Source organism: Nerophis lumbriciformis, linkage group LG13 (genome assembly GCF_033978685.3).
Source record: "Nerophis lumbriciformis linkage group LG13, RoL_Nlum_v2.1, whole genome shotgun sequence".
In the NCBI taxonomy this organism is placed as follows: domain Eukaryota; kingdom Metazoa; phylum Chordata; class Actinopteri; order Syngnathiformes; family Syngnathidae; genus Nerophis; species Nerophis lumbriciformis.
Genome location: NC_084560.2, coordinates 31,510,421 through 31,617,920, shown reverse-complemented (window position 1 = coordinate 31,617,920; position 107,500 = coordinate 31,510,421). Strand labels below are relative to the sequence as shown.

General features: G+C 39.5%; 1 protein-coding gene and 1 long non-coding RNA gene across 3 annotated transcripts in view; both read right to left on the bottom strand.

The window, feature by feature from the left end:
* LOC133613168 (uncharacterized) overlaps nucleotides 1–36,568 on the bottom strand; it is a 156,641-nt gene extending 120,073 nt beyond the window's left edge. The window contains exons 1-2 of the long non-coding RNA XR_009816415.2: nucleotides 36,485–36,568; nucleotides 35,642–35,695 (exon numbers count right to left, since the gene is read on the bottom strand). This is a non-coding gene — a long non-coding RNA (uncharacterized lncRNA). The remainder of the gene's footprint in view (nucleotides 1–35,641; nucleotides 35,696–36,484) is intronic.
* A 1,972-nt stretch (nucleotides 36,569–38,540) lies between these two features.
* On the bottom strand, nucleotides 38,541–98,848 carry arhgef7a (Rho guanine nucleotide exchange factor (GEF) 7a). 2 transcript variants are annotated; one of them, XM_061971255.2, is made up of 22 exons: nucleotides 98,466–98,848; nucleotides 81,044–81,127; nucleotides 67,870–67,954; nucleotides 67,608–67,741; nucleotides 64,751–64,952; nucleotides 64,579–64,667; nucleotides 64,408–64,502; nucleotides 64,228–64,323; nucleotides 63,950–64,072; nucleotides 63,705–63,843; nucleotides 63,575–63,634; nucleotides 63,345–63,491; nucleotides 62,966–63,052; nucleotides 62,047–62,125; nucleotides 61,846–61,985; nucleotides 61,552–61,773; nucleotides 57,307–57,400; nucleotides 57,004–57,093; nucleotides 53,998–54,177; nucleotides 49,009–49,108; nucleotides 47,134–47,188; nucleotides 38,541–39,116 (listed from the first exon to the last, which is right to left on the bottom strand). In XM_061971255.2, exons 1-22 carry the CDS (start codon nucleotides 98,628–98,630, stop codon nucleotides 38,994–38,996), a joined length of 2,589 nt encoding a protein of 862 aa, XP_061827239.1. In that variant the 5' UTR covers nucleotides 98,631–98,848; the 3' UTR covers nucleotides 38,541–38,993. The 2 variants fall into 2 exon arrangements, with proteins under 2 accessions (XP_061827239.1, XP_061827238.1); XM_061971254.2 differs by lacking the exon at nucleotides 53,998–54,177 and having other exon boundaries at nucleotides 98,466–98,842.
* Nucleotides 98,849–107,500: the final 8,652 nt, after the last annotated feature.

The window sequence follows — 107,500 nt, the reverse complement described above, 5'->3', positions numbered from 1 at the left end:
TCTGTTTATATTTACATCTAACACAATTTCCCAACTCATATGGAAACAGGGTTTGTAAATATATATACGCCCACCCGCCCGCCCGCCCGCACGCACGCACGCACGCACGCACGCACGCACGCACACACACACACACACACACACACACACACACACACACATATATATAACACATTGAAGCAGGGGTAGATCCTGCTTTAATTTTGGGCTGAGACAAGGGATCTTGGGCTCAAAAATGTTGGTGACCACGGCTGTAGTGTCACTTTAGTTGTCATAAAAGCACTGTTCTTAGTGGCTGAGAATGGACAGCCTACCAAGGCCTGGTGAGCTGAAGCTTTCTCTTCGAGTGGAGTCTAGACTACTACATCGGACTCATCAAACCATCTTTGATTGATTGATTGATTGAAACTTTTATTAGTAGATTGCACAGTATAGTACATATTACGTACAATTGACCACTAAATGGTAACACCCGAATAAGTTTTTCAACTTGTTAAAGTAAATCAATTCATGGTGCTTCACTTTGCCAAGTGTGGTAAGAGCAGAGTTGGACACAATTTCTTTCAGGCTGTTCCAGTGTTTGGTGATGTTGCCAGGTATGTAGCTCATCAGCCAGAGTCTGAAAAGCTAAATTCAGAACCAGCTTGAGGGCATTTGCCGATTCTGGCTGTTTTAGGCAAGCAATGTACAACTTCCTAAATGTTTTCACACCAGTTTGTCTATGTGGGGGATTTACAAAGAGGAACAAACTTGACCAGAGCATCCTGTAATTAGTTGAACACCCAGCACCAAGATTGACCCTAGTTACTAGGACATCAGAGATGTTTCTTTGGTAAGTTATAATTTAGTCTCTCAGATGCCAGCGCTCAACCTCGGGTGCATCCACGAACACTTTAACTTGTGTGGTCGATAAAACAAGGTGTTAGAAGTGTTGGACCTTCACTTCCATTTGGTATTTATCGTTAATAATTTTGTAGCTGTTAACGATAATACCATATGTTGTCAAGCGTAACCTTGCTTATGAGACACTAATCACCCATTTGGCTATTGCCTAGTTTCAGGGTTGTGTGCCCTGACAGGCTTTATAACAGAGCAAACATTTGTATTTGTACATGACTGCTAGTTATTTTTAAATAATGATTAATCACTGGCATATTTGATAGCTTAATTTAAACCGATTCACCCTCTAAAATGCCAAACAGTAGGTGACGTTGCTGCACAACAGCATGAAGATTAAAACTGCTAGTTTTAACAAATGATAACAGTAGGCCTTTTGCACACAACTCCTTACAGCCACAATTAACAAACATGTGAGAAGTGTGCACACACACCACCCAGTGTTGTGCACATGCTTGTAACACAAACACACATATACGCACGCACAGCTGCCATTGACAAGGGCAGGCCAGTGCAGCCCCAACGATCTCCTGGCCTTCAGCAACAGATGGTAGTTCCCACTGGATTCACACACACACACAGACACACACAGGCACTATGTGAGATTATAAACACAGAAGAATTAAGAGATGTAACCTCACGGTACACCTTTCAGCCAATAAGAGTGGCTTATAGCGTGTCACATGTGCAGGCTTGACATTAGCAACATGACACTGATGAAGGTTGAAGTTGGTATTCATCCTTGGAAAACAGCAGCACACTTTATATAGAATATAGACTGAACAATGTCAATGGCCGATGGTCAGTTAGCAGCTTTTGTAAACCTTTAAAACTTTTCTCGTGATTTTCTAAAAGCTTTTTTTCTTGAGTCTTGTCAGAGTTTGTTGTGAGAATAATAGGATTTTGGGAGTGGAAAACAGATATCTTTTTGTTGAACCCTTTTGAGTTATGTGCTTGTGTTATTTTGTAATAGTTTAATAGGGGTCCTATTATGCAAAACTAACATTTCTTACCTGTTGGTATCTGTTTCTAAGTGTTTGGGATTTGCATAAGTCCCAAAAATGTGAAATCAAATCATCGAGGTATGGCAAAGATATTTATAAAACAATCTTGACAAAACAAAGATATTTATAAAACAATCTTGCCTTCTTCCAAACGTGCTCGAAAGGAGCCGTTTGGAATTACAAATATACGCTAGGGACATATATTGACTTTGTTACGTCAGCGGATATATGATATCTGGTAAAGGTTTATCCTAAGAGCTTTGCACGAGTCTGCCATTTTTTAAAGTTTGAGTTTAAAGTTGTAGTCAATAAGTTCCTTATTTTTCTCTATCCTCTTGTTGTTGGAAAGACTGGTTCGTACATGCACATGCATGCTAGAATCATTTTCTAATTCTGAGTAGCGTAGTTCTAATTTATATCTGTCAGTAGACTCCATGTGCAAGCACTAAAAACTACAACATGGCTTACAAGGTGGAGACCAGTTAAAGGGGCTTTGGCCTGGAGGACGACTTCGGTGCTTAAATAAAAGCGCCCACAAAACGGCGCATATTGAAGAGATAGTAAGAAAGTGGCTTGAAGATGGTTTGTAAAACAAAATTCATGCACAATTTTGACTAAAGCGCCAACATTACATGTTATGTAGACCCACAAGGAAGTGTTTTAAATGTGGAAAAAAAATATAATAAGACTTTGTCTTACTGTATGTTTAATACAATATACTCTTTATTTCTATGTATGTGTTTACATACACTATGCTTCTGTTGTAATTCATTCTTGACGGACACTTACGTGACCTGTGAAACAGGCTTGCTACTGATTTGAAAATAAAAGCTGTCAAAAAAATAAAACAGGGTGTGATCCTTCCCAAAGTGTCCAACCGAGTGAACAAAAAAACCAATAAGCACACTTGGAATATGCGTTTCCCTTATTTTCACATGCAAATGTTGACATGTATGGTGGAAAATGCAGATTGACATTTTTTTTTTGAACAATAGTTGTATATTTTTATTCCTGAAGACCAAATGCAAATTGATATCTATTGATATATTTATATTTATATTTTCCAGCGTCAGATATGGTTTCCTTTCATTGCTAAAACAGAAGTCAAATGAATGACACCCACTGTAGCGGCTTTCAATGATCCTTGTATACAACTGCCCTACAGTACTTGTTGAAAAACACTGTCTCTCTTCTGTGATGTTTAATGTTTTGCACAGACATACTAGTATGCCAGTGTCCTTCACCAGGTGCATCGCATTGTTACAAGTGACGGTAAAGCAGGAGAAACTGTATTTAATTGATTTTTATTATATATCACCCACACTAAGCACAAGGCCACACGGGAGTATCCAACAAGAAGCAGCAAGGTGAGACGTGTCCCTAATGGCAGGAGCTGGGAAATAGACTGTACAACACATACAGTTCATAAAAGAGTAATAACGGAAAGAAGAAGAAGAGAGGACACAATGAATATGGAAGTGTGGTAAGGGTGCAGGAGCAAAGTCACCCACTGCATAACCCCCTCCAAAGAGTCCATTAAGGGTCAACTGGGTGTCCAGTACATTGACCATTGTGACAAGTGAAGAAAAGATGGACACAACCCAATGCATTATACATACATTACACTCCATTAGCCTCTCAGGTTAACCCCACTCCCCCACCCCCTCCATCTTATTTTGCTGACCTGTACGTGGGCAGGCTGACAGAGGTGAGCACATCATTTCCCAACACCCGAACACGCAGAATTGGATCACCCTAGGACTGACCTCAGCAGGAGCAACGTCAGGGGGTGATGGTGTTGGTAGGGCAACTATTCAGGGCAGATGTTGGCGACCCCCTCCCGGTCCCCTGTTTAGCCCTAGGGGTCGGCGCATCCGCCCCTGTGGCTGCCGAGCAACATGACAAGCAATCCGGAATCCTGTCAAAGCCGTGATTGACATGTCCCCGCCCACGCGGACCAACGTTTGAAACAAATTAACTCGAAAGCCAGAGAGATCGCCATCTCGTCATTTGCCATATGGTTCACAGTGGGGGTGGGAATGGCAGATCGTTTTGCTAAATTTTGCCAACAATTGCAATATCACAAAACAACGCAATATTGATAAATCCAAAAAAATATCTATGTTAAATTAAAGATTTTTTTCCAATAAATTTAAATATCATTATCTACTTAATGTATTTTTTTAAATCAAATTCTGGATCTGTGTGCCTACTTATTTCGCATAATTAAATCTAAAATTATACAATTTATCAGTGAGTTTATCGTACATTTAACCCGCATTCCATTTAAACTACACATTTAATTTTTTAAATATTTTGAAGTCTTGGATTTTTTTTTTTACTAACATTTCAGCAAAATGTTATTAATCTTATTACTTTAATATTAATTAATTAATTTCATACATTAATTTTTCCAACCCCCCAAAAATAAGAACATCATCGGTTATCTTATGTTACCATTTGTGAAGTGAAGTGAATTATTTTTATATAGCGCATTTCTCTAGTGACTCAAAGCGCTTTACATAGTGAAACCCAATATCTAAGTTACATTTAAACCAGTGTGGGTGGCACTGGGAGCAGGTGGGTAAAGTGTCTTGCCCAAGGACACAACGGCAGTGACTAGGATGGCAGAAGCGGGGATCGAACCTGCAACCCTCAAGTTGCTGGCACGGCCGCTCTACCAACCGAGCTATACCGCCCCATTTGTGGTTTAACATAGCATATATATTTTTAAAGTGTCAATATTGTTCACAATTATTAATTATATTGAGTAAAAATTGCTTGTCGGCTCGAGGAAAAAGTCTGGCATTCAGGCTGTCACTCACCACTGTCTCATACACACACGCCTGGAGCGTGTGCTTACACAGAAAAGCAGTCCAAGAGAAGCGACTCACAATTTGCAGTCATGTTGTTTTTATGATAGAATATACATTCACAATAGCCAACGTTGGTAGCTAAAAATTGGCAAATCACTATCATTAGCTGCCAAAAAACATAACTAATGTGTGTGTGTTGTTATGTGGGCCATAGTTTATTTGCTCGAAACTGAAAGAGCGCAGAATATAATGCTTACAACACTTTTAAAGTGGCTGTTTGCAACCTTTACAGCGCTAACTTTCCGGAGTGTTGTAAGCATTATATCTTGCCCTTTTCCGGCTTTTAAAGGGGAACATTATCATCAGACCTATGTAAGCGTCACTATATACCTTGATGTTGCAGAAAAAAGACCATATATTTTTTTAACCAATTTCCGAACTCTAAATGGGTGAATTTTGGCGAATTAAACGCCTTTCTATTATTCGCTCTCGGAGCGATGACGTCACAACGTGACGTCACATCGGGAAGCAATCCGCCATTTTCTCAAACACATTACAAACACTGAGTCAAATCAGCTCTGTTATTTTCCGTTTTTTCGACTGTTTTCCATACCTTGTAGACATCATGCCTCGTCGGTGTGTTGTCGGAGGGTGTAACAACACGAACAGGGACGGATTCAAGTTGCACCAGTGGCCCAAAGATGCGAAAGTGGCAAGAAATTGGACGTTTGTTCCGCACACTTTACCGACGAAAGCTATGCTACGACAGAGATGGCAAGAATGTGTGGATATCCTGCGACACTCAAAGCAGATGCATTTCCAACGATAATGTCAAAGAAATCTGCCGACAGACCCCCATTGAATCTGCCGGAGTGTGTGAGCAATTCAGGGACAAAGGGCTTCGGTAGCACGGCAAGCAATGGCGGCAGTTTGTTCCCGCAGACGAGCGAGCTAAACCCCCTGGATGTCTTGGCTCACACCGTCCCTTATGCCACCGAAGATGATCAAGAGAAGAATATCGACCCTAGCTTCCCTGGCCTGCTGACATCAACTCCAAAACTGGACAGATCAGCTTTCAGGAAAAGAGAGCGGATGAGGGTATGTCTACAGAATATATTAATTGATGAAAATTGGGCTGTCTGCACTCTCAAAGTGCATGTTGTTGCCAAATGTATTTCATATGCTGTAAACCTAGTTCATAGTTGTTAGTTTCCTTTAATGCCAAACAAACACATACCAATCGTTGGTTAGAAGGCGATCGCCGAATTTGTCCTCGCTTTCTCCCGTATCGCTGGCTGTCGTGTCGTTTTTGTCGGTTTCGCTTGCATACGGTTCAAACCGATATGGCTCAATAGCTTCAGTTTCTTCTTCAATTTCGTTTTCGCTACCTGCCTCCACACTACAACCATCCGTTTCAATACATGCGTAATCTGTTGTATCGCTTAAGCCGCTGAAATCCGAGTCTGAATCCAAGCTAATGTCGCTATAGCTTGCTGTTCTATGCGCCATGTTTGTTTGTGTTGGCATCACTATGTGACGTCACAGGAAAATGGACGGGTGTATATAACGATGGTTAAAATCAGGCACTTTGAAGCTTTTTTTAGGGATATTGCGTGATGGGTAAAAAAAATTTTAAAACTTCGAAAAATAAAATAAGCCACTGGGAACTGATTTTTAATGGTTTTAACCCTTCTGAAATTGTGATCATGTTCCCCTTTAACACGTCATGACATACTGTAAACTACACCTATACATAGCACACATGCATGGTTATTAGCTTTGTGTGGGGTCAGCTAATGATTTAGCAAAGCTTAGCTACGAACTTTAGCTATCATTGAATGTATAGTCTATCTAAGACTGCAAATTGTAAGTTGCTTCTCTTACACTACTTTTATGTATATGCACGCGATCTGGGCGTGTACCTGTGTGCTAGACAGCCGTTAGTGACAAGCCTGAACGCCAGACTAATTTCTCTGACCTAAAAGCAATTTTTATTAAATATAAATAGCAATTGTAAAAAATACAGGCAATACACATACTATGTTCTAATATACTAATGGCAACGGAAGCTGGCCAGTGGTGTTTTTGTTATATTTTTGGGTTTAAAAAAATCCCCTTAAGGCAACAATTTTGTAAAAAGTATCATAAATTCCGGATTTTAAGCCGCAACTTTTTTTCTACATTTTGAACCCTGCGGCTAATAAAACGGTGCGGCTAATTTGTGGATTTTTCTTGACCAGCCATGATGCAATTAAAAAAAAAAAAACAAGCAAACACATTGGTAAGGTGGGTTATTGTTTGTGCTATTGTGCCACCTTTTGGACGACAAAACCGTCCCATGTGTGATGGTGTGTTTTCATGCATATTTGTGTGAATGCCAATAGGCATGTTTTTTCGCACCATTTTTCATCTATTTCTTCTTCTTCTTCGGTCTTCTGTAACTCCCACATCATTCATTGGATTAATCCCGTTCGAACGTCAAAACGTTCAGCGCATTCAAGATATGTGTGCTCTTTCAACAAACCTTTCCAAAAATTACCGGTTTTACTGTAATTCAAAATTTTTCAGTATTTCCCCCTTTTTTTCTATCTGCTTCTGCTCCCGCGTCTTTCAACCAATTTTAATCGTTCCATCGTTAAAATGTTTAATTACTCATGAAAAAAAGCTATCTTTTAAAGCCGAAAAATTCCCAGCTTTTACGGTATTCATGACTTTCCAAAATAATGGACAATACAATTGGTACTCAGCCCACCATTCTCACTTACGTTTGCCTTTTTTTTCGTTCCTGAAAATAACCTTGAATGCAACTAAATGTTCAACACTATCGGAAAATATATTTGTTGTGGTAAAAAGAAACATTTATTTAGTTTGAAATTAGCAAAAAAGCAATATTTTGGCAAAAATGCATTCTGGGGAATAATGCCATTTTGACCTGTTGCAGTATGAGTACACAGTGGCAGCATTCTTTTTTAATTTCAATGAATAATCATGGTTATTGCTCTCATGTATTAATTATGTAGTTATTAATTACTAGTCTCTCAAAATGTGTTATTGTGTGTACTGTGTTTGTGTGACATACTTAATGAGGAGCTTAACATTGCCAAACAAATCCATTGAACTTGACTTGTATTGGCGAACAGTAAGAATTCTCTACCAACATATACAACATGTCGTATTAAAGGGCTTACTTATTCAAGCTTAAAGTGTCAACATTTAGCCGGGTATGTCTAATATAAGTTATGGTTTCAACTTTTCCCCCCTGAATGTTAGCTTGTTTGCAAGTATATGTTTCATAGAATTCCATCCATCCATCCATTTTCTACCGCTTATTCCCTTCGGGGTCGCGGGGGGTGCTGGAGCCTATCTCAGCTACAATCGGGCGGAAGGCGGGATACACCCTGGACAAGTCGCCACCTCATCGCAGGGCCAACACAGATAGACAGACAACATTCACACTCACATTCACACACTAGGGCCAATTTATTGTTGCCAATCAACCTATCCCCAGGTGCATGTCTTTGGAGGTGGGAGGAAGCCGGAGTACCCGGAGGGAACCCACGCAGTCATGGAGAGAACATGCAAACTCCACACAGAAAGATCCCGAGCCCGGGATAAAACCCCAGACTACTCAGCACCTTCGTATTGTGAGGCAGACGCACTAACGGGCATATTTAATTGCAAAAAAAAAAAATCTTTATCCCCAAAATTAGCTGAAAAGGCAGTACTGTTGCAGCATTGAATTCTGGGTAAACACAAGTCATCTTCAATGGTCGAATCGTTCCCACTTACAACCAAATTTGGACATCATTTTGGCCAAGAGGATAACATCCATGCCTTTCATACGAATAATAAGTATTTTTTACATCTTTGAGTCAAATAGTCTAATTCAAACTATTACGACATACATTTGTCATTTATATATTCATAGTATGTTTCAGTACAGTTTCCAATTTTTAAGATTTAAACCATTTCACAGTTAAACCGTTTCTACCATTCATTCTACATTCCACTAGCATTTCAGTTGAGTTTCAGCTCTCCAATTTTCAAACCATTTCTACGGTTTATTCAAACTTTTTTCTATATTAATTCTGCAGTCCTTCAGCTTATATCACACTACTCAACCTCCCTGGGAAAGTTTACGCCAAGGTACTGGAAAGGATGGTCCGGCCGATAGTCGAACCTCAGATTCAAGAGGAGCAATGTGGATTCCTTCCTGGTCGTGGAACAACTGACCAGCTCTTTACTCTTGCGGGAATCCTGGAGAAGGCCTGGGAGTATGCCTATCCAGTCTACATGTGCTTTGTGGATTTGGAGAAGGCGTATGACTGGGTCCCCCGGGAGATCTTGTGGGAGGTGCTGAGGGAGTACGGGGTGAGGGGAACCCTGCTGAGGGCCATCCAATCTCTGTACAACCAAAGCGAGAGTTGTGTCCGGGTGCTTGGATGTAAGTCGGATCCGTTTCCAGTGGGGGTTGGTCTCCGCCAGGGCTGCGCTCTGTCACCTATCCTGTTTGTGATTTTCATGGACAGGATTTCTAGGCAGAGTCGTGACCATGGCGGAGAGGGTGTACGTCTCGGGGGGCTAAAGGTTGCGTCACTGCTGTTTGCAGATGATATGGTCCTGATGGCACCTTCGGTTCGTGTCCTTCAGCTCTCACTGGATCGGTTCGCAGCCGAGTGTTCAGTGGCTGGAATGAGGATCAGCATCTCCAAATCTGAGGCCATGGTTCTCAGCAGGAAACCGATGGTTTGTACAGTCCAGGTAGAGAACGAGACTCTGTCCCAGGTGGAGGAGTTTAGATATCTTGGGGTCTTGTTCACGAGTGAGGGAAAGATGGAGAAGGAAATCAGCCGGAAAATCGGAGCAGCTGGGGCAGTATTGCAGTGTCTCTGCTGCACTGTTGTGACGAAACGAGAGCTGAGCCAGAAGGCAAAGTTCTCGGTCTACCGAGCTATCTACATTCCTACTCTCACCTATGGTCATGAAGTGTGGGTCATGACCAAAAGAATAAGATCGCGGATACAAGCGGCCGTAATGAGTTTCCTCAGAAGGGTGGCTGGCATCTCCCTTACAGATAGGGTGAGAAGTTCAGTCACCCTAGAGAGACTCGGAGTAGAGCCGCTGCTCCTTCGCTTGGAAATGAGCCAGCTTAGGTGGTTCGGGCATCTCGTGCAGATGCCTCGCGAGCGTCTCCATAGGGAGGTCCTCGTTGCACGTCCCACTGGGAGGAGACCCCGCGGCAGGCCAAGGACCAGATGGGGGGATTACATCTCCTCTCTGGCCTGGAAACACTTCGGGATTCCCCAGGAGGAAGTTGCTAATGTTGCTCTGGAGAGGGAAGTCTGGGGGTCTCTGCTGGAGCTGTTGTCCCCGCGATCCGATTCCGGATAAACGGTTAAAGATGGATGGATGGATGGAGTCCTTTAGCTTTTAAATTCAGCTTCAGCAATATACAACTCTATGTGCAATTGTAATGTAATGAAACTAACGTCTTTAGCATTTGCTAACATGCTAACATGTTTACTAGTGTCTGTGTTAGTTTTATTACCTTACAACGGCATTTTTTGTACTGTTTTAGTTTTACAAATTCCTCAGTAAATACACTACGATGTCACCGTGGAGTTTCTAAGTCTGTTTAGCTGATTGGAGCGTGAGCTACCGCAGCTAGTGGGTCTATGACAATGACTTTTGTTTTATGTGATCAGCCGTTTTATTGCCATGTCACAGTCACCGTTTGGAAACAATTAGGGTATGTATTTAAAAATTTACAAAATTTGTCTGTGTAAATAACTTATTTTGCAACATATATATCTGCGGCTTATAATCGTGTGCGGCAAATCCACCCAGATCTGAGTCATAGGTCAGCATCTTGGTTAGTGAACCATCAATATGTGGACGTGACTTTAAGGCAAGGTGGGTTAAGTGTCCAGCCCAAGGACACAACAGGGGATGGGAGGAAGCTGGGTTCAATCCGCCAAACACCATTGCCGCCCCTATAGCATTTCAATCCATACAACCAGTTTAAACTAATATTACTTCAAAATACAGCAGATATAAATGTTGAATCAATTGGAATTCACCCCTTAATATTCTTAAAAATCATGCCCATCTAGTTCACAAACCGCTATCCCCTTGTGAAATAACTGCTGCATTATAACAAGCTATTTGAATAAAAACCTGATGTTGACTAAATTGCTGAGTGTCACTTGTCCATTGCTTTTTTTTTGGTTTACTGCTGTTGTCTGCGCCGCCTAGATGTGCCTAGGCGGCGCATGTGTCACCAACATGTCTACCATGCCGTCGTTCTTACCTGTGACGGGAGACTGGGATGCGAACACTACTAAATTGCAGGCGTGCATGCACTGGAGCCTTGCACGCACAGACACAAAAAGAGAGACCCCCGCTGAGAGAAAAAGAGCTACAGTACTGGCGACATCAACATTGGCCTAGATAAACACAATACACACAAAAGAGTCGCCGCATGAAAACAACCCTCCATCTCAGCATCACTGCACTTATCTACTCATAAACATGAGAACAAATCAATTCACTGAGAAACACTTTCTCTCTCTCTCTCTCTCGCTCGCTTTTATTTGAAATTACAGCTGTGGGACCAAAGCTAGCACGATAGCATAGGTCAAATTTAGTAACCTCTCCTCCCAGTGACAACACCTACTGCTTAGATGTGTGTGTGTGTGTGTGTGTGTGTGTGTGTGTGTGTGTGTGTGTGTGTGTGTGTGTGTGTGTGTGTGTGTGTGAGGCGCCGCTGAACGAGAGATTGCTCTTCTCTTCTGCTGTGAAATAAGACTGTTTTTCCATATTTTTCCACAAAAGTCTGGTCACATCAAAAATAAAACTTTCTGTGGTACGAAGCCTGCTTTATCGATTTTTCCAACCTTCTGAGCGCCATTAAAGTACTCCTCTCAAATAGTCTTATTTTTATTTTATTTTTTTTAACTCCACAGCGATGCCCTCCTTCTTCCAAGCTAGTCTGTTGTCTTTTTGGGGCTCATATTGAGGCGGGACACAAAATGACTGAATGAAATGTTCGTACACAAAGACATGTTTCACACATGAAGGCATATTTGGCACGATCTAAAACTTTGTAAATCGAAAAGTTTGCAAATAGAGGGGTTTGTGTATCGAGGTTACACTATATTTTTGTTTAGCCAAGCTATCAACATTTTTTCTTTCTATTTTTACCACAGCTCAATAAGGCAACACGTTTACATTTTTCTTTTTTTAAACATAACTACTGCGCTAGCTCTCAATAAGTTTGTTTTACAGTTCTTCTGCATCCTATTTAGGCAACTTTTGACTTTAATTAATGTTGTTAGCACTATTATGTTTAAAAAATAAAAAATACTAAAAAAAATTTTTTAAAGAATTGTGCCTTGCTTTTTCCTTTTTTTTATTGTATTTCTTAGACAGCCCTTTAAGGCAGCCTTTTAAAATGTGTGTTTTGCACAAACTTTGTCCAGCTCTTTACTTTTACATTATTTTCTTTCTCAACCCGTCTAGGCAGCAACAATTTGTATCTAAAATGTTCAACATAAAAATATGTTTTGATTAAATGTTGTCAAAACATTGTTATTTGCACTTTCCTTTCAGCACCTTAAGATGTGTGTTTCTGCCCAAATTTTGTACAGAACTGTACTTTTAGATAGTTTATATCACAGCCCATTTAGGCAGAAACCTTTTTAATTTACTTTTTTAACTAAAGATCTGTTTTTACAGAACTTTGCCTGGCTCTTATCTTGTTTATTTATACTGCAACCGGAATGAGCAGCAACAATATTTCAACTAATGTGTGTTTGCAAAAACTTTGCCAAACTTTGATTTTCCTTTTTTCCTTATTAACAAAGGATGTATGATTTTGCTAAACGTCTCTTTTTATTTGTATGTTTTTGCAGAGGAATGCTTGCACATACACAGTGACATATGCTTTGATCATGTGTGCATGCGCTATTACAGCAACAGTGCGAGCGTCTCACAGCTTTGCTTTCAGCATGACCTGTATAATCAGTGTCACATTAGCAACACAACAAATCAAACGCCGCCAGTCTCGCTTGCTCAACACGCACACACACACACACATGCTTGCTTAACGTGTGCGCCGCATGTCCTCCATCACACTCCCAGCTGGCCGCCACACACGGTGTCAAACAGATGCTAATTAATATGATAACTAATACCCATTACACAACACACAGGGCTCCAAAAGTGCTAATTTAATTTCCTCTTATTCAAAAAGAGAGGTGAGATGAATTTATATTACCAAAAAAAAGCACACAACAGACAAGCAAGATGCATCTGTTTGTTTCACAGCAAATATACATCATATTTATATTTTTGATATTTATAAATAAGATATCCATAAATTACCAGATCAAGTGGGAAAAAAAATCTGAATAATAAAACAAAAATAGCAATATTTTGACAATATTTCAATGAAAGTAGAAAAGGTGATGCAAAGGAACATAAACTTACTGGACAAAATATTAAGTGCACCTGCAGGACCTGTCTTATAAGGTGTAAAACTAACAGAAAGCTGTGGTTGGCTAAAAACTTCATTGCATAAATAATAAAATAGATAAGGTCTGAATAAGAGTCAGCTGATACATGCCAAAATCTGCACACATTCCTATTTGTGTTTATGAGGTTAATCTACTTTTCAGCAATTATTCTATTGGAAGTGTTTTGCCAAAATGTTATCAACAGCTCTTAGTATGTCGCATAGCACATCAAGCCACAATAAAAAACATATCACTAGTTCTGATACCGCCAGGCCCAAAATTAGATTAGATTGTAGGCTATAAGTGTACTTAATGGTGTGGTCGAGGAATCCAGAAATGCACTTTTTCCACAAACACATTTTTTAAGAATTGTCCAAATTAGCCGTGCATAATAGAAAAATTGCTAGCAGTATGCTAAAATAATCTAAGTCTAACTCAAAGTCTCCTGAGAGAAAATAAAAAAGATACAATGCGAAAAAGTGGTTAATATTATTATATTATGAATATTCATGTATTCATTGTTTGGGGTTTTTAACTAGTTTCTTCTTTATTTTTATTTTTTTAATTGCATGGAAGGCTGTACATACTGTCTACCAAACCACAAGTTCCCCACCATTTGACAAAGAGAACATGTTAACAATGTGAGCATTAGTGACATAACAAGTAGCGATGTAACCGTATGCCATAATCACTGTATGGTACGAACTTCTGGTGTGGGCGATTGGTATCCGCTGCCACAGAGCACCATTGGAGCACTAGAGCACTTGATGCATCTTTAATTGATTTATATTGATGCAGTTTTACATTAATTTTCATTTCACTAAATTAAGTGTTTATCACTTGCAACTTTTGAAAACAGAACATTCGATACAGAAAAAGTTGACTTACATTTATTAAATTCAAGGATATGTGTGCAAAACTGGAACATAAGTGCCCTATAATAAAGGAACTCGTCGGATCTCTCGGTGAGGTGGCTCAAAGAAAAGGGGTGGGATTAAATAAGTGTAAACTTCTTCTCACTCCTTTTCAAATATGTAAAAAAAATAAATAAATAAAAAGAAAGTCTAATGCTCATTTGTTTTAGTTTTTTATTCTCCATTGTTTTCATTTTGTTATAATGGCTGTTAAGGCTATAGCACTGTATTGAATCAGGCTTGCTCTTGTTTTTATGCATATTTGAAATAAAAATATATCAATCAATATATCAATCAATCAATACAGTCAGCAAATTTTCGAACTTTCTGCATTACTTTATTTAGAATAAATAAATCGATTAGCGATTATTGACGCTTACTAATCGATTTTATGTCCATGTCCTTGTCCGAATTGCGATGCATCTAAAAATCGAATATTTCCCCCACCTCTACGGCGCACCATTATTATTACCATCCATCCATCCATTTTCTACTGCTTGTCCCTTTCGGGGTCGTGGGGGATGATAGGGCCTATCCCAGCTACATTCGGGCAGAAGGCGGTGTACACCCTGGACAAGTCGCCACCTCATCGCAGGACCAACACTTACCATTAGCTTTTTTTTTTAATGAAAGTTCTTAAATTTCACCGCACCTAGTGTGTGTGTGACAATCATTGGCACTTAAACTTTAACTTTATTGGTTGATGTGCAGCATTAACAGTACCAGCTCGTAGCTCTGTTCCCTATCTCTACTGCAGCACACTGCTTTCGTCTCATCCATTGTCTTTGTCAGTTCACGTAGTTCAGGGGGCAGGCCCAGTGTTCCCAAACAAGAGACTTTAACCACAGAAGAGGGTTTTCAAGCTGTGGCTTCTCCTTGGCACTGTCGCTGTAGTCATGATTCCCTCTAGCCAAAGAAGCACTGTATTTGTTTAAGGGGTAGGTGTGTGAATATTTTGCGAGGAAGTTACACTTCCTGTCCCTCAATTAACATGTACCATGTGTAAACCAATGTTTCATACCAAAGTATTTGATTACAAATGCATGTTCACTGTAAAGAAACTGTGAGCTTAGTTGCCAGAGTTGTACAGTAAAAATAGAAGAAGTAGTGTTTTTTCTATTTACAATAATGTAACTTTAAAAACAACAATGGTAGATTTTACGGTAAAAAAAAAAAAAAAAGAAAGCAGCTCAGAATTTTACTGTAAAAATTAATGTGGTACTATTTTTTTAATAAACAATAATTTTTAAAAAGTTGACAATTTGCATTAAAATTAAGACAGATTTTGTTTTACCGTGTAGCAAGCTATCATAAACAACTAATGATGCTCGCCTTACATATTAATACCAAAGTCCTAATCCAACACTTGTTTCATGGAGTGGGGATAACATCGGCACCAGCTTGGCTCCTGCTACTGTAAACCTCCACGGGGGGGAATAATACAAGAGCGTCGACGAGAGGAAGGAAGAAAAGAAATGGGAAGGAAGGAAGGGATAGAATTGGCGAAACGACAAGTGTGGAAGAAGCGAGAGAAAGATGGAAGTCGATTGGGGCAAGGAACCGGTAGCGGGGTGGGGTGTGGGGGGGTGTTCGAGGGCGTGTGGCGGGCTCCAGCTGACATCGGCGGCCCCCAGTTTATGAGATGTGGTGATTAGTCAAAATGCTGCTAATCAATGACACATTCACGCCGGTTCCTGCTCTGTTGCTCCACACTAATTGGTCTATTCTGCCAGCAAATGGGGAGATGCTGTTAACCCCCATGCCACCCCACCCCACCACACCGGAGGGTTAGAAAAGGGGGCGGCAGCAAGGGGAAGGGGGGTCAAACATGCACATACTGTACATCTGTTCGGCTCTCAAGCATGTATCAGATTCTGCTACACAGAAAAAGGTCAAATTGAGACCGATTGAATTTGAGCAGCAGAGGATCTGAATCAACAATAAGGAGAGAATAGGGTCCTGTATTTGGGCGGGAGGTGGGGGCCCTCAGAGAAGAGGTCTTAAATTCAATTTAAGTTTGTTGAGTATTTAGATAATGTCTCCTAATGTAATGGTGAAATGTATTAGAGGCCAGGGTGGATCGTCACAATGCAACGGCAGCGCCACCAATGGCTGAGCACAGGCACTGCAGCACCACCACCAACATTCCCCCAACAGTTGTACCCATTAGCTTTACCCAGAGATGACATAAGATGGCCGGGGCACCATGGTGAAGCTAAAACACCTTTATGGTCAAGAAACATGCTTATTTGTAAAATAAGACAAATGTATGTACTTATGTATTTCATTAATTGAGGTAATATTTACATCCATCCATCTATTTTCATCAAACATATTTGCTGGACTGACACCAGTTTATTTATACCTTTTTGAGGGTATGACTGGAGATATCAATGATAGAATGACAACTGGCATTTCAATAATTATGTTTTTGTTTATTTTGTTATTTCTTTTCATACATTTCTTGATTAATATATTTGTTTTAATTACATTTATTTTTGTACTTTTTAAACACATTCACAATAATCTATGATCAATTTCAGTAGCACTGAGATTTTCAAATTATAAATGCATTGCAAATAAAAATAATTCAATATTTTCTTATTATTATTTCTCATTATATCCTAATCAGATTTTAAATACTGGTATGTCTATGTTACAGCTGGAATAACTAGTAAATTATGTTTATTGTTTTTAAAAAGCATAAATTAATTTAACACTTTTGTATTTTTAACAATTACAATTAATTAATTAATTAATTAAACCATTAACAATTAATTTAAGGCTGGTTCCTGCTACTGCTCCATGAGTTGACATTAAACCTATCTTTTTAATAACGTATTTAACAGAACCATAACTCTCAGTAGAAAAAAACAACCATGCAGTCAAGTAAACTGTATGATATAGTCATCAGAATTGTAAACATTACAAAAAATTATAATTTCTCAAGCACTGATAGATTTAAAAAAAATATATATATATATATATATATATATATATATATATATATATATATATATTGCATATGAAAGGGGTTCTATATTTATCTTTTCCATCCATCCATTTTCTACCTTGTCTCTTTTGGGGTTGCGGGTGTGCCGGAGCCTATCCCAGCTGCATTCAGGCGGTAGGCGGGGTACACCCTGGACAAGTCGCCACCTCATCGCATTGCCAACACAGATAGACAGACAACATTTTGGATTTTTAATCTTTTAATATAGTGGGAATAGGTTTATATTATAAAAAATAATATTTATTTTTTAACACTTTTACATTTTTAACAATTAAATGTAACTTTAGCCTGTATTCAACCTTTTTTAATAGAACCATACCTATCTTAGTTTAAAAACAACAAAAAAGTACTCCAATATACTATATTATCTTGAAATAAAAATGTAATACAATAAAAAAAATATATACTATAATAGGTTTGTTCCAGCACCTGCGCTAATTTGCCTTATATATACAAATGTATTGTGCATGTATGAAAATCAACCCCAAACTATTTCTTTAGTGGATTAAACACAAAACATAATATTATTCTTACATGTACTGTAATTGCAAATGACATTAAGGAGGATCAAATGTGAAGTAAACACTTGAAGCCAACGGATGCTGTTAAATACATGTTTATGTTTCAATATGGTCATTACAGCATTGCTAAAACAATAAATCCAAAGGACTTTTACACAGAACTGTATATTGTCCTCTTCCTACACTGCCTTTGCCACACACATACTCACGCACGCACACACAAGCACAAAGAGTCGGGTCATTGTGGGCTGTGTTGCTCTCACAGTGAGTGGCGCTGGTTAACAGTGATTTGCGTTGAAGAGCGCCACAAGAGGAGGGTTCACTCAAACACATGCCTGCTACTACCTAAATATTAGTCTCTCTCAATGTTTTCAGATTGGGTGATGGGGGTGAGGGGATGCAACGCCGCTGCAGTCATGTCCCCATGTGTGCGCGTGGGGGTAATTACATGCACGGGAAGAGGCTGTTTGGCGGGGTAAATAGAGTTGCAATTATTCTTTTAACCTAGCAGATTGTGACAAGCATCAACACTGGGGCGACTGGACACACGTTGGAGTGGTAAACAGTGGCAGACATTTTATTGGACATTCACTCACCACTGATGATGTAATGATAAAAACTCACAATATTAGCAACAATCTAATGAGGCCCTATACAAACAATATGACTTTACAGTCAAATCCACTAACTGTTGCAGATATCTATCTTTAATAATAAAGGTTGCGACAATCAATCAGTTGAAACCAAAAGTGTGGGCAATATTGGTAGGTGTTTCTCCTCGCCCTGAGTTTTTTATGATGTTCCTCCATGGTGATGACTTTCTTTTTCTTTGGAACACTGCCACCATAAGCTTGAGAGACCAGCAAAATGTTAACAATAATAAGGAATGTTATTATTTCTCATTGTAGCTGCGTGTGAGGCACACAGTGTATTCTGTAACTAGTTAACCACAAAATGTCGTAAAACAAGGACCACCTCTACATTTTTTTCCCAGAAATAATTTTCTTTTCTTTTTTCTAAACATCAAACATGCAAAAAAAAAAAAAAAACATGCTGTGCTTCTTTTGATAGTGAAGTAATTGAGACTGACTCAGCAGCCTGCTGGATGCAGCCATATTATAGTAATCCACTCCATTTTACCTCATTTGCTTCAAAATGTGATTAACAACTAAATAACAATAATAATCATGATGGTATAATTAGTGTTTCCAATATTTTTCTTTTCTTTTCTTTTTTTTTTTACTAAATCTAATTGCAGATTGGCCCTGCGATGAGGTGGCGACTTGTCCAGGGTGTACCCCGCCTTCCGCCTGATTGTAGCTGAGATAGGCTCCAGCGCCCCCCGCGACCCCGAAGGGAATAAGCGGTAGAAAATGGATGGATGGATAATTGCAGATTGTCCACTGCACTCCACTTTGACTTAGTCGCTTTGGGACGGAATTGATCAAGATCAATTGCACACAATCGTCAAAATTACCCAATATATCATTGAATTGACAAAATTACTAAATTGTAAATGATATGAACTGTATAGTTGGATTATATGTGTATTTAACTAATTCAATTCCTAAATTAAATTCATCCACGCTTATACAAAAGGATAAATACTGAGCAAACGTTTTTAAAAGTAAAATAATAGAGAGCACTGTATTTGTCCAGAATATGTCCTTGTCAATTTCTACCTTCTATACAAAACATTGACGCGACTGTGTGACACAAAATCAATTCATTCATTTTTATTATATGCACTCGCTGCAGTGTGAAGGTAAAATGCTCATTCAACAGCACGCAGAGGCGGGAAAGCACTTTTTTTTTTTATTTACCCTTCAAGACTTTACTTCAAATAGCTCTAGCCGCAGCTGCCTTTTGAATCAACACTTTTTTTCCCCCTATAACTACACTCACACATACACAATGCACATATACAAAGTGTTATTTCATGGATGCTCCTGAGTGATTGCTGCCTTTAGCGTCAATTATATCACCGAGCATTAAATAAATTAATAGCGGACATAAATCTTATAGACGACACGCTCTAAAAAGGATGGCCGCTTTTGAATCCAAATAAAAAGCGCATCATTTTCATATTAACACACAAGTTAGAGAATAAATATGACAGCGCACAGGCTCTTCTGCAACCACACACATACCAAGGCTAATAATGTTATCAGCTTAGATCACCAGCTCAGCAGATCTCAAACTGCATGTCACCTACGATAACTCATCGCACACACGCACGCACACACGCACGCACGCACGCACACACACACACACACACACACACACACACACGCACGCACGCACACACACACAAACACAAACACACACACACACACAAACACACACACACACACAGAGGAGTTGTGTGGCCCTTGTCAATAGGACGTTGAGGGTTTTGCCACTAATGACCAGTGTAGCGATAAGAGAGGAGAGGTTAATGTGTTGCTGTGGGTGATCAAGATAAAAACGATCCCTTCAAGCTTGCAGACAATGACACAGCCAGGGACGAGCAAGCGAGAGAGAGAAAAAAAAGAGAGAGAGCGTGGAAGAGCACAGGTGAGTATGAAAAAAGAAAAATACACAAAAAAAGAAGCCTTGCAAAAACATAATGCACTTTGCATACAAATGTATATCTATGGTGGGAATAATTACATTCATGCACATCATATAACAGGAAAAAAAGTAAAAAGTACTAAATTGTTGAAAATTATGATGACCTCTGCCTGCTAAACAAAAGCATTTGGAAGCCGCTGTGAATAGACCGGCCACAACATTAGGTACGCCTGCACTCTCTAGTCTCATAGAAAAATTCTGTCCTGCAGCACACCGAGTCGTTGGTTACTTCTAGGGATCAGCATAATTAAATAGGCAGTTAATAGTCAAGAATACGCTGTGTTGATTAATCGTGTCACAGCAAAGTTCACTTTTTTGGGAGAAAGATGCAGAAGGAAGTTTCAGAGGAGGAGACAGACGGGCATACAAGCGATGTCGAGGTACCATATTTTTGGGATCACAAGGCGCACCAGATAATAAGGCGCACTGTCGATACATAGGGCACACCATGTAATTGTATGGATGCATGTTTCATTATTTTGTAATATAAATGCGCCAAATGTGTAGTTAAATTTTTAAGTTTAAAAATGCTTTTATTTTGAAGTGACATTTACTGGAAGTGTTGTTGTGCTGCTATCATACTTTGTTGCATTTGACACCAGAAGAATAGACTAGCTTTCCAGTAATGTTTGCAACTCTCTAATTCTTAGAAATGCACCCAACAAGGCAAATTAATTTTTGTTACATTTATGTTCATTTTAGGACATTGTGTTATGCTTACATGCTGTGCATGTCAATTGTATATATTTGTTAAGCTAATATTGTCATATTTGTATTGCTTAAGTTTTCAAGGTGGATTTGAAGAGAAGGCTTCGGATAAACCCACTTGTGTCTGTACGTGCTTGGAGGGAGTTACACTCCGGATTATAAGACGCATTAAAGGGGTCATATTATGATTTTTTTTCTACATTTAAAACACTTCCTTGAGGTCATCATAAATACTGTATGTAATGGTGGTTCTTTGGTCAAAATGTTGCATAGGATGCAGAGTTTTACGTGGCTCCACTTCGACAGCGTCTTCACTCTGTCATCTACTGTTGCAGTTTTTAGCATTTCCATAGCTAGGTTACTGACAGATTAAGTTCGAACTATACGCTACTTTGTATTAGAAATGGCAACAGCGTAGGAAATGTGCATGTACAAGCCAGTCTGCCTCACAACAAGAGGATAGTGAAATAGAAGGAGCTTATTGACTACGGCGCTTACTACAATGACGGACCAGCACAAATTTTCGGGACTTATGCAAATGCCAAATACACAACAGCGGGTACCAATAAGTAAAAAAAAAAAAAAGGTTGGTTTCGCATAATAGGGCGATTTGCAAGGGGCGTTTTGCGTAAAGAAGCCTAGCACATGTCAAATGTGAATTATTGAATGACAAGGCCCTTCATATAAAATTTTACCCCAAACGTACTCCTAGCCACATCATGCTCTGTCACTCATAATAATATGAAATCACATTTATCTCTGGAACTACTGGTAGCTTTCTTGGCGAATGTCATTAATGTCAATTGCTAAACAGAACGTTGTGGGTCGATCCCCGGTTATAGCTGAAACTATGGAAAGGTTTTAAAGTTATGTTTTAATGACTGAATGAATGAATTGTAAAATTGTTTAATACGCAAAACTTCAAAAATCATGCTGATTGCCAAAGATGTTAGATAATAGAACACGCGATAGTTATACCTCAACTGAAAGCTTTTGTTATTCTGGATGTTCATTGTGTTGCTCAAGGTAATATTAATATGGTGCTGAGATACACATGATTTCAGCCTTTCAAAGCTCCTCTTGAACAACCAATTTTTGACCTTGGTATTTGTCAAATCCTAGTTACGGCCCTGTGTGCTATCATTAGCAGTGGAAACAGAAATATAACTGCAGTAGTCTACTGACCAGCAGTATCTTTTATCTTTTTCTTCAGTGGCATTTTTGTGTTCTCTTTCCCTGCTTTCTATTTCATCAGAAGCAGCGTGTAAGTGCAGATGTCATCTGGGCGTAACAAAACCAAACAGCAACCACCAAAGTATTTTTCATCACCACCAACAGACTATGTGCACTTATTTTATCATAGCACGTCCCCTTAATGTTAAAACACCATCAACATGAATGAGCACAACATCGATCAGTGGAAATGTGGGTTATTTAATATCAAGTTTGAGTCTTTAGTTGTTGAAATGAAATCCGCAGTGACTGGCTAATTGTTTTGGTAGCAGTTAAACTAGCATGTCGCTTGAGCGGTAATACTGTGGACAGGTGATCACGCCTGCCCTGAGCAGATGCGCAGAGGGTTGTGAAGTGAAGTGAAGTGAATTACATTTATATAGCGCTTTTTCTCAAGTGACTCAAAACGCTTTATATAGTGAAACCCAATATCTAAGTTACATTTAAACCAGTGTGGGTGGCACTGGGGGTAAAGTGTCTTGCCCAAGGAAACAACGGCAGTGACTCGGATGGCGGAAGCGGGGATCGAACCTGCAACCCTCAAGTTGCTGGCACGGTCGCTCTACCAACCGAGCTATACCGCCCCAAATTGGGTTGATATAGCGCTCGCATTGCTGGCTAACAACAATGTTTCTTTTCCACCAATCTTACTCTATTTGATCTACTATTTGTTATTTATTTTAAATAGCAAAATGAGAATCAATCGGTTGAAATCCGTATTCGCACGTGTGCCACCCTTTTATTTTTTCCTAGACGCACAATTCATTTTCAGACACATACGCGAGTAAATTTGGCACCCTACACAACTAGTTTGCGTTCTGTAAAAAAACATGACGCTGCATAGCATTTACTATTCCATTGTTGAAACAACTGCAAAAAAACCATGTAGGGGCCAAAACACATGGAAAATTTGACATACTTTACATAAATGTTTTTCTAAAACAATGCCACCAATAATCAACAAAGGACATTTGGTACATATACATACACTACAGTGGCATAACAATCAAATAATCGTTTCTTGATTCATTGTGAAATAAAGCAATGATGGCTAAATGGAGTGCAGTACTTGCAGCAGAGGTGCTGTTGATTCCATCCCGACTAGTTTGCTATATAAATAAGGACATATCATTATGCACAGTAACATTTCATATTTGATTTTAATTATTTGGTTGTCCAGGGTGTACACCGTCTTTCGCCCGATTGTAGCTGGGATAGGCTCCAGCGCCCCCCGCGACCCCGAAGGGAATAAGCGGTAGAAAATGGATGGATGGATGGGTAATCGCCACTCAGGGAGAGGTAAAACATACAGTAAATACTCAAATAATTGGCATAGGAATCAATTATTTGGTTGATTATTAATTAATAATTCAACTCATTGAAGCTAAACAGAGTGGATTACTGGTCTGCAACCAGCAGAGGTGCCATTGATTTACTCTGAATTCACTAGTTTGCTGTCTTAAAAAGTAATGAAGTCATATTTTATTGTTAAACTAACCGTTATGTGCGAAATGACACTTGTGTCGTGTACGTTTCCAAAAACAACAGTTACTTGTTTGACCATTTGTCATGCGAGTGTCGATGTATATATAAAGATCAACATAGGAATCAATTATTAAAATAATTGGTTGCTGAATAACAGAGTTTTAAAGTAAATAAAGTGAGCTACTCAGCTGCTGTTTAAAGAAGACAATTATTGAATTTGATTGCAAAAGTAACAGTCGTAAATAAATTATCTATGTATGTGTCAAGGCACATTTTCTGAAATATTGTTTAGTATTTTTATTTTTGCTTTCTTTGGAACAAAAGCAAACAATGGCTAATTAACAACCAATATTTGATTGTTAACTTTCTGTTTTTGGTCATGTCACTATTTGGCTGCAACAAGCAAAGGTACTGTATTTTGTCTGGGCTAGAACTGGTTTCCCGTCTAAAAAAGTAAAACCATTTTCTATTGTTACACAAATACTTTTTGTAAAAAAAAAACATGAATCAAGATATACACATGGAAAAACCCAGAAGTATTTTCCAACACCTAAAATATAAACAAAAATGTTTAAATGTGGCCCTGCGATGAGGTGGTGACTTGTTCAGGGTGTACCTCACTTTCCGCCTGAATCCTTAATAAATTACAAAACATAACGGCCATGCAGCATTACATGTTTATTGTAAAGAAAAAAAGATTACTCTGAATAAGTACATTGTTCTTACTATTTTTTTTTTTTAATAATACTATCGAACACGAACATGTATTTACACTGTAGGCAACTACAACCATAAACATGTTGTTAAATGCATGCTAAAAAAAATGGCATTAAATGGTGAACCCAAACTCCCCACTCCGCCTCCCAAACGTCCCCCTCCCTTCTCATCCTCCATCTGTGTGGCCGGCCTGGGTCGTCTGACATTTGGACACTTGTCAATCATCTCTTTCAATAGCCCAAACGGCAGGAAAAATGGAGTCGGGGGGTCAGAAACTCGGCATATCGCCATGGCAACAGCTGCATTGAAGTTCATAGCCTGCTGGGACTGTAGCGCTAAGTGTGTGTGTGTGTGTGTGTGTGTGTGTGTGTGTGTGTGTGTGTGTGTGTGTGTGTGTGTGAGAAAGTCCATTTTAGTTTGTGGTTCAAGTGTGTGTGCGTGTGTGTGTGTGCGTGTATGTGCCTCCTTGTGTGTCCAATTGTTCACCATCATCAGCCGGAAGCAAATACTCACCCCCACACCTGTTTTTTTTCCACTTTGCAACCTCCCATTTTGCCTTTTTTCCCCAAAATATTCCTTTTTTCAGTTGGGTTTTTTTTTCATTTCTACCTCGCGCCTCTAAGCGGCAGGTCAAAGATCAAGGCCCCACAGGAAATGCAGCAGCACCTCTCAGCACAAAATATGGCCACTTAATCTTTCACCTTTGCAAGTGTGCTTCACCTTGATCGTCCTACTCGCCCTCGCAGCGGCAAGACGCACTTTTCACGGCACCGCATTTTTACCTGCGACGACAACCCGAATCGGATTTTCAGGATCATTTTAAACAATTGTGAGACAATATCCATAAAGAAATATATATTTTGTAGGTATATGCTTTCAATAACCTTGCATCAAATACTAATATGCTTTGTACACAGAATTTGTAATTAGGTAAATATGTATTAAATGGATTAACAGTCTAATACACCAAATAATAAATATTGTAGGAGCCTAAATGCTGTTTAAGTTCATTTACATTTTATGGAAGGTGCTTTTTGTTTATTCAGCCAAAATGGGACTATTTACTTTATTTGCATGCTTAGAATAATCACAAGGTACACTTTATTTGAAATTATTACATTTGTCTAAATAATTTGATGACGTAACTGTTTGATTGCATATATGACGGAAGGATCTGTGTGGTAGGTTGGTTTTTGGACACAAGGTATTATGGGTAATGGCAGTCAGGTGCGGGGGAATTGAGCCACACAGTTTTTTTTTTTCACTCTTACTTTTTCTTACTCTTGCTTTTTCTAACTCTTACTGTAACAAACTCTCTTTATTTTGCCATTCATTTGTTCCCACATCGTTATTGTTTTACGTTTTTGAATAATTAAGTGACAAGTAAACGATACAAAACGAAGGGGAGCGTCTGGAGTTTGTTTGTTGTTGCCGCAGCAAGCGGAGCCAGGAGAAAGTAGAGGAGCGTCAAGCTAAAGGCCTCATTAGGAATCTACAAATATATTACCAATTACATTAAAGTACTACATATTTTAATAAACCAATACTTATAATACATTAAAAAAATATAATCACAATGAATTGCATTGAACTTTATGTAGCTGTTTATTTTCATTAATTTGATTTATTAATATTATGCATACATTATTTCATACCGGATTTATTTCAAGGCAAACTTATTTATTTGATCACCCATGTATTTATCATGTGACCTAAATAAATGATAAATGGGTTGTACTTGTATAGCGCTTTTCTACCTTCAAGGTACTCAAAGCGCTTTGACACTACTTCCACATTTACCCATTCACTCACACATTCACACACTGATGGAGGGAGCTGCCATGCAAGGCGCTAACCAGCACCCATCAGGAGCAAGGGTGAAGTGTCTTGCTCAGGACACAACGGACATGACGAGGTTGGTACTAGGTGGGGATTGAACCAGGGACCCTCGGGTCGCGCACGGCCACTCTTCCACTGCGCCTTGCCGTCCCCTAATGTATTAAATTAATTAACAATTTATTCAGTTCATGACCAGTCTATTTATCTCATGACCCCTTCATTATTGATATATTATTGATATTTACTGATATTTCTTATTCCCTGTATGTAATAAATGGCCCTTAATTTATGATACTGCAGCGCTTAGAAAGGCACTATGAAAAGTAGCAACTAAACCAAATGTATAAATCTGTCATGAAATAGGTAAATTGGTCATGAGACAAATGATTAGTACATTTACGGTATAAACCAATGCACAGATTCAATACAATTATTTCTGATTATATTGCAGTTAATTTAATTTCTGCACATTCAATAAAATTACCATAATAATTACTTGTTAATTTGCCATTTTATTCCAATTTATTTTGGCACAATAACACCTCGATTCCTAAACAGTGTTTTTTTTTAAATTATTATTATCATTATTCTGCGATGAGGTGGCGACTTGTCCAGGGTGTACCCCGCCTTCCGCCCGATTGTAGCTGAGATAGGCTCCAGCGCCCCCCGCGACCCCAAAGGGAATAAGCGGTAGAAAATGGATGGATGGATTATTATTATTATTATTTGGAATGTGTCAAAACTTCACAAGTACACTTTTCACTCTAGAGATCAACCATAGCAATAGCTTGTCTGGTCCCACCCCTGTGCCATAAGCAGCAAAAATAAAATAAAAAACGAAAGAAATAACCAACTAAAAGGTGGCGCTAGCTAAGTGTTGTACAGTTTATCCAGATTTGGGGTGTTTTTTGTGGTCCGTTAATGTTTAACAGCTTTCGTATAAAAAGTCGTACATGGGCAAAATTAACGGGAAAGGAAGTAAATTGTTTTGAGTATGGCTACAACTTAAACTGGGCACTAATGCTAACAATAAGCCAGATAACTTTACTGGAATGCTTTGAAGTTGTATTTCTTTAGCAACAGGTGGGATATTTCCTCCTAGCCTGCAGTCTAGAAAGGGGGCATATGTGAGGTAGCGCCACCTAGGACAGCAGAGGTGAACATACGGTGTCCAACATTGGGATTTTGAACACAAATAAGATATCTATAACATTTTGACCTTGTGTGTTTCTTAAAGTTAAAAGTTAAAGTTTGGCTAACAAACACACACGCACAAGTATTTGTGAACGTTGGGCCCAGAAAAGAGCTACAACCGAAACAGCAAATACTGTACAGCCGCTTGTGGTCTGCGATAAATATGAGGGATAATTTATGTTTCCAGTCGGGAAAATGGCTCCGATTGAGTCTGGAGGGACAATCTGGTGACCTGTTTAGTGAACACTTATCGCAGAGAGGCTCACCAAAGCTATTCACACGGCCCGTGCAGGTCGGCTGCTGCACAAACAGGCCCAAACGTTGACAGCATGGGAGAAATCACTTTAATGACGAGCTTGAAAATTGCTCAAAAATGGCATCTAGGAGGAAAATAATGGCACAATGTTTACAGTTTATTCTAGACTGGACGATTGGATTCTTTAAAGCAAATATGGGGGGGAAATGCGCAACCTTTATGGGCTAAACCAGCCACTAATAGCTGTTTGATGTGGATTAACATGCTCCATTACCCACAATGCACCAAGGGTGCCAGAATTATTTCACACACACGCTTTCCTTGCACCCACAGATGGACAAGGCCTGACTGGAATGGTGTAATTCTATGGGATAATTCATGGGATAATCTCCAGCCAGCAAAGCATTCGGCGCGCTGCCACCCAAGTTTGCCCACAGCCTGATTAGCGGGCGCTGCAGTGCCAGCCACTTGTAGTGACCAGCACAGCCAGCAGCCACTTTGCAACCTTGCAAAATAAACAAACAAGCAGAAGGAGAAGGGTGGGCAGAACACAAGCCCCCCCAGCACCACCTCTCGCTGATGCTTCACTAAAGGTTAAACACACATCAATTCCCAAACACACTAAAAAAAAAAGCCAACATGAGGTTTTTCATGATGTGGGATTGCCATCTTTTGGTGAGAATCAGTATCATCCCAAACCCAGAGCAAACTTTTACAGCAATGTGACAATAAATATTTAAATTTTTACAGCAACAATTACATTAACATAACTGCAGTATTATTAGAACATTCTAGTCTGATAGCAGTTTTAACCTTTTAAATATTGACATTCTGCATGCATGCAAATTGGAATTGAGAGCATTTCTTGTTTCATGTGTTGATAAATGCTGACATCTAGCGGCACAGACTAAACATAGCATCTATGTCAACATTTCTGTACCAGAAAACACCCCCCTCTAGTAATAGACAAGCTATTTAGCAAAATAAAAATGTAAATACTACCTATATTCTAGGTGGCGTTAGAAATTGGGTGAAAATCTTATTGAATTGGCTTTTCTAGTCAACTGCAGATGAAAGACATGAAATAACAAAAATATTCCATGACTATCTGTTGAAATAAATACTTAAAAAAAACAACTAAGAATATTGTCACGTCTATAATTTTGTTGATAGGTCAATACATAACAAAATAAATATACCATAATAAAAACATGTCAGTAATTTACTGTCATTAGAATAAATAATTAACAAAAATGTAATACCTGCGATGAGATGGCGACTTGTCCAGGGTGTACCCCGCCTTCCGCCCGATTGTAGCTGAGATAGGCTCCAGTGCCCCCCGCGACCCCAAAGGGAATAAGCGGTAGAAAATGGATGGATGGATGGTAAATACATCTACTAATGCATCAAAATATTCTGACTATGTCTTGCAAATATATCATTTTGGTTAAATTCACCTGTATATGGTTATTAATACAATTTAAATGTGTGAAGTAATATTAAATTCAGGTGAAATTGTAATAAAAAAAATATTAAAACAAAAACAATGATGAAATGTTCAATGTTTAAGTTGAAAACTTAGTGTACACCTGCATTTGGTCAAAGACACATTATAAATAAAATATAAATACATTAAATAATATTCAAAAGATAGTATTGGTGATGGGTAAAGTTAAAAAAATAAATATAAATGTACTTTGATCATCAAAGTAGTATGAAATTAATAAGGAACTCGGCAGATTTGAAGAAAAAAACTGTTAAAGTAGCTACTTAATAAAAAATAAAAAACATATATTATGTATTATAATTGTATAATTATGGGTCATTTTGTTAGACTGATTGATAATCTGTGTGATTTTTGTAAATAAAATAGAAAAAAAAACTTTATAGAGTGCTGTGACATTTATTAAAATGTATTTCCCACAAGTTTACTTTTACATCCAACATACACACACACACCAGGTATCATTCCTAGATTACTCACCATGAGTTTAGCTTTAATTGAGTTAAGAGTTAGAAGGAGCTCTTCAACATGTGTCCTGTAAGTCAAACAGGAAAAAAAATAAAAAATAAACCTTCCGGAAGCATCCCAGGATGTACCTTCTGCACACTTGGTAAGAATTCCAAAGAGTTAATGGAAAAAATAAGATGTGTGAAGCAGAGCGAGCGAACAGCGAGGAATGATGCGGATGGAGCCACGCATCACCTGTCGTCCACCCCACCCTCCCCCTGTGCCTTCATCTCTCACCTCCTCCTCTCGCTACATTTCCTTCCTCACTTGACCTGTTCGCTCCAGATCGGCGCCCGTGTGACACTTTTCTCTGAAAATAAAAAAATAAAGCAAAAAAAATCCCTCCGCCTGCTGTTTTTATCTCCCATCACGCCATTCGCCTCAGCACTTTCCCTCTAATGAGTTGTCCGCCCCGGCCCGACCATTACCAATTTTCTCCGATTTTGTGTACTAAGCCCCCCCCCCGCCCCTCCTGTGCTCCTCCATCCTGCTACTCTCCATCCCTCTCGCCTCCTTATATATCCTCAGCCTCTCCTTTGCCTTCTCTCCATCTCCGACAGCATGAATATATTATTATCTACACAATAGGGCCCTGCGTATTGTTTATGAATTACCAGCCTCGCGGCCAAACAAAGCCTATTTTCATAAGAAACCTCCATTTCATTTCAGCTCCAATTAGATTGGGGGGGCTGAAGAATAGGAGTCCTCAGGCCTCAGCCCCTAAGGATGGCAGGTCCATTCAGCTGCATTCAATGGGGCCTTATTGCTTCGCCGTACAAAAGAGCACGTGGACGAGCTTTCAGACTGAAACAGCCACCCAAAAAATGACTGGGAGACAGTACTGTACAATAACAAATCTTTAAAGAAAAGGACACTGAGTGCTTATCCTCCCGTCCCATCAATTCATCCCTCGCTCCTGGCTTTATTCTTCTCCGCCGCCGCTAGACTGTGGACATTAATGACAGACAGTTGAAAGAGCGAAAGGCAGAGGGGAAGAAAGAGGAGAAGAAAAGCGGCGGAGCGGCCCCGTTTTTCCCCCCCACAATGCACGTCAAGTCTAAATGATCACTGGCTTTCTGAATAGTCTCCTGTATGTACAAGTGTGTGTGTCGTTGATTGATTCCATGCTTTCAAAAGAGAAAGAGAGAGCGGACACACCGCCACAAGAAGAAGAAGAAGACCTTGGTGCTTCCCCTGAGCACCAACAATGGTGGCAGCTTCTCACTGTGACAAGCTGTCACTCTTTCCAACTATGTGTGGACTTTAAAAGGGGAGGGGTCAGGAGGGTGATAACACACCAGTTTGCTTCTTCACTTCACAGGTTCCTTCAAGCAGAAACTTGACACAATGGTAAAGTGAGCTTATGATGCAGCCAGCGTGGAGGAAAAAGGTACACTTTGGTACTTTAAGGGGTATACTGTAGTTGCTTGGCACTTGAGGAGCATTGATGACAAAAATACATTTTGAAGGATATGGGTACTCCGGTTTCCTCCCACCTACAAAGACATGCACCTGGGGATAGTTTGATTAGCAACACTAAAAAATTGGCCCTAGTGTGTGAACGTGAGTGTGAATGTTGTCTGTCTATCTGTGTTGGCCCTGCGATGAGGTGGCGACTTGTCCAGGGTGTACCCCGCCTACCGCCGGAATGCAGCTGAGATAGGCTCCAGCACCCCCCTCGACACCGAAAGGGACAAGCGGTAGAAAATGGATGGATGGATGCACAAAGCAAAGTATGACAGCATTTAAGAATGATCTGAGAGATCAAAGTTGGGACAATGTATACATTAAAAGTGGTGTAGCTGATGCATATAGTAATTTATTTAACACTTTCATGATGCTTTATGACAAAAATGTGTTCATTGAAACAACTCAACCATGGATGACAAAAGGACTAAAAATGCTTGCAACAAGAATAATGAATTATATAGAACATTTATAACACACAGATCTACAGAGGCAGAAAACAAGTACAAAATGTATAGAACAAGCTAACTAGCATACTACGAACATGTCGGAAAGACTATTACAGTCAATTATTAGACAAGAACAAAAACATCATGAGAGGAACAAGGGGCATCCTAAATAGCATCATTAAAAAAATGATGTTCAGGGATACTACCAACATTTCTCAAACTGAAACCTAAAAAATTACACTATGAACAAAGTAGTTAGAAGGTTGTAATAACCATTTTGTAAATATTGGGCCAAATCTGGAGGAAAAGATTCCAGATCAGTTGAGGACTTGAATGACGCTATAGACAGAATGCCCAACTCAATGTTCCGCAAGTGTGTGACAAATAAGTCAATTAATTAATATAGTGAAACATTTTAAATCAAGAGCTCAACTGATTATAACAAAATTGACATGGAAACTATGAAAAAGGTTATTGAACAGATTTCAAAACCTTTAACATACAGTATATTGGTAACCTATCATATCAAACTTGATGCATGCTCAAAATAAACTGACACCAACCAACCAACCAGGCTTAACCCCTTAAAGGGGAATTGTACTTTTTTTTTAGAAGTTTGGCTATCATTTACAATCATTATGTAAGACAAGAACACAGATGGTTTCTTTAATGCATTCTAAATAACAAATAAATGCGATCAAAAGACAGCTCACAATGGAGCCTATGGGAGTCGCTCTATTCTGCCTATAAAAAAGTATTATTTATGTATATGCTGTAATGTAATGTAGTAACAGGCACATTTATAATAACATTTAATATTTACGTATTTTGCTCATTTTAAGTATACTCGGCGCATTAATTTCAAAAACGCATCACGTTTGCTTTTTTTTTTCGAATATCACTGATGACAACTCACTGCAGACTTCTTGAGAGCCAAAAAACATATCTGTGTGTTATAAATGTTCTATATAATGTCTACTAGGGCTGGGCGATATATATGAAATATACTCGATATATCGTGGGTTTGTCTCTGCGCGATGTAGAAAATCACTATTTCGTGAGTACCGTATTTTTCGGACTATAAGGCGCAGTTTTTTTCATAGTTTGGCCGGGCTCCAGTGCAACTTATATATGTTTTTTTCCTTTTTTACTATGCATTTTCGGCAGGTGCGACTTATACTCCGGTGCGACTTATACTCCGAAAAATACGGTATTCGAGTATACGTTCTCACGCAGTTGTTTTTAGTTGCAGGCACTACACTACAGGCTTTTCTCACTCTTTCTTATCTCTCCTTCGCACAGAGATATAAAACAAGCGCACCTTCTTACATACGTCACATACTGTCGCGCGTGCAACGTCATACGCCCTCGCGGAGCAAAGAGGTAGCGGCATGAGTAAAGTTAGCAGTGGCAGGTGGTGCAAGCGGAGCGGTGCGGGTGGTAATACGAGAGAGAGAAGGTGTGAATCTGGTAACAAATGGAGGAAGAATATAATTCCCAAGAAAAATAGCACAGGGTCCATCGTCTGGCGGTGGTTTGGCTTCAAGCGGGAAGATGTTGAACAGACCACCGTAATATGTCAAGTATGCGGCAAAAGCGTTGCTACAAAAAGTAGCAGCACTACTAATTTGTAGCATCATTTGAAAAGTCACCTGCTAGAGAATGAAGAGTGCTTGAAACACTGCATGTCAACACCTCCGGCAGGTGCCACACCAACAAAATGCCAAAACAACCAGCACTGACCCAATTGAGCCTGGCGTCTTCCATTTCTAGATCAACAAAAAATAGTCAAAAACAGAAGGAGATAACGTCCGCAGTAACTTACCACATAGCGAAGGACATACACAACTTGATTTCCTATAATGCAGTTAATTTTTATTTTACACTTTTTTAAATATCTTGTGTGACATCATGCACAAAAGTGCACTTTATTTGTTTAAAATATTGTAGAGGCGTTCTTTACAAAAAGTGTACTTTAATATAGTGTTGTTTTGATATGTCATCTTAGTGACATCATGCACAAAAGTGCACTCATAGCTTGTTTTAAAATGTCTCTGACAATCTTGCACTTTCTGTTTTGAAATGACATGAATGTTTGCGCCAGCTTAATAACTGTTTAATAAATACAGTTTTGGTAAATTGACTTAGTTGTGATTTCCCTTAGCATGAAAGTTTAAAATGAGCATACCGGTATATTAATGCAGTATGAACAAGAATGTTTTAATGTAGACACATAGAATCATCATACTGGTGTGATTAAATGCATCAAGTGTTCATTCAAGGCTAAGACAAAATATCGAGATATATATCGTGTATCGTGACATGGCCTAAAAATATCGAGATATTAATAAAAGGCCATATCACCCAGCCCTAATGTCTACTGTCATTAGGATGCCGACTGCTAGGATGGTCATATATTTCCATTTAGATGAAGAATGACTCATAATCTTCACGAAGAAAAGGGGGATGGAACCATGCATCTTTTTGTGTATTTCTTGGCATTTCTGGGTCTAAATTTGATGCCAAAGTTGACCAACTCGTCGGAATACGTCCTCATTCTTCTGTGATCCAGGTGAGAGGCATGATTTATAATCTAAGATAAACTTCCACAAGAAAGGAAGCAGTTCACTAGTCAATCATGTCAACATTGCCACATAAGCTTGTGATCATGGCGCTGCTATAAATAGTTAATCTGCGTTAGCACTTATAATGACAATACCACTAATACTTGGTTAATATTCAAGTCACGAAATGTAAATGGAGTATTGTTGGTGCTTTTTGGATGTTTTAATTGGGCTTTATGGTCGGAATAGAGGACCTCCCATTAGCTCCGTTGGAAGCGGACTTTTATTTACGAGTTAGAATGCATTTTTTTTAAATACATCCATCGTCATATATTTCATAATGATTGTGAGAGACCAAAAAAATTCCCAAAAAAGTAGGGTTCCCCTTTAAAGGTGCTGCTCTAAGACCACCTTCTCCAAGGCATGGCTGTCACCTCATCGCAGGGCCAACACAGATAGACAACATTCACACTCACATTCACACACTAGGGCCAATTTAGTGTTGCCAATCAACCTATCCCCAGGTGCATGTCTTTGGAGGTGGGCGGAAGCCGGAGTACCCGAAGGGAACCCACGCAGTCAGGGGGAGAACATACAAACTCCACACAGAAAGATCCCGAGCCCGGGATTGAACTCAGGACTACTCAGGACCTTCGTATTGTGAGGCACATGCACTAACCCCTGTTCCGGCGTGCTGCCCATGTCAGTGTCATTTAAGGTAAAAATGGCTAGTAGTAAAAAAAAAAATGCAAATGCTGCTTAAGTAAAACAAACATACAGAGGTCACATGACAGGACCCACTTTTATCTGGCAAGATCTGCTGCACAGGTCGAATGAGAACTAGGCTTTTGTTGCCCGTGAGGCAAGTATTCAATGGAAAACAAAAGGCAGCAGTTTTCATTACTAACTAGTGGACAAGGTGAGAGTCACGGTTAAAAAGGTTGACATCTGCGTTTATGCTTTTAGTAGATGAACAATAGATTTCAATAGAGTGGCACTTTAAAAACAAAAGTTTGCAAACACAAAGCACCATCAATACATGCATGTCTAGGTTGCCATAAATTCAATAATTATCATGCAAACAAATTTAAACTTACCTGACTGAACTAGGTTGACAAGCTAAAAAGATACACAATTGAACGGTGTTTTACTATAATACTATGCTGATATGTGGGCTAACATAAAATATAATCTAACAATTTGACTCTCCTGTGCAGCTAAATTCCAGAACTTGTACTGGACGTGGGATCTGAGCCGAGGATGTTGTTGTGGCTTATGCAGCCCTTTGAGACACTCGTGATTGTGCTATATAAATAAACTTTGATTGATTGATTTTATTAGACTCTATAAGTGTATTCATTCAAGTATTTAAATGATTATTTTACAAAATGTATTAGTATTATGGCTTGGTAGTGTGGAAGTACCTGTAACCTTGGACGTGTTCAGGTCCCACGAGGCTTTCTGAGGAGGACGTCTACCTAAAGTAGAGGACCAATGAGTTTTGTTGTTGTTGCAAACGCAACATATCAAAAATTCCTTTCATATTTTCAACAGAGGAATAAAAAAGTGGTTAAATTGACCCAGAAGGACAAATGTGGCCTAATGGGGCCTGGTATTCCTTCCTAGAGCACATTATTGATTGAAACGTTTAGTAGATTGCACAGTACAGTACATTTTCCGTACAATTGACCACTAAATGGTAACACCCGAATAAGTTTTTCAACTTGTTTAAGTCGGGGTCCACGTTAATCAATTCATGGTACAAATATATACAATCAGCAAAACACATTCATCACACAAAGTTAATCATCAGAGTATATACATCGAATTATTTACATTATTTACAATCCGGGGGGTGGGATGTGGAGGGGGTTGGGGCGGGGGGGTTAGGTTTGGTTGATATCAGCACTTCAGTCATCAACAATTATATCATCTGAGAAATGGACATTGTAACAGTGTAGGTCTGAGTGAACAAATGAATGTTTTGGTATGAAGGGAATATATCCAGAAAAGCACACAATTAAAATAATGAAAAGGCATTTCAACAATAAAAGAAGCAAATATGCAAAGTTTAGCTTATCAAACACAAAAGACAGAATCCACCATTCTGACTTCATGGCAAGTCGCACACTACTTCCTCGTCGTTATATAAATGCCATTTTAATGAACTTTGTTGGCTACTTTAAGTGGTGAAACATTACAATACATGTTTTATTTTCATACAATCACTGAAGACATGTTATTCTTAGTTTAAAACATGTGTTTACCTTGGAGGTTTGAGCGGATCTGTTTACGCAGTTGAAAATGCCGCCATTTCTTTCGAATCCAAAAATGGCGGCCGGAAGTCAGGCCCATAGATGGCATGAAAGGCAAACCTGTGCAGGAGTTGTGTAATTATGTAGTAGTTCCAGAAGGTGCACAAAAGTCCCCAGCAGCATTAATATAATCATGTACCTTAAGGATTACTACTCAGAATTTTTTTTTCATCTTTGTTGATTCTACATTGTTTATGCTGACGATAAAAAGTTAAATGGATGGGAGCTGAAGCTGTATTTTCTTTCAAGGTCACCAGGTGGCGACCCTTTTCAAAAGGGGAGTTAACAGAGGGTTACAAGATGGAAACTTTACATCAATATGAGCTTATCAGGAACTAGTTTTCAGCCGTGTTAGGGCTGCGTTACGGTTGTTGGCACGAATTGATGTTGTTACAGAGCTATTTATTTAACAATGTTTATTATTGTGGTTTGCAGTGTTGCAGAACTGCAGCATGTCATACTGAATGCTTTATCTAAAAATACCTTTCATTGTCACCTACAATATTGAGAATGTAATGTGAAAGAAAAGAAAATACATGCTTATTATTACAGTACTTGTTGAGTGTGTCCCAGCAAGAAATCTGTGTTCAGTGTTTAGTGATTCCCACAGCCCAAAAAAAGTCTGCGAGCTATAGAGCGTTTTTTATTCGGGCTCCAGTACTATGGAATGCCCTCCCAGTAACAGTTAGAGATGCTACCTCAGTAGAAGCATTTAAGTCCCATCTTAAAACTCATTTGTAGCCTTTAAATAGACCCCCCTTTTAGACCAGTTGATCTGCCGTTTCTTTTCTGCTCTGCCCCCCTCTCCTTCGTGGAGGGGAGGGGGGGGGCACAGATTTGGTGACCACAGATGAGGCGCTAGCTGTCCAAAGTCGGGACCCAGGGTGGACCACTCATCTGTGCATCAGTTGGGGACGTCTCTGCGCTGCTGACCTGTCTCCACTCAAGATGATCTCCTGCTGGCCCCACTATGGACTGGACTCTCACTATTATGTTAGATCAGTGGTGTCAAACTCAAATACAGAGTGGGCCAAAATTTCAAACTGAACAAAGCCGCGGGCCAAGGTTGAACAAATTAACCTTTAACGTACTCTACGAGCGATCGTCACGTCCGCTTTGCATCCATTCTAACATCGTTCAGACCCAGTCACAAGATATATGCAGCTTCTGTACCACACACGAGCGAATGCAACACATACTTCATCAACAGCGATACAGGTTACACTGAGGGTGCCAGTACAAAACACTTTAACAATGTTAGAAATATATGCCACACTGTGAATCCACACCAAACAAGAATGACAAACACATTTCGGGAGAACATCCGCACCGTAACACAACAGAACAAATACCCAGAATCCTTTGCAGCACTAACTCTTCCGGGACGCTACAAAATACACCCCCGTTACCACGAAACCTCCCTCCCCACACACACACACACCTTGTAGCGTCCCGGAAGAGTTAGTGCTGCAAAGGGTTCTGGTTTGGTGTGGATTCACAGTGTGGCATATATTTCTAACAGTGTTAAAGTGTTTTTTTTCAGCTACCCTCAGTGTAACCTGTATCGCTGTTGATGAAGTATGCGTTGCATTCTAATGTGTGTGCGTGCAGAAGCCACACGTTATGTGACTGGGCCAGCACTCGTTTGGCTGGCTGGTGTTTGGAAGACTCCCGGGAGGATCAACGGGCCAGCTTTAGTGTTAATTTGATATCGCCTCAAGGGCCAAGTGAAATTACACTGCGGGCTAAATTTGGCCTGCGGGCCAGAGTTTGACACCCATGTGTTGGATCCACTATGGACTGAACTCTCACAATATTATGCTAAATCCAACCGACGCCCATTGCACCGGTCGCCCAGGGGGGGAAGGTGGGGGCGGTCCAAGGTTTCTCATCGTTATCCCATTGGGTTGAGTTTTTTCTTGCTCTGATGTGGGATCTGAGCCGAGGATGTCGTTGTGGCTTGTGCATTAAGGGCTATATAAGTAAACATTGATTGATTGATTGAGTGTATGTGGGACAAAAATACAATAGTTTATTCATGTGTGGAACTGAAACAAAGCAACTCAAATCCTTGTTTATTTCTCCCAAAATGACTTTTTTGTTCTTGTTGCAATATTTACACTGTACAAGTTTAATAATAGAGCATTTCCCCCAGGAAGCCCACACACAGCGAATCAAATTGCAAAAACAAACATGAACAAAGCTTATGACAGTCAAATAGACCTAATTAAATAACATAAAGGTTATGAAAGAGCATGGTAAAGGCTTAAACTTGTACCAATAACACCACAAATTGCTCAGCACCGTTCATGGAGCATACTGGAGAGCACCCAGTGGAATGATTGTAAACAGGAGGAGAGGGTACGTCTCCATAGTCTTGACTGGAGATGACAACGTCCTTTGTGGCCTTCATGTTTGACTCAGGAATGTTTTCATCATCTCCCGATTGTCAAAGGGAGACTCACAGGTTGGTTTCGTCCCACGTGGGGTCGTTCATGCTTTTCAAGACCCTCCTCACCGCCTTCTCCAGGTCCTTGCGAGCTCTCTGCTCCTCCTCCAGCGACCTTTTCATCTTCTTGTTGTCCTGTAGACAATAAAACACATGCTACCAATGATGGCAAATAGAAAAAAAAGTTACATTGAATATCGTGAAGTGTTAAGCTTTTTGCCAAGCGTTTTGTGGGGTTGACGACACAGTAGAGCTGCATGACTAATCGACATCGAATCAACACTGAGGTTTTAATGAGTGCGATTACCTAACAGCAAGAGACGGTTGTTTCGTTTTTGTTTTTTGACTGACACGTTTCATTGTCAAGGAAATGATTCCACTAAACCAGGGGTCGGCAACCTTTACCAGTCAAAGAGCCATTTTGACCAGTTTCACAAATTATAGAAAACAATGGGATCCGCACATTTTTTTTGAAATTTTAAATGAAATAACACTGCATACAACGTTTTTTTTTTGCTTTGTGCTATGCATAACCAGGGGTCTCAGACACGCTGCCCACACCTTTATGTGGAATTTGAAAGCTGGTGCGGCACGCGGGTTTTAAATGAATGGCGCTTGTCAACGTCATGCGTGCCGTGATGGTACTGCATATAGCACCCACTACAGTCAGCGTGCCTGATCAGTTACACGTTGTATGGGGCTTCCGCTTGCTCACGTAGGGAAAAGCAAGCCATACTTAGGCAACAACCACACAGGTCACACTGACGGTGGCGGTATAAAAAAAAATAAAACTTTAACACTCTTACTAATAATGCGTCACACTGTGAACCCACACCAAACAAGAATGACAAACACATTTTGGGAGAACATCTGCACCGTAACACAACATAAACACAACAGGACAAATACCCAGAATCCCATGCAGCCCTAACTCTTCCGGGATACATTATACACCCCCCGCTACCAAACCCCGCCCACCTCAACCGACGCACAGAGAGGGGGGGGGGGGGTGGTTTGATGTGTGAGGGAGCACGGTTGGGGTGGAGGCGGGGTTTGGTGGTAGCAGGGGTGTATAATGTAGCCCGGAAGAGTCAGGGCTGCACGGGATTCTGGGTGTTTGTTCTGTTGTGTTTATGTTGTGTTAAGGTGCAGATGTTCTCCCGAAATGTGTTTGTCATTCTTGTTTAGTTTTGGTTCAAAGTGTGGCGCATTATTAGCAAGAGTGTTAAAGTTGTTTTATATGACCACCGTCAGTGTAACCTGTGTGGCTGTTGACCAAGTATGCCTTGCTGTCACGTACGTGTGCAAGCAGAAAATGTATATTGTATAACAAGTATTGGGCTGGCACGCTGGTAATACATAAAGTAGAGGGTGCCAAATGTTGTACCATCATGGCACGCCCTTATTATAGCCGTAAGGGTGAAAATCGGTGAATATTAATCCCGGGAGATTTCTGCGAGGCACTGAAATCCATAAGTCTCACAGGAAAATTGGGGGGTTCAGCAAGTAAGCTGCTGAGCCGCATCAGAGTGATCAAAGAGCCGCATGCGGCTCCGGAGCCACGGGTTGCCGACCCCTGCACTAAACAGTGTTTCAGGAGAGGGCTTCCAAAGCTTCTTTCACACTTTAGACCAGTACTTCTCAATGATGTTCTGTTATACCCCTGCCTAGAAAGATGGAAAAAAATGGTATCAAGTCAAGTCAACTTTATTGTCAATCGGACCATGCAACAGTACATTACACAGCAGACTGAAATTGCGTTTCTCCCATAATCCAATGTGCAATATCAAAACAAGATTTGACACACACAAAGGATAAACTAGATATTAGACTAAACATAGGACATATATATTTAACAGATAAACAAATGACAGACAGTGAGCTTACAGTTAACAAACTATCATACTGTTGGAAGAATATAGTCAGGATGAGGTATTTTACTGTAGTGCAATATAATGTGTAATATGGCAAAAGTGCCAAGTGCAGAGTAGCAGCATGAATATGAATAGTTTTGTAAACTTGTTACATTCTTGTGCAAGGGGATATTTGCCTATGTGCATAAGAGTATCTGGCAGACATTGAGTTCGTCTTTTTTCAGTTCCACAGGTGTGTGTGGAGGTTGTGGAGGGATTTGTAATCCAGTTTTCATGAATGAGTTGAGCATTCTGATGGCTTGTGGGAAAAAGCTATTGGTGAGTCTGGTAGTCTTGCAACACATACTGCTGTAGCGCTTGCCAGATGGTAGGAGAGTAAACAGCTTGTGTGTGGGGTCTTTGATGATGTTGGTGGCTCTTCTGTGGCAGCCGAATGGGTATATGGTTAGTTGGGCTGATCTGGTGATCTTCTCAGCTGACCTCACCACCCTCTGTAGAGCTTTCCGGTAAGCAACAGAACAGCTACCATACAAGAATGAGAGACTGCTGGTGAGGATGCTCTCAATGGCACCCCTGTAGAAGGCGGTGAGTCCCAGTGGGGGGAGGTTGGCGCTTCTTATCCTGCGTAGGAAGTGGAGGTGTTGCTGAGCTTTCTTGACAAGGGAGGTGGTGTTGGTAGACCGTGACATGTCAACAGTGATGTGCACGTCCAGGAACTTGGTGCTCTTCACTGATTCCACAGCACTGCCATTGATAGTGAGGGGTGTGTGTGGCTTGTGATTTCTCCTGAAGTCCACAGTTATTTCCTCAGTTTTATTGACATTGAGATGTAAATTGTTGGTGTCACGCCAGTTGATGAGTTGGTGTACCTCATCTCTGCAGGCTGAGTCGTCGTCGTTGCTGATGAGGCCCACCACTGTTGTGTCATCTGCAAACTTGATGATGTGGTTTGAGTTGTATCTGGCACATCAGTTTAAACAGCAGAGGACTCAACACATCCTTGAGGGACCCCAGTGTTCATGATGATGGTCTGTGAAAAGTTTTTGCCAACTCTTACTGTCTGTGGTCTGTTGGTGAGAAAGTCGTTCATGATGATGGTCTGTGAAAAGTTTTTGCCAACTCTTACTGTCTGTCGTCTGTTGGTGAGAAAGTCTAGTAACCAGTTGCAAAGTGGGGTGCTGATGCCTACAGCACAGAGTTTTTTCACCAGGTATTGTGGGATGACTCTATTGAAGGCAGAGCTGACGTCGATGAACAGCATCCGCACACAGCTGTTTTTGTTCTCCAGATGAGCCAGACTGAGGTGAAGTGCTGTTGCTATGGCATCATCAGTGGAACGCTTGGGACGGTATGCAAACTGGAAAGTGTCAAATGTGGCAGGTAGGCTGGATGTTATGTGGGCCTTGACCAGCCTTTCAAAGCACTTAATCAAGATAGGCGTGAGTGTTATAGGCTGGTAGTCGTTCAGTGTTGTAGCTGGTGATTTCTTTGGTAGCGGTATGATAGTAATGGCTTTGTAGCATTCTGTTATGATGGCTTTGCTCAGAGAGGTATTGAATATATCTGTGAGAGCATCTGTAAGTGAGTTAGCACAGACTTTAAGCACACACTCAGGTTTATTGTCAGGACAAGCAGGCTTCCTGGGGTCTACCTTTTGAAGAGTCCTCCGCACGTCAGCAGGGTCAAGATGAAGTGTTGCATTGTCCAAACAGTGTAGAGCTTTTGTTGGAGTGGTGTTGTTGTTTTCCTCAAACCGGCTGAAGAATGAATTGATTGAGTTTAGGAAGTCTGTGATGTCCTCGCACGGTGGGGGTGTATGCCTGTAGTCTGTTATTGACTGGATGCCTTGCCATAGGCGCCTGGGGTCTTTTGTGTTAGAGAAGTGTGACTGGATTTGTCCATAAGCACGCTTTACTGCTCTCAGGCCCCGGTTCAAGTTGGCCCTGGCAGTTCTGAGGACCTCTTTGTTCCCTGATTTAAAAGCTGTATCATTTGATATCATCATTTGTCTATACATTTGTTATAAGTACACCTCTGCATAACATTTCAACCTTATTAACATAAAAAAGGAATGAAATATAGATCAACTTACAACTACTCAGTGGCCTAGTGGTTAGAGTGTCCGTCCTGAGATCGGTAGGTTGGGAGTTCAAATCCCGGCCGAGTCATACCAAAGACTATAAAAATGGGACCCATTACCTCCCTGCTTGGCACTCAGCATCAAGGGTTGGAATTGGGGGTTAAATCACCAAAATGATTCCCGGGCACAGCCACCGCTGCTGCCCACTGCTCCCTTCACCTCCCAGGGGGTGATCAAGGGTGATGGGTCAAATGCAGAGAATAATTTCGCCACACCTAGTGTGTGTGTGACAATCATTGGTACTTTAACTTTAACTTTACTTTAACAAAGAAAGAAAGATTTAAAGTGCATTAATTTGCCTGAAATTGAAAAAATAAATAAATCCTTATTTAAACTACAACATTTTTTGACCGACTTGAATCATTTGATAATGAAAACTAAAATTAAATAAACTCAATATATAGTCAATTCAAATTGATCAACAACATTAACTCAAAAGCACAATATATAAAACACTTTAACCTACAAAACAAAAATGAATAAAACAATTTGTGCTGATTTTTTTTTTTAATAAAAATGAGAAAGTCAGGATTAATGGCTACCAAGAGCACGTTTTGTAGTGCACATTTTTTGAAGCAGGGTTTGTAGCATGCTACTGAATGATACTGATAAAGCATGTTCCCTGGGTCCCATAGCCAGGTACTGCTTTAGACAGAGACTATGCCATTCCATCCCGTACATATTTCAGTTACGTTGCTGTACCTCAAACGCACGCTAAATGTAGACGAAAGTGGAAGTCAAACTTCTAAACAGACTATTTCACCATACCATCTGATTTGTGGTGAAACAGGACCACTGAGCCATATATCCGCCTCACTATGCATTTTATTAGCCAGAATTTTAACCTCAGTTTATGGTTATACCTCAAGTCTTAAGACATGGCAGCTTTAGCTTCAAAATGTGTGCAATGTTTTCCATTTTTACTTGTAAAAACATAATTATAGGAGATTTTATTGTATTTCATTTATATTACGTTTAAGTCTGGTGATGATTGTTCAATTTACCTTGGGTGATGTTCTGTGAGGCTGTGAAAACAAATAATTGGATATCTGTCAAGTTATTTATGGTTATGTCTTATTCTGGATATGCAAAGACTACCAAGGTATACAATATTTATTGCACCATAACCTCACTGTTTAGTTTCTATCCGTTTTTTTGTTCAGTTTAAGCGCCTGATGTAGACAAAAGCTTTGAGTCTGTCAGCATAAAGCCAAATATTTTTGAAAGTAGATAATTGTATATTGTCCTAATGCAGGAATCTGCATTCCGCGGATCTTCTGCCTCATTGTTGTGTTTGCGATCTCCTTTCCCTGCTATCGCTACTCAGAGTATTGTAACATTCCAAGGAATGAAGCCACGGACAGATTCCTAGTATATATTTATTTTTTCTTTCACAAAAATAGAGCGTTCCACTTCAACAAGTTCAGACTCTGTGTCTCTTATTTTCCCAGCAACTCTCAAAAAAACCTTTAACCCTCACAACACACATTACTTCCCATCCATGTCTCGGAAGTCCCACCAACCGCTACACCGCCAACTGAGTATGTTTACTTATTTCATTACAGCACGTCCCTTAAACGTTAAACACTAACAACATGAATGAGCCCAAAATTTAGCAGTGGAAACGTCAAGTCCGTATTTTTAGTTGTAGAAATGAAATCCGTGGTGACTGGCTGGTTGTTTAACTTGCTTTGCAAGCAGCTTAACTCGCGATGTCGCGAGCGCAGCTATGCTGTGTACGCGTGATCACTCCTGCGCTGAGTAGATGCGCGAGTTCACATAGCTTATTAGCACTAAAATGGTCTGTTAACAATGTTTCTTTTCCAAATCTGACTCTATTTGATCCACTTTTTATGGATTTATTTTAGGAGCAAAATAGGAATGAAAGGGTTGAAATACAGACTTTTTTATTTTTCCTAGTCACACGATTTATAATGAGTTGCAAATGGGAGTCAATTGGTCGCACTGTACAGGCTTGCTGTCTGTAAAGCTGTGAATGCCCCCAGGCTGAGTCCTGAGGTGCAAAGAAGGCAAGCAAAAAAGACTGGAAGCCTATGTGTTTAGTTCAGCTTCTCGAGTGTGCAAGCCTCTTGGGTAAGCTAACCATGAATACTTTGCAAAAAAGAAAAGAAAAAACAATTTGATTTCACACGGACGGATTGCTTTTTCTGTAAAATAAAAATAAAAAAGATGAAAACTTTTAAAAGTTTACAAGCTGTGTTACGGTTTGCAGCTCTATACTATTTTTCTTAAGGTGGCAAAATATCTCTTGATACTAAGGGTTGCAGACCCCTGTTCTAACGTGTGGCACCCTAAGACAAGAATATGTGGATGAACAGTCTAAAAGTACTTTCCTCGTTATTTTCACAATTTTATGCATTTATATTTGTAAAATCTAAAAATGAGAGAAAAATCGCATTTAGGTTTTTTCTCAACACCGTGCAGCCTTACAACACAGAACTGAACTAATGTTGGCTAAAATTATGGCAAAAAAAATGTTTGGCTTTTTGTGTGTGTTTTTGGGAGGCTGGAAGGTACCAGAATAATGAGCCAACAACAGCCCAGAGGGGGGAATGTGATGGTCATCACCCTTACAATATTGTAACAAGTTAAAACAAATCAACTTCACAAGTGTTTTCTTTATCTTTGGCTTTTTGTGGGATTTTAGGGGATACTGGCGAAACCACCAAAGAAGCAAACTAATGGTAGCTAAAGCAGAAAAATAAGTCCATTAAAATGGTTTGCTTTTGCTTGTGGAGTCTTTTGGAAGGTTGAGAAGAGCACCATAGCACCAGTGTACCAATGGTAGTTAAGAGGAAAAAGTGCTGATAACCATTGCCCCAATTGTATTTCCTTTCTCTTTTGACTGTATGTGGGGTTTCTAGGGGAGATACCACCATGTCGATGAACCAATGGTGGCAAAGAGGGGGGAAATGTGACGATAACCCTAGAATATTGTAAGCATCTAAAACAGGGCTGTCAAACTCATTGTTGAGGGCCACATCATGGCTTCCCTCAGAGGGGTCGCGTGTAACTGCGAAACATATACTGTATAATTACCAAATAAATGTAGAGTATAGTCGCCTCATGATATTAAGCAATTGTCCATTTGATTATTGTTTTATTGTTTATCAACAAACTGATGGAAAGCCTGCTTTGGCATTACAAGTCAAGGTGAAAGGCAGGTATTAAAATTCAGCTTTTGGAGAATTTATTTTAAAAAAAGGGTTACAAAGACCAAAAAAATTAATAGCTTTTTCCATCAAATAATAAAACAATATTCAGTTCAGGAGAACTGCAGCAGAAAATGTTTCCTGTCAAAATTAAAATACATTTAGCAAGAACGATCCATCCATCCCTCTATTTTCTACCGCTTGTCCCTCTTAGGGTCGCAGGGGTGCTGGAGCCTATCCCAGGTGCATTCGGGCGGAAGGCAGGGTACACCCTAGACAAGTCGCCACCTCATGGCAGGGCCAACACAGATAGACAGACAACATTCACACTCACATTCACACACTAGGGCCAATTTAGTGTTGCCAATCAACCTATCCCCAGGTGCATGTCTTTGGAGGTGGGAGGAAGCCGGAGTACCCAGAGGGAACCCACACAGTCACGGGGAGAACATGCAAACTATACACAGAAAGACCCCGAGCCCGGGGATCGAACCAAGGACCTTCGTATTGTGAGGCACAGCACTAACCCCTGTCGCACCGTGCTGCCCTTAGCAAGAACAATGAAGTGTGGTATTATTTCCAAGCTTTCGCGGGTCACATAAAAGGTTGTGGTAGTCCAGATGTGGCCCCCGGGCCTTGAGTTATTACATTTTATGATAATTAGAGAGCAAATGTACTTTTCAAAATGTACATTATATTTTTTACCACTTCATTTTGCACCTCAGTTTTAAGGGCTAAGACGAAGGTGAAGGGTAAGGTGGACAATTGGGATTCAGCCTATCTCGACAAGAGTGCTTTGGTGTTTTTTTGGCTTTTTGTGAAAAAAGAAAAACAGTGCTAATAAACATAGACTACCATGAGCATTTACATAATTAACTCCACAAAAGTGTTCTGCTTTTTGTTTGGCTTTTTCTACAAAGGATTAGACTATATGAATGACGAAACATTGAAATGAAAATGTTCACCTGTTTTAGCTCTTGAACCTCGTCCCTCAGAGCGTACACCACATCCACAAGGCTCCTTCAAAATAAAATAAACATCATTAAACTCTATCACATAGCCCCTCCAAAATAAATGTTAGCACTATACTTTTGAATGATTAAAAAATATATACACAGCCTATTTATTATATCAAATCTATATATCGATATAGTTACATTTGTATGTGTGTGCTACAAAAATGTTTATACATGAGATAAAGAAAAAAATAATTTCAAGTTTATGGTACTTCCACTATGCAACTGTGTAAACGCAACATTCTTGTTGCTTTTGCTGAATATGGAAATGTATGTAAAGTACTGCTTTTTAATTGAACTCAAATAAATAATTTGAACTGAACTGAAAGGTTATTAATAATATATCAAAATAAGACCAGTAAATGAAAAACCGTTTAGATGATGATGAAAAGAGAGATAGGTAGTTGATTTAAGAAAGGGAGTAAGTAAGTTTCACTTTGTCCCACTCCTTTTTGGATAAGAAAAACCTAATCATTTTGTATTGTTTTCATATTTGTTATGTGTTTCTATAGCTGTACTTTACTGTATTGTTATGAATATTTTTATCTATTTTTTCAACATCCATCCATTCATTTTCTACCGCTTGTCCCTTTTTGGGGTTGCGGGGGGTGCTGGAGCCTATGTTTAAAAAAAAATACTATTAATAATTATATTTTCATAGAAAAAATACATTCTCAAGTACGGTATACATGTCCTAGGTGTTTAAGTCTATTTTGGGTAACAAGATTATTTATAACGAGATGAGAAAATTCCTGAAGGAATTGCGTGTGAATGCTCCAATGCTGAAATTGAACTGAAATGCTGATAGAATGTAGTATGAATGTAAGAATAGTTTGAATGTTGGAATGTTGAAGAGATTGAATTTCCAGGAAAACCGAAATTTGGTTTGGAACTGGGGAAAGTGTTGTGCAACCTAGAAAAATGTCCCATTCATTTCAACAGGAACTTCCTGATAGTTTGGGAATTTCGGGAAAAGCGGGAATTTTTTTGAAAATGGTCAAAAACTTGAATGTTTGAATGAGTTAAAATGGTTGGTGTTGAAATGTTTAAAATCGGTCGAGAAATGCTGAAGTATTAACATTTTGAATTGAGAAATGGTATAAGGGAATCCCTGGAATTTCGGGAAAACCGGGAATTTTTCCAGTTCAAAAAACAACTTTGTTTTTGGTCCTAATTAAGAGGAATGTTTTAACATTGGAACGGTTGAAATGCGTTGAAAAATGTGTAAGGCGTAGTCGCCAGAAAAAAGAGTGGAAATAGGGGTTTGGAAAACCATGAATTCTGGAAAATCCTGGAATTCTTTTGAACTTGGAAAAAGGGTACGGTAGTTTGGATTTCCAGGATGGTGGAGTGTGTTGAAGGTGGAATGGTATGAATAGGTTGAAAATTGTGAAAATGGTGAAAGTTTGAAAAATGGCCAATTCATTTTAAATGGGAAAAATGTCCCAGAAAAAAAACTTGAATTCTGGGAAATCTGGGAATTTTTGGAATTTGTCAAGAAAAAGCCAGTGATTCCCGAACAGGCTGAACAGTTTAAAGTTGGAACGGTTTGAATCGGAGGAAAAATGTGGAAGGTAGAGCACGCCAAAATCTGGAAAAGAAGAAGTAGAGGAACAATGAATTTTGGTGTAGAAAACCATATGTGTGAATGCTTTGGAGCATTCACACAATTAAAAGTCATAATTATGTAATATTTTGAAATGAACTAGAGAGAGAATGTGAATGTATACCTAATGTTGTGGCCTCTACATTCTGTGCATATTACGTAATATCCTGCCGTTGTCTAAAGACAGGAAAATGAACGTGAAAAGTAAAAACAAATACTTCTCTTCCACTGCACTTTGTCCATTGCGACTGGAATCTTCCAGTAGGACTTTGTCCGAGCCGGGAATGATCACATGCAGCTCTGTGTCACTTCGTTGTCCTGTTTCGAGACAAAGAGAGCCCTCAGAGACGTAAAAAGTGAACCCAAAACAGTACATATTTTGATAGTGTCGTGTGTTGGTGCAGAAGATGAAAAAAAGGAGGAAGAACACGACAGGAAAGGCTCCTTCCAAAATAAGAGCCGGGACATGTAGCAAAGGACATATTTATTCCAAACTGAAAATACAGACATTTTTGGGACTGAGAACAACTCCCGCAGTGGGCCCTTGGAAGGCGTGATTAGTTCTGTTAGTGAGTTCAAGAGAGAGAGACACAAGTACAATGACGGTTCACGACAGATGCCAACCCTGCATGTCGCCAAATGTTGACTCCACGGAACGATACAACTGTCACAAAGTACGGCACGATACAGGACAGTCATCGTCTTTACGACAGGAGGAACCTACAAAGTCCAACGGCTTGGGGTTCAACCCGAATTTAGCTGGGAAAATGTGCCTCGAATGTTGCTATGCTTTTTGGCCCCACCTGGAAGCTACCATTGCTACCAAAGTAAAAAGGTGCAATGATAACCATGGAACAGAAAACGGAACTGTTCTGCGACGTACAAACAGAAATATGAGCAACACAATGAATATATATCAGTTACATGCACAAATTAAAACATTAATTCCAGCAGTACTTGTTTGAACACTGTCCTGTTGTGTATACTACTTTCCAAAGTACTTTTGCTTTATTTGGGTTCTATTCATTTTCATTCTAACTTCTATTTTTACTAATGTTACAAGTTAAATGTTTTATTTATAAAGTATTTATTTTTAGTTTTTAATTTTTTTAAATATATATATATATTCCAAGGGTTTAGCACAGTTTAACATTAGCTTTCACTCTCCATTATGTGTCATTACCATCAGCCTCGAGTTGCTTTCCTTAATTTTAGTTTAATTTAGTCTCATTATACGACCTTTATTTACACTTTTTTTTACCCGTATGACAGTTAATAAAGTCAAATTGTTACATAAAAATCATCACCATCATCAATGTATCTTTATCGAAGCCTTGGATATTTTCACTTTATTTTGGATTTAATTGGTTTCAATACACACTGGTTTGTCTTTCTTATATACTTTTTGAATTTGATCAAACAAATCACTTGGAAACATTGCTAGTTTTTGACGGTTTAAGCCTGCAATGTTTTGTAAAATCATTTTAGTTAATTAAAACAGCCTGGAATTTAATAAGTATGCTTATTAAAATAAATGTTATACTTGCAAAAAAAAACAGTGTATAGTTTCATTTTGGCTTAGCTGTATGTTTAAAACAGATAAATATTCAAAGAAAAACCAAAAAAGTAGATTTTTCGAGGTTTTAGCATCGCTTCCTGTTATCTTCCCATTATGTGTCAGGCATCTTCAAAGACTTGAACAGTTATAATTTATTTTAGTTTGATCTAGTTTGCTTTCCATGTTTAACTTATTATACATGGAGATGACAGTTAATAATGCTAAAATTATATTTAAAAAAAGTTTTATGGTAAATGTATGATGGTATTCACCCTGCAATAGTTTTTTTTTTAATTAGGACAATTTATAAGCCAGCCAGCATCATTCAAGAGATTGAGTTCGACTTTGGAGGTCCCACCGTAGTGGAACTACTCACTGAATGGATCCCCCCCATCCTAAGCTAATTAACGACTAATATCTACAGAAAGGGAACATGTGCTCTTCACACTTCAAGCCCACAGGGGACCAGTACTCTGAGATTTTGAAATTGTAATATATTTTGTTTTTGTGGCTTGCACTTAAAACCACTGAATGAAGAGCATATACACCACGTTTACTTTACAGGAACACTGAATATTTAAGTCTCCCTTTAAAAAGGACTATATCATACACACTCTAGGTAGACCAAAAAAAATATTTTTTTAAAAAGTACATTTGACACATTCTTACTCCACCCGCTGTCCTGTTACATGATTGTGCAAAATAATTTCAAAACACTGTCCAAAGAAATAAAAAATAAAAAACATCATTCTTCAAAGGATTCTTTTGTAAACATTGACATACACATACAAATAAATAAACAGTTTAACAAATAATAAATACAACAACTTAAATAATTTTGACAATTTATACGGCTCTACATTGAGTAGATGTCAACCTGGACTTTTTAGTACCAACACTGAAAAAATACTTCTTCATGAAAATAGTGACGCAAGCCAGACAACACTGAGGCATGCCGGACTATTATAACAACAGGCTAGCATGCTAGCTCGTTGACGACATCCTTTGTTATTGTTTTTTTTTTAATTCAAGCTAAACTTGTCAAAATACCACACTTTAAAAGTTACTGGTATTGTTTGGACATTTTGCGAAATGTACTAGTTCCGCTGCACAATTTGTATGCACAATTTTGTACTTTCAACATGGAGCAGTTATCTGAGTCTAGATTAGCATGGCTAAGCTAAGTCGTTTTTAAGTATACCAACGCCCAAAATTATGCATACCGTATTTTACGGAGTATAAGTCGCACCGGAGTATAAGTCGCACCTGCCGAAACTGCATAATAAAGAAGGGAAAAAACATATATAAGTCGCACTGGAGTATAAGTCGCTTTTTGGGGGGAAATGTATTTTATATAAAACCCAACACCAAGAATAGACATTTGAAAGGCAATTTAAAATAAATAAAGAATAGTGAACAACAGGCTGAATAAGTGTACGTTATATAACGCATAAATAACCAACTGAGAACGTGCCTGGTATGTTAACGTAACATATTATGGTAAGAGTCATTCAAATAACTATAACATATAGAACATGCTATACGTTTACCAAACAATCTGTCACTCCTAATCGCTAAATCCCATGAAATCTTATACGTCTAGTCTCTTAAGTGAATGAGCTAGATAATATTATTTGATATTTTACGGTAATGTGTTAATAATTTCACACATAAGTCGCTCCTGAGTATAAGGCGCACCCCCGGCCAAACTATGAAAAAAACTGAGATTTATAGTCCGAAAAATACGGTAGTCGCCAAATTTTGAGCTAAAGTAAAATACTTTGATATTAATACATTCGGAAATTATTAATTTCCCTTTGCGGACAATTTAGAGGGTATGCAATATTTTCCTGCATTCTAAAGCAGGGATTCTTCACTTTTTTGACCTCGGGGCCCAACGTTTCCACAACATAGGGGTCTGGGGCCCTCTCAAATATTACCACTGAATTCGTAATCTTACTCTTGATTTTAATTGTATTCAATAATTATATCAGACATACTAACAGTTTAACAGAATAAACCTTGTCAAATAATATAAAACCATGTGTTAATCACAAAGATTATTGTCAAGGCTTAGGTCAGGCTGATTACAAAAATAATTATATAAATACTAATGAAATACACTGCAAACGAAGGGACTCATAAATGACTTTTGACACTTTTTGCATGACTGCCACCAAAAAAAAAACATTCACCAGTTTAAAAAAAAAAAAAGTCCTATAGATGTTGGCCAGGGTATGATAAAAACCTTAGATCTTTTTTTTAAGTTTAAAGAAAAAAAAATACATCTAATTTTTGGTTTTAACACAGCCTAACAGTAGCTAGTAAGGGTGCTGAAATTCTTCTTATTTATTACGGTTCTAAATTGATTGATAATAATACAAATCCAATAAAGAATAAGAAGAATATATATAATTTTAAGAATCAATATTTAAAAATACATTTTAAGGCCATTTGTGTGCTTACACACTGCGTACATATGTCATACATCAGCAGCAGAGAGGGTATTTTTGTATCTTGTTTTGAAAAAGTTATATTATATTTTTTTATATCAAATATATTGAGAGAATCAGTTTGAATCAAAAAAAGTTTTGAATCAACAATCGATTCTAAATTGAATCGTCACAAGAATCGGAATCAAATCAAATCGTGAGTTATTGGAAGATTTACATCTGTAGCAGCTTGCCAATTTTTGTTTGGAAAAAGTGAAGTGACATTAAGTTTAATAACATGATAATATTTCAATAGGAAGGGAAAATATAAACCTATTACCTAACTTCCTAGCATTAGCAAGCGAAACTAAACAACTCAGCTACTTGCTCCGGTTTTATAAAAACTGCTACAACAGTAATATTTTTCGTCTTATCCAATGTTGGAAACAAGTACGCCGATTTCCCAAAATGTCCAACTATATTTTAAATAGCAGGAGACACATTCTATCACAAAGGCATTGGGTTTACGCTGTAATTATTTAATATCCTTTAGCTCCATGTTGGTATTTTGTCCATGCATTCAGTTTAAAAACCTGATTGTAACCAGATTAATGATTGGGATTTTAAGGATTTTATATTAGAGTGTTTAGTTGCTTAATATAAATTATTCTAGTGTTAAAATGTCATGTTGCTATATTGTGTGGCAGCAGGGACATAGAATATATGGCTGAATGTATTAGCATCTTTGCTATGTTGGAGCATACGTGCTCTGAAACCACCGATTGGCTAGAAACCGTACACCATCAAACAGAATACACTCTTTCCTGAATTACATCTGAATATCAGACAGGAAAAGCTGAGCTCCTTTTATCCCACCGACAATGCTCTTTCTCTCGCTCTATGGGCTAAAAGAGAGTCCCCCCCATGTTTGTGGTCAAACGAGGGGTCACATTCAAGATAACGAACAGGAATTAGCAGACACTTACTGCATGACAGCTACAGAAAGAGAGAGGAGGCACATAGAAAAGGGAAAGTGGCAAAGGCAACAGGGAGATGCGTTAAACATCCTGTCAAGCTAAAATAAATTACAAAAAAATAAGTTAACAATAGAAAATAAATAAATCGTAAAACAGTGATGGTAAAAAGAGGTAAGCAAAGCGCGCTAGGTGGCAGCAACCGAGCGTTCTTTTAGTTCTGGTGCGAGATGCAGCTCTTGCGCGGCACCGAGCCCATCCGGTAAGAGTGGCTGGTCCAAATGGAGTCGTAGTCAGAGTCCTCCGAAAGGTCGGAGGACAATTCCGGCCGCGACACGCTGCTGCGGCGGCCCGGCGAGTCCGCGCAGGGCCGATCGGCGTCAGCCAGCACGTGGTTGTGCATCAAGTCGGTGCCCTGCCATGCTGGGGTTGGGAGAATGGGGAGAGGATGGAGGGACGGGAGGGGAGGGGAGGTGGGCGGTGGTTTTCATGCGCAAAAAAATGACAAAAAAAAATCGTAGGATGGAAGGCGACGGATGGAATCGCAACGCAAACAAACAGGAATGGAGAGAAAGAAAAGTATGGAAATAAAAGGCCAACCAGAGTCATGAGGAGTGGAGGAGACAGAAAGGAGGAGAAGATACGGTTAGGTCAGGACATTGGTGTTAATAATGAAAGCTCAGCAAGACAAACAAAGGTTATGTTCACATCAACACAAGTGTTAACTTCATCCTTTTGTGTGCCTCTTTTACACTTTCAGCTTGTTTACACACTTCTTCTATGATGCATGGTCTGTATTAACGGCAGCTACAAGAAACAATGCATGGAGGCCACCTTCTAAAGGGAAGTATCAGAGGTGGGACACCGTCAGAGTCTAAAGTCTGGGTTATGCTCCTCCATCGGGGTGCTAGTATACACTACACCTCTAAAAATATCTAACCTCACATCCTGGCCACTTCAACCATAAAGGCTGTGATTGGTCAGATTTTTTTGTTTTTTACATTTATTCCTGTGTGTACCCGACCCGCACAGCTTACTTTGGTGAATGCCTACTCCTCTGATTTCAGATCAACATTTGCAATTAAAGTGATAGTTGTAACACACTGATTAAGTCCAGCTGCAGTAAGACTCATCAACATTACAATTAAAGTGATTGTTGTAAGACATCGATTATATCCAGCTGCAGTAATACTCATCAACATGTGCATTTAAAGTGATTGTTGTAACACATCAATTAAGTCCAGCTGTAGTAACACACATCAACATTACAATTAAAGTGATTGTTGTAAGACATTGATTAAGTCCAGTTGCAGTAAGACTCATCAACATTACAATTAAAGTGATTGTTGTAACACATTGATTAAGTCCAGCTGCAGTAAGACTCATCAACATGTGCAATTAAAGTGATTGTTGTAACACATTGATTAAGTCCAGCTGCAGTAACATTCATCAACATGTGCATTTCAATTGATTGTTGTAACACATTGATTAAGTCCAGCTGCAGTAACACTCATCAACATGCGCATTTAAAGTGATTGTTGTAACACATTGATTAAGTCCAGCTGCAGTAACACTCATCAACATGCGCATTTAAAGTGATTGTTGTAACACATTGATTAAGTCCAGCTGCAGTAAGACTCATCAACATGTGCAATTAAAGTGATTGTTGTAGCACATTAAGTCCAGCTGCAGTAAGACTCATCAACATGTGCAATTAAAGTGATTGTTGTAACACATTGATTAAGTCCAGCTGCAGTAACACTCATCAACATGTGCATTTCAATTGATTGTTGTAACACATTGATTAAGTCCAGCTGCAGTAACACTCATCAACATGTGCAATTAAAGTGATTGTTGTAACACATTGATGAAGTCCAGCTGCAGTAACATTCATCAAAATGCGCATTTAAAGTGATTGTTGTAACACATTGATTAAGTCCAGCTGCAGTAACACTCATCAACATGTGCAATTAAAGTGATTGTTGTAACACAGGGCCATTTAACAAAATTATATTGGGGACCACATTTCCAGAAAACTCAAGTACTGGGGTGCCAGACTTCTCTTCACTATCAATTATTTTTGGTATATTTCCAAGAACCAGCGTTCTTTGCAGTGGACATTTGATTTTTGTCTTTTTTTAAGCATTACTAAATTCTGAACTCACAGGCCAGTCAGGTGTTATTCCCTGGCCGAATTTCACCCCCGGGCCGCCAGTTGAATAGCCCTGTTGTAACACACCGAGTAGCTCCAGCTGCAATAACACGCCTCAACACTTGCCATCAAGTGACTGTTGTAACACATTGAGTAGTTCCAGCTGCAACAACACTCCCCATCTCTCTTTAACTGCCATTAATTGCTTGCGATGAACAAAGTTAAAGTACAACAATGACAAAAGTTGGGGTTGTTCACCGAGTTAACAGCGCCTCTAGCGTTTTAGCAAAGAAAGTCTAGAACTCAACATCTATGTAGAGCTGTAAAAGGTTCTAGATGGCATCAGAATGGATAGCTTAATGACTACGCATGAGCATAATCTACATACCAGACCTACTGCTACGATTCAGATGAATTTTGCATCATCTGTGTGAAAGTGTCTTGTGTCGCTGTTCTGTCTAAAAAGCAGTGACGCTAAACGCTAAGACATCAATTTTACTGCTTTTAGGTAGTATGGTTTAACAAAGGCGAGACACCACCTGTGCTCACTCTCTGTTGTACACGTCACAGCGTAACCACCTGATGGTGTCACTAAGTGAAAGCGTATACAGTTACGGAAAATTATCTCGCTTTCTTGGCAAATGGGTGGATGACGCCTTTGTCTAATTTGCATAATTTGCCTTGCTTCATTTGCATCTCATTTAGTAAATGAGTAAAAATAATCATGGACTTTAAAGTGCACACATGGTGCATTACTTTAGTATACAGGAAAAACACAAGGTATCATCTTATGAAATAAATGTAATAACTTCATCTTATATGCATACAAATGTATTATTAATACAATGTCAACAAATATACTTGCACATAATAAGTGTCAATTAAACTGTAGTCTTAATGCAGCATGTGCTTGTTAGGCATAATAGCTCAATAGTCAGGTGACACTTTCAAAGTTAATGTTTCCAAATAAAAGTCAAAATATGCATAGACATGGAGAATTCCTAAAAAGCTAACATAAAATATATTTGTGTCAACCCAAGTTTATCCGTGGCAGGCCGCAACAAATAAATGAATGCATAGGGAATCACTGCACTTACTGGAGTTGAGCGTCTGCCTAGTTTTGGCGCTGGTGCAGTAGGCCTCAATGACTTTTAGGATCTGAGCGTCTTCTTCAAGGGCTGCTGTGCCTAAGAAAGAGAGGTCATAAATGGGTCATCAAAAAATCCAAGATTATTATGTTCGGTTTTAAACGCAAACAGAGAGGTGTTTATTCAGCAATATGTTAATATTGTGCTTGTAGTTTGCTGCATCGCATCCTACATACAGCTGTTTCTCATTGTCTAGTTGCAGAGTGCAGGCGGACCACCTATGGACACGAAGAGTAAAGAGGTCAAACATACTCTTCCTCAAGGCGAACTCCTCCTCAGACTGTTTTCTCTCAGGCTTGCGCTTGGGAAGAAGTTTCTTTACACTCTTGGGACTTTTACTGAGATCCTGCGCACAAGGAAAAGAGATAACATTTCATTCAGGTCTAACTAGTCCAGTTGCTAAACAGGCTGCAAATTTACTCAAAATAGGAAAAACAAGTGCAAAGTGTGCTACTCCTCAAATGTGACCAAAACAATGGAGATTAGCAATACTTAGCAATCTAAAGTACAAAAAGGTGGAAACCATACCGGAGATAGCAACACATTACAGTAGCTTATCAACAAAGCTGTTCTGAAATAACAAATTATAATTCTTGCTAAGATATCCATCCATCCATCCATTTTCTACTGCTTGTCCCTTTTGGGGTTGCGGGGGGTGCTGGAGCCTATCTCAGCTGCATTCGGGCGAAAGGCGGGGTACACCCTGGACAAGTCGCCACCTCATCGCAGGGCCAACACAGATAGACAGACAACATTCACACACTAGGGCCAATTTAGTGTTGCCAATCTAACCTCAGTTATTTTTAGAGGAAAAAATCATGTATTTTAGTTGCTGTGATGAGTAAACAGGGGTGAAACAGAAACATGTTGACAAAATATGCTCAAACAATCAGAGTTACAGGAGCTCTCAGCTGTTTTAAGGACCTTTTGCAAAAATATGAGTCTCACAACAGTTCAGAACTGAATTTGTGGACCATCGGTGGCAGGGATATGAGCACCCTTTGAGAAAAAAGAGGAAAATTGAGGGGAAAAAAGAGGGAAATTAAGAAGAAAAGAGCAACATTTTTAACAGCACATAGTGCTACTACGCAAATACAGAAGAAACATTTTGAAAATCAAAACTACATTTCCTGCTATTGGGTGAATTTCTACACTATTTTACCTTTAGATTTATTCACATCTTCTTTTTGACAAATACACGTCCCATTCAATGTACCACAGATTTTTTTGTTTTTTTTAGTACACCATTTACTAACTTTATTAACATTGACAATTTAATGTAACATTCTACAACATGCACGCAAAGAGGTCAGAAAACCTTTCCTATTTGGCAGCTCTATCTTGTAGGCACAACTCCTTGGGTAATATACTTCCGGTGTTGTGACCTTTGTACAGTCTGTTACGTCAAAAATATACCTTCTCGCTGGCTACTAATAAATATTACAACTGGTTTGGAACTAACATTGTTCAGATTGTGATCATCCAAATATGATCAGCAGAAATTGTTTCGATTTGATCGTCTCCCCGTCCTGCAACTCAGTTCAGTGTTTAGGCAAGAGGAACAGCGAGTACCTGCGGCCGAGACGAACGTCCAACAAATTTTGTTTACATGGTATTTTTTACTGATATTTCATTAAAAAAAGGCGGAAATTATATTTTGATGCAAAAATGTTTGTTTAAAAAAATGCGGATGATTGAAGTTGATTAGCAAAACTGATGAAAAAGAGATTACCTTTAATGGAACCTTGAGGAACACTACTAGTATAACTAAAGAAGTAGAACAAATGATTATTGACCAGAGGTGGGTAGTAACGCGCTACATTTACTCCGTTACATCTACTTGAGTAACTTTTGGGATAAATTGTACTTCTAAGAGTAGTTTTAATGCAACATACTTTTACTTTTACTTGAGTATATTTATAGAGAAGAAACGCTACTTTTACTCCGCTACTTTTATCTACATTCAGCTCGCTACTCGCTACTAATTTTTATCGATCTGTTAATGCACGCTTTGTTTGTTTTGGTCTGTCAGACAGACCTTCATAGTGCCTGCGTTTCAACAAATACAGTCACTGGTGACGTTCACTCCGTTCCACCAATCAGATGCAGTCACTTGTGACGTTGGACCAATCAAACAGAGCCAGGGGTCACATGACCTGACTTAAACAAGTTGAAAAACATATTCGGGTGTTACCATTTAGTGGTCAATTGTACGGAATATGTACTGTACTGTGCAATCTACTAATACAAGTTCCAATCAATCAATCAAAAGTGTGAAGGAAAAAAGACCATTTTTTATTTCAACCGTAAGCCTAAAGACTGACTGCACAGTTCCTGTCTTCACAATAAAAGTGCCGCTCCATCGCGCCTGCGCTTTCAAAATAAGAGTCTCCGAAAGCCTGCGCAAACAAGCTAGCAAGCTACGGAGTTTGCCGCCAATGTATTTCTTGTAAAGTGTATAAAAACGAATATGGAAGCTGGACATATAAGATGCCAAAAACCAACCACTTTCATGTGGTATTAGACAGAAAGGAGGAACTTTTTTTCTCCTCCATTTGAAAACCTGGACGTTTGTCATCACTACTGTCTGATTCCAATCAATGCAAGTCATCAGAATCAGGTAATACACCAACTTATATTCTTGTCTTCATGAAAGAAAGGAATCTATATGTGTTAAACATGCATGTATATTCATTAAAACACTATTAACATGTAAACAAAAACGGCAAAAATAAATAAATATAAATTATATACTGTATATATCTATGTATATATATATATATATATATATATATATATATATATATATATACACATATATATATATATATATATATATATATATATATATATATATATGTGTGTATGTATATATATATATATATATATATATATGTATATATGTGTGTGTGTATATATATATATATATATATATATATATATATATATATGATATGTGTGTGTATGTTACTCATCAGTTACTCAGTACTTGAGTAGTTTTTTTACAACATACTTTTTACTTTTACTCAAGTAAATATTTGGGTGACTACTCCTTACTTTTACTTGAGTAATAAATCTCTAAAGTAACAGTACTCTTACTTGAGTACAATTTCTGGCTACTCTACCCACCTCTGTTATTGACTGCATCTGAAGTAAAAAAAAGCAAAAAAAAATGTAATTGGAAAAAAAAAGAAAAAAGAGAGAAGTTAAAAGGGTGCCTTGAGGAACGCCTCAGTTATCAGGGTTTCCCCCAGATTGCTTCTATATTATGTTTATGTGGCAGTGAGGGCGTAGCTGGGGGTATGAGGAGGCGCGGTCAGTATGACATATTTATGACATCATAATTGCTTTGATGTGCAATGATACATATATTTTCTTTGAAAAAGGCTAAACAAATGTTTTACAGTTTAAAACAAATCTACCATATATAATTACTTGTTAGTAATAACATATTTTACTTGTTTCTTGTTATTAATTGTTGCTACGTACTGTAAAAGGTAACACAGGCTACACTATAATCTGCCCTACCTGAATGTTGCAAGTTATTTTGCCAAAAATGGTTAGCTGTAAAGCCGCTAGCTTAATGTTAACGTATAATAGACCAGGCTAATGAAAATAGCGGGGCCAAATTGCAGGGAACATACAGTATACAGACAAACAATCATTCACACTCACACTCATATCTATGGACAATTTACAGTCTCCAATGAACCTAACATGCATATTTTTGGAATGTGGGAGAAAGTCGGAGTACACGGAGAAAACCCCATACAGGCACAAGGATTTTTCCACACAGAGATTTCCAAACGGAGGTTCGAAGACACACATAACGTAAAGTTAGACGTTATTGTCGGGAGTAGTGTCAAATTGAGGGTATTTTACACAAGCTTGAACTAGAAATATATTAATTAACATGAAATACATTTTCTCTTCAACTTTTTCTCCTTACATATGCCAGGTGCAATTGTCAAAATAAAGCATAGAGATATATTTTTATGATATATGAAATGTTTTTCAAACTTATTAGGGTCAACAGTACATACATAACTGACTATATAGAGTACATCCATTCATACAATATATTATTTAAATTAGTTTTCCATCCATCCATCCATCTATTTTCTACCACTTGTACCTCTCTGGGTTTTCATGTAAAAAAAACAACAAAAAAAAACCATTATATTTTTTAAGGTGTGGCAGCTTTTTTTGCAGTGGCGTTGCGCGACGATCAATTCAATGTGTTATGTAAATCACAAGTTTGGACCGCAGTGTTCCATGTTTGCGAGCAAGGTTAAAATGTAAATTCAAAAATTTGCCAATGTGTTTACTGTGGTACTAGTTCCTCTATACGACGCCAGTGTTTTTAGGATTTTGTTGTAAAAATGTTTGTTTCCCTAGTTTAGAACTAAACCTGGGGGCCGACTGTGGAATATTCTCTGAGGGGGGTTTCACGCTGCCACACCAGCAACACCAGCTACAATAATTAAGGTTCCTAACCTCCTTGTAGCAAAGTGCAGCAGATGGTCGGAGTGGGGGTGCGGGCCGCAGGCAGCTCAGGCTCCACGGCTTGGGAGTGTTGGGGGGTTCCAGTGGGCCCCACATCATGGTACTGTGAGACGTCCCGTGAGATGAGGGGTGAGGCAGGGTGTGGTAGGTGGGGGCCACTGTCATGGCCCTTCCCTCGGCGTGTCGGGACGGGGTGACGGGGTGGGAGGGAAGCTGTGGAGCCAAAGCGTGTATTACAAAGTGAAGAAAAACAACAAAAGTAGACATGGTGTGTGTGGTGCTGACTGTGTGGCAGGGCACAGTGAGAGGTTTGTGGCTTGGCGCTGTGGCTGCAGTGTGCTTGATCTGTCGCGTTACATGCTCCACCCAGTCTTGCAGATCCTGCTGATTGGTGCACGCCACTTGAAGACGGTCGAACATGGGGCCTGCAGAAAATGTTGATAAAAGGCATCCGAAGGAGCACAACCAGGTGTAGACAAGGCTTACCGCTGAGCTCGAAGGCATGTTTGTGGGCTTCACAGTCTTCTAGTTTGTTCACCGACATGCTGGCCAGAGGCAGCTTTCCCTGTGGATAATAAGTCCACCATGACAACCACAATTCAGTCTGCCAAGCTCATGTCGACAACCAGTCTAAAACGACCAATGCATCAAGTCCCAATCTTCTTTTTCATGTGTTATAATATTTATCCATCCATTTTTTACCGCTTGTCCCGCTCTGGGTCGCGGTGATGGCTAGAGCCTATCCCAGCTGCAATAAGTCGGAAGGCGGGTTTACACCCTGGAAAAGTCACCCTCTCATTGCAGGGCTAACACAGATTGAACCTCAACTATTGTATCCCTAATCAGGGGGAAACGAGAGCGACACATCTACCGTGTAGTTGTATAGCATGAAAACGTGCATAGTAACTTCCTGTTCAATGCAAAGTAAGCTACAAAATAAAAGCATTAAGCTGGTATTAAACTGGATTCTACAACACTCACATATCAAAATGTCTCCATTAATTATTTTCCTGAGATTGTTAGTCTCGATTGTAGCTGAGATAGGCTCCAGCGCCCCCGCGACCCCAAAGGGATTAAGCGGTAGAAAATGGATGGATGGATGGATGTTAGTCTTTGGAAGAAAGATGTGCTCATGATTTTCCGAGGGCTGACAAAATGAACACGTTAATATGGATTAATCAATATCAATCTAATTTAAATGTTCAATTCAATGAACCAATCTGCAGCGCGATGACTAAATAAAAATCTCTAAACGTCTCTGGAAGCATATCAATTTATTAAAATCCTTTATATTCTCAGTTCCCATTTCCAAGTCTCAAATAAATGTGTGAGCACTGGCTAGTCTGAGGGGCGTCAACATGAATTAATTCAACTCTAGATACAAATCAAGGGAGCATTCACTAACCTGGAATATGAAGCCGCTCATCCTGGGGCTGGCAGACAACATGAGGAGGACGTGGGGGAAAAGCATGAGGTAACGCTCGCTCTTTTCCTGGAGGGATAGAGAGGTGGTAACAAATGTATGGGGAAATAAAATTAAAAAACAGAAGAAAATTGTCACCAACTTGAAAAAACCCCAAAGCAGGCCATAAAAAGGGGCTGTGATGCAGTTTATTATGATATGTTTTACTATTCAAATGTAAAATCTAACTTTTACAGGCAATAGCGAAATGTAGAATAACATAACTTGCCCTTCTCATGGGTATTTGCTGCCATCTTGGACCGTATGTTGATACTACATTGAATTGTATTGTGAGAGTGAAGAACAGGATTACTGGAGCTACCTCTGCCCCAGGACTGAGCACCAGGACCTGGCTCATGTACAGCACAGAGCCCAGAGTCTTGATGTCGTCGCCCTCCCACAGCCGGATGGATTCGGTTAAAATCTGCAGCTCCAGCTCCTTGCGCTTCCGCACCTCCTGGCACTGCACCTGGCACAGAAGAAACAAGCGGCCGCTCCAAGTTGTACATCTTTACGTAGGCAACAGGAGGACATGATGCGCGGTGGCCTTACCGACAGATTCTTGAAAGATGCCATGCACTTCTGGATGTCACCTCTGTCAGGGTGGCTCTCCTGGAAAACAAAAAACACAACGTTAGGGCAAACATTAGTAAGACACGACAAGGCGCGGATGGCCACGCACCTCCATGTGCCTCTCCAGCTCTTTGAGCAGGGTGGGGTATTTATCCAACCTCATGAAGGGTTTACTGAGACCAGTGGTCAGGGTGAGGATCCCTGGACTAACAGCTCCCCTTCCTTCCATGAACTCCCCCAGCACGTCACTGCCAGAACACAATGACCAAGCAGTTAATTCACGGATACACGGATGATGAGCTTAGAATAACTGTTATTCTTGGCTAATTTAATGCAGCTAGTGCGTTCACAAACCTGTGTTGCGTGAGCACATTCACTGCACAGGGGTGGTTGGAGCAATAACCCACATAAAGAGCCCTCATTTGGGGCATGAGGTTGAGGAAGAAGCCACCTACTCTTTGTTGACTCTCTGGAAGCCTTAAAAAAATAAAATATTGGCTCAAATAAAGACAATAGAAGTCAAATATGCCTCAATCTCCATCCTTGTAGTACAGGAACGTAACACTAGAGGTCTCTCCATTTGTTATGAAACAGGGAATGCTGCTGCAGTGGGACTTAGAGGCCAGACTTACTTGGTGCATTCCTCCAGTGTTTGGACGAGCATCTGCTGAAAGGTGCTGATCTCTTCCAGGTTGCCGAGGATCAGCGATACATCCGCGCCGCTCAGCCTTGCAGGTCAGAGAGACGGTGTATTGTGAGACATGGACATTTTTTTCTCCCCGTATTTATTATTTCAGATGTTATTTTCATACTTGTCAAAGCTCTGAAGATGGCGCAGGTAGCTTGTCAGGAGGCTCTGAAGGTCTTTAGAATATTCTGTCTCTGTTTCTAAAATGTTCTGCAACACCTACAATTTAGGAAAATGTAAACTGAGTCAAAAAAGAATCCCTAAAATTAATAGCCTAGAAAATAAAATTGCCTACCAGGTTGTAGTATGTTTTGCTAATTGCAGACGTGTCAAAGCCTTTAGGTGGACTTTTAAGTGTACCAGACTTTGGGGACACTTGTTTGTCTACAAGCAGAGCAAATAAATGTAATGAAGAATGGAACACAGCATAAGGTCAAATGACCACGAAAGTCAGAGTTCATATTTACCAGAGCCTTTGAGTTCACGGACATAGTTGCTAGGAAACCATCCCGTCCTGCCGTTGAGGGTCCCCTCCCACCAGCCCCCATCCTCCTGACGAGTCACGCCGATGATATCACCCTTGTTGAAGGTGAGCTCATCTTCATTGGTTTGCTGGAAGTTGAAACGCGCCTTCACCAACAGATGCTGTGCACTGTTCTCTGACATGTCCTGAAAGAAATGAACAAAGATTGTGAGACTTTTCAATGACTTAATGAGATGAAATGTGAGTAGACCCTTTGTACTTCAGCAAGGGACAATAAATATGGTTCAAGGTTCAACTTTATTGTCCCCGCGGGGAAATTTGTCTTGGGCACAGTGCATCATTGCTTTCTTAACATACACAAAAACAACAGAACAAAAACACAAGCACAGACACAACCACAGATACTAGAAAAGCAACATGTGTGGCATTAGATTTTTACTCTCCACAGAAAATGAGTCAACATGCAGTCATTTGTCTAAATACAGCACTGCCTTCATTCTTTTTGGCATTGAATTCACCAGAGCTGTACAGATTTTTACTGGAATGCTCTTTCCTTCCTGAATGATGACATCACTGATGGATGTCACCTTCGCTTGAGGGTATGCCTCAAATATTGAATTGGTTCAGGTTTGGAGGAGACACACTTGGCCCCTCCATCACTTTCACCTTACACTGCAAGGCACTTGTCATCTTGGAGAGTTTTAAGCTGCGTATCATGCTGTAAACTAGAGGTGTGAATTTTCGGACATCTCACGATTCGATTATGATTACGATTCAGGAGCTACAAATCTATTAAAAATCGAAAAGTGATGCATCTTTAATTTATGCATTTTGATGCCATTTTACATTTCTTTTCGTTTCACTACATAAGCATTTATCACTTGCATCTTTCAAAAACAGTGCATTTGTAATAAGAAACAGTTAAATTAATTCCCACCACATTTATTAAATTAATGGAAATGTGTGCAAAACTGGAACATAAGTCGAATTTCTCGGTGAGGTGGCTCACTGCAGTCGGCCAAATTTTAGAACTGTCTGCATTACTTTATTTATAATATATAAATTATCGATTATTGACGTTTAGTAATCGATTTTATAATCGTCCATGTACGAATTGCGATGCATCTAAAAATGTATGATTTCCCCCACCTCTACTGTAAACTGCGCTGGGGAACTGCAGTGAGGTCCAGTTTCTGAAGGGTATAAGTTGGAATTCATGTTACTCTTAATGAACCACAGCTCCCTCGTGCCACTCATGCACCCACTGACCTCGACATTACCACTGCTATCGTTTATATTCTGATAATGCACGTTGACGACACATTCGAGTTGGGTCCCACAAATTTGGCAGTCACAGGCAAACGAACACATCTGTAGCATCCTTGCTAGAGGCTAACTTCCCTCCACAGTGAAAAGCCACGTCTAAGTCAGAAATTCTCGCCTCCATGGCGGCAAATCAACGGAAGATTTTTACAAGTATCATTATCATCAGAGGACGAGGAATATCTGAACATGCTACACTACACACCGTAAGACGATATGCAAACGCTAAACGCAAGCCAGAGCTCTTGCCTGTGAACAAACGTAGGCGGTGGATCGATACAAATATCGATATTAACAATGCAATATATAGTATCAATATGATAATAATAAAAATGGATTAGATTTATGTAGAGCTTTTGTAGACACTTAAAGCGGTTAACAGTGGGAACTGAGAATCCATCCTTCATTCACACATGATGGTGGTAAGCTACATTTGTAGCCACAACTGCACTGGTGTAAACTGACGGACACATGGCTGCCAATTTGCGCCTGTTGCCTCTCCGACCATCACCAAATAGCCATTCACATTTATACAACAGTGTGAACGGCACTGGGAGCAAGGTGGGTGAAGTGTGAAGTGTCTTCCCAGGGACACAACAGCCATGACTAAGATGGCAGAAGCAGGATTAAAATCAGGAACCATCAAGTTGGTGGACGGCCGCTCTATCATCTGAGCCACACCGACCCATTATAGGTCAATAGTCGATACTACAGTGGTTAGATTGATATTTTTTTTTATCAAAAGAGCTTTTGTAGTTTTTGGTATTGTTTACAAACTAAAGAAACAAGTCCATGGGCCCAGGAGGATTTTAAAGGGGAACTGCCTATCATTCACACTTTTTTATAAACTCTAACTCATAAATCTAATTATTCAATAATCTTGAAAATTTCAGGTATCAGTATCACCATTGGTATGGACAATACTGCCCCTGTAACTACGTGGTACTGGATCGATACCCAAATTCGCAGTCAAAACTAATGTAAAGGATCCAAACAGAAGAATAAGTAAAGAAGTGTTTATTACATTTTAACAGAAGTGTAGATCGAACTATTAACAGTAAATTAGCAAGTAGATAAATAGTAGTTTTGAGAAAATAATACAAAATGATGTTACTGCATACGTTAGGAGCTAAATTAAGAGCCTTTGTAAGCCGTTTTGAAATGGTTCTATTATCATTTATACACAAATTAATATATTGTAATCTACATGGTTATGCCAGAAGGCTGCAATGTATATATCGCGATACAGATTTTAGGCAATATCGCTCATCCCTAACCACCACCATGAAATACACAATTATCTTGCACTTGTGCTGCCAGCTATTTGAAACCATAATGGGGGTTTCTTCAGTGTTTTCCTTAAGAAATCATACCAGGGATCATTTTAACCACACCCCTGAACAACTGACACTAGCACTGAATACATGCCCATAATTTAGAACCATACCAAATTACATATGATAATCCCTTAATGTGGACTTCAATTGTTCAGTTACTGTTTGAAGCACTGGGCTTACCAGACTGCGAAACTGGTTCTGCAGCAGCTTGGACGATCGACCCAGTGAAGCCTGGGAAACCAGCGACTCAAAGGACTTGATGCGGTGGGCGGACGAGTGTCGGGCGCACACCGAATCACTGCCCACGCCAATATCTAGAGAGGAGATGGCAACATAAAAATAAATCAGACCTTGTTGGAGCGGTCAGCGCCCACACATGCTCATTGACTACTGCTGTGTCTTCCAATATGAACACCCACACACACACTTAATTTGAACTAACCTGCCGTCACTTTATTGAGAGCCACCAGACTGCTCAGCACCTTTGAGAAGTTCAGGCCCAGCAGCAGGTCACTGGCCTCAAATGGCTGTGGATGAGAGAGAAAGCGTCAGAAAGCCTTCACGCTTATACAAACACACAGGACAAGAGACAATCCGTAACACTCGTCATCATCTTGGGCAGACGTTGCGGTGGTGGTGCTGGCGGTAGAGGGGAAAAGAAACAACAAGCTCAGCAGACTTGAACATCTGCAGCAGCCACCGACCCGACCCTCATTACCACGCTGCACATACACATTGAAATATGTGACATGTGAGCTAACAATGGGTTAAAAGCTCTGATCTACGCTGTGAGCGAGCACCAGGGAAACACTGACGACAATCTACTCCACCCGCCTGTTATCGTCAACAAATCCCGTTATCAACGTCAAAATACCAGGCTTTGAGTTAAGAGAGCAGCATACAGCACTTTCTCTTTGAACTACGATGTAAACTTCAGCAGTATGTCTGCTCACAAGCGGAGAGTGTTGTGTTAAAAGATGCATAATATGATATCAGTCGTTGTAAAGTCAAATACAAACAACCTAAGGGTGCCACGCGAAATGAGTGCCGAATTCAGTACTTTTATAGGTGCCGACCAAATTCCATCGTCCGAGTATCAATTAATGTAAAATCAAACGGTGCTATATTTCGATACCTTTGTTGCAAGTGACGTCACGTCCAGTTGCAGACTCGGCCAGCTCAAACACTTGGCGGGCAAACAAGTAAACACAGTAAGCAGCGCTCAGAGGAGACTTAGTCGGACTGCCTCGAGGTAATGTTGCAATTTTCAATTTCAACAAAGCAAGTATGCCAGATAAGAAAACACTTAAACATACAGTATGGCTCCATTTTTCAAAATGTGCTAACTTGATGCTAATTAACGTTGGATCTGCCATAGACATACTAATGATTAGGATTAGCGATATTACATGCCGTTTCGACACTTTCAAATTTTGTAATGAAAACTACAATTAAGATGCAAGTTACAATCAAACAGCTGCTGTGTAAAAAGGTACAGTACTTACAGTATAAACACTTTGTAGGGCACAACAAAAGACTAGATTCAGCTTAATGGCAAAAAAGGCTCCCTGACTATGCAACACTCTGAAATCAACTGGCAGCCCGCGGGCCACATACGGCCCGCTAAAGCTGTTCATTTGGCCCGCCGAACATCACCCAAATAAGCTTGATGCAGCCATTAAAACTAGGGTTGGTCATGTATGCAGTACTCCCGCCAACCCACAGGGGGCCAGCCACAGCAAGGCATGTGTCACAATGAAGCAGCAGTAGGGTGAGTAGTAGAAGAAGGCTACACATTTAACCCTGAAAAAAATTAAAATAAATTGCGAAAATCGAACTATTAACATCGACTGGACAACAAAGTATGAATGTTTTGCCCCAAGCAATTGCTCGAGTCATTGTTTCTTGTCGGACTTTTTAAGCGGTGGACACAGTGTTCTAAACAAGCAGCAATAATGGTAGAAATCCACACGTGTACCTTCATCACGAAACTTGGTCAAACCTTTGTAAGTAGAGATATTTAGTTTGCTTTGTATTGAAATTGCTGACTTTATGATGTCTTTGGTACTCGTGGTCGTGTTGATTTTAGTCTGAGAATAACCTGGGCGATAACGCCACAGTACACCTTAGGTTTAGATGTGTTGAGTCACAGACACATACATCGTTTAATTTTTCTATGTGTAATCATCTGTAGTTTATTGTGTGACTGTATTAACAATACACTTTCTATTTTATTATGTAAAATACACAATAGATATTATTGAGGGATATAGCTCGGTTGGTAGAGTGGCCATGGCAGCAACTTGAGGGTTTCAGGTTCGATCCCCGCTTCCGCCATCCTAGTCACTGCCGTTGTGTCCTTGGGCAAGACACTTTACCCACCTGCTCCCAGTGCCACCCACACTGGTTTAAATGTAACTTAGATATTGGGTTTCACTATGTAAAGCGCTTTGAGTCACTACAGAAAAAGCGCTATATAAATATAATTCACTTCACTTATGTAAAATACACAATTGACGTAATACTTTGTAATGTTAATTTTTTGTTTATATTTTTATTCTTACAAACTCTCAATGAAGGAAGAAGTGTAAATAATTAAAACTGAGGAAGGAAAATAATTCAAAAGGAACATCAATCCTCAATAAAACTTCTGGGGCTTCTGTTTCTTCATGCTGTTAACTAGCTGCTGACGCTGGGAACAAGTAGCGAGGGCAGAATAATAAATTTATTGACAGTGCAGTGTAAAAGCTGATGTGTTCACTTTGAAATGAACTAAACGCAGTCTCAAAGTAATATAATTTGCAGAGGCACTTTCTGACGAAACATGCGGCATTTGAAACTGCGGCCCTCTTCATGATGTAGTTGAATAGCTCTGCTGTAGTCTATACTGCCTTCTAACGTCTTGAATCGCAATGGAACGCAAAATCTACTATACAATACAAACAAATGGGATACAGAAGTGTAAGAAATAAACAACTGGAAAGCACAGTTATTATCTGCTCAAAGTTAAATGTTAAATATAAACATTTTTATTTTGTTATTAAACAAATTAACATTGTTTGAGGACTGGATTAAGGCAACATTTACAAAAAGTAACTTTTATATTAGGTGACTTCAACATTGACCTCTTGAACCCAAATAACCAAAAGACCATTGATGATGTTACATACATAATGTACAGCATGAGTTTATATCCTAAAATCACAAGGCCAAGCAGAATCCCAGGACACATCGATAATGTTTGCCAATGGCTTTCATAATAATACTACAAGCGGACTGTTAATAACTGACATCAGTGATCATCTACCAGTTTTCACAATTTATGACAGACACTACAAGAGGAATATCGATGACAAAATTATATTTCAATGGCTACTCACAGAGGAAAACATTAATGCTTTTAAGACCTGAGAGAACAACATTGGGACAATGTGTACAGTGAAAATGATGTAAATGAGGCATAGAGCAATTTCTTTAATACTTTCCTGATGCTCTATGACAAAAAATGTCCATGGAAACAATTAAGTAAGAAGCAAAATAAGAACAGTCAACCATGGATGACAAAGGGATTGAAAAATGCTTGCAACAACAAATACATTATATAGAACATTAACAGTATATCACAAAGATCTATTGATGCAGAAAATAGGTAAAAAATGTATAAGAACAAGCTAACCAGCATACTACAAACATGTAGGAAAGAATATTATGGTAATTTATTAGACAGGAACAAAAATAACATGAGCTCAACATGGGGCATACCGGTACTCAATAGCATCATTAAAAATGGTGCCTAGAATGATTACCCTCGATACTTCCCAGACGAAAAGGAAAAAAATGACAAAATGAAGGAAATGGTCAAACAGGCACATTCGGACAAAATGAAAATAGCAAGAGTGGTACCCATTTATAAGACTGGAGACAAACATACATTTACTAACTACAGACTTGTTTCTCCACTGCCCCAATTTTTCTAAAATAATTGAAACATTATTCAACAACAGATAAGACAAATTCATAAACAAAAGTGGAACACACACAGAGAACCAATATGGATTTTCAGCTAATATCTCATCATCAATGGCATTAATCAAATTAACAGAATAGATTACCCATGCAATAGATAGTAAACACAGTTCAGGGGAAATATTTATGGATCTAACTCAAGCTTTTGACACAATGAATCATAATACCATAATCAACAAAATAACAAAGGATGGAATCAGAGGGTTGGTATTGAACTGTATTAGAAGCTACTTAACCAACAGAAAGCAATATGTTAAACAAGGCAAAAATATGTCATCAGCATACGCAGGGACCAATATTGGGACCAAAATTGTTTAACCTCTATATAAATGACATTTGTAAAGTTATAAAAAAAACTTAGTTAGTACTATTTGCGCATTACACAACTGTTTTTGTTCAGGAGAGAACAAACACAAGCTAATACAAGTAATAACAGAAGAAATTAACAAATTAAAGAGATGGGTTGACAAAAACAGAATATACTTGAATCCCAGCAAAACTAAAACAATGCTATTTGGTAACAGTAGAAGAGACAGTCAAACACAAATGGATAAATATGAATATACACGGCATGGATATAAAATAAAATACATTTTTAGGCCTTATAATGGATGAGAAAATGAACTGCAAATCTTGTGTAAAAAATATACAACATAAGGTGGCAATTAATATTTCTATGATGAATGAAGCAAAATATGTACTTGACAAAAAAAATCACTCCATATTCTCTACTGCTCGCTAGTGTTACCATATCTGAGTTATTGTGTAGAAATATGGGGAAATAACTACAAAAGTACACTTCCTTCAGTAACTGTGCTACAAAAGGTCAGTCAGAATAATATCAATCAATCAATGTTTACTTTTATAGCCCTAAATCACAAGTGTCTCAAAGGGCTGCACAAGCCACAACGACATCCTCGGCTCAGATCCCACATCAGGGCAAGGAAAAACTCAACCCAATGGGATAACAATGAGAAACCTTGGAGGGGACCGCAGATGTGGGGACCCCCCCTGGGCGACCGGTGCAATGGACGTCGAGTGGATCTAACATAATATTGTGAGAGTCTAGTCCATAGTGGATCTAACATAATAGTGAGAGTCCATACATAGTGTTTGACATAGAGAACATAGAAACACTTTATTTATTAAATCAAAAATATTGAAATTCAATGATTTGGTGCCTTTGTAAACAGCTAAAATTAATCACAAAGCAAACGAAAACCTGCTACCTAAGAATGAACAACAATTCTTCTCAACAAAAGGAGGAGAAATATAAGCTCAGAGAAAAATCTAATTTCAAACATTGGTATGCACGTACAACACTTAAAACCTTTAGCATATCAGTATGTGGTATTAAAATATGGAATAGATGAAGAAAACAAGTTAATCAATGTACTAATGTGCTCCAGTTTAAAAGGCTGCTCAAACTAAAAGTGTTTACAAAGTATATGGAAGAAGAATTTTGATGAACATCTTGAAATTATTGAAATGAGATATTATTCATGTCATTATGTGAAGCATGACTGGCTTCACTTTTAATAAAACTGTTGTAATTCATTTATGTAAATTGTGTTACAAAACGAGAACAGGAAGGGAATATGTGCTACTTAATTGCTAAGAATTGGAAAAGAGGTAGGATTAAATAAGCTTGTACTCCTTTTCGACCATGTTGTAAAGAGAAATGTAAATATGTAAACTATATGATGTATTACTTGTAATTGCATACATGTTCAAAATCAATTTAAACCAAACCAAACATTTAACAACCCAGAAAGAGGTACTAAATAAGACGTGTCTGTATTCTTATATTCAGGGTCCAGAGATTTATAATCCATACGAACCAGTGAGTGACGTGCAGTCGTGGTAGGCTGAGTTTTTTGTCCACTAAGCTGTGTTATTACAGTGTTTTCTGTGTGATTCCTGTCATTCTAAACATTTTCTTGAGGAAGCATCACTGAATTTGCACATTCCCTGATCAAATACAGTAGAGAAATCAGTACAGACATCATTGATTGTATCACTGATGATGGCCGCCTCTTTCTGGAAGCACTGTTTATTTCGCTTATGTAATACCGAAGATGAGCACTGACTGAGATTGGAGTCTGTATTCGTCTTACGCTCTGATTGCTGATATGCCTGAAGGTGGCGTGAGGATGTGGCTTTGTGTTTTCATGAATGTGACATTGCAGGAGTATATACTGTATATGTGTGCGTGTGTGTGTGCTTCGCGAACTGAAAGTGCAAAACCCATAAGAAAGTTCCCCATTCAGCTCGTTAGCTTTAAGGCGTGTTGGCCAGCATCTGTCATTTTATTACGCCCACCATTGAGACTAGAAGAAGACATGTTGGGATACCGATACAATGCCTCAACTGACACAAAGAACAACAACAAACTACCCTGTCCCCACTACCATGTAAGAAAAACAGTTGGCCATTTTTATGGAGGATGTTCAGTTAAGTTTTCTGTCTAATGTTCATGGTTTTATCTGTTTTGGGTCATAGTCATACTTAACAAGTTGCTTCAAGGCAGTGTTTTTCAACCTTTTTTGAGCCAAGTCACAGTTTTTGCGGTGAAAAAATCTGGAGGCACAACACCAAAAATCATTAAAAAAACGAAGTTCAGTTGACAGTAAAAAGTCGTTGTCGCAATTGTTGGATATGAATTTAAACCATAACCAAGCATGCATCACTATAGCTCTTGTCTCAAAGTAGGTGTACTGTCACCACCTGTCACATCACGCCGTGACTTATTTTGAGTTTTTTGCTGTTTTCCTGTGTGTAGTGTTTTAGTTCTTGTTTTGCGCTCCTATTTCGGTGGCTTTTTCTCTTTTTTTTGGTATTTTCCTGTAGTAGTTTCATGAAACTATCCATCCATGGATGGATGGATGGATGGATAGTTTCATGTCTTCCTTTGAGTGATATTTCCCGCATTTACTTTGTTTTAGCAATCAATAATATTTCAGTTGTTTTTATCCTTCTTTGTGGGAACATTGTTGATTGTCATGTCATGTTCGGATGTACATTGTGGACGCCGTCTTTGCTCCACAGTAAGTCTTTGCTGTCGTCCAGCATTCTGTTTTTGTTTACTTTGTAGCCAGTTCAGTTTTAGATTTGTTCTGCATAGCCTTCCCTAAGCTTCAAAACCTTTTCTTAGGGGCTAACTTTTGTTTATTTTTGGTTTAAGCATTAGATACATTTTTACCTGCACACTGCCTGCCGCTGTTCCCGACATCTACAAAGCAATTAGCTACCTGCAGCCACCTACTGATATGGAAGAATATAACATGGTTACTCTGCCGAGTTCGAGACAGCACTGACACTCAACAACAACACATAATTTGCAGACTATAATTACTGGTTTGCAAAAAATATTTTTAACCCAAATAGGTGAAATTAGATAATCTCCCACGGCACACCAGACTGTATCTCACGGCACACTAGTGGTCTATATCAGTGTTTTTCAACCACCGTGCCGCGGCACACTAATGCAGTGTTTTACAACCTTTTTGGAGCAAAGGCACATTTTTGTACATTAAAAAAATGCGGAGGCACACCACAAGCAGAAAACATTAAAAATATAAACTCGGTAGTTGATATTGACAGTAAAAAGTAATTGTTGCAATTATTGGATATGAGTTCAAACCACAACCAACCATGCATCACTATAGCTCTTGTCTCAAAGGAGGTGTACTGTCACATCACGCCGTGACTTATTTTGAGTTTTTTGGTGTTTTCCTGTGTGTAGTGTCTTGCGCTCCTATTTTGTTGGCTTTTCCTGTTTTGTTGGCATTTTCCTGTAGCAGTTTCATGTCTTCCTTTGAGGGTTATTCCCCGCACCTGCTTTGTTTTAGCAATCTAGACTATTTCAGTTGTGCGGACGCTATACTTCTTTGTGGGGAAATTATTGATTGTCATGTCATGTACGAATGTACTTTGTGGAGGCCGTCTGCTCCACACGCTGTAAGTCTTTGCTGTCGTTCAGCATTCTGTTTTTGTTTATTTTGTAGCCAGTTCAGTTTTAGTTTCGTTTTCCATAGCCATCCCTAAACTTCAATGCTTTTTTTAGGGGCACTCGCCTTTTGTTTATTTTTGGTTTAAGCATTAGATACGACGTTTACAAAGCAATTAGCTACCTGCTGCCACTTACTGATATGGAAGAGTATTACACGGTTACTCTGCCGAGCTCTAGACACTCAATTTGCAGATTATAATTACTGGTTTGCGTAAAATATTTTTAACCCAAATAGGTGAAATTATATAATCTCCCACGGCACACCAGACTGTATCTCACGGCACAGTGGTTGAAAAACACTGCATTAAGGAACGCCACATGAATAAGCAACTCAACACCATGGCCAAAAATGAGTAGAAAGAATCAGTTTTTATAATCACACCCCTTTGCCATGTCTCAGAAATTACTGATATTGTGTCTAAATCCTGTCTTTAAGTGTCAGGGAGGAACAGAGAAGGTGTATCAAAAAATATTGCTTTTGCACAATGACGTAAAATGGAAAAGAAAGGAGAAAAAGTGTTTGAAAAAAAAAATAGGTGAAAAAAAATTCCAAGCAAAAAAAAAAAAGTTAAAATGAAAGAAAAGGCTATAAAAAAGGCTGGAAGAGCCCGCATTAGACAGATGGATACACGAGTGTCATGGCGGCCTAAAGTTACTATTCCCACAGGACGCTTTTCTCCTGGCAAACACAGCAGTAGGGATGGGAACTGAAAATTGGTTATTTTTCAGAACCAGTTCCCAGTGTATCAATTCCTTGAAATTGCTTGCCATTTTTTTAAACGATTGCCTTAACAATTCTTGCGGGTGTGAAAACGTAATCACGCAACGTGCGTAGTGACGTCAGACAGCAACATGGCGGCCAGGTCGCAGAAACACTCCAAAGTTTGACTATATTTTACATGAAAAGATTGCAACAGCGCTATTTGTAATAATTGCAAGGCTGCTATTTCATCAAGGAGGACCTAAGAGTAATATGCTAAAACATTTGAGCACACAGCATGCTATAACTATAAATTAAGGTTATGTTTTTGAACCACACCGATCTCATCCCAGCAGCAGTAACGCTGGCACGTCCTCTGAATACAACGGGTTCTAAGTAACACCGCATTAACACTGCACACCAAATATAACATGTTTTGCCCTCAAGTGACACAGATCTGATTTTTTTTGCCGGTCAAAACGCTCTAAAGTGCTTCAAATATGATATTTTCGCATCAGATTCAGGCCACATCAGGAGGTAGTCCGAATGCATTGCCAATTGAATGCGACCTGTATGTGACTTTTTTGTCAGCTTTCAGCGAGCTATGTTATTCCCGTGAGCGGGGAAAGATACAGCCCGCCAGCGGAGGTGGATACTTCATCACAATATCCGTTTTTTTTTACAGAAGGTGAATGTTCAACTGTGGTCAGAAAAAATGTTTTCCTCCCACCAGATTTTCATAGTCCTTTTCTATTATACAGGTGAAACTCAAACAATTTCAATATTGTGTAAAATTCCATTCACGTCAGCAATAAAGCCAGCTAGTATATGATATAAACTCATTAGATGCAAATTGACATATGTCAAGTTTTTTTTAATTATAATTGTACTGATCATGGCTTACAGCTTTTGAAACCCCACATTTTCTGGGATTTTCAACTTTAGGTCTTTGTAATATGTAAGCCATAATCATCAAAAATATAGTAAATAAAGGCTTGTCATATCTCACTCTGCATATGAGTTAATATCACGTTACTAAATGTTACATTCATATGTAATTTACACATGTTTTATTTTGTTGAATTCTAAGGAAGAATATTTATTTCTTATACCGAGTATATATATTTTTTTACTATATTTTTTTCTCTTCTACGTATGTGCCCTTTTAAGACATCACTGTTTGCTTTGTAAGGTCATGTCATCGCTTAACTTAACAAAATGAGTGCTAATCCAACTTTTTGGTAAATTTTTTTCCAAATAAGAATAGATAAGAGAACCGATAAAGAACCGAATCGAAAGCGGAATTGAAAAAATCTAACCAATTCCCATTTCTAAACAGCAGTGTCCGTTAAGCAAGAGGAGCCAGAGGTCACAAACAAAACATGTCCAAACCGCTGAAGCTAAGCGTATATTAGCGTGTCACAGTTTCTGGTCTCTGCAGCTCCAGTCAAGCTACCAGAGGTCAGCGCCAGCAGCCCCAATGCACTCTGGAGAAGATCCAGCTTGGCTTTACAGATGGCCAAGTCCCAAACTACAAGTAATCCTGCTCAGTCTACTTCAATCACAAAAAAACTAAACTAATGTAGTTGAACATGCTGACACTTGCACGCACAAACAAATCACTCGACGGGTACATATCACAGGATATTTAAAAACCAAAGGATTCAATCGAATGAACAACATGGCTTCTGATTCTACTGCAGGTTTTGTACTGCTCTAATTTGTTTGTTTTTTAAAGTGCATGAGAAAGTGGAAATGAATACGCAACCTCTCTGACTACATGGTCATACTAAATGTATTGCACAACAAAGCAGCAACAGAACCAACATGTTGCACTGTAATAGGACTAAGGAGCAAACCAACATTAAAGTTAAAGTGCCACTGATAGTCACACACACAGTAAGTGTGGCGAGATTACTCTCTGCATTTGACCCATCCCCTTGTTCCACCCCTTGGGAGGTGAGGGGAGCAGTGAGCAGCAGCGGTGACCGTGCAAGGGAATCATTTTGGAGATTTAACCCCCAATTCCAACCCTTGATGCTGAGTGCCAAGCAGGGAGGCAATGGGTCCCATTTTTATAGTCTTTGGTATGACTGGGCCGGGGTTTGAACTCACAACCTACCGATCTCAGGGTTGACACCCTAACCACAAGGCCTGCTTGTTGGTACCTGTTTTTGTGTATTTGGGATCGACATAAGGGCGGATAATGTGAAATCAAACCATGGTGGCATAGCAAAGATATTAATAAAACAATCTTGCCTTCTTCCAAATTTGCCGTTTGGAATTTGAGACGACTGTGGCGTATTTTGCCGAAGTTACGTCAGCGAATATCTCCATATATGGTACAGGTTTAACAAAAGAGCTTTGCGTCAGGTCGCAATTGTTATTTAGTTGTAGTCAATACGCTCCTTATTTTTCTCTAACCTCTTGTTGTGGGGCAGACTGGCTTATACATGCATTCACCACTGCTGCCATTTCTAATACAAAGAAGCGTATAGTTCAAACTAAATTGGTCATTAGTTCAAACTAAAGACGGGGTGGAGAAGACGATGTCAAAGTGGAGCTGTGTAAGTAAGACCGCCCACAAAACGGTGCATCCTTAAAAGAAGCAGCTTGAAAACATTCTGTAAAAAATGATCTAAGCAATATTTTGACCAAAGGACCACCATTACATGTTATGTAGACCACAAGAGTTTTAAAATGTAGAAAAAATTCATAATATGACCCCTTCTAAGCACGAGGTCAGCACATTACTCATAATACATCAATTGCAGCTTTGGTCATCTTTTAGAGTTCATAAAAAATGGTGGTTACCTGCAGCCACAGCTGTCAATGTCAGGTTTTTTTTTTTTACCAATTTAAGAACCCGCCAACTACAGGAGACTCGGACGTTAATTAAATGGAAGCGTTAATTGATGGATTTATTGCATTAGCGACAGATGAAAATACAGACATATAACCCACAGTGAGCCCTGACAAACACACTTCTTCTCACTTTCCAACACAATGTCATTTGCCTCTTACTGCTAAAGGGCATGTTTCATTCGCTCAATTTCTCCCGTCCCATCTCTCGTTGGCAGTCGAGAGGAGCGGCGCTCGCTGTCGAACACTGACTCGCATTGTCAAGAGGAGAGGGTGGTTCAATGACCCCCGTGTTCCGCCTTACAGTGCACACTGTCCCCAGGGCCGCCTTAACCGAAGGGGGGGGGGCCGGGACAGAAGGGGTTTTGGGGGCCCCCCTAAAACCTAAACAACCACCCCCCCCACACGCACCTCCGCCCCAAAAATACAGTTTGAAAATAAATGTATGTGAGTGTGAATGCTTGTCTCTCTATCAGTGTTGGCCCTGCGATTAGGTGGCGACTTGTCCTGGGTATACCTTGCCTTCCGCTCGAGTGCAGCTGGGATAAGCTCTAGCCTCCCCGAAACCCCGAAAGGGACAAGCGGTAGAAAATGGATAGATGAATCAATTTTACTCTATCAAACAGCAACAGTGCAAAAATATTATCCATTTTTATAAAAATATTATATATCAAGTATTTCTTATATATATATATATATATATATATATATATATATATATATATATATATATATATATATATATATATATATTTATAAAACCCGTTCATGAATGAGTATATCCGTTCGGCCACCGTGTTCAATGGAGAAGTCTGATCTACAAAATTTGCAGGCAGCTGTCCTGGATGAACTGTAATTATTTTTTCCCCAATCATTTTGGAACTTGCAAGCGTACTTATTCTTCTTACTCCTCGTCGCCATGTCTCTTCTTCGTTCTTCTGCTTCGTCTCTGTTATGTTTTTGGACATTACTACTTGCCGTAGTTTTGAAGCAATGCATGATGGGAATCCGGATGTTGTGTGTCAGTGTATTAACGTGCCGGCTGGAATAAACACACGCTGAGAAATAGCTCCGTGCCTGCCTACTTTATGGGTTATAGATAAACCTATGGATAACGGAGACATATATAATAGTCTCCTTTTCAGGTGAGAAAGAACGCTAAAGGCAGTGCCTTTAAGGCACGCCCCCAATATTGTTGTCCGGGTGGAAATCGGGAGAAATACAGGAGAATGGTTGCCCCGGGAGATTTTCGGGAGGGGCAGTGAAATTCGGGAGTCTCCCGGGAAAATCGGGGGGGTTGGCAAGTATGCACACAGGAAAACACCAAAAAACTCAAAATAAGTTACGGCGTGATGTGACATGTCGTGACAGTACACCTACTTTGAGACAAGAGCTATATTGATGCATGCTTGGTTATGGTTTAAATTCATATCCAACAATTGCGACAACGACTTTTTACTGTCAACTGAGTTTCGTTTTTTAATGATTTCTGCTGGTGGTGTGCCTCCGGATTTTTTCAACGCAAAAACTGTGCCTCGGCTCAAACAAGGTCGAAAAACACCGATCTAGACTACTACTAACATCTGTAAGTCATCCGTAAGTGCTATGATCTGCGGTGGAACTTGCAAGGCAGGCCATCATTCACCACAATACTCTACCAAAGCCGAAACTTTCAAGAAGAGACAATGTGTTAAAGGGTAAAGTGGATGGGTGACAACAAAACCACGCATAAGCACAAATATTTGCATTGATTAGTAACCCCAAGCGCTTTTGCGCATGTAAATCCAAACGTGCGGTGGGAAAGGAGAGACAAGTCCATCATATTTAAGTTTATCCAAATGATTCATGTATCAGCGGGCGATGGGGGAGAGCTGCCCGGCTGCAGCCTCACTCCTCCTCCCCCTGCCAGCGGGCTTCTCTCCATGAAACCTTTGTTTCACAACTCTCCACTTGAAGCATTGGAGCTTTGGTGTAAACGTAACGCTGTAAAATACGATGACTATTACCGACTCTTACCTCGACACGGAAAGATGTGCAGCCTTTGACGAACTCCTTTATGTTGTTCAGACACTCGCCGTCGTTCTTCGGCTCCTGGTAGATCTGAAAGGACGAGGAGGAGGAGAGCCAAATATTAGCGACACATTTCCACTTCTCCGCCTCGGGTTCTTGCTTCCTTTGCCTTCTTTGTGTTCTTAATAACCTTCCGGGGGAAAAAACAACGTATAAAGTGAAAAATCATCCACAACAACGCAGCGGACTGAGCTTGAGTGTGTGTTTGTGACACCCCGGAAGGCTGCACTCCAATCCCGCTATGGGCTCATGGAGGAGAGGTTGGAGTGTGGGTTTCTACACCGGAAATTACGTCACCAAGATGGCGTTCCCTTCGCTATACAACATTTGCTCTTCGCCCCGTAGGAAAAGTGGATAACAGGATTCAAACAACGATTGCTACACGTGAGGTGAATAGGTGACTAAAATAAAACACTTTCGGAACACCGCATCACCTTAAGGCACTACCAGAAAACAAGAATGACTCAAAGGAAGGTAGATAGATCCTTCCCGATCCCTGCTAGCTTAGCGGCTAATGTATTACTTTGAGATAACTATAACAGCCAACAACACAAACTATTTCCTTCCTAATGTATTCTGTTGTTAGCAAACTTTTAAATTCCGTTTGGGGCGGAAAAGTCTTACTGAGTGTGTAAAAAGCTGTTAGCGCCAAATAATGTTCCACTCCAATCCTGTAGGTGTTGCTAATGAGCAGTCATTGTAGGTATGGGTAAAACATCCATCCATCTATTTTCTACCGCTTTTCCCTTTTGGGGTTGCGGGGGGAAGCACGGTGAAAGAGGGGTTAGTGCGTCTGCCTCACAATACGAAGGTCCTGAGTAGTCGTGAGTTCAATCCCGACCTCGGGATCTTTCTGTGTGGAGTTTTCATGTTCTCCCCGTGACTGCGTGGGTTCCCTCCGGGTACTCCGGCTTCCTCCCACCTCCAAAGACATGCACCTGGGGATAGGTTGATTGGCAACACGAAATTGGCCCTAGTTTGTGAATGTGAGTGAATATTGTCTGTCTATCTGTGTTGGCCCTGCGATGAGGTGGCGACTTGTCCGCCCGATTGTAGCTGAGATAGGCTCCAGCGCCTCCCGCGACCCCGAAGGGAATAAGTGGTAGACAATGGATGGATGGGTTGCAGGGGGTGCTGGAGCCTATCTCAGCTGCATTCGGGCGGCAGGCGGGCTACACCCTGGACAAGTCGTCACCTCATCACAGGGCCAACACAGATAGACAGACAACATTCACACACTAGGGCCAATTTAGTGTTGCCAATCAACCTATCCCCAGGTGCATGTCTTTGGAGGTGGGAGGAAGCCGGAATACCCGGCATACTTGCCAACCTTGAGACCTCTGAATTCGGGAGATGGGAGGTGGGGGGGTTTGGTGGTAGCGGGGGTGAATATTGTAGCGTCCCGGAAGAGTTAGTGCTGCAAGGGGTTCTGGGTATTTGTCCTGTTGTGTTTATGTTGTGTTACAATTAGGACTGGGCGATATGGCCTTTTTTTAATATCGCGATATTTTAAGACCATATCACGATACACAATATGTATCTCGATATTTTTGCCTTAGCCTTGAATGAACACTTGATGCATATAATCACAGCAGTATGATGATTCTATGTCCATCCATCCATCCATTTTCTACCGCTTATTCCCTTCGGGGGTGCTGGAGCCTATCTCAGCTACAATCGGGCGGAAGGCGGGGTACATCCTGGACAAGTCGCCACCTCATCACAGGGCCAACACAGATAGACAGACAACATTCACACTCAAATTCACACACTAGGGCCAATTTAGTGTTGCCAATCAACCTATCCCCAGGTGCATGTCTTTGGAAGTGGGAGGAAGCTGGAGTACCCGGAGGGAACCCACGCAGTCACGGGGAGAACATGCAAACTCCACACAGAAAGATCCCAAGCCCGGGATTGAACCCAAGACTACTCAGGACCATGTTTACATTAAAACATTCTTCTTCATACTGCATTAATATATGTTACTTTAAAACTTTCATGCAGAGATGGAAATCACAACTAAAAAAAATCAGTATTTTTTTCATACGGTGTTGATGTGGAAATGTTTGCCTCTGCATTTTGATGGTGTGGGCATGTGGCACCGAACCGAGATGTTGACGTGCGGAGTAAGCACTCTTAAATTCTCTAGCAGGTGACTTTTCAAATGATGCTACATATTAGCAGTAATGCTACTTTTTATAGCAACGCTTTCGCCCCACACTTGACAAATTATGGTTGTCTGTTCGACATATTCCCACTTGAAGCCAAACCACCGCCAGACGATGGACCCCCTGCTGTTTTTTGGGGGAATTCATTATTCCTTCATTTGTTACCAGATTCGCACCTTCTTTCGCTCGTATTACCGCTAGCATCACAGCTAACGTCAGCCATGCTGCTACCTCTCTGCTGTGCGAGGGCGTATACTGTGATGTATGACGTGACAGTATGTGACGTATGTAGAAGCTGCGCTTGCTCTCTGTGAGAAGGAGACACAAGAAAGAGTGGGAAGAGCCTGTCGTGTAATGCCAGCAGCTAAAAGCAACTGCGTGAGAACTAGGGCTGCAGCTAACGATTATTTTTCTATCGATTAATCTATAGATTATTTTTTTCGATTAATCGGTTAATCTATAGATTATTTTTTTCGATTAATCTATAGATTATTTTTCCTTTTAACGATTATTTTTTTTATTTAAAATGAAGAGGAAAAAATAAATGTAGGCCAGTTTTTTCAAAAGGCATGGCTTTTATTTACAAAAAAAATAAGTATGGCCACTCAGTCAACATTGACAACAACATGACAAAATATTCTGTAACAATGTAAACATTTAAAACTTTTAACATTTAACAAAATTAAAAGTAGCTTATTTGCTTTTTAATGTGCAAATATAAAAGTAAACATCCAGTGCAAATCTTAATATTCTGCAATAGTATAAGCATTTCAAAAGTAAAAGTATTGCTTATTTTGCTTTAAAATGTGCAAAAATAAAGATAAACATCCAATACAAAAAAGTGCAAAACGGAAATATTCTGTAACAAGTGTAAACATTTCAGCAAAAGTAAAAGTATTGCTTATTTGCTAAAATGTGCAAAAATAAAGCTAAACATCCAATACAAAAAAGTGTACAGTGTAAACATTTCAACAAAAGTAAAAGTATTGCTTATTTGCTAAAATGTGCAAAAATAAAGATAAACATTCAATACAAAAAAAGTGCAAAACTAAATATTCTGTAACAACAGTGTAAACATTTCAACAAAAGTAAAAGTATTGCTTATTTTGCTTAATAACAACAATGATAGTATGATTAAAGTGAAAGTTAATTGTTGGTTTGTACATAGTATATGTAACTGTTAATGTTGTAAAAGGTATTTGCACAACTAATTAACGTTAGCGTTTGTGACACGTCTTATGCCGTGGGGTTCTTTCAGGACCGACAGACTGAACGCCAGACGGCTTTGCCAGGTTTACAATCTTTTAATTTTACACAAAGTCTTTTCTCTTCCAACTCTTTTCTCTCCTCGCTTTTCGGCTCCTCTTTCTCGCTCGCTCGGATCGCGCACCTGGGCACGATTGCGGCGTCGCTCCCGGTGCGCCCCGCCTCGCAGCTCGCTCGCCGCCGCCGCCTCTCCACAGCGTTAAAGAGGAGCGCGTCTTTGTAAACACTGAACAGGCACGCCAAACGCACCTCTCAGAGCGAAACGGTGCTTTAGTTTATGATTTTACAACGCAGATACAAATGACACATTCATGTTTTTGTGTAATAATGACCAGAGGTGGGTAGTAACGCGCTACATTTACTCCGTTACATCTACTTGAGTAACTTTTGGGATAAATTGTACTTCTAAGAGTAGTTTTAATGCAACATACTTTTACTTTTACTTGAGTATATTTACAGAGAAGAAACGCTACTTTTACTCCGCTACTTTTATCTACATTCAGCTCGCTACTCGCTACTAATTTTTATCGATCTGTTAATGCACGCTTTGTTTGTTTTGGTCTGTCAGACAGACCTTCAAAGTGCCTGCGTTACTGGTGACGTTTCACTCCGTTCCACCAATAAAATGCAGTCACTAGTGACGTTTGACTCCGTTCCACCAATCAGATGCAGTCACTGGTGACGTTGGACCAATCAAACAGAGCCAGGCGGTCACATGACCTGACTTAAACAAGTTGAAAAACTTATTGGGGTGTTACCATTTAGTGGTCAATTGTACGGAATATGTACTGTACTGTGCAATCTACTAATACAAGTTTCAATCAATCAATCAAAAGTGTGAAGGAAAAAAGACACTTTTTTATTTCAAACGTACATCCCGTCACAAGCCTAAAGACTGACTGCACAGTTCCTGTCTTCACAATAAAAGTGCCGCTCCATCGCGCCTGCGCTTTCAAAATAAGAGTCTCCGAAAGCCAGCGCAAACAAGCTAGCAAGCTACGGAATTTGCCGCCAATGTATTTCTTGTAAAGTGTGTGAAAACGAATATGGAAGCTGGACAAATAAGATACCAGAAACCAACCACTTTCATGTGGTATTAGACAGAAAGGAGGAACTTTTTTTCTCCTGCATTTGAAAACGTGGACGTTAAGCACTGCTGTCTGATTACAATCAATGCAAGTCATCAGAATCAGGTAATACACCAACTTATATTCTTGTCTTCATGAAAGAAAGGAATCTATATGTGTTAAACATGCATGTATATTCATTAAAACACCTTTAACATGTAAACAAAAACGGCAAAATAAATAAATATAAATGATATACTGTATATATCAATGTATGTGTATATATGTATATATATATATATATATATATGATATGTGTGTGTATGTTACTCATCAGTTACTCAGTACTTGAGTAGTTTTTTCACAACATACTTTTTACTTTTACTCAAGTAAATATTTGGGTGACTACTCATTACTTTTACTTGAGTAATAAATCTCTAAAGTAACAGTACTCTTACTTGAGTACAATTTCTGGCTACTCTACCCACCTCTGATAATGACAACGTATACGCACGCGGATGATTTACTTGGTGATGGCAAGAACGCTGTCGGTTTTCTTTTCAAATGTTCGTTCATAGCCGTTGGGCTGCTATGATAGGCCATTTCTGCTCGACACAGTGTGCATACAACAACATTATTAGGCCGTTTATTGAAATACTCCCACACTTTTGACGACTTTTGGCGTGCTTTTTTCCCCTCGCTCGCACCGTCTGCTTTGCGCTCCGCCATGACAGTAGTGTGACGTAAATATGCGACGCGCCGACGCACAAAAACGGCGTCGACGTATTTACGTAACCGATGACGTCGACTACGTCGACGCGTCGTTTCAGCCTTAGTGAGAACGTATACTCCGATATCACGATATAGTCATTTTCTATATCGCACAGAGACAAACCCGCGATATATCCCGCATATCGATATTTCACCCAGCCCTAGTTACAATGCAGATGTTCTCCCGAAATGTGTTTGTCATTCTTGTTTGGTGTGGGTTCACAGTGTGGCGCATATTTGTAACAGTGTTAAAGTTGTTTATACGGCCACCCTCAGTGTGACCTGTATGGCCTATTCTTGCATTCCCTTATGTGTGTGTAATAGCCGCATGTATTATGTGACTGGGCCGGCACGCTGTTTGTATGGAGGAAAAGCGGACGTGACGACAGGTTGTAGAGGACGCTAAAAGCAGTGTCTTTTAGGCACGCCCCCAATATTGTTGTCTGGGTGTGAAATCGGGAGAAATTCGTGATAATGGTTGCCTCGGGAGATTTTCGGGAGGGGCACTGAAATTCGGGAGTTTCCCGGGAAAATCGGGAGGGTTGGCAAGTATGGTACCCGGAGGGAACCTACGCAGTCACGGGCAGAGGTGGGTAGAGTAGCCAGAAATTGTACTCAAGTAAGAGTACTGTTACTTTAGAGATTTATTACTCAAGTAAAAGTAATGAGTAGTCACCCAAATATTTACTTGAGTAAAAGTAAAAAGTATGTTGTGAAAAAACTACTCAAGTACTGAGTAACTGATGAGTAACATACACACACATATCATATATATATATATATATATATATATATATATATATATATATATATATATATATATACATATACATATATACACATACATTGATATATACAGTATATCATTTATATTTATTTATTTTGCCGTTTTTGTTTACATGTTAAAGGTGTTTTAATGAATATACATGCATGTTTAACACATATAGATTCCTTTCTTTCATGTTGACAAGAATATAAGTTGGTGTATTACCTGATTCTGATGACTTGCATTGATTGTAATCAGACAGCAGTGCTTAACGTCCACGTTTTCAAATGCAGGAGAAAAAAAGTTCCTCCTTTCTGTCTAATACCACATGAAAGTGGTTGGTTTTTGGTATCTTATTTGTCCAGCTTCCATATTCGTTTTCACACACTTTACAAGAAATACATTGGCGGCAAATTCCGTAGCTTGCTAGCTTGTTTGCGCTGGCTTTCGGAGACCCTTATTTTGAAAGCGCAGGCGCGATGGAGCGGCACTTTTATTGTGAAGACAGGAACTGTGCAGTCAGTCTTTAGGCTTGTGACGGGATGTACGTTTGAAATAAAAAAGTGTCTTTTTTCCTTCACACTTTTGATTGATTGATTGAAACTTGTATTACCGTATTTTCCGCACTATAAGGCGCACCTAAAAACCACAATTTTTCTCAAAAGCTGACAGTGCGCCTTATAACCCGGTGCGCTTTATTACGATTCATTTTCATAAAGTTTCGATCTCGCAACTTCGGTAAACAGCCGCCATCTTTTTTCCCGGTAGAACAGGAAGCGCTTCTTCTTCTACGCAAGCAACCCCCAAGGAAAGCACCCGCCCCCATAGAACAGGAAGCGCTTCTTCTTCTACCCGCCCCCGGAAGAAGAAGAAAAAACGCGCGGATATCACCGTACGTTTCATTTCCTGTTTACATCTGTAAAGACCACAAAATGGCTCCTACAAAGCGACAAGGATCCGGTTCATAAAAAGACGCAATCTCTCCATCCGCACACGGATTACTACCGTATTTCACAGCAACTGATATTCCTGTGAACCGCACTGTGGAACGGGAGCACGTACGGTGAATATTCGCACCACAGGGAATGAGAAGTCATCCTTCACTGTGGTTCTAGCTTGCCATGCTAACTTCCACCCATGGTGATATTCAAAAGGAAGACCTTGCCAAAAGAGACCTTTCCAGCCGGCGTCATCATAAAAGCTAACTCGAAGGGATGGATGGATGAAGAAAAGATGAGCGAGTGGTTAAGGGAAGTTTACGCGAAGAGGCCGGGTGGCTTTTTTCACACAGCTCCGAAGGCGAACACACCTTCACTAAGACGGGCAGACAGCGCCGGACGACATACACCAACATTTGCCAGTGGATCGTAAATGCCTGGGCAGATATTTCGGTCACAACTGTGGTCCGAGCTTTCCGGAAGGCAGGATTCACAGAACTGCTGCACAACAACAGCGACACTGAATCCGATGACTTCGACGAGACGGAGCCGGCCATTTTTGGATCCCACGCTTGCGCAACTTTTCAATTCGGACACCGAAGACGAAGAATTCGAAGGATTTACGAATGAAGAATAACTTCAGAAGGTGAGCGCTATGTTTATTTTGTGTGTTGTGACATTAACGTTCGAGCAACATTATGTTGCTTTTGCTCTACACCATTTTGAATTTTACTATGTTTGTGATTGCACATTTGCGTACATTTTGGGACAGAGTTGTTAGAACGCTGGTTTTCAATATATTATTAAAGTTTGACTGAACTATCTGACTGTTTTTTTGACATTTACTTTAGCGCAGCGTTTTTTTGACATTCACTTTAGCGCAGCGTAGGCGCGGCTTATAGTCCGGGGCGGCTTATTGGTGGACAAAATTATGAAATATGTAATTCATAGAAGGTGCGGCTAATAATCCGGTGCGCCTTATAGTGCGGAAAATACGGTAGTAGATTGCACAGTACAGTACATATTCCGTACAATTGACCACTAAATAGTAACACCCCAATAAGTTTTTCAACTTGTTTAAGTCAGGTCATGTGACCGCCTGGCTCTGTTTGATTGGTCCAACGTCACCAGTGACTGCATCTGATTGGTGGAACGGAGTCAAACGTCACTAGTGACTGCATTTTATTGGTGGAACGGAGTGAAACGTCACCAGTAACGCAGGCACTTTGAAGGTCTGTCTGACAGACCAAAACAAACAAAGCGTGCATTAACAGATCGATAAAAATTAGTAGCGAGTAGCGAGCTGAATGTAGATAAAAGTAGCGGAGTAAAAGTAGCGTTTCTTCTCTATAAATATACTCAAGTAAAAGTAAAAGTAAGTTGCATTAAAACTACTGTTAGAAGTACAATTTATCCCAAAAGTTACTCAAGTAGATGTAACGGAGTAAATGTAGCGCATTACTACCCACCTCTGGTCACGGGGAGAACATGCAAAGTCCACACAAAAAGATCCCGAGCCCAGTATTGAACCCAGGACTACTCAGGACCTTTGTATTGTGAGGCACATGCACTAACCCCTGTTCCATGTAAAACAATTTAAAATATAGCTGAGATAGGCTCCAGCGCCCCCCGCGACCTCGAAGGGAATAAGCGGTAGAAAATGGATGGATGGATGGATACACAGTACAGTCCAAAAGTTTGGACACACCGTCTCATTCAATGTGTTTTCTTTATTTTCATGACTATTTATATTGTAGATTGTCACTGAAAGCAACAAAACTATGAATGAACACATGTGTAGTTATGTACGGTATTTAACAAAAAAAAAGGTAAAATAACTGAAAACATGTTTTATATTCTAGTTTCTTCAAAATAGCCGCCCTTTGCTCTGATTACAGTTTTGCACACTCTTGGCATTCTCTCGATGAGCTTCAAGCACACCTGTGAAGTGAAAACCATTTCAGGTGACTCCCTCTCAAGGCTCATCGAGAGAATGCCAAGAGTGTGCAAAGGGTGGCTATTATGAAGAAACTAGAATATAAAACATGTTTTCAGTTATTTCACCTTTTTTTGTTAAGTGCATAACTCCAAATGTGTTCATTCATAGTGATGCCTTCAGTGACAATCTACAATGTAAAATAGTCATGAAAACACATTGAATGAGAAGGTGTGTCCAAACTTTTGGCCTGTACTGTACATGAAACTAATATTATCAGACAGGTCTTGTGAAAATGAGTCCAGTGATGTAAGGATTAGTTTCCTGTGATAAATAATTTAGATTAAAAATGTATGGTCAACTTCTTTAATACAAAGTCAATGGGGCGCAAGATTTTTGGTGTGACCTTTTTTGTTGAAAATTTCCTAACTTTCTTTAACACATTTAAAGAAGGTTGATATTTTTGGAAAGCTTGCTACACAAAGAAATGTAAAAATGGTTTCACAGTTACATTGTATTTTTTATTGAGTAAATTCATGAAATTAGCGTTGGAAGTGACTGACTTTAGAGTAAACATGGCTGATCCGACTTGACTTGTAAGTCACATCACAACGACCAGGAAATCGGCAGGTTCAAAAATCAGTGTGCGAATTGATCAATTTAAAAGATATTTGGCTAACTCACAGATAAATATATAGCTGGGGTACCCGGAAGGAACCCAATTGGTCACGGGAAGGACATGCAAACTCCAAACAGAAAGAACAAGAACCCAGGACCTTCGTATTGTGAGGCACAAGCACAAACCCCTGTTCCACCGTATGTATGTATGCCCTATATACATACATATATATAACTTTGCAATAAGTCCTGATTGAAATAGATATTATATATATATGTGTGTGTACGTGTATATATATACATATATATATATGTATATACATATTTGCATATATACAAACACAGTATATATATATATATATATATATATATATATATATATATATATATATATATATATATATATATATACAGTATATCTGTAAAAATCTGCTGTACAGTATAAGGCTGAAACGACGCGTCGACGTCATCGACGTCATCGGTCACGTAAATACGTCGACGCCGTTTTTGTGCGTCGGCGCGTCGCATATTTACGTCACACTACTTTACTGTCATGGCGGAGCGCAAAGCAGACGATGCGAGCGAGGGGAAAAAAGCACGCCAAAAGTCGTCAAAAGTGTGGGAGTATTTCAATAAACGGGCTAATAATGTTGTTGTATGCACACTGTGTCGAGCGGAAATGGCCTATCATAGCAGCACAACGGCTATGAACGAACATTTGAAAAGAAAACCCCCGACAGCGTTCTTGCCATCACCATCAACAAGTCAATCGTCCGCGTGCGTATACGTTGTCATTATTACACAAAAACATGAATGTGTCATTTGTATCTGCGTTGTAAATTCATAAACTAAAGCACTGTTTCGCTCTGAGAGGCGCGTTTGGCGTGCCTGTTCAGTGTTTACAAAGACGCGCTCCTCTTTAACGCTGTGGAGAGGCGGCGGCGGCGAGCGAGCGGCGAGGCGGGGCGCGCCGGGAGCGACGCCGCAATCGTGCCCAGGTGCGCGATCCGCGCAGTTGGAAGAGAAAAGACTTTGTGTAAAATTAAAAGATTGTAAACCTGGCAAAGCCGTCTGGCGTTCAGTCTGTCGGTCCTGAAAGAACCCCACGGCACAAGACGTGTCACAAACGCTAACGTTAATTAGTCGTGCAAATACCTTTTACAACATTAACAGTTACATATACTATGTACAAACGAACAATTAACTTTCACTTTAATCATACTATCATTGTTGTGTTATTAAGCAAAATAAGCAATACTTTTACTTTTGTTGAAATGTTTACACTGTACACTTTTTTGTATTGGATGTTTAGCTTTATTTTTGCACATTTTAGCAAATAAGCAATACTTTTACTTTTGTTGAAATGTTTACACTTGTTACAGAATATTTCCGTTTTGCACTTTTTTGTATTGGATGTTTATCTTTATTTTTGCACATTTTAAAGCAAAATAAGCAATACTTTTACTTTTGAAATGCTTATACTATTCCAGAATATTAAGATTTGCACTGGATGTTTACTTTTATATTTGCACATTAAAAACCAAATAAGCTACTTTTAATTTTATTAAATGTTAAAAGTTTTAAATGTTTACATTGTTACAGAATATTTTGTCATGTTGTTGTCAATGTTGACTGAGTGGCCATACTTTTTTTTTTGTAAATAAAAGCCATGCCTTTTGAAAAAACTGGCCTACATTTATTTTTTCCTCTTCATTTTAAATTAAAAAAAAAATCGGTAAAAGGAAAAATAATCTATAGATTAATCGAAAAAAATAATCTATAGATTAACCGATTAATCGAAAAAAATAATCTATAGATTAATCGATAGAAAAATAATCGTTAGCTGCAGCCCTAGTACAGTAGTGTGCTTGGGTCCCTTTTTTCAGGAACACTAATACAAAAACTTACAATAATGTCTGACTGAATGCTAAAACTGTTAGGACAGACCACCTCAAAAAATGGAAAATTATTTACACCCAGAATTTACACGAAAATAAAGAATGTGGGATTTACAATATTAACTCTGAACGATAAAACGCTGAATATTAGCAACATATGAACGTCTCTTTTATTTCTCACTCCACCTCCGCAATCGATATATTTTACAATAAAGCAAAATGCAACAAACACGGTGAAATCTGAACGCAAAGGATAAAAAAAAAAAACCCTCTACAATCTGATATCATATCACTTTTCTGCAGAACTTTTGCGTCTGTTCCTGACATCCGTGCTGCTTGATGCCTAGTCTGAGGTGCTGTGACGTAGATTACCGTAATAACTCGTATACCTGTGAAAAATGCAGATTCCAACCATTGAAATACATGTATAGTTCAAGTCTTACAGTAAATTGAACACAGCACTGCATATCATATTGGTGGCTACAGTTTCAATGTTAAAGGTCTAAAAAAATTATTTGGAAACATCTGGCAGGCCAAATGGAAAATCCTAACGAGCCGTAATTTTCCCAGATCGGTTTTGGACAGACAGCAAAGACTACTTTGGGACAAATGATCCAGAACCTTATATTTTTGATGATCAACAGGTTTTAGAAGCTGTATGCTACAGACTAAGCTTTAATGAAACACTAAGTGAAGTGAATTATATTTGTATGCACTTTTTCTTTTAGACACTTAAAGCCCTTTACATAGTGAAACCCATAATATCCATTTAAGCTACATGTAAACCAGTGTGGGTGGCACTGGGAGCAAGGGTAGTGTCTTGCCCAGGGACACAACAGCAGTGACAAAGATGTCAGAAGCTGGAATCGAACCTGGAACCCTCTTGCACTCACAGGACAATTTTAGAAGATTAAAATAAACATTAAAAGACATTACACATTGGGCTTTTCTTGTTGCACTCAAGGAACATTTTACAGTTGTGCATATTACATATAGTCTGCCATAATGCAGGATTAGGTTAGAGTAGAAGAGAAATCTTTACTCAGTGGCCTAGTGGACCTACTCAGTGGCCTAGTGGTTAGAGTGTCCGCCCTGAGATCGGTAGGTTGTGAGTTCAAACCCCGGCCGAGTCATACCAAAGACTATAAAAATGGGACCCATTATCTCCTTGCTTGGCACTCAGCATCAAGGGTTGGAATTGGGGGTTAAATCACCAAAAATGATTCCCGGGCGTGGCACCGCTGCTGCCCACTGCTCCCCTCACCTCCCAGGGGGTGAACAAGGGGATGGGTCAAATGCAGAGGACAAATTTCACCACACCTAGTGTGTGTGTGACAATCATTGGGACTTTACTGACATTGTAATAAATGCTTCATGATTTATGTTTGCCACTCTTGGTCTGTGCTTTAAGAAAAATACAATCATTAGTAAATACTAAAAACAATACTATGGCTGAAACTACACGAATAAGTCATGTATCAGGTAAAACACACACTGTTAAGGATAAAACACAAATTGTAGCCATTTGTTACCAAAGTAATTTCACTTGCATTGGTTTGCGCTACGTGGGCGGTTTTGACTGAGCTAATCATTGGCAATAAGCCAGGCAGCGTTGTCTACGTATCTGTATGTGCACAACAGTGGAGTTAGTTAACTACAGTACCTTTAAACTCATTGTGCAGGTCTGGGTTACTGTTATTTAAATGTTTACCTAGGTTTGAAGCAAAGATTGTAATACTTTAATCAAGCCACTTTTGGCGAGGCATGTTTTAAAGCAGTGCGATGCCTCTGTGTTGAAAGCGTCACTTTGATCGGTAGTTTTGGAGCCACTTACTGTACAATGTCTGCTCTCACTGGGATGCCGACTGATAGGATGTTCATATTTTCTGTTTAGATGAAAAAATAATCATAATCCACCCGCAGGTAATTAAAAAAAAAGTTGCTGCTTTGGGTCTAAGTTGGATGCCAAAGTTGACCAACTTCTATGTTTATGGCTACATCTTTCTATTATACAGGTGAGAGGTATGATTTATAATCTAGAATTAACTTTTACCAATTTAGAGGCGTTGCAGCAGCAGCAGTTCACCAACTCAATATGTCAATTTAGCTGCATAAGCTATTTAAGTCCCTTTGGTTACGGTGTCGCTAAAAATAGATCATCTGCGTTAGCCCTTATAATACCGACATCGATAATACTTGGTTAATATAATATAAAAATATAATATCAAATAACTAAAACATTCAATTAACACAGCATCAATTGCGAGTGAAGAGAGTGACGTACTGTAGTCCAGACACATCCAGTACACCGGTCGTATTTTCTGGTACAGATTGTGTAGTGACAAGTACTTTAGCGTTCCGCTGCTAATGTTACCTATCATTGAATGTATAGCTATTGTTAGAACAGCAAAGACTGCAAATTGTTGGTCACTTGTCTGGGACTGCTTTTGTGTGTGTGTGCGTGCGTGCGTGCGTGCGTGCGTGCGTGCGTGCGTGCGTGCGTGCGTGCGTGCGAGTGTGCGTGTGTGCGCGCGCACAGCCAAGAGTGAATCCAATATTATCTGTCCTACATGACAATTTGTATTCAGTTGAATTTTTAATTGTGAGAAAAGTAAACATTTTTTGTTAAATATGTTCTTTTATACCGCTGCTGACGATATATGGTTATATATATCATATATAACATATATATTACACATATATATGTATATATATATATATATATATATATATATATATATATATATATATATATATATATTTAAGGTGTGAGGGTGTAAAGTTTACCAACATACCGTCGCACAGCTTCACCAGATGACATCTGTCATAGAAGTAACTGCAGAGCTGTTTCCATTGGTTTAAGTTTGTTTTAAATGTGTAATAGTCAGCCCTTTATTTTTACTTTTGGATGAAAAAACTGAAATCTGAGTGCAGCCGCACACCTCTGCAAACTACTACTAGACATATTTTGGACAATGCTTTTTGTCCAATGAAAATGTCATGTATACACCTTTACACTCCACAATATCTCCAGATCAATACTTGTGTTGCTTCAAAACAGATTTAAAAAGGGAACAGATGAAGCCTTTAAAGTAATACAATTTTGGCAATACAGCTTCAAATTGGCACAAAACTTAATCGGTGGAACTGCAGTTGTGTATGACATTATATGATAGTTCAGTGAACATCAATGGATAAATTCCACACATTTTTCTTCTTCCATGCTCTTTCCAAACAGGAGATGACTTACATTCAAAGCAGTAAGTGTCCTCACACACTATTTTGTAACCATTTAAAATAACTCTCATAGGTCCCACAAAAGTGTGTCATTTAAAATCTAGCCTTGATGCTGGAATTTAGACAAGATAAAGGTGATTTTAGTAAGCCCTCTTGGGAACACCATTTTGTGTGTCTGTAGCTTTAATGTTAATGAGCTGTGTTTATCTCCAGGAAGCACCATTGTGCACTTGATCCACCTTTTACGTAAACACATGTCTTATATCACATGCAACAATGTAACATTAAGGAGTGAGACAGGAAGTCACAAGCGTTAACAACACGAGCATAGCTATTGCTTGGATTTTACTGATGTCACGTCCGGCTCACGTCCCGTCCATTAAATATGCGTGGTGGTCAAGCTAGCTCTGTGCTCAATGTTTGTGCTCAATGGGTACTAGACGCCATTTAACCTTTCTCCAAAAAAAAATGCCCCGTGCTTGTGTTGTTTTCGACTGTACAAATCGTTGAAATTGTGAAAAGGATAAACATTTCTTCAGAGTTCCTCGAGGGTAATCAAAAAGGGCGGAAGAGTGCAAGATTTTATGAAACGATGATAAAAGCATGCAGCTCACACTCCAGTCCAAGGGAGCAGAGTCGGAATGCATGAGTTAGAGTGATCACTTCATTAAAGGTTTGTTTGATATGCTTTTAACAGTTTTAAGTATTATCTTGACATTATTTGTATTTCTTAAAACCATGTTTGCTATGAGTGTTTCGAAAAGCACCAACATGGCGTGCCTAAATAAAAGAAAGCAAATGTGAGCAAAACCTAAAAAAGTTACCGGTAAGCTTTTACCAAAGGCAGCAATCATAAATGAAGCTTTCAGCACACACACAATGTTGACATCCAGAGTTATATTTTGATAAAGACAGGGGAAAACATGGCCATGTGGGGTTGTACGGTATCCTGGTGCTAGTATAGTACTGCGATACTAATGAATCATATTCGGTACTATACCGCCTCTAAAAAGTACTGGGCATGACGGCGCGTCGTCGTCTTGTCGTGACATTGCTGATTTTACTAGCAGTGGAGCATGTTCGGCAACGCACAATCACGGAGTACTTACAAGCAGACAAAGTGTGTAGACAAAAAAGGGAGAACGGACGCATTTTGGCATGAAAACTAACGATAAAGGTGAAGTTATAACACTGAAACGCCCTCAGGAAGAGGTGCTTTAAGACATGGCTAGCTAGCTAGCGGCTAACGTCCATCCACTGCGGCAGTGTTTTAGCTACTTCTAAATCACTAATCCTGGTCTCCATGGTGACAAATAAAGTACGTTTCTTACAAGTATCATCCCTGCAGGACGAGGAATAGCTAAACATGCTTCACTACACACCGTAGCTCACCGGCGTCAAAATGTAAACAAACATCATGGGTGGACATGGCATCCACTGTAATGAGTACAAGAGCGTATCTCGTTGATACTACTATGATTACATCGATATTTTTTAGCATCACAAAATCTTTTTTCGTTTTTTAAAAATATATATCATGTTTTTATACTCAGGAAATACGTCCCTGGACACAGGACTTAAATTATGACCATTGTATATTCCTGTAACTACTTGGTATCGGAATGATACCCAAATTTGTTGTATCATCCAAAACTAATGTAAAGCATCCAAACAACAGAAGAATAAGTGATTATTAAATTTGAACAGAAGTGTAGATAGAACATGTTAAAGGGAAAGTAAGCAGATGATGATATGAACAAGTAGATTAATAATTAATTTTCTACCACTAATGTTGACAAAATAACAGAACTGCAGCTAAATTAGGAGCCTTTGTTTGTTTACTTACTAATAAAAGAAAAGTTATCTCGTATGTTCGTTATTTTATTTAAGGACAAACTTGCAATAAGAAACATATGTTTAATGTACCGTAAGACTTTTTGTTAAAATAAAGCCAAAAATGCAATTTTTGGGGGTCCCCTTTATTTAGAAAAGTATCAAAATATATTTTGGTACCGGTACCAAAAGATTGGTATCGGGACAACCCTACTGCCATGACAGTTAAGGTTGTTAAGATATTACTTTAAAAAAGGATCTGTCACAGTCCGGCGTTTGAATGGATTACATCTATTTACGACAAGTGTTATTATTGCTATTGTGACCTTCAGGCAGATGTAGCGTACTAAGCATCACTTGTAAAGGGTGGCCTCTTGCCTCCCTGGGGGCCCCTGTCTAAACTGGACGAGGCGGTTTGCTGACGGATACAAACACTGCACTGTATCTTTAAAATAAAAAAAAAAGAGGGGAGTGGGGGCGGGGGTGTTCCATCTGTGCTTGCCTTGGATAGTCAATGGCGGCCCACCTCTTATAGCTATATGGTCTGTGTAGTGGTGACCCAGCACATCATGTTGTTGCTGTCTATACACATCAACATGGGTTTAATAAAAGGCATTTATGCCAATATTATAATACCATGTGCTGCATTTGCTGGTGGTGATGAATGCATGTGTTTTCACACCCATCAATCATATTAATAACAATAATACGTCTGACCTACTGAGATCTCTTCATGGGCCAGTGGGCAGAAAGAGATACAGACGCCAGACAACAAGCCCACAGACAGAGGTGGGGGGTGGCATGGTAGTGTGTGCGTGTGTGTGTGTGTGTGTGTGTGTGTGTGTGTGCGTGTATTTGTATTGCCCTTACTTTCTCCGTGGACCCGGGGCTGAGGCGCTCCAGCAGCCTGCATAGGACCACGCCATCCTTCAGTGAGCTCTGCAGGAAAGCCTCGGGATCCGAGATGGTCTTCTTGGGCGACTCGAGCACCCCGAGCGTAATCAACCATGTCACCGTTTGTTCCGCCGAATTCATGTCCGCCTCACGGTAGATCCGAGTCGACAAAGCGGCGGCGGCGGTGGTGGTGGTGGTGGTGTGTTGCTGTTGCGGCTGCTTCTGCTGCGGCGGAGGAGGAGGAGGGAGGGAAGGTAGAGAAGAGGAGGAGGAGGAGGGTGTATAAACCTCGACAGCTCCTGGATGGTCACGCTGTCATCCTCCAGCGTGCACAGGAATGATGATGCACAGGAGGAGAATCGTGGAGGAGGAGTGTTTGGATGCAGTAGGTTTCCTCCCCTCCCTCCGTGCTGGCAATCTGTCAGACGCTGCTAATGCCGCCTGATGACGTCACGGCTATGTGTGTGTGTGTGTGTGTGTGTGTGTGTGTGTGGGAGGGACCAGTGTAAATGTTTACCTGTGCAGTTTAATGAGATCCATTAGATCAGTGGTTCTCAAATGGGGGTACGCGTACCCCTGGGGGTACTTGAAGGTATGCCAAGGGGTACGTGAGATTTTTTTTAAATATTCTAAAAATAGCAACAATTCAAAAATCCTTTATAAATATAAATAAAAACGTATCTTTTTTTTCCAAATAGTTCAAGAAAGACCACTACAAATGAGCAATATTTTGCACTGTTACACAATTTAATAAATCAAACTGATGACATAGTGCTATATTTTATTTCTGTATCTCTTTTTTTCAACTAAAAATGCTTTGCTCTGATTAGGGGGTACTTGAATTAAAAAAAAATTCACAGGGGGTACATCACTGAAAAAAGGTTTAGAACCACTGCATTAGATATTAGGCTGACCAATCACAGGGCACATACATCACACTGATATGGACAATTTAGAACATCCATCCATCCATCCATTTTCTACCGCTTATTCCCTTCGGGGTCGCGGGTGGCGCTGGAGCCTATCTCAGCTACAATCGGGGGTGTCCAAACTACGGCCCGCGGGCCAAACGCGGCCCGCCGACGTCTTCAATTTAGCCTGCGAGACGGCACAAGTTTATGAATAATTTGACCGGGTGCTGCATCCATATCATTTATAAATATTCAGTAGACCCCCCTTTTAGATCAGTTGATCTGCCGTCTCTTTTCTGTTCTGCCCCCCTCTTCTGTGTGGAGAGGTTATTAGCATACTTGCCAACCTTGAGACCTCCGAATTCGGGAGATGGGGGGAAGGGGGTGTATATATTTTCAAATATTTCTTATATATATATATATATATATATATATATATATATATATATATATTAGGGGTGTGGGAAAAAATCGATTCAAATTCGAATCGCGATTCTCACGTTGTGCAATTCAGAATCGATTCCCATTTTTAAAAAATCGATTTTATTTATTTATTTATTTATTTTCAAAAATGTTTTTATTTTTATTTTATTTTTTTAAATTAATCAATCCAACAACACAATACACAGCAATACCATAACAATGCAATCCAATTCCAAAACCAAACCCGACCCAGCAACACTCAGAACTGCAATAAACAGAGCAATTGAGAGGAGACAAAAACACGACACAGAACAAACCAAAAGTAGTGAAACAAAAATGAATATTATCCACAACAGTATCAATATTAGTTACAATTTCAACATAGCAGTGATTAAAAATCCCTCATTGACATTATTTATTGGATTATCGGCCAATAAATGCTTTAAAATGTAATATCGGAAATGATCGGTATCGTTTTCTTTATTATCTGTATCGGCTTTATTTATTTATTATTATTTTTTCTTAATTAAATCAACATAAAAAACACAAGATACACTTACAATTAGTGCACCAACCCAAAAAACCTTCCTCCCCTCATTCACACAAAAGGGTTGTTTCTTTCTGTTAGTAATATTCTGGTTCCTACATTATATATCAATATATATCAATACAGTCTGCAAGGGATACAGTCCGTAAGCACACATGATTGTGCGTGCTGCTGGTCCACTAATAGTACTAACCTTTAACAGTTAATTTTACTCATTTTCATTAATTACTAGTTTCTATGTAACTGTTTTTATATTGTTTTACTTTCTTTTTTATTCAAGAAAATGTTTTTAATTTATTTATCTTATTTTATTTTATTAATATTTTAAAAAAGGACCTTATCTTCACCATACCTGGTTGTCCAAATTAGGCATAATAATGTGGGCAGCACGGTGGCAGAGGTGTTAGTGCATCTGCCTCACAATACAAAGGTCCTGAGTAGTCCTGAGTTCAATCCCGGGCTCTGGATCTTTCTGTGTGAAGTTTGCATGTTCTCCCCGTGACTGCGTGGGTTCCCTCCGGGTACTCCGGCTTCCTACCACCTCCAAAGACATGCACCTGGGGATAGGTTGATTGGTGACACTAAATTGGCCCTCGTGTGTGAATGTGAGTGTGAATGTTGTCTGTCTATCTGTGTTGGCCCTGCGATGAGGTGGCGACTTGTCCAGGGTGTACCTCGCATTCCGCCCGATTGTAGCTGAGATAGGCTCCAGCGACCCCCCGCGACCCCAAAAGGGACAAGCGGTAGAAAATGGTTGATGGAATGTGTTAATTCCATGACTGTATACATCAGTATCGGTTGATATCGGTATCGGTAATTAAAGAGTTGGACAATATTGGAATATCGGATATCGGCAAAAAGCCATTATCGGACATCCCTACTTGTGAGCAGTGTTGGGTTAGTTACTGAAAACCAGTAACTAGTTACAGTTACTAGTTACTTTATTTCAAAAGTAACTCAGTTACTAACTCAGTTACTTACACCAAAAAGTAATGCGTTACTGTGAAAAGTAACTATTTAGTTACTTCTTTTTTTCTTCTTTTTTTTTTAAAGCTCCCATTAATGCCCTTTTTGCCTTCATTTCAGTACTGTTATTGCACTGGAGAATAATACAATCTGTTGATCAACTTGACATACATTTTTATTTTCCTTTTAACATAATGAATGAAAAACAGTGCAACATAAAAAGGCATTCCTCCTTTCTTTAAACTTGGACCAATGACCATTAATAAAAAACAAGTTTAAGTGCAACATAAGAAGAAACATCATCTTCCTTGAAACATAGGTAGTGAAATAAAGCCTGACATCTGGAGTGATGCTGCTGTCTTCCACACTTGGAGCCATGGATTGTAGAATCCTTGTTTTCAGTGGCAGGATCATTGACACAGATGGTGAAGTTTCAGTGCTCAGTAGAGATGGAACACTTTTAAGCACCTGGAGGACCTCATCTGCCACTCTCACATCATCATCAGACAGGGTGACATTTGTCTTCAGGGTGTTGTGGGTCAATGCAGAGTATATAGCTGCCTGCTGCTCCAACATATCATAAGTGGAGTTCCACCTCGTTGGGACATCATGTATGAGCAGGCAGCTTTAGCATTTCTTGCTTTGTCTTAAGCACATGAGCAGCTGTTGTGCTTGGGTGGAAGTAAGAAACCTTCCTGATCCTCCCAAAGAGGCGCTCCATCCTATTGACTGAGATTCCCTTCTGTGATGCCAAATTCACTACATGTGCAAAGCACCTATCTGTGGTCCCAGTCCTGCCTCATTCTCTGTAATTATTTGATTTTTGGCATTATCACGTGTGACTGGGATATCTTTATCTTCCATTCCTCCACTGCTTGTGTCAGTACCTGCGCAAGGTGACTCTCGTAGAGGGGGCGTGTCTTCTCATCTCCCAGTCTGCTGTGATGAAGTGAGCGCTTATAGTTCCGCTGGACGTCCACCCGTCTGTCATGAGCGCAACAGCTGATGCTCGGGATAGTTCATCCACAACTTTTTTCTTCTCCTGCTCATAAAGATCTGGCACAATCTTATTGCTGAAGTGGGTGCGCGACGGGATGTCGTAACGTGGTTCAAGCACGTTCAGCATGTGTTTAAAACCCTCGTTTTGCACAACCGAGTCTGCACTTATAAACACACCGATTCAATGGCGGGGGCGTTCAAGCTCCTCCGTTACTCCGCTCGCCATGACCACGCTGTGTGTGGACTGAACGTGACAACAACTTTTTTTTGTTTGTTTCATATATCAAACCGCGGATCACCTCAGTAACACGTTAGTCCCAACACTGCTTGTGAGTAATCTGTGTACATCTTTCATTATTCTAAATAGTTGCTAAAATTGAGTACACATTACACCGACAAATTGTGGAGATGTGTGCCGTCTTGAGCACCCGGGCTTTTGAAGCGTGGCCTTGCGTGTCGCGCTCGGGTAATAATTTGTCAATCGCACCCCAGGCTGTGAATGTGCGTGTGTGTGCACGTGTGTGTGTGTGTGTGTGTGTGTGTGTGTGTGTGTGTGTGTGTGTGTGTGTGTGTGTGTGTGTGTGTGTGTGTGTAGTTATCCGTTAAAGCTGGCCTCAATTCCTGAGCGGCAGCAGCAGCACAAATCAGCCTCAAAAAGTTTCAGTCTCCATAATGAAATGCTATCCGTCCGTCCGTTGGTGTAAACACTGAGTCATGATGATCCCACTTGGCCAGAGGTGGCGTTAAAAAAACTAAACCATGACATTATGCACTGCAGTATGGTTATTGTTTATTGGAAGAGGCAGCCTCTTTCCGAGGGGCCATAACCGTCATTAAGAAGGAGGGCAGCAACAATTATTTATCAGACCTTCAGGGGAAATCATATTTTATTCCGTTTAATACATGCGGACGTCCATGGAGAGACGTCAGGGTTACGAGCAGATTTGTCGTCCATAGTGGGTCTTCAACATGTCACCGTCAGCCTCCAGCCGAGTCCTGGGCTATTTACTTCCATAAGACGAAGGGAATGTCTTTAATTTGACAGTAGCACCTCCAGGTTGCACGACTCCAAATTAAACTTGAAATATTTTGGGGGGGAAAAAACACATACTGTATGAAGTCACACCAGTGGCGGGCCGTGTGTTTCCCACCTAGGTCTTCAGTGATGTCCGACTTCAATGATTACCTCTCAAAATACCATAATTGATGTCACCACATGACCATTGCGGAGAAATACTATACAAAAACACATTTACGCACTACTGTGCATTGAACACCTCACAAGTGTACAAAAGAAGTTATTTTCTGGAGCATTTAAAAATCTATAAACCCGCATCAGCAATGAAAACATATCTTATGTGGTACTGTCAAAATTAAAATGTCAAAAAACATATTAAACATGAAAAAATAAAGAAATAAAATATTTGAACTCACAATTTGTAGAACCCATTCGACGCTGTATAACCCCTCGTAGTCGGTTGATTCGAGTGGAAATGGCAGGCATTTCCCCATTTCATCGCCGACATGGTCTCACAAGATGGAGTTTCTCTTTAAATATCCTTCTTTAAAATGGCCTTGCAAATATATATCTGCCACCTAGTCAACGTTTTGTTCTACTTCCTTGTTGGTCAACACTTCCCGCTTCCTGCAAAATTGAAACTTGTGAATGGATACCCACTTTGGAATGACAAGTGAGTATCCAATCACAGTCTCGTTAACGTCAGGCTACCTAGATAGGCTACTGTCAACAACTTGTGATCTGATTGGCTATCACAACTGTCTATCAACTGTATGTGTTCTCAAATTCATCCGCTAACGGTCCTGAGGAGTATCCAATCACAGGACGCGTAAATGTCACGTTCAACGTGAGGCCATCTAGAAGTCCTTACTGACAACATCTCGTGATCTGATTGGCTATCGCAATTATCTATCAACTCTATGTGCCCGTTCACTTACAGTGCATAGACGCCTGCATTGTTGATTCTGAAGGCTCCGGGCAGATTTCATTCAGCATTGCAACATAAGCCAGCTGAATTCTGATTGGATAAAAACTCTAACCTAAAAACAACAGCACTGGAAGGAGCATAATGTGACATGAAGAGAATATGAATAATTGTAGATATTTAGGGAAAGTGAATTAAAATTACTTTTATCTTTAATTATGATCATGATTTCTGGTTATGTTAGGCCAGCAGAGAAGGCCTTGCTGGCCCTGACGGCACACCACTGAGTCACACAGACCTCAAGACCTAAGACTTAACATCAACATCAAAGCATTAACTGTTTGATTATTTTTATTTCCATTATTTACAACTGGAGCCGTCTCTAAGGTTGCACAATTTAGAAAAAAACTCTAAAGTCGTACAACATTTTAGACTTTGAACCAGTCATGCTTGATGTCACGGACCTCCGTCCTTTCACGACATCAAAGACTTAATTGCATGTTTTACTTTTTCTTAAACTTCTTTATAAACCTTTTCTACAACGCTAAATACACCCTGTGGCGTACCACACGGATCAATAATGGGACCAAAATTCCAGGAAATCAGAAAGCAACAGAATACTTTGACATACAGAAGACGATGACCCAGCACTGAGGTGGGAACTGGGAACTAAATAGAACTAATTAACAATGTGGAACAGGTCAAGTCAAGTTAAGCCAAACTTTATTTATATAGCACATTAAAACAACTGCACAGGTCATATAAGACAATAAAAGCAATAAAACAGTAAATATTACAAAAAATAGTAACAAAAGAACAGCTTTTTTTTTTTTGTAAAAACAGTTGTGATAAAACAAGACTAAAACCAAGGTGCTTTCTGCAGAATGCTTGTGAAAATAAGTGTGTTTTTAGCAAGGTTTTAAAATGCTTCCGTGTGCAGCCCTAATGTGCAACAGGTGTGCTGGCAGGACAAGGAACACAAATGCAAAGGTGCTAAAAAACACAGAGACCAAACAGGAAACGCTATGAAAACAAGAGCACTACGACAGGAAGTGATACCAAACACAGAAAAAAGTCCAAACTGTCTTGAGGGATCATAACACAAATACCAGTTGCACAAAAGTCATGCAAGACATTACACTTTTTTTTTTTTTGTGATCCTTCCCCCCAAAAAAGTAGCGACAAAAGAGAAAGGAGAATGCCTACAGTGAGTTAAAATATTGTGTTTTCTTGTTTTTACTGTGGTTAACTTCTTTTTACACTTGTGTAACATTTACTAACGTCAAAAAGTAAAATGTCATGAGGTAAACATGGAAGTGCAGCACTTAACTTATTTTTACGCTTGTATAACTGTTCAAATGTTACACACAACCAAAGTTAACTCCTTAACAATGCGATTAATCACCAAAAATATTGCATTAATTGTGTAAGAATGCAGATTAATCACATCATTTGTTTTGAGCGCACATACTCCTATACCGGGGGTCAAAGTTGCCATAATGGCTCCCTGGACCTCTTTTAGAGATGCGTGAAAATGGAAAAAGATGAAGAAATTTTTTTGTTGTTGTTTTGATATATTTTCTGTAGGAGAACAAACATGACACAAACTTTCCGAATTGTTAGAAATCCCACTGTTATGTTATACATGCTTCACTGATGAGAGTATTTGGCAAGCACTGTTCTGTCCTACTAATTTCAGCGTTCCCTGAACTCATCGTAGTTTGTTTACATGTACAACTTTCTCCAATGCTGCCACAGAAAGGCGTGTTTTAATCCACTCCTTCTTTGTCTCATTTTGTCCACCAAACGTTTTCTGCTGTGCTTGAATACACAAAGGTGAGCTTTGTTGATTTGATTTATTTGCTGGAGTACTTATCAGGCATATTTGGTCACTGCATGACTGCAAGCTAATCGATGCTAACATGCTATTTAGGCTAGGTGTATGTACATATTGCATCATTATGCCTTGTTTGTAGGTAAACTTGAGCTAATTTAATTTCCTTTAATTATGTCCTCTGTGTATTTAATTTATATTTGCATGTCTCATGACACATTATCTGTATGTAATATTGGATGCATTTCTGATAGTTGTTTGTGTGTCACATTGTTCCAGACCACAGGAAACGTTACCCAGCTTGAAAAGATTGTAATAAATCCATTAGAAGAAGACAGCCTGCTATTTCTCTATACTTGGACACACACATCTATACCATTGCCCATTCTGAGCCAGTAACTTCCAGAAGTTATCTCATCCGGTGAGAAGCCTCCATTTTACTAATGATTTCCAATGTTGCAAAAATGTGTAGAATAAAAATTAAAATACAACATTTCTGTCAACAAAGATTTGCGTCAGCCTTTGATAGTAGGCTAATATAGCTAATATAGACACTTACATCATGTGTTGCCTTCATTATAACACTTACAAAAGACTTTTCATTTTTTGCGGCTCCAGACAGATTTTTGTTTTGTATTTTTCGTCCAATATGGCTCTTTCAACATTTTGGGTTGCCGACCCCTGTCCTATACTCTAACCTCAGAAGTTTACCTAAAAGGCGGCGCATGGTCAGGGATCAGGTCAGTGCAGTCCACTGGTGTGCTTCGTGGCAAATGTTGCTTCAAAATACACTAAGATAGATCAAACTGTTGAAAAGTTTGAGGATATACATGACGTGGATTCAAGTAAAACAGTTTGGCAAAAATGATCTATTCCATTCTGACAATAAATTTGCATTTGTGTCAAAATATTGGAGTGTTTTTAAAGTTAATTTAAATTAAGTAATTAAGCAATTTACTTTGATTAATAGTGATTAATAAAAGTTTCAAAGTGAAATTAGGGTGGCGTGGCTAGGTTAGTGGAGCGGCTGTGCCAGCAATTTGAGAGTTCCAGGTTCGATTCCCGCTTCCGCCATCCTACCCTAGCACATTGATACACTGTTGATTAAACATACATGTCCTTAAAAACTGACTTTGAAACATCCATCCATCCATTTTCTATCGCTTGTCCCTCTCGGGGTCCCGGGTGTGGCTGTAGCCTATCCCAGCTGCATTCGGACGGAAGGCGGGGTACACCCTGGACAAGTCGCCACTTCATCGCAGGACCAAGACTTTGAAACAACGTTGCAAAATAGTCATATTTGTAAGTTGAGACAACATAGATGTCCAACGTTGAATCCACGTTGTTGGTTGGGAAATGACCAGATTTCAATGGTCAAATCAATGTCA

Coding starts and splice junctions, on each gene's coding strand:
- arhgef7a (XM_061971255.2), bottom strand. CDS start 98,630: ATGAATTCGGCGGAACAAACGGTGACATGGTTGATTACGCTCGGGGTG. Junction 63,844..63,949: donor AATGTGCTCACGCAACACAG/GTTTGTGAACGC, acceptor GTGTTCTGGCAG/TGACGTGCTGGGGGAGTTCA. Junction 62,126..62,965: donor TGAGCGGCTTCATATTCCAG/GTTAGTGAATGC, acceptor TATTATCCACAG/GGAAAGCTGCCTCTGGCCAG.